The sequence below is a fragment of the Heterocephalus glaber genome, unplaced genomic scaffold, assembly GCF_053883595.1.
Source record: "Heterocephalus glaber isolate CG9 unplaced genomic scaffold, H.glaber_assembly_v1.0 deba00001141, whole genome shotgun sequence".
NCBI lineage: Eukaryota > Metazoa > Chordata > Mammalia > Rodentia > Bathyergidae > Heterocephalus > Heterocephalus glaber.
Genome location: NW_028258201.1, coordinates 1,623,538 through 1,762,445, shown reverse-complemented (window position 1 = coordinate 1,762,445; position 138,908 = coordinate 1,623,538). Strand labels below are relative to the sequence as shown.

Genomic DNA, 138,908 nt, shown 5'->3' with positions numbered 1-138,908 from the left:
GCCAACTACTCTCCTCTCCTCCCACGTGAATCCAGCCTGGTGTTCAAGCTCACCTCCGTGCCCCCCTCAATCAAGAGGACCCCTTACCCACCATGCCCACCTTGCCCACAGCGACTGCTCTTTCCTCTTTTAAGTCCACTGGCTTTCTTTAACATAAACGCTTCTTCTATAGGTGTTCGTTCCCACTCCTCAAATGTTCCCAGTGAGGTGACATGGAAACAGAGTCCATAGTCCCACCTCTGCTTCCCATCATGCTGTGCACGTGATCGCTGGGGTGAACCCACGGCGGGCACGTGCTGGCCAGGCTGGGGCGAGGCCTGGGAGAGCAGAGCACTTACTCTGTGGGTTTTGCAGAGCGGCTGCAAGTGAAGGACAGCATGTAGGAACCTGGCTGTGGGGCTCCAGACCTCCTTCAGCCCTAGTGCTGCACAAAACTGGTCAGATAAGCAATGATGGACAGAGCAGTTAAAATATTCTTTGGAGTTGTCTGGAAATGGGAACACAGAGCAATCTGTAAAAATAGTGGGGGAGGAAATGAAGAAGAAACTGCTTCGCTGAGCCAGGTCTTGGGTTTTCTGTCCTGCCTTATTCTCAAAGCTCCCTCAGTGTCCACATGAAGGGAGAAGTGAGATCCTCGCCCACCACTTCCTGCTGCTGCCTCACAGGAGGTTTCACATCTCCTTTGACTGCTGGAGCAGAGACACAGACACCAGAGGGAACTGCACTCGGCCGCACCACCGCTGGCCAGGGACACGGCGAGTGGACCTGGGCGGGGCTGGGTGGACACCAGGAAAGATGCTGAGAACTGGTCCTGCAGGGCGGGGCTCACCACCCCCCTGGGCAGGGCGGGGAGGCCGTGAGGGGAAGTGTGTGGTGTCCCATGCAGTTTTGGCGTCGAAACAACAAGTGGAAGAGACAGTGGTCCTAAGAGGAGAAGGAACTCCAAGCACAGGAATGATGAGTCTTGCATGGATTGCGTGTGGGTTGTGGCTCTTCTCCTCCTCCTTTTCCCAACAGAGGCCTCACCAACTTCGGTTATCTGTGCCATCTCAGTAGCGTGCAGTGAATGTGTGGGCCTGGTGTATGTGTGTGTGTGTTTGTGTGTACAAGAACTGTAACAGCAGGAGATGCAGAAGAGGATTCTGGGAGATGCAGAGGTGGATACTGAGAGATGCTGTCCACACCTGGTTTTCCAACTTTACTGGTTTCCTGGCAAGCTCTGTGTTGAGTATCAAGGGGGCCACATGCCTGCCTGGAGTGGGCGGTATTATGCATTAGTGAGAGACCATGAGAATTTGTCCTCCCATGCTCCATGTGGAGTAAGCATCTTTCTGAAACTCAGTGGCTGCGGACTTGCTCTTGCCTTGGATTCTGCCTGTCTGAGTGCACTCCCCGAGCTCTGTCCCAAGTGTGGGAACTCAGATTCCTTCACCTCCATTCTGAAAATCACCAGGTTGCTATTCACACTGCCCAGCATGCAGGGATGGCTCTTGAGGGGCCGAGAGGGACCCAAACTCTTGAAGGACCTGAAGAAAGATGGAGGATGTAGATCTGCACGTGAAGGTACAAGTAGTGAAAGTCAAAGGTATTGACACAGACACGGCCAGTGCTGTAGACTGAACAGAGACCTGGGCACCGAGGCAGTCGCCCACACAGATACAAGTAGGGACCCTCGCGAGACACTGTCAAAGACACTCAGAGATGGACACATGTATACACGCATCTACGCAGGCATAAACATGGGCTGAGATACAGAGTAGGTGTAGCTCTACATGTTGAGGTGGATAGAGATTTTTCTAATCTTTTATTTTGCTTTTTGTTTCTATTTTGGGTTTCTCATATAAAGGGAACCATGCAGTTAAAAAAAAATTGTAACAGCAAAGAAATTAAAGACTCTAGACCTTGGGTATGAATCTCTGGATGTAGTTTCTTTTTGTTTGAATGTCCATCCCATTTATTTTTTTCTTCAATTTTTGGTTGTTATTAGTCCGTGTTTGTAGTATGGAGTGAGCACATTCCTTGTGGGGAGTTGGTACATGTACATAACACATCTCCGTTCTATTTTTATCCCCTTCTCCTCCCTTCATCTCTTGGATCCCGTCTTATTTACAAAAGACCTATTTTCAAGTCTATAAAATGAAAATGATTAATAAGTCTTTTAAGAATAAATGAGATAGTACATAGAGGACAACCTACTGTAGTATCTGTTGCAAAGGTGAAGCTCCGCAAACTCTGGACTCTACACCCTGTATTCTGCCTACTCCAACCCACTTAATGGTTTTGCACAGCCGTTAGGGTCTATAACTGAGGTAGATGCCAGTAGTGGGGTGGCTGGGAAATACAGGTAGAATCTCAGTTATACAGAACAAATCTTTTGTTCCTGATATTGATCACTGAACTCATTCTGGGCACATGTTTTGTTTCCTTTCTCTTTTTCTTCATAAATACCAGATTTTCTTGGGGTCAGGGACTTTGGGGGACGGCAGTAAGTGTGGTGTCAAGGGGCTCCCTCCTAAGGTCCTTTTGTGTCCAATGAAGTCCAAGAGCTTTCTGAATCTAAGGGAAGAAGAGGCACCGGGGGAGCCGAGGGTAGCCAATTTAGGGTTTCACATTATGATGCATTGATGAAAAATTCATCAGTTGTGTGGTTCACAATGAGATAGAAGAATGAATTGCCATTCAACATCTGTCTGTTCCAAGGGAAGAACAGTAGAGAATCTTCAGCACATTGTTCTAGTGGCTTCGTCATGCAGGGATCTACCCAGGGACAGAACAGGCAGTACAGGGGATGCTTAGGGGAGTTTAGGGTTTGGGGAGGACAGGTGAGCTCTGGGCCCATGGCCAGCTGCTCACTAAGGGCTGTGGTGGAGCTGCCCCGAGGTTGACCCCAGAGATGGCTCTGAGTGGAGGAGGACAGCGTTTCCTGACTCCAGAAAGCAGCTATTGTAGGTGAGGAGGAAATGAAGCCTGACCTGCTAGAGTGAAAGCAGCAGCGGAGGCCCATGCAGGGATTTTCCAGGGCTGTCTTGGGTCTCGTAGATGGACTGCTTCCCTTCCTGTGCAGTCTTTCTCTAGACCAGACAAGTCTGCACTCCCCATGGCTCCTTCCTCCTCAGTAGCCCTGCCTCTGCCACCGGCCCGGCCCCGGAAGGGGCCTCTGTCCTCCCCTTTCCTGGGTGACAGGACAGACCAAGGTTTATGCGACCTCCTGTAAGGGACAAGAGAGGTGATCTGGTCCTGGTCTTTTGGAAAGGCATTGAGACGAGACATCTAAAGCAGTGGTTGGCCCAGGCTGCGCATATCCTGGGAATGTTGGAACGATTCCCTCCACTGACCTCAGGAAATCACTCGCAGACTGGCTGCTTTACACAAAAAGAATAAAGAAAGATGAAGTGCAGTAGCCCTGTTGTCTAAGCCTTGGGCAGGATGAGGTTTACCTAGTGACTAATGATGCCTGCCTGAAGCACTCAGCTGATTTGTCGCTACCTCTGTGTCTCCGCCTACCTAATTAATGTGACAACTCCGGGACATTGATAGGAACAGGTTTAGTATCCGGGGACTGGGTAGCCCCAAATCGCTCATCTAGCAAGGATCAAGGGGCGCGTGTGATACCACATCCACTTGGTGTGAGGAGCTCACTTATCCAGCCCGGTGTTCTGGGGCAGGAGGAACCCAGGGTCGCTGCAAGAGCCGGGCGGGGGCCTGAACTCCCGGTGCTGCTGCAGAGCAGAGCAGAGCATGAGCACACTCCTGCCGCTGCTGCTGGGCCTCAGCCTGGCGTGCACAGGAGCAGGTAAGGGCGTTTCTCCCCGAGGCTCTCTTTTCCCTTGTTTTGGGATGAAGTTTCTGCTACTGGGCGAGACCACCCCAGATGAGTTGGTCTCCCCGCTGTGTTATTCCTGTAGCACTGTGTAGTGAACCTTAGTAGCCATTGCAGTATGAGTCCAGCTGTGTAGTGTTTATGTAACGTCCCCTCCCCTGCTGGAATGTGGACAAGGACGGTTTCTGCCGTGTGTATCGCTGCGTTGCTGGCTCCTACTATTGTGCCTGGGGTATAGAAGGGTCTCAGAAATATGTGTGGAGTGGGAAGTTAAGGCTGATTCTTTCTTTCGACCCTTTTTGTCCCTCTCAATAATTTTCCCACTGAAGGTCTGGGATTGGGTGTAAATTGGGTTTAAACTTGTAAATAATCTTGGGCTGCTCCTATCCAAGAACTTAGTCACCTATAAATAGGAATCGGGCCTGAAACCTGCCCTGTTTCCCTCCATTGGCTCCCGACAGTGCAGGGTGAACTTGGTCAGTAGATGCTGCCGGAGGTGGGAAGCCTGAGTGTAGCAGAGCTTGGATTCCCAGCTAAATACAGGAAAAACCAATGGTGTTTTCTTCTCTGTACTCACATCTAACACCGCTTCTTTTCACACTGCCCCCCAACCAATTCTCCCATAGCAGCTGGACACCCTGTAATTCAGCTGGACTACGACAACCATCAGAATGAACACGGAGCCCACTGGCTCAGTCTCACAAGACTGCCTGGCCCCATTTCAGATCCCAGTTGAGAGTAGCAGGTCCCTGGGTCACTCACAACTTCTGTCTAACTTGGCTACAAATCAGCAGTTCCCATGACCCCCTCCTTAGGTTCACTGATTTGCTAGAGAGGCTCAGAGAACCTAAGAAAATAGATTGCTTACTATTACCAGTTTATTCCAAACATACTTTAAAGCATACAGAAGAACTGTCAGGTGATGAGCTGTCAGGGTGTATAAGATGAGGACCAGCAGGGCCCCAAGCTGGGGAGCTTCTGTCCCCGTGGAGTTGGGGTGCCACTCTCCCAGATGTGTTTACCAACTGAGAGGGTCGCAGACCCCAGGCTTAGAGATTGTTGTGGAGGCTTTATTACATAAGTATGATCGGTTATCAACTCAGGCTCCAGCTCCTCTCCCATTCCTGGGACGGAAATACAAATTCCGAGCTTCTAATCACTGCTTAGTCTTTCTGGTGACCACCCCTGACCCAGGAGCCCACCAAGAGTCACCTCACTAGTACAAAAGATGCTGCTATCGCACAGGAGATTCCAAGCGAATAGGAGCTCTACGCTGGGCACTGGGGCAAAGACCAAATATTTGAGCAAAAGATGCATCAAGCCCCCTGTTACTCACGAAATTACAAAGGTTTGGGGAATCTGCGCCAGGGATGCAGGGCAGAGTTAGTGTTCTTGTGTCGTTCTTGCAGCAGACACTGCCTGGCCTTCCCTTCTCTGGCTCCCGTAGGTGGTTTTATGGCCCATGTGGAAAGCACCTGTCTGTTGGATGATAATGGGATCCCAAAGGACTTCGCATATTGCATCGCCTACAACAAGGACCTGCTGACCTGCTGGGACCCAGAGGAGGACAGAATGGCCCCTTGTGAATTTGGGACACTGCATATGCTGGCTGTCTCTTTGTCCAATTATTTAAACAATAATACGAACCTGCTTCAGCGCTTGCGCAACGGACTCCAGGACTGTGCCACGCACACCCAGCCCTTCTGGGAGTCGCTGACCCACAGAAGAAGTGAGGAGAGAGGGCATAGGGGGCCATGAGGGAGCACAGCTAGGGGAGGGCAGGCAGGGGTTTGAGACTCGAGCAGGGAGGAGCGGTAGACCGAAGACCTGTAGCTAGGAGGAGGGAGGGTGGGCCAACAAGGGAAATGTGGTGATTGGGGGGTGGAATGTGAGTAAAGAAGAGGAGGTGACATCGGAGTCCCTGAGGAGACATCAGGGCGACAGCAGGAAGGCTGGATCTCAGGATGCAGAACCAAGTTCAGCCTGTGTCAGAGCAACCCGAGTGGCTTTCCCCAAGTGTTCGTGCTTCTTTGTCCCAGATTTGATGTTCTAATTTGGAGCGAACCTGGGCATGGGCATATTTGCAGAGCTCCTAGGGAGTTCTGGCCCACTCTGTCCCTGAGTGCCCTGCACTGATAATGGCTGGAGGTCTCCCGAGCACAAAGCTGAAGCTCTCCAGAGGGCAAGTAGTGTGTCTTAAGATGCAGTTTCTGAACCGGGCCCACTTTCTCAGAATGGCCCGGAGGAAGTGCTTTTTAAAAATGCAAGCTCCTGGGTACTATGCCAGATCCACTGGGTAAAAATAGCTGGGTTTGTAGGCTAAGGATTTTAACGTAACTTATTGGACTTTTCTCTAAGATTTTTGCCTGAAAAATACCAAGGTAGAGGCAAGAAAGAGGGTCACCTAAGAGAACAAATTAATAAAAGATTCATTTGCAGTATTAGCAACCTCATTAATTTGAACTACACTAATTCCAAATTTAAGAGAGTTGGTCCTGGGTTAGGTTTGTTTCCTTAAACCGTCCAAGGAGAAGCTTTATTTAACAGATCGATTAGTGAAACGATATTTAGGAGCCCCGAGGCCAGTTTGCAGGCCTGGGTTGCCTTTTGCTGATGTACTTTCGAGCTAATGTACTGGAAATAGGCATGATGACTGTGACCCAGCTCGCTGGTCAGACCTGGCATTCACCGATTGGGATGAACTATAACTCTGAAGGAGGAAAGAAATGGGGCCAGTGAAGGAGAGGGAGAGAAAAGCTGTGAAGCAGGAGGCAGTGCAGCCCTCACTTTCCTGTGGGGGCTCAGCACGGGGGACGAGTGTGAGAGGTCCGTTGGCAAAATGTATGAGGAGCTGCAGTGGGGAAGAAATGAAGTTGGAGAGAAAGCCAGGATGCCACCTCCATTCCTGACTGTGTTTCTCTCCTACGAAGAACCGCCATCGGTGCAGGTAGCCCAAACCACCCCTTTCAACACCAGGGAGCCCGTGATGCTGGCCTGCTACGTGTGGGGCTTCTACCCCGCCGATGTGACCATTAACTGGATGAAGAATGGGCTGCTTGTCACCCCTCACAGCAGTGCCCAGAAGACCGCCCAGCCCAACGGAGACTGGACGTACCAGACCATTTCTCGTTTGGCCTTGACCCCCTCTTATGGGGACGTCTACACCTGTGTGGCGGAGCATGTTGGGGCGTCTGAGCCCATCCGACAGGACTGGAGTGAGTGTGGCAGACGGGAGGTGTTAGGGTTAAAGCCGGGAGGGGCCTGGAGCTGGCGGCTGTAAAAGGAGCAGCAGTATTTTGGCAGAGGAGTGAGGCGTGGGCAGCCGTGGTGTGTGGCAGGGGCAGACGCTGGGAGTGGGAAGTGAGTCTGGGGAAACGTTCAAGGGCTTGGGCCCGGCGAGGGCGATGAGGATGTGGCCCAGAGGCATGGGAAGGGCGCGGCTTTGGTGCTCTGCAGTGGTGGTTGGTGTTGCTGTGTCTGTGCTTGAGGGTGGAGGACAGGATGGTGGTCCCAGAAGAGGATGTAGCTTTGGCAGCTGCATTGTTAGAATCAAACACTGAGATTCACTGTCCCAGGGCCCTCAGACTTCAGCTATTCTGTGGTCAGTTCAAGGACAGATGTGCAAGATAAATGAAGGTCCAGGAGTAAAGGGGACTGACTTTCTTTTGGTGTGGGGCAGCACTGCACTTGGGGCGCTCTGTTGAGCTGAACAGGGTGGTGAAACCATCGTGGGTGCTTAGGGGATGGTGGCTGAAGAGCTCATTATCACTGTTTGAACCCCAAGCCTGGGGATAGTGAAAGGCAGTGAGGAAAGCTGCGCACAGAGCAAGGTTATTGGGAAAGAAGACACGAGTAAGGGGATAGGAGCCAGGGGGCAGGGTCCGGGCCTGGCGCTGAGAGGGGCACAGGGGCAGGGGCAGAGGGGACTCCATGCTCACTTGAGGTCCCCTGGGGAAAGTCGCACGGGAGCTTTCCTTGGTGATGGAGCTCTCGCTTCACCATGGGAAAAGGACCCAAGTGGGATGCAGTTCAGAATAGGACCAGTGCTAGCAAGCGGAGCAGGATGGAGGCAAACCCTGAGAGGGTCCACGGGAAATCTGGACATAGAAGGCACGAATATTAGCATAAATCGCCAAGCGGAACCATTGGAGGTCAGGAGAGGGGGAGAGATAGTTTAACAGGAAACTGCTCAGATGAGCATATAGGAGAGCAAACTTTGTCAGTCACGGGGGCAAAGGAGAGAGGAGAGCGAGGAAGGCCTTGTGCCTGCAGCGAGGGTGCCCTGAGGTCAGAGGAGAGAGCAGGCTGCTGTGAGAAAGGAGCTGGGAGCTGGGAGTGACTCTGGAGAGGGAGGCTCGCGGGTGATGGCTTTGAGGAAGGCTGTTTCCTTGGGGAGAGCTTGGTGTGGGCCAGACAGCGGGGCTGCAGTAAAGGACCTCTGAGCTCCATAAGGGGAGGTTGCTGTAAATTAAGTTGCTCTGATGACAAGTCAGAGATTGGTTCTACTGAGTGCCTGATCTCTTGCAGCTCCTGGGCTGTCCCCTGTGCAGACAGTGAAGGTGTCTGTGTCTGCGGTGACCCTGGGCCTGGGCATCATCGTCTTCTCCATCGGCGTGATCAGCTGGCGGAAGGCCGGCTCCTCCAGTGAGTGCCCCTGAGCTCCCATCTGCACTGTTCACGTCTCGCTCGCTCGCTCGTTGTCTGTTTGTGATGATTCCTGCATTCCTACCCTGTTTGCTATGAATAAGGCCACGTAGTTTTATTGGTCTAATCCGGCACCTTCCTCTCCTAGGCTACACTCCCCTCCCTGGATCCATTTACCCTGAAGGTAACAGCTCTGTTGCTCTGTTTGCCCCTGGCCCTTCGGAGAGAATGAGTAGGAAGAGTCAGGGTTGGGTTCAGCTAGTGGTGCCTAGAGTAGGGGGAGCTGCTGTGGGGTCCAGTGAGCTGATTTAAGATGCCACAGTTGTGATTAGGACTGGGAAAGAGGAAAGAGGAGCTCCTGCAAGCTCTTCCTCCACCCAGCAGAGTATCTGTGGGGAGGGAGCCATGGTGAATTAGTTGCTGGCGACTGAGAATTTTCACCGTCCCTGTACTAAGACTTTGGCATGGGACACTTACAGAGGAAAATGATGGGGTTAAGTGGGATTATCATCACCATGTCCTTTCTGTTTCTTCTGCAGGACGACACATTTCCTAGGGTCAGAATCCTGCAACTTCCACTCCAAGTGAGAAGGGAATTCAAACTTAATGATGCTGTCATGCACCCTCTCCATGATCTCCAATCTCTCCATGTTTTCTTGGACCCTAAGGTTCCTCTGCCCAATTCTTTGCATCTCCCCACTTCTCTGTGTAAACTATAGCAACACATTCCTGAAACCGAGCTCCCCCAAACTATCATCCAAGGTCATATTGCTGGGGTGAAAAAAATCAGGAGGGAGCTCTCCTGAGGGGACCACTGTGCTGCAGAGGACGGAGCCCTGGTGACCATCCCTGAGAAATAAACTCTGGAGGAATTGTTGGTTTTCCGTGTGTTTCTTCTTCTCCTCCTCCTCCAGCAAAGGAGGGCTGGGGCTGATGCTGTCCTGCTCGAGGAACTGTCAGCACCTCCTCCCATTTCTCATCTAGATACAAGCGAAGTGGGGGCAGCGTTCGAAGTTATAATTCATAAAAAGAAAGCAAATGACGGCGGGATGGAGTCAGAGTAAGGAAGAGGGAGGGGCCCAGCAGCTTACTCAGTTCATGTGGGGTCTTATGAGCGCTAAATGAGTTCACATTGGCACATGCTCAGGACATGCCCGGCACACAGTGAGCCCACAACGGTGACATTAGCTGTCATCAGTTAGTCAACATTCTGAGCCAGGTATAGTGGGGGCCAAGAGCTCAATGTGCATTATTTTATTTGATCTTTACTACAACCCTGAGGCAGCCCTTCAGAAAGTCAGGACTGAAGGGTTGAGGTTGTAGGTCAGTGGTAGAACACTGGAAACAAACAGTGAGGAAGAAAGTCAGGATTCAGAGACTGATTTCAGAGTTTTGAGGTCTAGCGAGTTATTTCTTCCACACCCTAGCTGGGGAAGGAATGTGGCTGAGAGCTTATAGCTGCTCATCCCTGAGCCAAGTGCTTCGTGTTGCATCCCATTCTCTTTTTACAGTGACCCCATAGGGAACTGATGATTTCCTCCTATGTCACAGACCAAAGAAATGAGGTGAAGAGAGGTTACATGACTTGCCCAAGGTCAAAGAATAAAAATTTTAAGAGAGTTTATCTAACTGAGCTGGAAGTAAGTAGAGGACTTTATTTTGAAGACCTTCATGCAGGCGAGTTACACCTAACTGGAAGGTCACCTTTCCATCCCCTTCCATCCCAAATCCATGGGATAGCTGCTCTCTGGGGATAAATTTCACCTGTAGAAGAGAGAACAGCATCTGGTGCCATTTGTTTTCCAGTGGAGACAGCTGCTGGGCACAGAAATTTGGGCAGTAGAATTGCTTTTGGAATTAGAGTTGGGAACTCAACTGGCAGCAAAGAAAAGAAACCAAAGACATGAAAAGAAAAAAAATGAAGAAGGGTACTGAATGAACTTCCTAACAGAAGACCGTGGAGGGAGAAAGAAGGGTTGTGGACACGTTTGCATGTCGGTGTGGGAACACATGAGATTCGGCAGTGACCGGCCGGGGAAAGGAAATCACAAGGCAGAATGTGTGTCGAACTTCCTGTGGGTTCTCACCATGGTAGGTGTGGGTGGGCGGCCGAGGTGTTCTTGGGGACCACAACTTTCTGTCCCTAGACCGTTTCTGTGCCTGGAGGAAGAGGGGGGTAGGGCTGTTCATACAAATTTGATGTCCAAAGTAGATGCTCAGTCTTTTTCCAATCACTGAATTGATCTCCACCACATCCCTGGTCTCCTCAGAAGGATCTTGGTGATTAGGGCGTCTCTTCTACAAAGAGTTCATGGAAGAAGTCAGTGGGAGGGAAAATGCTCATGAGTTCAAATGGTCATTCCCTGAGCACGGCCACAGAGGATGGGAGCAGTGAGTGATGTGTGCTGGGGAAGTTAGCTGGTAAGTGTGGGCTCAGAATTGATCCCTGCAAATTCTCCTGGTTCTCTATTGCGTTTTCGTTCACTGGTCTTGTTTTTGATTTAGGTGGACAAAGCAAGTTCCTTTTGAACTCGGGGTAAGGCTTTGTGCCTTGTCTCTACCCGGGCAGTTTTGAAGGGGAATTCACACATCTAAGGGTTCTGGACACAGTGGGGATCAAAGGCACAGAATCCCTGGGGAAGGAGCTAGATCACTGGACAGTTTACAGCCCACTCACACCAAGATTGCGCGGGCAGACCATCCTTAGAGGGCAACCGTAAGCTTGCCTTAGAGGGAAGGCTGTCCCTTTCCGGGGGGAAATAGGAAGAAGTGCTGTGTAGGTGTCCTGGGATCCAGAAAGCCAGATTTACTTTAAGTACAAAAGGGAGTTCCACTGCCATCACACAGGGGAAAGAATGCTGCCCGGAAGGGAGGTGGAAGAGGAGTAAGGATGGGCTGGCTCCAGGACTGCAGAAGGAGAGTGGAACGTGATACCTAGTAGTGCACCCCAAAAGGGGAGTGGCTGTGTGTGTATGAGGAAGAGAGGGAGAGGGTGAGGGAAGGAAACAGGGAGACAGCAAGAGGATGGAGGGAGAGAGAGCCTTTTGTATCATATCGAATCCAAGTGGCACATCAATGGTCCTCCACCTCCCGTGTCTTGCTCATTTAGAAGCTGAACTTCCAGATGAGTTACTTTAAGGGTCATGAGTCCCACTGCCTGCCCATGCCTGAAAGAACTGGGTCTCTGCCCATGAGCCACGCCCGGGGCAGGGACTTCCTTGAACCCCTGGGGCAGATAACAGAGAGAAAGGTGTTGACCCGAGTTGGAGGTTCTCCTTCGCCCATTAGAGGAAATGGAAAGGAAACCCAAACCCGGGGGAAGGCACAGCCTCGGACTCTTTCCTGAAGGAGAACATGACTATGGGTTCCAGGCGCTTGCTGTCTCCCTGCGCATGCGCACATTCACATGAAAGGAGTGGACAAGGACCAACACCTAATTTCAGCGCAACTGTTTTTAGATAATTTGTTTAAATAATAAAGCGAAACTGGGCAAATGAGATGACAGGTGAGGGGAGTTCTACCCCACTCACTTGGTTTGGGGGCGTGCCTGCCACTCCTCAGAGCCTCCAAACTGCCTTGAGCAAGGCACAGTCTCCTCCTGGGCGCGTCCTGCCATCCTTGGCACAGACTGTCCCCAGGGCCCAAGAGGGCGGGGAGATTGCTCCCATTCGGGGCTCACTGCTCTCCAGACCCTGCCTCTTCCATTGCACAGGAAGCCTGGGGGAGCTCCTGGCCAGCCGGGTCTGGAACGCGGAATGAACTGCTTTCGGCCTTCGTCAGGTCCAAGTCTCCGTGAAGACCAGATGGCACACGCAAGGTAGGGCAGTTCAAGGGGAGTTTATTTACAAGGAAGTGTTTACAGAGAAGTGGACTGAGTACAGTAGCCTGATGCTGTACCCCGGAGCCGGCGGCTGCACCTTGCTGGGAGCAGTGGCCTTAGCGCAGGGACAGCCAGCTCAGGGTGAGCGCAGACAGGGCAACCCTGACCTTATCCTGCCCTCTGTCTGCTCTCAGGCCAAGGCTGTCCTGGTCACACGGCCAGCACTGCGTGTGCGCACCAGGTGGAGAAAGGTGGACGGCAGGTGTGGGACACATCGGGGCAGCACACTGACGACAGAAGGAGAGAAGCCAGGTGGCCAGGGCAGGGGACAGACAAGGGGTGCCGTGGCCTTGGACAGAGGCAGAAGCTTAGCAGCGGAGAGGAAGCGCACAGCCTCCTCTGGGGAACCCAGGAGAGCCGGCACCTGCAGCTGTGCCCTCCGCCCGCCGGGCTTTCTGTAGCTCTGTGGGGCTTTGTTTCCTTTTCATACATTTTCACACATTCCATACACATTTTACAGTAAGTTTACTGAATTCCTCAATGTGAAGTTGTGATTGAGGTTACACTGAATTTACAAAGCAATTTGAGGGTGATTGGTTTCTTTTAATATTAAAGCATCCTGCACAAAAGCAGAGGATATTTCCCCATTTATTAAAGTAGTCTTATTTGTGGGGCTGGGGATGTAGCTCAGTGGTTTCTCCGCCTGCTGCGCAAGTGCAATGACCTGAGTTCGATCCCTGGTACCCAAAAAAAAAAAAAAAAACAAACCCAAAAAAGTAGTCTTATTTGTTCAATATTATGGCTTTTAAAATTTACTTTTTCATAGTGGTTCTTTGTAGGATCAGTTAATTCTTAGAAATTTTGTAGCTTTTGCTGCTATTGGATGTTATTGTAATTTTATTTTTGAATCTTTCTCTAGTGAAGAGAAAAATAACCAGTTTTTTAAAAATTATGGTGAAAACATAACAAAAGTACCATTTGACCATTTTAAAGTGTACAATTCAGCAGCATTAGGTGTATTCCAATTTCCCTGCAATTAATCTCCTTTTTGTCTTCCAAAACTGGAGCCCTATTATTAAACAACTTCCTGTTTCCTCTCACCGCCCCCCCCATCATCATTCTAATTTCTGTTTCCATGAATTTGACTGCTTCAGTACCTCATGTAACTGAAGGTTTTGTTTTTTGAGACTGGTTTATTTTGCTCAGCGTGATGCCCTTAAAGTTCATCCATGTCCTAGAATGTGATGATATTTCTGTCTTTTTTTGGGGGCGGGTATCAGGGATCGAACTGAGGACCTTGTGCTTTTGAGGTAGGCGGTGGAACCACTGAGCTAAATCCCCGGCCCCTGTTTGTTTTTTCAGACAGGGTCTCCCTGTGTATCCCAGGCTGGCTTCGAACTCACAGCGATCGTCAGCCTCAGCCTCTAGAGGGTGGGGATTAGGAGCATGCACCACCATGCCTAGCTTTGCTATAGATTTTTATTTAAAATTTTTGTCATAGTGTAGATTCAGATGCAATCGTAAGAAATAATATGAACAGATCCGGTGTCCTTCACCTGGCTTCCTCTGATAGTATTATTTGCAAACTACAATAGCACAGGTAGGCTACATTGATGCAGTCAAGATACACAATACAAGGACCAGAGATTTAGCTCAGTGGTGCCGCTGCCTACCTCAAAAGCACAGGTCCTGAGTTCGGTCCCCGGTACCAAAAAAAAAAAAAAAGAAGGCATCCCTTAAGATGCACAATACGTGTATCATCACGTGGCTTCCTCCCATTGTCCTTCTAGCCAGTCACCTGCCACCCCACCCTCTCCTTAATGCCTGGCAATTACTAGTCTGTTCTCCATTGCTTTAATTTTGTCATTTCAAGACAAAATTTTATCATTTCAAGACAACATGTCTCTAAAATAGGAACATACACTATGTAACCTTTTAGGATCAACTCTTTTTCTTCTCAGAATGCTTTACTGGAGATTACACAGACTGTTGCATACATCGATAGTTTTGTATTGCCGAGTCGAACCCTAGGGTACAGCTAGAGCACCATCCATCTACCCACTCATCAGTAATGACATTGGCGCTGTTTCCAGCTTTTGACTAATATGAATAAAGCCACTATAAACACATATGTACAGGTTTTTATGTGGGCAGAAATTCTTTTTCCTCTAGGATAAATGTCTTGCTGAATTTTTCTATGTCCTTGCTGATTTTTCTGTCTATATTTTTCATTTCTTTTTTTGTATTTCTTCATGACTTACCTAAACATTTTTTATAATTCCATTTTTAATTTGTGTGGTGTGTGTGTGAGTGTGTGAGTGTGTGTGTGTGTGCAGTTTTGCTTGTCGCAGTCTGCTGGTGTCATTATTTGTTACTAAATTATATAAGACATCTCTACATCTCATCTCTTTACTCCACTTACAATGTAACTATCTGACATATTTCTTCTACAGACATATATTTTTATTTTTTGGTTTGCTCAATCAGTAGCTTGAACTTGTGAGTGCTGGATGGACAGTGTGAGCTTTCTCATGCATTTAGAACTGTACCCAGCAGTGTTGTAACTTTTACTTAACCATCAAACATCATTTAGAAAACTAAAGAATAAAAGGAACATTTATTGTATTCACCCATACAGTGTTCACCTCGTTCTTTCTTCTTTATTAATGCTTCAAATTACTATTTTATCACTTCTGTTTTGTTTGGAGAATTTCTTTTAGCCATTTTCAGAATTGCTGGGTGGGTGTTCCTCCTTGTCTCCCCTGACATCCAGGAGAGAGAGGGGCCTCATTACTGGTTTGCAGGAATGAAACTCCGGGCTTCGTGGTCACCCGTGGGTGTGTTTGGGGGCCCAGTTACCCCTCAAAGGGTGGCCGTCTAGGCTTCCCGTTCGGTCCTTCTGGCTGAGTAGGAGTGGAGTGACAGGTGCGCGGAGTGTCTGCCTCGTGCTGCTCTTTTCTGAAAGTTCTCTCTTGCTGGGCTGCCCCCGTCCTGGTCTTGGCCAGCGGGATCAGGGTTTTTGCTGCAGCTGTTGTAGATCTTCCTGTTTGTGCTGCTTGTCCAAGTTTCCAGCTCCAAGTCTGGGAGATACGAGGCAAAAGAGAGCCCACAGTGTTCATCAGTGTGTTGTTCCTCCAGTCCAGAGGTGCTAACTGGTTTTCCTTCTTATCCCGTTTTCAAAGCCTTCTTTTTATTTTGAAATAGGGTCTTGCTAAGTTACTAAGTTGCTCAAGCTGGGCTTGAACTCTCTCCATTCTCCTGCCTCAGCCTCTGAGAGTGCTGGGATTACATGCCTGGTTTCTAAGTGCTTCTTTTTAATTGGCATGTAACAATTCTATTTGTAGGGGTACACTGTGATAATTTGATACATGTATACAACATCTAATGATCAAACCAGAGTAATTAGCATTTTGTCTCATTAAACACCATTTCTTTCGACCTCTCTTAGTTCTTTATAAAATAGATGTAAATTGTATAATGAACTATAGTCATCCTACCCTGCTGTAGAACATTAGAACCAATTCCTCCTATGCAACTGTATTTTGGCTACCTTTATTCACATTTTTAAAAAGAGAAAACATAAATAGAAGTCAAAGTGTAACAAAAACCGCTTTCTAGCTTTGATTTATTGTATTTAATTTGCCTTTTTCATACCCTAATATGGTGAACTGTATTGGGACTTTTTTTTATGTGCAACAACGTTGCATTCCTAGGCTAAACCATCTGAGCATCCTACAGTTTCATATCACTGTTGGCCTTGTTCAGTTGCTCTTTTACCTAGGGTGCGGTATATACTTTTATGAAGCATAGATATAAAACTTACATTTCTGGTATTTCCTTGTTTTTGTAATGCAAATTCCTCTACCCAGCAAGTGTGTTTTGTTCTTTATTCTATTTTCTAGAACAACACATGTGAATTTCTTTCTAAAGCCCACTTTTGTTTGCCTTAATCTCTTTTATTACTTGTAGTTCTCTATTTTATTGATCTCTATTCTTATCTTTATTATTTCCTTCCTTCTTTGAGTTCTCTCTGTTCCTCTTTACCTAACTTATGAGCCAAATGCTTAGCTCACCTAACTTTCTTTTTGGTTTCCTGTTAAGTGTATTAAAGGTAAAAAAACTTTCCCACTAAGTTCTGCTTTAATCATATCTACTAAACTTTCATATGTAATATTTTCACTTTTATTTGGTTCTAAGTTTTCTGTATGTTTTTTATATTTTCCTTTTAACTCAAAGGTGACGGCATTTAAAAACTTTTTATCTTGAAATAATTTCAAACTTACACAAAAGTTACAATAATACAAAGAATTCTTATGTACACTTTGTCCAAACTCAAAAATGTTTACCATTTTGCCCTACTTGATTTCTTTTTCTCTCCCCATCTCTCTGATGGGTTTTCTTAACCATTTTAGAGTTAGTTGCAGACATTGTGCCTGTTTGTTGCTAGAGATTTTCATGTATTTCTCAACAACAAGGACATTCTTCTACATAAACACAGGAGAAGGATCATATTCAGGAAATTTAATTTGCAGTTAATACTATTATCTGATCCATAACATATTCAAATTGCATGAATTTTTCCCAATAAAGATTTTCATTTCCTCCATACTCCCAACCTCCTTCCTTGCAATCCAGAATTGTGCATTCCAGTGAGTTTTCACCTTCCTAGTAATTTTTAATCTGGAAGAGTTTATCAGTTTCTTATTTTTTAAGGCTTTATTAATATTAAATAATTTTATTGTTCTTTGAGATCTCAGAGCAAATGTCTAGACTATGTACAAGAGTTTGAAAGGCACTTCTTATAATCATCAATTGCAATTTTTTAAGGAAAATCAACCTCCACCTGTACTTTTTTAGTCATTAATCATGATAATTAGTTGTAATAAATTGTGAGGTTGTGCTGTTGAATTTAAATGTATTTATGACTAATATATCTTTAAGCTTTATTGCTTCTTTTATTTATTTATTTTTATTTATTTATGTATTTATTTATTTAATTTTTAAAAATTTTTTGGTACTGGGGATCGAACTTGGGTCCTTGCACTTGCGCCGCAGGTGGCAACTTCTCTTGTTTTATAAATGTCTTTTATTTTATACTTTACATGCTTTATTTTTAACCTTAACTCCTATTTTGTTATTTATTGAGATTGTTGCCTAAAGTTTGCGTCAAACTTGACACCAGGTAAATCTTTTTTCTCTCCTTTTAATTTCAATCTTTGTATGTTTTTCTGCTATCAAATTATTTGTTGGAAATCATATCTAGTTAGGTTCTTTTATTTCTTCCTTTGAAAGCCTCTGTCTTTTAACTGGACACTGTTGATGTATTAAGTCTTATTTATGTAACTAATTTCACATTTCTTTATTCATTAAATTTATTGGTACATTTTAGGTATACAATACGATGACATTCATCATTGGGGATTTGTACCTTTGCATGATATATCTTGGTTCTAATTTTTTCCCCATTCCTCTGCTCTCCCTTCAATCCCTCCACCCCTCCCTATTTACAAAGACTTTGTTTCCATTTTTTCCTTTTCTCATATTTTTTCCTTTCCCTTCTTTCCTTTCCCCTACCCCTCCCACTTCCCCTTCCCCTTTGGCCCTTTTCTTCCTATGTCACATTATCAATTATACATTTTGATCCTTATTTACACTTTCAGTTTCTCACACCAAAGAAACTATTCAGTATTTATACGTTTGTCCTATTTATTTCACTTAGGAGAATCGCCTCAATGTGGATCCACTTATCTATAAATGTCTCTAGTTTATCATTCTTTATGGCTGAGTAATACTCCATTTTATTAAAAAAACCCACATTTTCTTTATCCAGTCTTCAGATGATGGGCAGTTGGGCTGTTTCCAAGTTTTAACTATTACAAACTGTGCTGCATACATTTTGTTTTGATTGTACAGTTTCTTCCTTTTTCTTGCTTTCTATTTGATAGATAAAACTTTTTCCTGCTGATTAAAAATTATACATACTGATTCTTTTCTTATGATGATTGCCTTTCATTTAAAATTTTTAATTGGCTCATAATTATATATATTTATAGAGTGTAAAACAGTATTTCCATACATTTACATAATATGTAATGATCAGATCAAACTGAGGACTGACATATCCCTTGTCTCTAATATTTACCGATCCCTTGTGTTGGGTATAATCAAAATCCTCCTGACGGGACTGGGGGTGTAGCTCAGGGGGAGAGCATTTATCTAACTTGTTGGAGACCCTGGGTTAGATGCCTGGCACTGTAAAAATAAAGAACCAAATAAATAAAACCCCTGTTACCTCTCTTAAATGCATTATCATTTCCAGTCATGTAACCTGCGGTACTGTAAAATATCAGAAGTCATTTCTCCTGTCCAGCTGTGTCCCTGAACCCCCAACCATCTTCTTTTTCTTAAATTCTTTTATTGGTACATTGTAGGTATACAACACAATTACATTTCTCATTGGGAATTGTACCTTTACATGATGCATCCTGGTTCTTATTTTTTCCCCATTCCTAGCCCTCCCTTCACCCCCTCCACCCTTCCCTATTTACAAAGACTTTATTTCCATTTTTTTCCATTTCTCATCATTTTTCCTTTCCCTTCTTTCCTTTCCCCTGCCCCTCCCACTACCCCTACCCCTTTGGACCTTTTCTTCCTATTTTACATTATCGATTATTCATTCTAATAATTGGTACATTTTAGGTATACAATATAATGACATTCATCACCGGAAATTTGCACCTTTACATAGTCTCTCTTGGTTCTTATTTTTCACCCTTGCCCAGCCCTCCGTTCAACCCCTCCATTCCTCCCTATTTACAAAGATTTTGTTCTTATTTTTCCATTTTCTCATATTAATCCCATTCCCTTCTTTCCTTTCTCCTAGCCCTCCCACTTCCTTCCCCTTTGCCCCTTTTCTTCCTATTTCACATTACCTATTATACAGTTAGTCCTTATTTACACTTTCAGTTTCTCACACCAGAGAAACTATTCGGTATTTATACATGTGTGTCCTATTTATTTCACTTAAGAGTATCGCCTCAATGTGCATCCACTTAGCTATAAATGTCTCTAATTTCTCATTTTTATGGCTGAGTAGTACTCCATTTTATAAAAAAACCACATTTTCTTTATCCGGTCTCCAGTTGATGGGCATTTGCTCCTCCTGCCTCTCCCAATCAGTTGGATTTAAGACACGCATACTCATGTTTATTTACCTTTGAAAAATTTCTTAAATACTTTAATATTTATAACTTGCTCCCAAGTTCTTTAAAATACTCTTGGGTCCTTTTAATTTTGGCTTTCCCTTACCAAATGTCAATTTTCTCACCAAATATATATATATATTTTTGTAGTACTCAGGATTGACCCAGGGCCTCATGCATAGTAAGCGTACACCTAAGCCATTCTTTTGGGCCCAGTGTATATTTTTAGGTCGGAGTTGCACTCACATTTAGCCCCTTAAAAACTACATGTGGTCCCGAATTTGACAAGTCACCCATAGTGCTGTATTCCTGCTGTAATGCCCTTGCTTTGATTCCTTTTTTATTTGAATACTTCCTCCAAGGGTATTTCTAGTATGTATCTTTGTGTTCTAGGGCTTTATTATTCCATCGCCTTTGAACAGTAATTTAAATATACACAGTATGGTAAAAATATGGTAAATGTTTAATTTTTTTTTTTTGGTACCAGGGATTGAACTCGGGTCCTTGCTCTTGCGCAGTAGGCGGCAAAACCACTGAGCTAAATCCCCAGCTATATGTTTAATTTTTAAAAAAATTTATTGCAGAAGACGCATTACCATAAATCCCCCTCAGAATCCCCCCTCACTTAGAACACCCCCCCCATCTTAGCCACCTCCACAGCGGCCCTGGAGCCCTCTTCCCTGAGTGTCTTCAGTGGCAGTTATGACTACCTCAGTGTCCCGGATCAGTTCAAAACATTTACCTTTCAAGGTCATTCTGACTTTGGGGAAGAGCCAGAAGTCACACTGTGCCACATCCAGTGAATAAGTGTGATTTTTTTTTTGGAGACAGGGCCTCGCTACATAGCCCAAGCTGGCCTCGAACTTGTGGCAATCCTCCTGGTTCAGTTTCCTGAGTGCTGGCATTAGAGGTATGCACTGCCACGCCCAGCTGGTGATATTTTGTTTTGTGAGCCTGCCATTCTTTTGGCTGGTACATTCCAGCAGCATTCACCATAGTTTTGATCATATCTCAGGAAGGAAGACTTCTGCTTCGAAAGTACGTGTCTTTTATTGTAATACATTTTAAAAAATTAACATTATTAATAAAAATTAATAAAAAATTAAACATATTTTGATTACATCTTAAATTTTAAGTGCAAGGCTCAAGTTTATTTTCCTTGACTACTATAAACATATTCTTCACTTTCTTCTTGCATTCATTGATGTTGAGAAGCTTCATGTCAATCTGATTCTTACTTTCACAGATGATTTGTTATTTCTCTCTAAGCTTTTAGAACATTAGTTTGTCCCAACTTAATAAGCCTGGCTGTAGATTTTTTCTTTTTTCTTCTTAAGTTTGTATTTTTATTAGTCCACGTTTTTTTTTTTTTGGTACCAGGGATCGAACTCGGGTCCTTGCGCTTGTGCAGCAGGTGGTGAAACCACTGAGCTAGATCCCCGGCCCTATTAGTCCACATTTGCAGTACATGATTACATACATTCATTGTGTGGAGTTGGTACATGGACACAGTACGTCTTAGTTCTTTTTTCCTTTCCCCTTCACTTCATTTTTGCCAGCATCAGATTTATTTATTTGTAAGTCCTTCTTGTCCTTATAAAGTGAATTATCATACTTACAAATTAATGGCCAGACAAAAGATTAAGCATTTTTCTTACTGTTCCCGTTTTGTAGCCTCTGATCCTTTTATTCTGAACCCTTTCACATTTAAAAAAATGTAGTATTTTGATTATTCATCATTTCCTCGAGCATTTTTCTGTGTATTTCTCCACCATGTCTTATTAACCAGATGTTAACATTCCTATTTCTATCCTACATTTCGCTGAGCTTTCGTATTTTTGGTGTTTTTATTCCTGCTCTCTTGCGGGACAATCTTTCATATTATCTCTCATCTCACCAATTATTCTTTGGCAAATTATCTGTTCTGTCACTTGCTCTGCCTATGTTATTTGTAGTTTCCACTGTTAAGTTTGAACATCTAATATTATTTGTTTATTTTATGAATTGTTGGCTTTGCTTTGTGTTGCCAATTTCTTTTTCATCTTTTCAAGTATATTTGTCATCATCTTTTAAGTTGTTTGCTCATCTTTTTCACAATTCTGCATTGGCCTGTGTGTGCTGCTTCATTGGTTGTCTATGGACTGCAGTGTTTTTATTCCTTAGGTGTCTAAGCATGATGCTCTCGAACTCTCGTCCCCACGAAGGCCCTGGCTACTCTGCAGCATGTGTGCAGAGGGAAAGGAATGAAGGCCGACCCCTTGTCTGTGTCCCTCCAGCTCCAGCCCCAGGGAGAGCTGAAGGCCGACCCCTTGTCTGTGTCCCTCCAGCTCCAGCCCCAGGGACAGCCGAGGGGTACTGTAGGTCTCCCCATTTGCAACCACTCTGTTAGGCAGCCTTCGGGAAAGCACCTCGGGGAACAGGACGGCTCTGTGTGCTGCAGGGTCCCAGCCCTGGGAGTTGGGACCACTCCCATCTGCTCCATCAGCGCCTCCCTCTATCAGGGCACTAGAGCTGCTGTTTTCCCTGCAGACACAGCGAGCTGAACAGTCGCAGTCCCCTCATGTGCCAGCGGGAGGCAGTGGTGGTCCCTGGGCAAGGACGCAGTGGAATTTAAGTCTCCCACGGTTGCTTGCACCCCCGAATACAGCCCTGCCCACCGATACACACAGCAGTTCAACAGAGCAGCTCTGTCTCCCCAGCAAGCTCCACACTGTTCATGGTTTCAGCATCACTCACTCCCTGAATCCCTGAACCCTTGCTTCTCTTTGCTTCTCCAGCTTTACCGAACTCAAAGAACAGAGGACAGGAGGCACCCAATGTATTCAGGGAGAGGGGAAGAAGACAGATGTGCAGCAAGTGCCCGGCCACTGAGGCCTTGCTCGGTGCTCCTTGAGGGGACTCTAACTTCGGGGATCCAAGAGGGATGTGTTCAGCGAGTCCTTCCTTCAGAGGCAGCAGCTGGTCTGCTGCGTGGTGGGCTCTACCACAGTGCTGGGCGGCATTAACCCTGGGTCAAAGGTGTGTCCAGCTGTGCCTTTCTTTTCTCCGGTTTAGAAGCACCTCTGAGACTTATGAGTAGTTCAGCTTAGCCACCCTAGCGCCAGCAGTCAGCACCCTCAGGGGGTGAGGCTGTGCCCTCCCCAGCCGGTCCTGTTTCTCCCATTCCCTCCTCCGTGCGCCTGGACAGCGGGCAGATGAATCTTCCTGTGAGTCATGTTCGGGCCAGGTGTGCTGCAGCTGCTGTTGTGCTGATTGGGTCCTCTAGGTTTCAAGGTTAAAAAGATAGTTCTTCTCTTGACAGGTCCCCCCGCCCCAGCTTCTCCTCGCAGTGCTGGGTAGCTGCTACCAGTCAGTGCCATCCCTGATGTGTCCTGACTGGACGGAGCTCATGAGTGGAGAAAACTGCTGATGAACTGAAAGCTTAGCCACAGTTGTAAGGCACCCCCTCCAGGGGAAGATGAACTCGAGTTCACCTTGTCCTTACTGTTTCCTGGGGTCGGGGATGTGCCATGCTGACTTGTTTCCCCTCTGTGCAAGTGGCCCCTGGCTTGGGACCCACCTCTGCACCGGGAGGACTCCAGCAGGCGTGGAGACTGTGGGTCAGCAGGACCCAGACCGAAGGGAGCCTGTAGGGAAACACAGGCCCTGGGTTCCGTGCATGGTGCCTCTTGAAAGTCAATGTGTCCCTTAGCTTCTAATCTGCACTCTCAGGCTTTTAAAAGGCATGGTTCTTGTCATGTGTGAGGGTTTCTTATCCTAGGACGGCGGCTCCCATCCACCCCTGTGGTCTTATTTATTACAACAAGGCATCGTCTGTTCAGAAGCAGCACCTAGACTTTTGTAAAAAGTCCTGATGAAGGGGGCCGGGGATTCAGCTCAGTGGTTCCACCTCCTGCCTTGCAAGCACAAGGACCCGAGTTCAATCCCTGGTACCAAAAAAAAAAAAAAAAAATTCCTGATGAAGATGTTTCCAATGCTGTCAGGCCAATAAGCTATGTAGCACATACTCCATCCTACACTACATCCCACTAGGTAAACCAGGTGCCAGATTATCACTGATTAGGTCTTTGAGTGTGTTTGTTAATCTGAAATGAAGACATGGCTGATTTGTACAGAGTGGGCATTGCATTTTTTTCTTACAAAATAATCTCCTATTTGCTGAAGTTTTATTATAAATAAGTAGTAACTAGAAGATCATATGATGTTCTTTGATGCAAACCTCAAATTCTGACACAGCATCCAAATTTCTCTAGAAGGAATTGGAACCAAAATCATAGTCAGAAATAAAATGGTTTAAATCTTCAAAATATTTGATTCTATTTTTTTCTACTTTCTCTCTGCTGACCAATTCATCATGGTTTTTCTTACATACCTACAAAAAGATGCCTTCAGATTCCATTCTCCAGACTTGAACTTGTGACTGTACTCAATACCCACATATGTCACCACTTAAAAGAAAAAACTAAAACAAATGAAATGACTCAGTCGAAATCAACATGCTGGAAATCAACAAAATGAGCTTTGAAGTAGACTAGATAGGACTTAAAAGCTGATTAGGGTCAATTTTCTGGCTCACACAGTTGAGTGGACAGTGAGTGCTGAAATCCACTGCAAGAGGAAGTTCAGGGGAGGGCGTGTTGGGAGGGGCTGGGCATGGTTTGTCAAAGGTCTGGAAGAGGTGAGGGTCCCTATGTTCACACCAGGGCATCTGACCTTGCCTTGTGATTCCTCATGTTTGCATGTTAGGGGTGACAGGAGAGCCAGTAGACATCTGCCTCATGGACGAAGAAGGAGCAGCCAGGTTACATGGAGGCTCAAGGAGGTCAAGGAGGCTCAGGCCTGGCCGGGTGTTTATCAAGTAAATACCATGAAATGCTCCACTGACATAGCACTGGGTGGGGGCCTCAGGGTGACAGTCCATGCCCAGTCTCAGGTGCTGTGGGTCAGTTCAGGAAGGGTAGTCATCTCCTCCAGGAGATAGGAGCTGCTGTTTTACACTCTCTTCACAGTTGGCCAGAGTTATGCACTGCAGGGTGGACTTTTAGATCAACTTTGGCCAAATCCTCATAACTGTCGGCAAGACCGAACGTGTCCTCCAGGAAGGTTACTTCACAGTTGTATCACAGGTGGCCAGGGTTAGAATCTTCCTGGGTTCTTAATGAAAATGGGACTTTCTAGACTGGCTGAATGAGAATCCCTCAGCCTGGAACTGGGACTTTACCTTAAACCCTCCTCCCTAGGGATTCGTAGATGCACTAAAGTTTAGTTTTTCTTATTAATGAAAAATTCTACCAAATATGAACTGACTGGGGCATTTGGATACTTCTTCGGTTTGAGGATGCTGGTAACTTTAGCATTTTCCAGTTGCTCTAATATGTTCAGTATTACTTCTATATTTACAATAGGTTTTTTTTCCCATTAAATCTTGTTGCTGGTACAAAGAAAAACATCTTTTTTCCCCTTTTAATATTAAATTTTAGTGAAAAATTCCTGAGATATTCTTAGTTTTAGCAAAAATATCTTTAGAATATATTCAAAAGATGGTCACTAGATTGACGGTCTGAAGAATGAAATGGGTTATCAGTGGAGTTCAACAAACACTTATTAACATTTATATATACAAGGTCCTTTGGATAGAGGAAGAGCATCATTCCCTGGATGAGAACACAACCAATTATGTAGATACTTAAGCTACGATGTTGAAGCTTTTAAAGAACCCTAAAGTTTTCTCGCTAAAAAAAAAAATCAAATACTTATTGGCATATGTTTATTTATAAATTATCCACATGTAGTAGCATGTGATTTGATTATATACACTATAATACATATAACAAATAGAAAATTTTAAAGTTGCTGAATAAATAAAAGCAGAAATCTTAACATTTCCTTCCTGTATCCCAAAAGATCATTTGTGCCTATCCTGCATTTGTCTACCACTCTTTGGAAACCAGTGCTTTAGAAAATAACACGTGTGTCTGTAAATTCTAGCAGTCTGGAAGACCGAGGCAAGAGAACTGCAGTAACGTAGTGAGACCTTGTCTCAAAATTAAAAAAATTTTTTTTTAAAGGGCTGGGGATGTAGCTCTAGGTTCAATCCCCTGTACTGCAAAACAACAACAACAACAACAAAAAACAAAACAAAAACCAAAAAACAAAAAACAAATATACAATTAACACCACCACCAACAACAGGAACAAACCAAATCATGTGCCTGCCTATGACCATAGAGTATTTCAGAGAGAAATAAGAACAAACTGAAACTCCTGGGCATCAATAAATTGAATAAAATTCAGAAAACAAGATGTATTAGATAAATAGGGCAGACAATAGAAAACATTTGCTTTGGATTTGTGTTACAGATGTTTAAGAAAGAGACATTGAGAATGCAAGATGAAAACACATGCAAATGGGAAAGAAACCGAAAAGAGAAATTCAAACACTACTTCCTTTCGGTAATATTTTCCTGTCCTTCATAGGTATTTGCTGACATCTACAGGCTGCAATTTGCCAATGATTTTACTTAAAGGTTGTGTAGTGAATGCTTTTTTTGTCTACATTTAAAAAAAGGTAAAATAATTGTTTCAAATTTCATTTATTTATACATTAATTCATTTCCATTTACCAGAGGCTCTTGATATTGGAAATATCTCTGCATGGCTTTATGGATTGGCCACGTTCCTAAAACCTTGAGCTATATTTGAAAACAGCTATAAGCTATCTGTCTTGTCCCTCTACCTGGCATCGGGCTCACACATCACAGTGGCTATATAGGAATATCTTCTAAATGGATGCAATATATTCAGAACTCTCAGCATTCAAAGGAACTCTATGACAAGCCATTTAATAAAGTTTAAAACCAATGAACGTTTGGTAAATTATAACTTTGATGAAACAGAGCTGTTCTTCAGTAGACAAAATTATCTTTTAAGTAAACTAGCAGGGACATCTGGATAGTTTAGTGCAAATTTGTATCTGGGAGACAGCTCAGACAGGGTCTCAGACCCTCTTGTCCCAGATAAGGAAAAGCTAGAGCTTAGAGAAACTGGAGAAAGAGCCAAGGCCTCACCACCACTCAGGGGCAGTTATTTCACTAGTGATGCGTGGCTACCCTCTTTCAGAAGGGATTACTTCAGGTGTTCTTAAGGTGACAAGCCCCTCTGCTATCCAGCGACTATGAAAGCTCTTGCCTTCTCTCCCCAAGAGCAGAAAGCACATAGCTAGGTAGCACTTTATAAAACTTAAAACTCTACATTTACTTTATAAGGATCCACCAGAATTTAGTAAAAATATTTAAAACACGCTACAGTTTGGCTCTCAGGCGATCCCGGAGACCCACGTGCAAAGGCTTGGTCCCAGCGTGGAGCTCTTGGGGAGTGGGGGACAATTTAAGGCGTGGCGCCCTCTGGACCTTCAGATCTTTGGAGGTGGCTGTTCCAGGGATCACAGGGGTCCAGACCCTTCTTATCCCTTCTGCTTTCTGGTCATGAATCGAGAGGTTTTGCTCTACCACAGGCCTGAAGCAAGGCAGCCACTGAGCAGGGGCTGAAACTTCTGAAACTGTGAACCAAAAGAGACCTTTTCTATTCCTAAATTGAGTATGTCAGATACTTGTTATAGTGACAGAAAACTGACGAGCTTTAAAATCCACATCAGATAATTCTAGCCTTTCCATTATTTTTTTGTTTGCTTTCATTCAGTTTGAGATACTCCTGGTTCTTGATATGAAAGCTGATTTTCTTTGAAACCAGGACATTGCATCACATTTTGAGGCTGTGGCTCTGATTTAAGCTCTGTGTTCGCTGGTCGCTTCTGACACCACTCCAGTGTGCTGGTGGGCGACCTTTATCACGGCCAGGCATGGGTGGAAACCCAAGTTCTCCACTCAGCCTTCACGGTCCCCAGAGGAGTCCTCATTATTGCTAGCAGGGGTGGAGTTAGGGACGTCCACTGAGACCTCCCCGGAGTGGTGGGTCGGCGCCATTACCATTCCCCGCATGACCCGGATGATGGCGGGGTGGAGGAGGAGTCAGGAGTGGTTGCCTGATTAGTTCCGGAAACTGGCGGAAATGCTGGCTGTCCGTGTAGCATCGCCTGGCACTGCCTCTGAGGGGGAGGAAAAAAGGTTTCGTTATGGCTGGATGGGGTGGAAGCCTAGGTGGGCACTGTCCCTGCAGGAAGCAGGGACGGAGACTCATTTCCTCTGAGCGGGGACGAACATCCCTGCTTCTCACTCGCTTTCTCTGATACTGTCCGTGTGTGTGTGTGTGTGTGTGTGTGTGTGTGTGTGTGTGTGTGTGTGTGTGTGAGAGAGAGAGAGAGAGAGAGAGAGAGAGAGAGAGAGAGAGAGAGAGAGAGAGAGAGAGAGAGAGAGAGAGAGAGATGGTCTTCCTCAAGCATATATCCTGAATTCAGGATACAAAAAGCCTCAAAGCTGTCTTGTACACCCCTAGTCTTACTAGGTGGTCATTACCCACCTGACCAGTAGATGACGCCAAAGGCTTAATTTTTACTTAGGAGGAAGCTACAAGCAATTAGGTGTGTTTTGGCATGTTTCACAAATTTTAAGATTACGTCTATACTAGCAAAAGAGCTATCTTGCATATCAAACCCACCATGTGGAAAAACCTGACTAAATAACAGGAGAACAGCCTTTCTGGATTTATTTTTTTCAGGTAAAATATATTTTAGTGATTGCATATGTTTCAGGAAGGATAAAAGTATACTCTTTTATATTGCATATCTGGTATGGTGACTATTAATACATTTAGCTTTTTGGAAGATTTTGTTTCTGGACCTAAAATACCCTTGTCGATGGATAGGAATCCTGATATGCACTTCATAGGATGAATTAGAAGACCATGGGAGGTGGTCAATGCCCTCACCAACTGTGTTCTTCCTGGAGTAAGGACTGGTAGGTTTTGTAAAATGGTGACACGTGAAAGACTCACTTTTCTATTCTGATAATATCGGTTACTGTAGTAAATTAAATAGAGCCATCTGGTCTTGCCATAAACAGATGCTTTCTGCTTTTCTTCCTCCTTGCCTGAAGATTTCCTCTGTAAGCTACTCATCAAACATTGGATCTCGTGAGGGAAACAGAAAAAAATCACAACCTCAAAGGCTTAGTGGAAAGGACTCCACCAGGTATTCTTGACTCCTGGTATTGTGGAGAAGAGAATTGCAAGAACAAACTTAAATGTTTAAACAGATGTTGCCCCCCATCAGATTGTACTAGAGGATTTAATAATTGGAAATTGTAGGACTGTTTTAGTACAAAGATGAATTCATTAATTTGTTAGCCCAAGATTAATGGAACAAGAAATAAGATTGAGTGAAACTGTTAATGAATGTTTAATTATAATGATTTATTGTAGATACTATTTAAAATGTTCAGTTTTCTGATGAGAGTATGAGAACACCATTTTATTTTCTTCTTGCTTTATCTATCTGAAACTCTCAACTTTAGCCTATTCTTGTGGTAACTGAAGGCAGATGTTCTTTGTTCTTAGGAAAAAATATCCTTAGTAAATCTTAGTAAAGATGACCAAGTTTAAACACTTCAGAGAAATTAGGGATGATTATGATGTGATTAATTGAGATTTTGACAAATGCTTTTAGAATATTTTTGGCCTAGGAAAAATCTCAGTTACTCTTTTTAAGGGCACTGAGTAAATTTTTGCTTTTTTTTGGTACCGGGGATCGAACTTGGGACCTTGCGCTCTCGAGGCAGGCGCTGGAACCACTGAGCTAAATCCCCGGCCCCTAAATTTTTGCTTTTTATAACCTCCGTACATCCATAAACAAATATTTTTGTAGACAGCATCACTGATAGAATATGTGGTGGATCTCCAGAAAAACTGGTATATAGGTACTTTCTGCAAATATTATGCACAATGCCTTTTATGAGTTGCTTTATGTTTTTGTAGCAATGTAGTAATATTCAATAATCTTTCTATCTACGAATCTAGAACCATGATAATATCAGAAAGTCTTTTTTTTTTTTTTTTTGGTATCAGAGATTGAACTCGGGACCTTGCACTTGCGAGGCAGGTGCTGGAACCATTGAGCTAAATCCCTGGCCCAGAAAGTCTTTTTCATGTTAAAATTATTTAATAAATTCAGTTACATAAATACAGAATTTTTCCCATGGGAATATGAACATAAGAAAAATAGTCAAAGGGCCGGGGATTTAGTTTAGTGGTTCTGCCGCCTGCCTTGCAAGTGCAAGGTCCCGAGTTCGATCTCTGGCACCAAAAAATAAAAAATAAATAAAATACAAATAGTCAACAAACAAACGAAAGGTTGGAAAACATATTTGTCAAGTATATCATGATCAAAGGTCTAATTTCCTTAATATTAAATGGCTCTTACAAAGGAGTAAGAAGATGAGTAACCCAACAGAAAGATGGACAAAGAATATAAACATCCACAAAAAGGAAATATAAATGGCTATAAAGTATGAAAAGATGCCTCTCTTCATCCTGCCATCACTTCTGTGAACAGTTTTTTTATGTCATCTGCACTCTCTCCTCTTTCTTCATTGACTCCAATCAGTCTTATGTTATTCTTCTTTGCATTGTCTAGCAGCTGCTGGATTGATTTCTCATGTTCCTTTACAATTTTAAAGCAATTTTTCTTTTCCTGGTCACTAATTGCAATCTTATCTTCTATATCTGAAATTCTATCCTCACATTGGTTCATTCTGCTGTGCAGACTTTCGATGGAGCTTTTAATCTCCTGGAAATCTGTTTGCATCTGTTTTATGGATTCCATTTGTTTCCTATGTTGGGATTCCATCATGTTCCTCAGATCCTCTATTTTTTTTTTATCTGTGTCCTCTCTAGATTTATTAATCATGTCTTGCACCATGAGCAAAATCTTTGCTGTTATCTGAGTAATTATTTCTGATTTCATTTTTCCCAGATCCTCTTTTGTTGCCAGTTCAGAGAGTCCAGGTGGTTGAGTATCAGATTGTTCCATCTTGTTTCCCTTTGGGGTTGCTGTAGGTGATCCAGAAGTCTGTTTTTGAGGCTTGTTTATGTGTCTTCTCATTTCCACGGTGGGGGGGGGTGCTTCTGGCACCCGCATGGGTCACCCTCTCTGCCCTAGGAGCTTGGGATGGTGGCGGGGGAGCTTCCTTCTGGGTCCTCATTTCATTCTTAGTAACAGAAATGTAAGTTAAAATTCTAGCAAGATACCATTTCTTACCTATGACGTGGCAAGAATTAGCGATGTTTGCTCGTCCACAGTCTTGTTCCCTCTCACACCTGCTGGTCAGTTCTCCCAAGTGCCAAGGACAGTGGTTGGCAGTATCTATCAAAATCTTAACTAGACGTCCTCTGTGACCGAGAAACCACACTTCTAAGATTTTGGATGCTTTCTCACAAATGTTAAGATGATCTGAGCAGGGGCATTCTTTGCAGCATTGTTTGTTATGTGGGTTGACAATGATCTAAAGACAGGTGTTGATACAGGGACACTGCCACTCAGAAGAAGGTGAGGGTCACACTAGGCCCTCACCTTGTCCCAGCGTGGAACTAGGCCCAAGATATGTAAAGGGGACCTTAATGAAGCCAAGCACAGGAGGACTGGAGGGACGGTCCTGCTGCTGGCTGCCCACAACCACAGCTCTCCCTGCCATACAGTTACAGGTGCTGCTAAGGACCCAAAGCTGCAAGGCCTCCCTTGTGCAGGCTCCTGCCAAGGGCCCAGGAAGGACCTCAGCAGTGTGTTCACAAAGTCTCATGTTTTTATAAAATTTGCAAAAAATATTTTAGCCATTTTTTGTAAAGCTGTTTTGCCTTTCCCTTCTGACATCCCCTCTGCCCCACTTTCCCTGGTGTCTGGTGGCCCTGGGGCAGCCATGGATATGCTGGGGATTGTGCTAAGGGGCAGGTAAGTTAGAGACGAACTACTCATAGGCTTAGTGGAATGTACTCACTTGGCGTGGTGGGCGCCAACCCCTACGCATAGTAAAGTTACTGCTCCCTGGGGCTTGTGCTGACTGACAGGCCTTCCCGAAACACAGAAAATTTCATTTACTCAGGCATTAAATTATTAAAGACTATTGTAGTTCATGTGTGAAAACAAAGCTAACCAAGTCAGTGTAGGACACTGGGCCCTCACCTGGCAATAGGAAAAGATGTTACTTCCAACAAGCCAGGGTTATTGGTGGGCTGGGCATCTCAGTGAAAATGATTTCTTCCATAGAGACTGGAGGCAAAATTCAGAAAGTCAGAGGAGAGATTTCAGAGTAAATAAGTTGATGAGTGGCTGAGTTTCCTGGTAAGATGAGGGTGGAACTCAGTGGTAGAAATTGTGCTTAGCATGCATGAGACCCTAGATTCAATCCCCAGAATCCAAGAGAAAAAATCTTGGTTATGACAGAAATTATGTCTCTATAGGCTAACTCCTTCTAGACAGATATGAACTATCTAACCTTAATATCATAAGACCTTGGCTTTATTAACTGTACAACAAGGAAGTCTACATTTAAATCCTAAAAGAGGCCAAATACGAGACTATCAAATTAATAAAACTGGATTAGAACATTTCTGAAAACTGTGACTTGCTCAGCTCTGTACATTAAGGACTGGCTTGTATGGAAAAAATATTCCAAAGTAGAGAGAAGGCAAATTTGTGCTTGCTTTATTATTCAATATCATCTTAGATCATTTTCTCATGATCCTGCCTGATGCTGTTCAGCATCTGAGCGTTCAGGGATTGTAGCTTGCCCAAAAGGAGCCCATTTCCACTGGCCCTGTGCCCTCTACAATTAGAGGTTAGTTGGTAGAAATCTGATAAGGTATGGTGAACTGTGCTTTTTCTCCGCTAATGAAGATAACACCAAGGCTATGATTTTATTGCCCTATCATGTATTAACCATTTTCAATGACTCACATTTATCTTTGTTTTGCAGATAGTTTTAAATTGAGTCTCTTGTATTATCTCTGCTTCCTTCATTACTGAGTCTGATACAACGTTGAAGAGCCTAACAAATAAATTTCTCTCCAAATTAGGCTTTTGGAGTGGAACGCTGGAACAATGAGCAAGAGGCTTCTCTGGCGAAGGTGAAGTCCCGAACCAGGCAGAGAGGCCTGGGGGACACACCCCTGCTGTGTCCGAGGTGCCACATGCTGTCGCTTGCTCTTTTGCCAGAACTGGACTTTCCCCCACCGACACCTGCTAAGCCACTTCTGTTCCCCAGAACTTCGCCTTTTTACCGCTGCTTCACCAAAGCCAGTTGCTGCTTCTTGTTTCCACTGACCTTTGCCAGCAAAATGAACACAGCTTGGGCCCCGTTTCCTCCCACTGCACACTTGTGAACGGAAGTCTCAGGTGCATGAATCTGCCTGGTGAGCTCAGCTGCTGTGTTTTGCCCTAACTTCAAAGACGGCCAGGGGAAATGAGTTTTGTGATTTCCACTCTAGGGAGGCAGGGGAAATTTCATGGTACCTCAAAGGTGTCCAGATCGACGGACACCCACAAAACATAACCCGTGTCCACACACTGGACACTGTCAAAGTGGCCACTGTGACTAAAGGCTTCATATGTTCTCAGAGACCAGCTGACTCACAGACTCACAGGAGTTAATTAAATGGATGCTTTTGTTTTAAGTCACTATGTTTGGGAGTGGTTTGCTGACAGCAATAGATAACTGAAATGTATATTATACATAGTGTGAGTGTGTGTGTGTGTGGGGCCCCTTTTCACTCAATATATATATTTTTGGTACTGGGGATTGAACTCAGGACTTTGTGCTTGCGAGGCAGGTGGCAGAACCACTGAGCTAAATCCCTAGCACTCAATATTTTTTCTGTGAGACTTCCTCTGTTATAGTACTATCAGCGGTTCATTAATTTTCATTGCTTATATGTATTCTGTTGTATGGATACATCCCATTTCATTTATCCACTTACTGTTAGACCAAGGACATTTCTCCTGTGTGATCGTAATACCACCAGCATTCCCTGGATAGTTAAAATTGATACCATCTTATCAAATACTAGTCCATACTAAAACTTCCCCTTTTGTCTCAATTATGCCAAATAGTAAATGTGTGCCATGCTGAGTGGCTGAGTTTTGGCATCATTTGTTATACAGCAACAGATAACTAATACCAGGGTCTCCTTCTGCCAGTGAGGGCATTCAAGGGGCTTGGTAATTCATGATTTCAGCTTTCTCTGTGTCTGCTCCTATGTTCCCGTTTCAGATTTCAGGGTCCAGGTCTGTCTGAGCAGTGGCCCCCCATTGGTGCCTCTGCAATTTTACGGTCTTAACCAGCAGACCACAGGCCTGGGCCTCTCCGTGTCAGTGCTGTTAGGGAGGGAAGGCATCCTTTTAGACAGCTGTAGAGGTTCTGACACTTTTCACTCATGTCTTGTGTTTGGATTAAAATTTTTTGATGTATTCTTTCTCCTCTGCTCTCTGGGGAAGTTGGAAGCAGCCAGCCTATGACGGCTGGGACAGAGACTTCAACGGACTCAGCTAGCCTTTGTCTGGCTCCTGTCCTATCTGAAACCTTGTCACAGGTCACCTTGGATGTGAAGTCACTCAGACACTTCACTGATGATCTGGCTGTCCTAAGTGGTCAGTGCTTATTTCACTTCCTTCCTCAATATTCCTGCCATATTTAAAATCTCACTTTGAGCCACGTGGTGTATTGGAGGCTGATCAGACCCCCCAATCACCTGACCAAGGGTACGGCGGCAGGATGATAAAAGACAAGACAAGATCTTAATGCAAAAATGAGGGTCCCAGGATGGTCAAAGCTCTTATCAGGCTAAGACACTGTCTCCTGGAGCTGGCCACTATTTATTGAACATAAGCTTCTAGAAAGGGAACGGTGGAGTGGAGAGCACTGATGGGAGCAGGGTCCTAGCAATACGGGAATGAAACATTCTAGCAAGAACAGCTCACAGATTAATGGGAAATTTGTTTCTTCCCATGGATTAATTTCTGCCTCTATAGGAGTTTTATGTACAAGTCGTGCTGCCCTTAGCTGCACTACCTATTGTCCTGCCATCCAAGACGTCAGAATGTCACGGATCCCTGAGACCTCTGCTGTAACCAGTGGTGGGGGAGTTGCTCCTTTCCCACACACCAACTGCTGGCTCTTCAGGCCGACTCAGACTTTGAATACAAAAAGCCAATTTATGAATTTGTAGCTTGCTCAGGGTGGTCTCCATCAGTAGTGGCTTATTTTATGTGTCAACTTGGTAAAGTAAGGTTATGGTACCCATTTAATTGGGTACTGTTCTAGATGTTGCTGTGAAGGTGTTTTTTAGATGAAATCAAGATTTAAGTCAGTACATTTTGAGTAAAGCACATGAGCCTCCATATCGTGGGTGGGCCTTCCTATCAAAGGCCTTAAGAAGCTGACGCCCTCAAGGAATGGAGAACTTGGGGCCATGCTGCCCTCAGACTCGAGCTGCAACATTGACTCTTTCCTGGGTCTCCAGCCTGCACTATAGATTTGGAATCTCTCAGGCTCCACAATCATGTGAGCCACTACCTTAAAATAGGACTTCTCACCTTAGAGGGTGTCGCTCAGGGGTAGAGCACTTGCATGGTGTGTGCAGGGCCCTGGGTTCCATCTACAGCACTGCATAGAAAAAGTCCGTGAATATACATCTATTGGTTCTATTTCTCCAGAGAGCTCTCACTGCGCAAGCCATTTCCTCGAGAAGGTAATTTCTTAGAGAAATTCGCCTTCTTTCATGTCCACACATTTCATGTCCACACGATAAACATGGCATTTCTGTATTTTATTTCTGAGCTTTTGAGAGCATAGACTCTATTATACATCCCGATATTACAGACAGAACTCTGTCCTATAACTTGCTGGGTAACGTTGAATATTGCTGGACCAATTTCCAATGATTCTGTGTAAGTCTAAGGGGGTTAATGCAATTTTCTTTTTATATCATGTGCCAACAGCCAGCAGAAATTTTAAGGAGGACAAAGACAACTCGTATATTCTTGTTTGTTACATAAAATAGAGTATATTTACTAGATGCTTAAAAGATAGGCATTAAAAAAACCCCCACATATCCTAGAGAGAGGGGCTGTAAATGTAGGGAGAAATCTAAGTAATGTACCTAATTCTTATCCTCCTTTCTAAATCCTGATTTTTAAACACTTTAATTATATTCCCTGTTTACTGACTTGTATGGGAAAAATAGGAAATTAGTTCATATTTGTCATGGCTATGTAGGAGAAATTGTTGTATCTGATTTCCTTTGAGAGTTTGAATTTTTTTTTAACCTCAGCTGCAAATGGTGAAGTTAATTCTATTCCACAATTCGTGGTACATGATCATCATTGGTCCATATAAAATCTCTTTGGGCTGGGGATTTAGCTCAGTGGTTTTGCCACCTGCTGCACAAGCGCAAGGACCCGAGTTCGATCCCCGGTACCCCCCACCAAAAAAAATCTTCTCTTGTGTTTGTTACTATTTCTTCCTTTTAACCCACATTTCCCACTTCTGATCTCTTTCTTCTTGCTAAAGACAACCATTCTAATGTGCTTTGTTGTGTGCGTTGTTTAGTGTGTGCATATATTTTATTTTAACGGACTGGATTTTTGCTAAAAAGTTCATCCTGGGGCTGGGGATTTAGCTCAGTGGTATCACCTCCTGCTGTGCAAGTGCAAGGACCCGAGTTTGATCCCCACCTGAGTTCAATCCCTGGTACCAAAAAAAAAAACCCAAAAAACAGTTCATCTTGTTACCTGTTTACTGCACTTTTTCTTAGTTCTCCAGGTTATGCATTCACAACCTTGCCCTGCTTTGTCAGGCAGAGATGAGGATGGCCTGCAAGTCCTTCCTCCAGGAGTCACCTTACAAGCGTCTTCCTCACACAGGTCTGGCAGGGCCCCATAGGACAGTGAGCAGGAGGGGACGCATTGCCAGGAGCCGACTGCCGGGTCACAGGGTGTCTGTGCACACATTTTTATCAAGAATCGTGAAATTCTCTCCAGAACGGCTGCGTCACTTCCATTTTATCGGCTGTGGGCTGGGGCTCTTCTACCCCTACTTCCTCACCAACATTTTTCAGTATGAGGGATGAAGGAAGATTTTTCATTATGTACATTGCCACAGGTACTTTTGGAATATAACTCTCACCAAATTAAAAAAAATTATTTGATTTCTGGCTCCATATCTGTGTCTCAAGATTCATGAATAGATATACTTTATGAAATGACTTTAATAATCATTTGAGAAAAGAAAATTACTTTTAAAATCAATAAATATGGTGCATTTTAGCAATACACATTATTATATTGAATCATCTTTGCATTTCAGGATTTCCTATCTGATCTTGATGTATTATATTACTGACACTGTTGAATTCAGTGCATAAATATTTTCCCTATCTGTGTGCAAGGTGAAATGGGCCTATTAGTTTCTTTCCTTGAATTTTCCACACCTCAGTTTGGAATCGCAATTACACAAGTCTGAGAAGGTTGGCCAGGCAGCTTTCAATGTTTTTTCTGTTTTCTGGAAACAGTTAGACATTGCATGTTCCTTGAATGTTTGGTGTTTCTCATATGTGAGACCATCTGGACATCTTAAAAAAATAGCTATTTATTAGAGGCTGTTGACAACTTCTGTTTTTTAAAAATATTTATTGGTAAAGTTTTATATATATATATAAATATGTATGTATATGTCCTATATGTAAATTTAGATATATGCATATATATAACATTTCAAAGATTTTGGTGAATTAATGTACATTACCTATCTCACATAGGCTTTCAAATTTATTAGCATAGACTTATTTGTATAGCCTTTATGTTTTGTGTCTCTGTTGTACCTGCAGCGATTCCCTGTTTTCTGCTCTGTACCCCCTTGACGTACTAGGGATTGAACGCAGGGGCTTCACCTGAGATATATCTTCAGCCCTTTTTAAATTTTTAAATTTTGAGACAGACTATCACTAAGTTGTCCAGGCTGGGCTTGAACTTGCAATCCTCATGTCTCGGGCCCAAGAGGTCTGGGATTACAGGTTTACACCTCCACACCTGGTTTCTCTTTTTCATTTTCTCTTTTGCCTTTCCATTTTTTCTCATTTATCCATGATCAATCTTGTTCTAAGTTTGCATGTCATGAAAATACTTTTAAGAAGTAATTTTGTTTTGTAAATCTTCTCGGCCTACTTTTTGTTCTCTATTTCATTGCTACTTTTATCTTTATGATTTCTTTACATTTGCTCAGTTACTCTTTTTTCTCCAAACTTCTGAGGATAATTTTAGGTAATTTATTTTTAACTTTTCTTGTTCTAATAAAGGTACTTAAGGCCATAAAATTCTTCCAAAGTATCTGTTTTACTTCTGTCCAACAAAATTTAATATGCAACATTTTTATCACACGGTTTCAAATGAGTTACTTATTGGTATTTTGTTAATGTACAAATTATGAGAATTTTAGGTTGCTTTTTGTTACCAAGTTCTAATTTTATTATGGTGTGGTTGCCGAACATAAATACAGAGTCTGCCAAAAAAATGTACACACCCTTCAGGCAAAGAAAAACATGATGATTTGTTTCAACAGATGGTGTTACTCTTGTACTGGGGACCCCGAAGGATGGCCTATATCACAGCAAACCCACTACTCTGCCAGCACTCAGAGAAGAAATGGGAAATGCATGTGCAGCAGTCTCAGTGACCGAAGCAGCAGTTTGTTGTACTAATAACTGTCTGCAAGCTCATGGCCACTGCTTTGAGCACTTCTTGTAATTGTGGAGGCCAAGGGTAACGTATTAATCTCATGATATCTCAATAAATTTAGTATTAAAATATTTATACAAGTTTTTCTTTTCCTGAAATGTGCATACATTTTTTCGGCAGACTCTGTAGTTCCCAAAATACTGATACTTTGACATTTACTAGAGTTTTCTATTTACTGGAATTTCTTTTATGGAGTAAGTAATTTAGTAAATGTTCTGTGTGGTTTAAAAATTCTTTATACGCTGGGCATGGTGGCACATGCCTGTAGTTCCAGTACTCAGGAGGCTGAGGCAGGAGGATCACTGTTGAGTCTGAGGTCAGCCTGGGCTACATAGTGAGATTCTGTCTCAAAACAAAACAAAAAAATCCATTATATATATTTTTATGTGTGTGTGTGTTTTGAGGGGGTTGTAGTTTTGGATTTTTTTTTGCACGTAGTTTTATTTCCTTCTTTACTGTCATATCTTGAGGCTCAGTTAACTGCTTTTTCCCACTGGTAGCTGCTTGATAAATATGTGTCCTGTTACCTGCCTGTCTGGGGAAAAAACAAGAAGTTCTGACTTGTAGCCTTGCTGCTTTCCGTAGTGTGAACACTTCGTCAGTACTGAGCATGGTAGGTCGGCCTTGCAGTTTTCAGTCTGTTGTTACAAGCCCACACCCCATCACTTCTTTGAAGACCTTCACATTGTGTATTAGTTTTAGCGTTTGGCTTCATGTATTTTCTTAACCTAATTTTCCCTTTGGACCAATTTATTCTTCCTCTTTAAATTGTGTCTGCCTCTGGAAACAGTCATAAATCCTTTTTGTGGAATGGAGGGTATAAGGATACAGTGCTAAAAATGATAGGTATTAAATTTTGTGGGTACAGATAAAGCAGTACTTGGAAAGAATTTTATGGTTCCAAATGAATTTCAAATACTTCAAAAATAATTGACTTAAAAATTATCCTTAAAAATTGGGGGGGGGGACTAAGCAAAATAATGAAAGAAATTATAAAGATAAAAATAGCAATGAAATAGAGAACAAATTGGCCTATTTAAAAATTCAATGCTTTCCGATTTTAATAGCTTTGAATAGTGTTAAATCTTGATTCAGTTCTTCAAGTCTTTGGCGTGGTGCTTGGGGCGTGCCTCACAGATGGGTCACGCACAGGTACCGCTCTAGGGTGACAGAGCCCCGTGAGGTGCTCCTAGAATCAGGGAGTCCCCTCCCCAGGTCCCTCACTGGGGACTCCCCTACGCTCTCCTGTCCCTTGACACCCATTTTTCTCGGTTCCTCTCCCTGAGTGTTGGCTTTGCAGATTTAGTGCCTGTGCTAGGTCGGAGAGCATTGTGCACCTGAGACGGACTTGAGGACAGAGCTGTGGGATGTGACACCTGGGGACACCGGTCTCTCAGTTTTGACCACCTGCACAGCCACCTGCTCTTCGTCACTTCCGGAGTCCTTTGAGTACTTGAGCTTCTAGTTGTGATCAGCGCGAGAGGTCGGCTTTTAAACTATTATTTCAAAATTCAAAGTAAATAGCAAGGCTAGAAACATCTTGAGACTTTTGTGAGTAGATTTTTTTCCCCCCCGCACTCCCAACGGCATATGGTTGTTCCAGAGTACTTTCTAGATTTGGCCTGAGGTCTTACTTGTATTTCTGTTAAATAGTTCACTTATTAGCAAGAGTTCACTTGCTAAGAGTTCGCTTACTAGCAAACAGCACTGACCGCAGGAGCTGTAAACTACCTGAGAAGTCACCCAACACTTTGATGGAGGAGATGGGGCCCACAGGAAGTGTGTGGCAAAGCTGGGACCAGGACCCAGCTCTGTTTAATACAGTCACCCAGGCACCTGAGACGGCTTCCTGTCAACGAACAAGCGTGTAGGGCTACTTTTCTGCACCCTCATCCTTTGAGCCTCAGAATGTTTTTTGTTTGTTTTTTTAGTGCTAGGGATTGATTCTAGGTCTTGTGTGTGCAAATCATGGACTCTCCTGGTAAGCTAACTAGAAGGCCTAGGAGAATTTTTATTACTCGTAACATGTAAAAGTCACTCAGTACACGGTGACTGTCATGTATAGGGCTCTTTCTAATCCTAGTGGTCTCCTCTCTCCTTTCTCAGGGAAAGACGTTTTAGACCCGGGGGAAGACAGCCGAAGGGCCTGGTGATACCTGGGAGGGAAGGATTCCCCTCTGCCAGGCTTCACCTCCCTGACACCCTCTCCCATCAACCATACCAGCTTCTTGTCCCAGCCAGTTTATTACCAACAAGAAGGAAGTGTGAGGAAGAGTCACTCATCATAGAATTTTGGCAGCTCATTCCCCAAGACTATTCGATGGTCCACACCAGCAGCCGTGATAGTGACCAGGTAGACGACACCCCCACTGGCGCCGTCCCGGCTGATGGCCAGAGCGATAGCTGCAGAGGGTTTCAAATCGGAGAGAGGGGGACAGAGTGGCTTAGCATCAAAACCCATTTCCTTCCCCTCCTGGCCTCACGCCTACTGCCACTTTCACCTTGAAAGCCACCTTCCAGGGAGGTATATTTAGTAGTGTGCTCAAAAAGCAAAAGCCTTCGTATGTGGCCTCTGCTCATGTCCATGGTGTAAATACTGCCATGATCGATTTCAAGTTACCAGCAGTTGAGTAAGCAGCTCCTAAACCCTTGAATTTTTAACAGTTATCTCTCTTGAGCTGATTCAAGCACACCACAGTTCTTATGTGACCACAGAGCCCACTGGACTTACTCAGATGGCCCTGATGTATCCCTGTTGTCCCAAAGTCCCTTCTAGTCTGGCATTTGTCCTGTCCTTTTTCACTCTCAAAAGTATTCCAGTTTGGACATGAAGTGAAATGGCCATCCATGAAGCCCTCTTCCTATTCCTTGTAATCTACTTCCTTCCCACGTGCAGAAAGCCTCCTAGGAAACTCCTCCTGGGTAGTTACCGTCTGTGGTGAAGCGCCTGCACTCCTCGGGGGACATGCCTGCTTTGTACGCTGCGTCCACATAACCATAGATGTAGGTGCTGCCAGAGCCGCTGATGATGAGGGGCTGTCGAGTCAGCATCCCTCCCAGCGTGCCGTAGACCTGGGGGAGGCACCTTCTGGTCAGTCTAGACAATCATCAAACTGCTCTTTCCCTAAATCAAGCTGGTGGCATCCACACCTGGCAATGAGGCCCTAGTATCTCATCTAAGAGACCGGAGCATGCTTTTAGAGGAACTCATTGCTAGAATGACACAGGGCCTCTACCCCCCTGCAGAGGAGGGTGGGAAACCCCAGGGAGGGGCTGTCCTCACCTGGCCCCCTTCACGTTGGTCCCAGCCAGCTATAATGAGATGTGCCAATAACTCCTCCCGGTATTTGTAGGTAATGTTCTTCACCAGGTTCGCTGCAGCCAGAACAAGGGGTGGCGCTTCCAGTTCCAACCTGGAGGAAACATTAGTAGGGTGACCCTTGAAGCCCCCAGCTGCAGTAGTTCTGTCTCCTCTCCCACATGGACAGGGCACGTGGAGTCCCACGCCACCAACCGGTAAGAAGCTTTCAGCCTTTCACCCTGTCTCCCTCTGCCCCACGCACCCACCTCCCAAGACACAACCCTCTCTGGCTGCCAGGGCCCTGCCCACATGGGTAAGGCAGATAGGTGACCTTAGTTTTGCATTTGGCAATGGCCTGATACTGTGGTCAGTAGTGGCCACGTCATCGTCATCACTTTCTCCCTGATTATTTATATTAGGGTAGTGATTGACGGTTTCTGAACTGCTTTCACATATTCATTCGACCTTCAAAACAGCCACCTGGTGAGGTAGGGTAGGTACTATTATCGCCACTGTGCAGATGCAGACACCACTTACTGAGATTCAAGCGCTAGTTCAAAGCTAACAAAAGCAGAAGCCAAAACAGCGGCCCTTGAATAGGACACCAAGAGGATACCGCAGGGCTTTGCATCAGGGGAGCTGGAGTGGGCGGGAGTCGGACTCAGCTCGTACCCATGCAGCTCCAGCTGGTAGGCGGCCATGTCCACCACGGCCTGGGCATCAGCAGCCGAACCAGAGAGGGCACAGTAGATGCGCTCGTTTAGCGGGGACAGCTTGTCAAACACTCGGTTCACCACCGACTGTCTGCGGAAGGAGCCAACAGTCATCAACATTAGAATCGCAGGAATGTTGGAGGTTAACCTTTCCATGTTTCTCAATTTTATTTGAGAAGAGAATAGCATGCAATGCAATGCTCGGGTGAAGGCAGAAAGCAAACACATCATCTCAGATAAACTGATCACTGTATTAATCAAAATTAGACCTTGAGATCTACACCTTTTTAGGCTTAGATTTTATAACAAAACAAAGAGTACAGAGTTGAGAGAAATGTGCATCTTATCAAGGTTGCTCTGCTATTAATCATTGTGAATTATGTTATATTCTATGGAACACGATGTAGGTAATATTGATCTAATACCACGGACTTTTTATACGCGAGGAACCTGGCTAGAAGGAGAGAAGAGACAAAATTAGTTCAAAATGTGACAGTGAGAAGCAAAGTATCTGCTTGACAGAAACATTTTTTTAAAAATCCCTAAGCAGATGGAAGCAAAACCCAACCTCCCGCCTCTTCCAGACCCAGTTCCTTACACTCCACCCTGCTCGGGACAGGGCCAGGTTACGCCAGCATTCAGACCCCAGGTCCTCTGCATGAACTCAGACACCGAGCATCACAGTGTGCTTGCTGCTCTGGAAGGTCAGCTCCATTGCCTGAGAGCTCCACTCTACCAGATCTTTCACGATGGGTGAGAAAAGTGTGTGGTGGGCAGCAGCATTGTCCCTGGTGCACACAGCTTGGCTGGTACTCACCCTGCCGACACCCGGGAGTCTGAACCCACCACGACTCCTCCGTCAAACTCCACTGCCATGATGGTGGTCTGCAGAGACAGAGTGTGGAATATGAATGGCAGCGCAGGAAGAGCCTCGACCCTCAGTGTTCCAGGAGAGGGGACATTCTCGGAGAGCTCAGGTGACTGACTCAGGGTCACACAGGAATTCAGATGGAGCTGACCCCCAGGACAGTCCCTCCCCACTGTCCTTCCACTTTACCGTTTGACCCCGCTGCAGGAGAATGTCCCAGCCTGGCTGCGATCCAACACTGAAAGGACGATATTCTAAACTCCACCTTCCCCAAGTGGAATCCTTTCCACTCTAAAGAGAGGCCCCGACTGGTCTCCACCGCATGTACTGGCTGTGTGTGCTCACGTGGCCCAGACCTGACACAAGTTCCTGAGAACTTGAGAAACAAGATCTCTTTTTGGCCCAGAATCCTCTACCCGGACCCCTGCTTATCCCGAAAGGAGCTCTTAGAATATATGAAGCCCTGGGTCTCATCAGGGAGGTCAGTGGTTAGCATGGACAGGGGCAAAGGTGGAGGGCAGCAGCAGGGAGCACACAGATGATCAAAAGAGACATCCTTCTTAAGGAGTTTGTAGTCAAGAGGTAAACAGATACCCTGGTAGCCAGGGGAAGAGAACTGTACCAGGAGAGGATTTGCCTGCCAACTCTGAGCTTTCCCAGGCCATGAAAAGATTTAAGGAAGAGTGGAGGAGGCTAACGCTACGTTCCTTCCACTCCTGTTGAGCCAGAGGCCTTACAGTTCCTTGGTTCATTTGAGGAAGCTGAGACACAGACAAGAAATGACTTATTCTATGTGGCACAGACTAAAACCCAGGTCTAACTTTTACGCCTAGTTTTCACTTCTACATTCTGCTTTCCACTTTTCATCTGGCAGGAAGGGGAGAGTCTCCAGTTCATCAGTGGATTCGCTGCTACCTCCCTTCACTGCACACCTTCCTCTGGCCCGGGCTCCGGCCCTGAGTGTGCTTTCCACTGTCTGACTTACGATAAATAAAGGGCCAGGGAACTAAGCCAGGCAGGTCCTAGAGGCCATCATCACTTTGCGACTAACCGGCCCGAGCCGAGAGCCGTGGCGGTGGTCAGGGCGGAAGCCGGTGAGCCCGGGGCTTCCATCTGCCTCATCTGAGCACAGGCCCGGGAGGGAAGGGCGCGCCTGGGCCAAGCAGGAGCCCGGGTCTCCCGGAGACAGCGCCGTGGAGTCACCCCAACCCACTATGGGCGCACTGGTGAGTTACGCCGCGGCCGAGTGATGGGCTGGTGCTTCCCGGCCCGAGCCCGTGTCCCCCTCCCAGGGCTCCCTCTGCTGTCCTTGCGAGGTGCCCCTGCCCTCTCCGGGTCTAACCGGCCCCGCGTCCAGACTACAGTGAAAGCGAAAGCGCTGCGGAGCAGCTTCCCTTGACGTCTCCATCTGGGGGCCAAGAACTCGCTTCCCCACCGGCCACGTGCCTCGTCCCCGCACGGACCCCTCGATCTCCCCGTCCGCACCCGGACACCCACCCCATGTTCACCGCGGGCGCAGGCACTGGGGACCCGGCCCCCTGAGCTTCTGTGTGTGCGTTCACTTCGCCGATCTTACAGGATTCCCGGCCGCCCGCCTCCTCCACTCCTCTGCCAACCCCAGAGCCGAAGCCTCACCCCGGTGTGGACTCCTGCGGCCCGGGATAGGTCCCGGGCGTGCGCCCCCGGCCGCAGCATCCCGCCGGCGCCGTGCTCCTTGCCTCCGGGCTCTGGTTCCCCGCCGCAGCGCGCAGTCCGCAGCTCCGCCCCCGCCCCGCCCACCAGGGGGCGCCCGCTTCCGCGCAGCGCTGCTCGGCGCCCGCGCTAACCTGGCGGGGCAGATCTGCCCGGAGACGGTGACCCCGGGTCCCCGTCCGGGGCTGGCGCGAGAAAACTGGTGCGAGGGGACCCGAAGGAGCAGGGAGACCAGGGAAGCGTGTGTGTGATGCAGAAAACGGGGCACGGGGCTGCGAGCCGGAGCCGCAGATCTGGGTCAGCGCCCACCCCCGGGTAGCGGGCGGCCTCCTCTAGGAGTGGGCGGGCTCTGGCCGGCGGCCGCTTTCGATTTCCTTTTCCAGTAAAGGGCTGCTCTTCCAGGCAGCGCCGCGGGGCCGGCCGGTTCCCGGGACTTTCTGGGAGCGCCCCCGTCCCCGCTCGTCCCCGCCCCTACCTGTGGCCCAGCGCCGCAGTCCTCGGCTGGGTCCGCGGGGCCATCGCAGCATCCTCGGCCGTGGCACCGGGCAGCACCGCGCCATGGTCCGGGCTGCCCTCGCCTGGCTGGGCGCCGCGCTGCTCCTGCTGGCCGACTGGGCGCTGCTCCGGCCCGCGCTGCCGCGCACGGTCTCGCTGCTGCTGCCCGGGGCGCCCCTGCTGCTCCGGGCCTGGGTGCTGGGCCTGTGCCGCTGGGCCGTGCTGGGGCTGGGGGTCCGCGGTGTCCTCCGGGCAGCGGTGGGCGCCCGGGTCCCCGGCTGGCTGGGTGCTCTGCAGCCGCTGGCAGCCGCGCTGGGCTTGGCCCTGCCCGGACTCGTCTCGTTCAGGCGGCAGGTCTCCTGGGACGCCGACAGCACCGGGCCGCTGCGCTGGGGAAGCCGCCCGGACGCCTTCGTCCTCGGCTATGCGGCCGCCCTGCCCGCCGCTGCCCTGTGGCACACGCTCGGGAGCCTCTGCGTGCCCGGCGGCGCTGGGCCCTCGGTGCGCCGGCTGCTAGGCCTCCTGGGCGCTGAGATTCGCCGGCTCCCGCCGGTTTTGGCTTTGCTGACCCTCTCCTGCCTGGGTAAGGGGCGCGCGGGGCTGTCCAGGAATCGCGGTACTGACCTGGGGGGGGGGCTCGGAAATGCTGGCCCCGGTCCGAGGGACCGCGTGGGTGCAGAGGAGAGCCCGGGGCTGGGAGGGAGCCAGGCTCCGTGTGGCTGCGGCAGCGGAAAGCCGCTGTGGGCCGAGCATCTCACCTCGAGGGTGGCCCGCTGCACTGTCTCCGTCTGCCCCTAAACCCCAAGAGCCCAACCGGGCCAGCGCAGGGCAGGTGTGGGACCCGGGGCTGTTTCCTTCCTCCCTGCCCTGGCCCGGCTGACTGACCTCCCCTCTCTCCCAGGGGAGATGGCCATTCCGTTCTTCACAGGCCGCCTCACCGACCGGCTGCTGCGGGACAGGACGGCCACCGACCTCACCTGGAACATAGTGCTCATGTCCGTCATCACCATAGTGAGGTCTGGGCGCGGGCCTGGGAGCCCTGGGCAGGGACCGGGTGACTTCCCTCTCTCCCCGGAGGGCGCCCTGACCCTGGTCTCTGCAGTGCGCTGATGGAGCTCGTCTGCAACGCCCTGTACCACAGCACCATGGGCCGCGCCTCCCACCGGCTGCAGGCACAGGTGTTTCAGGCTGTGCTAGGCCAGGAGACTGAATTCTTCCAGAAGAACCAAGCAGGTTCGCGCCAAGCTCTTCCGATTTGCTTTGATCTATTCTTTATATCACCATGCATGCTCTTTTACTTACAAGCTTGCTCAACTCCCTTCCTCCCTTACACATTTACCACATACACATTGTTATTTAATCTTAATATACCTTAGCAGCAAAGTATTGTCTTCGTTACCTTAAGAAAAGCCTACTCTTTTTATCCAGGATTCCCCGTAAATATATGCCCATGTATTCTTAGAAACTACAGAATTTTAAAACTAGGAGTTTTCAGTCCCCAAAGTCCAAATGCTTCATTGGCCGAGAAGGAAACTGAGGCCTAGACCTCAGATGCTGAAATGTGCATGATCACACGGCTGGAGACAGCTTTGGGTTAAACCCCAGCATCTTGGTTCCCAGTGCAGGGCTCATTCCAGCTCCTGGGTGGCCCTGACTGGCACCCCCTGCTCCGTGCCCACCTGGTGATTGCTTTGAGCTCTTTCTACCGTGTGTGTAGCAGGGGATATGCAGGTTCTTTAAGGAAGACCAAAGGTTCGAACAGAAATTACATGCAAATTAATTTCTTGTAGGTCTTCCTCTCTGACACTTATTTTGCCTGCATTGAGGTCCCTGCACCAGCCCCAAGCCCTAGCCTCGTTTGCCTCAGTGCCCGAGAACACCATGCAGACGCCCCTGCCCCTGGCACCCTGGCTCTGTAGCACCTCGAATCTCTCCGAAGCAGTCTCGTGCCCTCTGCTCTCTTCCCCCAACCCTGGCAGGTGTCATCATGTCTCGGGTGACAAGTGACACGTCCACCATGTGTGAGTCTCTGAGCTCCGAGCTGAGCCTGCTGCTATGGTACCTGGTGCGAGGATTGTGTCCCTTGGTGTTCATCCTCTGGGGGTCACCGTCCCTCACCCTGGTCACCCTGGCTTCCCTGCCTCTGCTGTTCCTCCTGCCCAAGCAGCTGGGAAAGTGGTATGAGGTACGTGCCGGGAGTTGGCTCAGCGTACACAGCCTCACTGCCTGACCTGCCAGCTCCCCTTTGGCATGGCTTCCTGTACCTTCCCAGTTCTCCACCTCCACGGAGCTCCCTGTCCCTGGGGTCTGTGTTCCCACACTGCTCAACCTTAATCTCCACATTCTCTGTCTTCTCTTCTAACTTCTGCCCACAACCAGTACTTAAGAACATGATCCCAGGGCCGGGGATTTAGCTCAGTGGCGCTGTGCCTGCCTGGCACTCACAGGTCCTGAGTTTGATTCCTGGTACCGAGAAAAAAGGAAAGAACCTGATTCCAGACACATTCTGAGCATCTTCCTCTCCTCTGCGTCTTTAGCGTCCGGGGGCATCGATGTGCCCCTTGCTGCCCCATCCTACCCTCCCTCTTATCACCTGGGATTGCCAAAGAGGCCGCTCTGCTGCTGGTGTCCTGGAGCTTGCTGACACCGTGTGATGCCTCACGTCTGTGTCTCACAGTCACTGGGAGTACAGGAGTCAGAGTTTCTGGCAGAGTCCAGCCAGGTGGCCATCGAAGCCCTGTCAGCTATGCCTACCGTCCGGAGCTTTGCCAATGAGGAGGGTGAGGCCCAGAAGTTCAGACAGAAGCTGGAGAAAATAAAGACCCTCAACCAGAAGAAGGCTTTGGCCTACGTCTTCAACCAGTGGACCACCAGTGTGAGTGTCTGGATAGGAGCGCCTAGGGCCCTGCCCCAAGGATGCCTCACTCCAGTCCCTCTCCCAGTGCCAATGGCTGGGTTAGCGCTTCCATCCGAGCAAGCTGAGGCTCAGTGTCCTTAACCACCTTCCTCTTTAGGGGTGCTCGGTGGCTTCCTTCCCCCATGGTACATGAAGTTCCCCCAACCATGTGGAGAAGAGGGATGCCACATCTCCCAGTCCTTCGCCTCTCAGGGGGAGCTTGGGGAGCCTCAGATTCCCACACGTGGGCCTGCTTCATTTCATGCTGGTGCAGAGTGGGTGTGCCAGGGGCTCCCACGGGAATATTGGAAGCTGGGGATGAGGGGATGAGAACCTAAGTAGGAACTGTAGGTTCCCAATGCTGCCGTTTGTTAGCTCTGTGCCTATAAAGGTGCAATAGGAGACTCTTTGCCGAGACTTTGCCTCATTTTAAAAAGAGAAATCTAGCTCCTCCTTTAGAGGAGACTTTTAATGAGGATTAGCTATACCGTTTTCATGAAAGCTTTTGGTGAAGCGGAAGTTTCGCTCCAAGCAACATGATAATGATGGTGACAAAGATGGAGGACTTGTGATCCGCGTTGGACCCATGGCTCCTCTACGGTTCATTCTTCCTTTCTGCCTACCAGGCCTGCTCTGGTTGTTTGGGAGAAAAGGACTTTGTAGGTCTTAAGTGCTAATCTCTCTGATTATTGGAGTCTCTAGTTTTTTTCACCACGGTCCTTTTTGTGTTGGTCTCTTTGTAGGTCTCGGGGATGCTGCTGAAGGTGGCAACCCTGTATGTCGGTGGGAAGCTGGTGATGGGGGGCGCTGTCAGCAGCGGAAACCTCGTCACATTCGTCCTCTACCAGCACCAGTTCGTCTCGGCTATTGAGGTGAGGTCCCTCCCTGCCATGCCTTCCCTTCCCTGTCCCGTCCCTGGCTGTGTTGCTGTCCTTCCGTCCTGTACCTTCTCATATCACGTAATGCTGGCAAGCACGTTAAGTCTTTCTCTGTTCTGCTTTCCCCCCAGGTTCTGCTGCACTGCTATCCCGGGGTACAGAAGGCCGTGGGCTCCTCAGAGAAAATATTTGAGTACCTGGAGCGGACTCCTCAATGCCCACCCAGTGGCCTGTTGACTCCCTTAAGCATGGACGGCTGCGTCCAGTTCCAAGATGTCTCCTTTGCCTACCCAAACAATCCCAATGTCTTGGTGCTGCAGGTAGAGCTTTGACTCCCGAATCTTTCTTCCTGCCTCCTGCTTTAACACCAAATCTAGGTCCTCATTAACCTCACCTGGCCCATGAATGTCATCTGAACTCAAGTTTGGGCTTCCAAGCAATAGGAGGTTGGAACGGGACGGTTCTCACATTCCAAGGCAGTGCCGCGGAAAGATCTGCACCCCCTCATGTCTTTCTCGCCTTTTTCTCTCCTCCTGTGATTTGGAGTGTGGTTTCCTTTAGCTTCGGGTTGGTAACTGGTAGCAAGTGTGTGGCACAGTGGTGCCTGACTTCACCTTGTCTTTACGTCATTGTCCACCTCTCCTTCCTGAGGAGACATCATCCCAGAAGTCTGTGGAGGGGGGGAGGGCAGGAGTTGCTGTATTTCCCCATTTCTCCTTTATTTGCTGGGGAAAGAGATTCCATTCTATGCAACAGAACAGGAAAACGTCAAGCCTAGAGGCCTCAAACTGTCATTTGCTTTGTGATTCTCTGGCATCCAGGGCCTGACATTCACCGTGCGTCCCGGGGAGGTGACGGCCCTGGTGGGACCCAATGGCTCTGGGAAGAGCACCGTGGCCGCCCTGCTGCAGAATCTGTACCAGCCCACGAGGGGCCAGGTGCTGCTGGCTGGGCAGCCGCTGCCCCAGTATGAGCACCACTACCTGCACAGACAGGTGAGCAGGGCGCGGCATGAGGAAGAAAAGGTTCTCGCTGAGCTCGTGAAAGGAGGGTTGGAGGCCAGAGGAGGCCTCGGGTGGAGTTGGGAGTGGGCCCGGAGAGAGTTCCAAGTTTTTTCTTCGCTCTCAATTTTGTCTCCAGATAATCCTACCTCTGAGTCCCTTGTATTTCACGTCAGGTGGCTGCTGTGGGACAAGAGCCTCGGCTGTTTGGAAGAAGTCTTCGGGAAAATATTGCCTATGGCCTCACCCCGGAGCCAACTCTGGCAGAAATCAAAACTGCCGCGTGGAAGTCCGGAGCCCACAGCTTCATCTCGGAACTCCCTCAGGACTACGACGCAGGTACTGTCTCTGTGCCAGACAGCTCACCCTCACTGAGACCCTGTAGTTTTGCCTTTATTATTCAGTTCCTCCTCCCCATGGGCGTCCACTGGAAGTTGTCAGACGTTCCCATGGCTACTTCATCCTCGTCCCAAGAGCTCCGTCCACCTTCCCACCATCTCCCCGTGCAGCTGCACCCGTCAGCTGTGTGCCCGCGTGTGCGTGTGTGCCCGTGCGTGTATGCGCACTTGAGCCCACGTGTGGCTCTCCAGGTCTCATCTGGGCTCTGGGCTCTGCAGATGCAGGCGAGGGTGGGAGCCAGCTGTCAGGAGGTCAGCGCCAGGCTGTGGCTTTGGCCCGAGCACTCATTAGGAAACCCCGTGTCCTCATCCTGGATGATGCCACCAGTGCCCTGGACAAAAACAATCAGTCACAGGTAAGCGAGTCATCGTCTTAGTGTCTGGACCCCACTGAGTCTCTTTCCTCCTCCCTTGTTAGTCCCCCAATATCATAATGATCCCAACCTATGCTTGGAGGTCTCAGTCCCCATTAGCATTTCCCCAAGAGACCCAAACTGGTCTAAAGAGTCTGTGTACTGACTCTCAACCGCTAAAGCCAAACACAAAGCAAAGAGTACTCTAATAATAACATCAAGGTTGTACTTTGCTGCGCATGCTCCCCGGTCGTACACGCAGGCCTCCCCCCCAGCCATCACGGTGCTTTGTGAGGGTGTCGCCCTCATTCTGTGGGTGACTAAGGGAGGTTGAAGACCTGCTCCAGTAGAGCAGAGCCTCGACCTTAGCAGAACAAAGTTTTGGCAGACAAGCACAGAGAACCGGAAACCCCACCGTGCCTGGAGCCGCTGGCAGCGCTGGCCGCGCCCTGGGCTTGGGGCCTTGACAGGCGCCTCTCTCCGCAGGTGCGGCAGCTCCTCTACGCCAGCCCAGAGCGCTGCTCTCGCTCGGTTCTTCTCATCACGCAGCAGCTGAGCCTGGCGGAGCAGGCTGACCACATCCTGTTTCTGAAAAAAGGCGTCATCTGTGAGCGGGGAACCCACAAGCAGCTCATGGCGATGGGGGGGCGCTACCGGGACTTGGTGCAGGCCCCCGCGCGCGCTCCGGAATGAAAGGCTCCTAGGACCTGCGCACTCTCTCCCTGCGCTCTCAGCTCCGGTGCAGAACTGGGATCTCGGCAGAGCTGCACAGTGGGCGGCTGCCGCTAGGGGGAGTTCCGTGCTAGGATGCAGCTCCCTGGTGTGCTTAAAGCTTGCCAAGCGTGTTGGCGTCCTCTCCCAGCTCCTCTAGGTAATGCAGACTTCCTGGAAGACAAACAGGGCTAATACTCCGTTGTGTAACTGGTTTATGGCCAGGTTGGTGCTTTGGTGTAAGGCAGAGCTCTGGAAAGGAGAAGAAATATTCAGAGCACAGACAGAGGGGAGACCAACTGCTCCGTGTGACCAGAGGCTTATGCCGGCTCCTGAATATCCTGTGGGTTCTTGATATTTATAATAAAATCGGTGTTTTGCACTGCGGTTTCTCCTGTTTCGGGCACCTCAAACGGCTCAGCGTCTTTCACAGGGCACTGCGCAGCAGCGCTCCGATGTCTCCTTCTTTAGCATTTGCAGTGTTTCACAGTCCTGGAAGCAGCATCTCCTCTGCTAGGTTTTCTGTTTCCTGTGGCCCCACCTGTACTTCTCCCTCCCCGGCCGGCTGCGAGGCTAACAGCCGACAGCAGTGCTCCAAAGAGCCTGGCCTTGCAGTGGACCACGGGGCCAGGGAGGCTGGAGAAGGTGCAAACACGTGGTCAGAGGGGCTGCTAGTGCCCCCCACGCGCGCTCCTCGATTGCTCGGATCCTTTCTCCCGGAGCTCTCACGGGTGCCCCGCCTGGGTCCTCTAGGGGGAAAGGGGTGGGGTTATCTGTAAAGCGCTTCCATTCAGAAAGGGCCGGTGGTGTGACGCCAGCAGTTGCCGGGCAGAGGAGGACACTGCAGGTTGCAGAGAGAGGCGGGGTTTAGAGGAATTCAGTGGAGCCGCGCAGGCCAGAGCCTGGAGCCGGCGAGGAGGGGCGGGCAGAGGGGCCTCCTCCTTGTGGGTGGGCTCGGGCTGGGGAGACCACGGAAAGCTCAGCGGAAGTTCAGAGCCCGCGCCCTCTCCTGGCGCCCGCCCCTCCCGCGCAGGCCGGCGCCGTCTTCGGGGTGCAGGGTCCCCGCCCGCTCCCCCCGTCCTAGGTCTTACTGCGGGTACCGATGCGAGGACGGTGCCCCTCCACGGCGCCACTCCGGCGTGAAGCTCAGCCCGCCCCTTTGCCCCCTGCAGACTCGGCCTTGGGTTGGGACGGGGTGGGGAGCGCAGGGCACCCCCTCCTCAGGCCCCTCGGAGGATGCCCGCGTGCAGGCAGGGGAAGGGGCTCCCCACCTTCCCTCGTGGCGGCCGCCCCACTCCCTGGCCTCCCGGCCAGGGCTCCCCCGGGTCAGACACCCTCGGCCTCTCCTCGGAGAGGGCAGGGGGATGCGGAAAAATGCTGGTCCCCTCCCCTCGGGCCGTGGCTTTCGCTTTCACTTCCTCCCGCGCGGGTGGCCGGATCGGAGGTGCGCGGGGACCATGGCGCTGCTGGAGCTGTGCGGAGCCCGGCGTGGGCGGCGGCCCGGCTGGGCTGCGCCCGCGGTGGGGGGCGCGCGGAGCTCGGACCTGGGACACTACGGGTTCTCTGCGCGAGCCCGGGAGCTCGCCTTCCCCAGGGCAGTGCAGGTGAGGGGGGGCTGCGAGGAGGGCTCTGCTGAGCCCGCCAGCCCGAGGCTGGGGGTCGGGAAAGAGCAGATTAAGGCGGCGGCCGGGGGGGAGTGGGGGCAGGGGGCTTCCCGCGTGTCGCCGTCTGGGTAATCGCAGGGAAGTGGGTGGCGTTTTCTAACAAACACAGGGGACCCCTTCTGCGCCACACAGAGCCACACAGAGCACAAGCCCTTCGCGGGCGGGGCGGGCTTTGGGACGCCCACCGACCTTGCCCCCTGCAGCTCTCTGCTGAGCGGCCTAGAACGAGTCACGGCTCGCATTGGTCCCCAGCCCAGGGTTGGATGACTTATGAATGAAAAAAGCCCTTAAAGCCAATTAAAAAGTTTGAGCTGTGGTAGCTTTTGATTTCTTTCATTCCTGTTGTACTGGAAGTGGGAGAAGCTGGTGCCCCGCGCCTCTTCTCTTCCTTCTCCAGAGCACATTTCCTCCCAGCGCTGGTGAGGAACTTTCCACTCCTGGGTGGTTAGAGAGCTTTCACACAGCTCCTTGCCCGCATGTTCTCTGGAACCCTTCGCTGCAGGAGGCCCTGCTACCTAGGTGCTCACTGGCTCCGCCTCTTCTCTCCGTAGCCCGCTGAGTTCTCAGCACCCCCGGGTGGGGACGGAGAAAGGAACGTTCGGATTGAGCTGGCGCACGGCACGACCACGCTGGCCTTCAAGTTCCAGCATGGAGTGATTGTGGCTGTGGACTCTCGGGCCACAGCGGGGAGTTACATCTGTGAGTGTGGGGGCCCCCGGCGGAGTGTGAGACCTGGGCCCCCCTTCCTGCAGGTTATGTGTCGGCACCAAAGCCCAAGCGGATGTGGATTTAGGGCACACAGGGACTGCGGGCTCATTCCTCCTGTCTCAAAACGCTCCTTCCAGCTACCGTAGGGATAAACAAGGTGATCGAGATCAACCCTTACCTGCTGGGCACCATGTCTGGCTGCGCGGCCGACTGTCAGTACTGGGAGCGTCTGCTAGCCAAGGAGTGCAGGTGGGTGAGGCCTCTGTCCCTTTCATGGGCGTCTGGTGATTCCTGGCCCGCCCAAGTCACTGTCCCTCACCTTTGTGCTGTGAGTCCGTCTTAGTGCTAACAGAGTATTCACGAAACAGCCTTTGGGTAATAAAAACGCTCCCCCAAATCTCAGTCTGTGTTCCTGCCCTTAAGCTAGGTACTTTGTCAACTGTTTAGCATGAACGCCAGCAGCACTGGTGGGAGAGCCCCGGTACTAGGCTTTCTTTATGTGTTTAGATACTTCAAATTCCAAAACTGTCCCTGCTCCTTAGGTTCTACAAAACAGTTCCTTCAAGTGCTTATCTCTTCAGTCATGTCCTGCCCATCGGGGCAGAGCTAACCTTCTCCAGCTGCCCCTAAGTCTCTTCCGCCTGTCCTCACCCAGGCTGTACTACCTGCGGAATGGGGAGCGGATCTCAGTGTCGGCCGCCTCCAAGCTGCTGGCCAACATGGTGTCCCAGTACCGGGGCCTGGGCCTGTCCATGGGCAGCATGATCTGTGGCTGGGACAAGAAGGTGGGTGCTCTCCTCCCCCATGTTCCCCAAGCAGGGGAGAAAGACCTGTCCCTATTGGGCCCGCCCTCGCCCACCCCTGTATGATAGCTGGCATGTAGAGCAGTTGTTTTCTGGCTTTTCCTGTGTGTGCGCGCGTGTGTGCGCGTGTGTGCATGTGTGTGTATTTCTTGGTCCAGTCAGGGACCACTGTGTGCTGTCTATAAGCTGATCCTTTTGTTAAGATAGCTGAGTCCAGCTGCTTTCTCCTCCTATTTCTACAGTTCTATGATTTTACCAAAATGCTGTCCTAATTCAGATGTTCCCGTGGTAGTCTTCATGCTTTGGTCCACTTTTTGAGACCCACGCTTGAACCTCTTATGTTACCAATAAATTCCTCTCCAAATTCAGCCCGGAACCTCTTTCATCTTATAGGGCCCGGGACTCTACTATGTGAACGAAGAGGGGACTCGGCTGTCAGGACACCTGTTCTCCACCGGCAGTGGGAACACTTATGCCTATGGGGTCCTGGACAGTGGCCACCGGCCTGACCTCAGTCCTGAAGAGGCCTATGACCTCGGCCGCAGGGCTGTTGTTTATGCCACTCACAGAGACAGCTATTCTGGAGGCGTTGTCAATAGTAAGTCACCAATGACTCATGGTGCCTGGGAGAGGAGAGGGAGACTAAGGCCGGGAGACTCAGGGGAGGCTGAGTGGCAAGAGGGAGTCGGAGGACTGGCGCAGAACCCCCAGTAGTAAGGTCTGAGTATGGGCCTTGTCTGTGCACTGTTGCTGCCTTCCACATTACACACGTAACCAGAAGTTGGTGCTGTTTTCTCATTTGCCCGCAGTGTACCACATGAAGGAAGACGGCTGGGTGAAAGTGGAAAGTACGGATGTCAGCGACCTGCTGTACCAGTACCAGGAGGCCAGTCAGTAACAGTGGCCCATGCAGGCCTCTTCTGGTGGGAGAGCCACCAGTCAGGAACCTGGGCCACGTTAAGTCTCAGCACGAAACAGAATGGCCCAGTGGCTGGTGGTGAGGGGCCATGTTCTCCCATTTCTGCGCTCTCCTTTCCATGAGCATCTCCCCTGGGGCCTTCAGGTGCCCCTAAGCACAATAAAGGAAAACGGTTAAAAATGTGCCCGCTGTGGCTAAGTGGATTTGGGGCTGTGGGTTTTCTGGGGGGAGGGGCAGGAAATCAAGAGAGGGCTTTCTCTGAGAAATAACTCAGGCTCCTCTATAGGAAATGAGGCCCTACCAGCCCGTCCCAGGCCTGTAACCCTAGCACTTGGGAGTCTGGGGCAGGGGAGTCATGAGTTCCGGGCCAGCCTGGGCTACTAGTGAGGCCCTGTCTCAAGAAACCAAACCAAACAAACAAAACAAAAAACAGTTGATCCCGGGAAATATTTCTTCCACACTCATTTCTCCAGAATACAAGGCCGACTGATCCTAGTTGATTTGGACACATATTTGTAATTTCACTGGCACAGAGACGCAATGTGGAGACTCTCATGTGGTCCGCTGTTAATGGTTTGTGTGCCTGAGAGGAGGACACCAAGAACAACTGTTTCTGACTTTGTAGAGTGGGCTGGAAAAGCTTCCATCTCACTTATGCTTATTGTAGACACTGTACTGTTTACCTCTAATGACACCTTAGACGTGTGGGATATTGAATGTAAAGATGGATGTTCCGGTTAGATCCTGATTGCAGAGGAAAGGAGCCAAACAGGACTCCTGGAAGAGGAGAATAAGAGGAAAAAGTAAAAGATCTACATTAGAAAGGAAGACAATGAAAGTCTCTGAATCCTGAAGGCTACAGGAGGGAATGGAATGTGGACTATGCCACTGTCAGGTGACATCTGAAAGTTGGAAGCAGCTGAGGTGGAGCATTTTCCCATCACGGAGGGACTTTCCATCTCCGAAGGATGGAGCTGGAGACGTTTTAGTGATCCACTAATCCTCTGCTTCAGCCCCCACCCCCGCTGTTTCAAACTCCTGACTCATCGGTAGTGACAGCAATGACATTGAAAGGGTGGTGTGAAATCCAGGCAGTGAGCCCTTTGGGGATTTTTTTCCCCAAGTTTGGGAGGTAATTTTAACCGGAAGTCATTTCTGAAATAACTGCGAATTCCAAGGGTAGGCTCCGACCCAGAGCAATGTGAGCCCGATTCCTGTTCTTTCAGGTTAAAATAGGCCAACACTGGGCATTTCCCTCCAGGGCCAAGGGCATTCCCAGCGCGATTCACAGCACACAGAGGCCCTGCCCCTGCGCCCCCTGGGAAGGACACATGAGGACCCCATGGGGCTTCTCACCCAAGACCCTAAAAGTGGATCTTGCCTGGGAGAAGAGGGCGCTTATTAAAACAGGCGGTAACTGAGAAAGGCCAGTGGTTCCCAATTATAAAGCATCTCAGGGCTTGAAACACTGCTGTTGTACATCACAGTCCCCGCCAGGAGGGTGAGGCTGAGCCTCTGGGGACCAAGGGCGCACGGGCGGATTTGGGGCTGCGGGGTCTGGGTCCGCGGGTCCCGGGCGCCCCCCGCTGGCAGCCGCGCGCAGCTGTCAGAAGCGAAAGCGAAACCGTTGAGCCTTGTCAGGAGAGACCCTGGCGGACCGAGGGGAGAGCTGAGAGGGTGAGCAGCTCTAGGCTCAGCGCTCGACGGGAAGCCCTCTGAGCAGCGCCCCCCGCCCCGCGGGTGAGTTCGTGGGCGCACGCAGGGGCGCAGCCACCCCAGCTCTGCCCTCGCCCCACAGCTCTGGTCCCTGTGGACCCAGGAAGGGGAAGGCAGCGGGGCCGGGTGCGCCTGGCTCTCCGGAGCGCGCGCCGCGGGGCGGAGTGGAGGGTGGAGAGGGACCGGGGCCGGGGAATGAAACATTATTATTATTATTATTATTATTATTATTATTATTATTATTCTCAGCGTGATGCTCCGGGGCAGAGCTTTTGGGGCAGGAGGGATGTGGCCGTGAGCTCGGCGGGTGGGGGGTCAGGACCAGGACGGGGGCCACCCCCTAATTTCTCACCGTCTGTCCCCAGATCCTGGGCGCCATGCGGCTCCCTGACCCGCGGCCCTGGGCCTCCCTGCTGCTGGTGGACTTGGCCTTGCTCTGGCTGCTAGAGGGGGCGCTGGGGGCTCTGCTTCCCCGAGGGCTCCTGGGACTGTGGCTGGAGGGGGCCCTGCGGCTTGGGGGGCTGTGGGGGCTGCTAAAGCTGGGAGGTCTGCTGGGATTTCGGGGGGCCTTGCTGGCCCCGCTCTGCCTGGCGACGCCCCTGTTCCTCTCCCTGGGAGCCCTGGTGGGAGGGACCCCGAGGGCGCCCCCCGTCAGAGTGGCCGGGGCCTCCCGGAGCTGGCTGCTGGCCGGGTACGCGGCTGCAGGGCTGAGCCGGGCCGCGTGGGCTGGGATGAGCCCCCCGGGAGCCCCGGCGAGGGCGCCCGGCCTGGAGAAGAACCGAGCACTGGTGTGCAGGCTGCTGCGGCTCTCCGCGCCCGACCTGCCCTTGCTGGCGGCCGCCTTCTCCTTCCTGGCGGCTGCCGTGTTGGGTGAGTGGAGAGGCCCGGGCTGCAGGTGGGAGGGGCGCGGGCCAGCGCCAGCACCCGGCGTCCTTGCGGCCTCTTTCAGGGGAGATGCTGATCCCTCACTATTCTGGCCGCGTCATCGACATCCTGGGGGCGGATTTTGACCCCGACGCCTTTGCCAGCGCCGTCTTCCTCATGTGCCTGTTCTCCGTCGGGAGGTAGGTGAGGGCAGGTGGGGCCCTTCGTGAGCCCCGAGTCCTTAGCGGAGCCCCTGGCTTCCTAAGTCTGCGTTCACACACCTTTGTGCAGGAAGCGCGGAATGCTCAATCGGAAGTGTGCATGTGTTTGTGTATCGCTTATTCTGTTCTAGCCCTCCCTTCATTCCTCCAGTCACACTTATCCAACCCCCTGGAGTTCCTATTCTATTACTGCAGGTGCCTGTATTCTGACGTTTGTACTCAAGTACGCGCATGGGTGGGCATCCATGTCAAATGCAGCAGTGTCTTTCAATGGCCTCTCATTTCTGTCTTCCTGAAACCCAGTTTCTCTCCAGCCTCCCAGCCCCAGGCCTCTCTACAGCATCCTTCCGGTTCTCCTCCTGACAGATTGGCCTCTCTCCTCCCGGACTCCCTCCTTCCTCTCTCATTTGGCCATCTCTGAAGCTGTCCCTTGGAGGTGATGAACGTCCTTTCTAGCAACTTTACTCTTCGCCTTCCTTGGCCACCTGCCCTCCCTTCGGCCTTGCTCATGGCTGCTGCGTGGCTGGCCTGGGACCGGGATGGGGTGAGCGGCAGCTGAGGTGCAGTCTCGGGAGGCCCTCACTCCCCTGCGCTCAGCCCGGCGCTGCTCCATGCTGCGTCTTCTCACTGGCCGTCTTTCATTTTGAAGACCCTCGGAGACCAGTGCCTGTGATCTCAGGCCTCTGGGAAGCTGAGGCGGGATGCTCAGTTAGAGCCCAGCCCGGGCAGTTCAGTGACTTAGGCAGACCGGCAGGAGTTATGTCTCCGAGGGTTCAGCACCACAAACAGAAAACAAAACCAAACAACAACCAGGGCCTCGTTATGCCTCCATTCCGTTCTTGCCTCTTTCCATTGAAACCAACTGCTCACATATGAACTTCTGTTCCATCAGTGCCCTGTTTCATTTTTTAATCCTCCCTGAGTGAGACCTCAGTTCTTTCTGGCTTTTCTGTGCATTTGGCTCTTTCCTTTATTGATCCTTTGCAGTTAGCTTTAAGGACCCCCTTTCTATTTCCTCATCTGCTCAGCTTCCTTCAGAGAACTTTCCTCCTCTGGACCCTTAAATTTGGACTTTCTCTATGGCTCAGTTTTATCGTAATCTTTACGAGCATCTTCCGCATGGACCTAACTCCGTTCGGCACTGTGGCTGATCCCTAGACTCAGGTTCGCACGCTGAGCTCCGGCCCTGTGCTCCCAGCCGCCTCCACATCCCTGTCATGCAGCCCGCTGTGACCTCACATTCCCGAATGGACTCCAAATCCATCTCACCCCATCCTGGTCTTCCTGAAAGAGACGTCCTCTTATTCTGACTCCCGAAGCCCTCAGTATTGCAGGGCCCAAGTATCAGCAGCACCGATGATGTCTCCCCCAACTCAAACGCCCACCCTGCCGTTTCCTACTTCCTGAATGTTTCTCCTGTGCTTGGCTCCTTCCTCTCCCTTCCACCCCGATCATCAGAGTCCAAGAGCCTTATGAGTTCATGCGAGATTATCCCTAATGACTTTTGGATACGCTACCTCAGTGATGGCTTATGCTTTTTATGTTTCTACCTTTACATTTCATTGTGAAACACTGGTTTATCTAAGACGAGTTCTCTGGGGGTGGAAGAAGGGTCAGTGTGACTCTAGGGCTCTGGAGAACGGGAGGTCAGGGAGTTTTTCGCTGCGGTTCCCATAATGAAGTGTCTGTGACTATGAAAGACAGCTTTGCTGCCCGGAGGAAAAGAGACCAAGACAGAGCAGAGCAGAGGGGAGGGGAGGGGGGGGGGGGACAACCCATGCGGAGGCGGCCAGGGGCGGGGCTGGGCTCTTTCTTCTCGGGTCTGCTTACCCTCGTGGATTCTCCGCGTTGTGAGCTGGTTCCCCCAGCTAGCCACCGAGGCCACCATGTCTTCTCTCTCCGCCTCCGGCTCTGCCTCCTCTTCCCTTTATTCGTGGTTTGCATTCTCCGCTGCCCTATTTCCTTTAACTCTGGCTTTCTCCTCTGCGTCTCTTACCTCTGCCTTCTCTGTGTCTGCTCTCCCCTCCCCTCCTCCGCACTCCTCCCGACCCGCAGCTCACTGTCTGGAGGCTTCCGAGGAGGCTTCTTTACCCTCATCATGTCCAGAATCAACCTGCGGATCCGAGAGAAGCTTTTCTCCTCCCTGCTGCGTCAGGACCTCGGCTTCTTCCAGGAGACTAAGACAGGTGGGGCCTGGGGTCCAGGGCAGGGCTTCCCCCGGCTGTCCCTTGTCCCTCGGTTCCCCGCCTGTTCGCTGGAGCCTCAGGTTCTCTCTTGGGACAGAGGACAAAGTGTCCACGGCTCTGCTAGAGATGGAGACTTAGGGGCGGGGCCGTGTCAGTGGGGCCTCTGCGGTGCAGCGTGCGGTGTCCTCACCCGCTCTGTCCCCCAGGGGAGCTGCACTCCAGGCTGAGCTCGGACACCACCCTCATGAGCTTCTGGCTTCCTTTAAACGCCAACATCATCCTCCGGAGCCTGGTCAAAGTGGTGGGGCTGTACGGCTTCATGTTCACCATTTCGCCACGCCTCACCCTCCTGTCTCTGCTCGACCTGCCCGTGATGCTGACTGCTGATAAGGTGTACACCACTCGCCGGCAGGTGTGTGGGGCCGCCCCCTAGCGGAGCCTAAAACTCAGGGGCAAGGCCTCGACGTTCCTGGCTCTTGGATGTCTTAGAGGGAGGTTTTCTCGCTTCAGCCCTTAGAGTGTGTTGTATGCTTGCGCCACGTTTTGCTTGTTCTGTCATCTTTTGATGGACATTGAGCTCTGTGACCCCTTGGCACTGTGACATGCATGTGTGTGTGTAAGTGGGGGCTTTTTTCTGGGGAGATGATACCTTTCATGAGCTTCTCAAAGGAGTCTGTACACATCCTCCCCACAAAAATTAAGTTTTTCCTTTAAAATCAGCAGAAGGAGTTTGGCTGGAGTGCAGCGGAAGCAGGAAGTGAGTTGGGAATTTTGAGTCTGAATGTCTGCTAAACTTGTGTTCTTTCTCTCTTGTTGTGGTTAAAACACACATAACCTAAACTTTGCTGTTTTGGTCAGTGTTAGTTAGGTGCGCAGTTTGGTGGCAGCGAGCACATCACATTGTTGTGCTGCATCCACCGTTGCCGTCTCCCTTTGGAACGGTTCTTCCTGAAATGAAACTCTGCCCCCATGAAACCCTGAGGGCCGCTCCCTTGGCATCCTACTTTCTTCTCCGTGAATTTGGTTACTCCAGGAACCACCCTGAGTGGAACCCTATGGTTCTTGTCTTATTGACTGGCTCAGTTCACTAGCAGAAGCTTTTCAGGGTGCACCCACGTTGTAGAACATGTCAGAATTTCTTCCCCTGTAAGGCAGAATGATGCATGTGTAGACCACATTTTGGTGACCTAGCCATTGGCCGATGGCCATTTGAGAGGTGACTAGCTATGGTGAATAGGGCTGCTATGAACATGGGTACAAATATCTGTCTTGGAGCCTGCTTTCAGTTCTTCTGGGTATATACTGAGGAGTAATTGCTGGGTAATATGGTGATTCTCTTTTCCACATTTTGAGGAACTGCTTTATTGTTTTCCATAGCAGCTTCGCAATTAGTTTTCACCAGTAGTGCACAAGGTCTCCAATTTCTTCGCACTGCTGTCACCACTTAGTATTATTATTATTTTTTTCATGAATAGTAGCCACTCCAGTGCTTGTAATGCATTGCATTTCCCGATAATCGGGGATGCTGTGCTTGTTGGACATCTTTGTTCAGTGCTGGGAATTGAACCCAGGGCCTCATGCCAGGCAAGAACTCTGCCACTGAGCTGCCCCCCAGCCCCATATGGGTCATTTTTATTTTAATAAGTTTTATTTTATTTTATCCCATTCCTCCCTCAAGGCCCCTCCCCTCCCTATGTGCAAATGTGTTGTTTCCGTTTTGTCCATCTATTTTCACTTGATTTTCTTGTCCCTTCTTTTCTCCCTCCCTCCTCCCTTGTTCCCCTTCTCACTTTCTTCCCATTTCCCAACATCCATTATACATCCCAGTCTTTATTTCCACAGGATGTTTTTATTTATTTGGACAAATAAATTTCCTTGGCCTTTTTTAAATTAGGTTTTTTGTTTATGTTGAATTGTAGGAGTTCTTGATATTTTTTGGATATTAATCTCTTATCAGACATATGATTTAAAAATATTTTCTTGCATTTTGTGGAGGTCTTTTCACTGTTGATAGAGAGGACTGTGACAGCCCAAAACTTTTAATTTTGATGAAGTCTGGTTTACCTGTCCTTTATTGCCTGTAGTTTTGGCATATCTAAGAGATCACTGCCAAATCTAGTAGCCTTACAAAGCTTTTCTTCTGTGAGGGTTTTGCTGCATTTTGAATCCATCTCCACCTTAGCTGGCCGTGGCTCCTCGGCTCCCTACTACCTCCTCACCAGTCACTGGGGGTGGAAGAGTTACCTTAAATGGAGGTTAGAAAAGGAGCATTTATCTCCTCCACTGCCTGCAGCTCAGTGATGTACTGTCCCAGCCCTCCTTAGGCTGCGTTCCTCCTGGTGAGCAAAGTGAGGGCGAGGGGCAGCAGAGCAGTTGGACGCTTTTAGGTGGGGCAGGGACCCCAGGGCTGGAGTGAGAGCTGCAGGTCTGCCGTCTTCCCGGCCTTGACGAGGCCATCCACCCCCACTCTTCCAGGCCCTGCTGCTGGAGATCCAGGACGCAGTGGCCAAGGCAGGGCAGGTGGTGCGGGAGGCAGTTGGAGGGCTGCAGACCGTGCGCAGTTTTGGGGCCGAGGAGCTTGAGGTCTGGCGCTATAAGGAGGCCCTGGAGCGATGCCGGCAGCTGTGGTGGCGTCGAGACCTGGAAAAAGGCCTGTACGATCTGGTCAGGAAGGTGAGAGGCCCCGTGCTGGGGAGATGGCCGGGAGGGAGGGCGGGGTGAGGAGCGACTGCTGGTTCTGGGGGCCCTTGCGCCGCTGCCACCGGGTCTCACAGGGGCAGGGAGGGAAGGGATGACGGACGCTCTCATCCTCAGCTCTCCCTTCTTCTCTCCCAGCTGCTGAACCTGGGAGCGCAGGTGCTGGTGCTGAGCTGTGGGCTGCAGCAGATCGCGGCCGGCGAGATCACCCGCGGTGCGCTGCTGTCCTTTCTGCTCTACCGCAAGGACGTGGGGCCCTATGTGCACGTAAGTGAGGAGCCACGCTCTCTCCCACCTCTCCTTTGCTCTCTCTCTGGGTCTCAGGCTTTATTTATTCTCCTTAAAAATACAGAACAGAACATAAGACGCAAGCTAATTCTGTAATGGTGACTTTCAAACATATTAAAGACGAAACAAATGTAAGAACCTGCATGTACCCAGTACCTGCATCAGCAATGTCGTAATCTGTTTGATCTGTGCTCCTCCCCACTTCTCACCAGGATTATTTTGATTCAAATTCAAGATACGTAATTCACATTCAAGAGTATATAATATCTGTACAATAAAATCATCTAGCATAATGCATAACCTCATAGTCATTATAACTTCTAAAAATTGACAACAATTCTTAAAATTGACCAAATGTAGTCACTGGTCAAGTTTCTACCTGTCTTAGACACGATGCAGTAGCTCACGTAAGGATCCAGATAAGGTCCACTCGTTATGATTTGCTGATATGTCTTTTAACTCTCTCTATCTAAACTTTTTTCTTGTATTTATTTGGTGAGGAATAGGTTGTTTGTCCTGTAGCATTTTTGTCCTGTTGGATTTCTTTGATCGAATGCTTGTGGTATTAATATGTTCCTCTGCCTCTAGAATATTTCCTGCCCATCGGTAGATAAATCTAGAAGCTTGTGAGTTTCCAGTTTTCTCTTTTTTTCAGAAGTGTACTCTCTAGGTGATGGTGTGTTCTTCCGGCGGGAGATACTCAGAGTCTCTTTGGTGGCATCAGCCATTGGTGCTCGGTGCCCAGTCCTTTAAATTGTGACAGTTGCGTGATGGCGGTGTCCAGCATTCCCCATCTGTGACTGGAATACCTCAGTCTTGGGAGACTGGTCCTCGCCCACCTTTGGGTTATTGGGGGCTGTGGTTTGATGGGGAATGGTAGAAAAAATATTTGTTCTTTTCTCTATATTTACCAGTTTTCAGAAATAGTCACTTCATCTTGAGCTTTACAAAAGTAATTTCCAAGACACTGATTAGCCGTCTTCCATGTGTGAAGACTAGCTAGACACTCTGGTGCCCATAAAAGTGAGTCACACACAGTGCTGGCTTTTAAGGTGTTGCCCACCTAGGCCAGCAAGACAGCTCTGTGCAGGAGGAGTGCAAAAGGAGAGCTGCAAAGGCCTGGGGATAGAAGAATGCTGGGTGGTCAGTTTGGGCTTTGCATCCTTTCCGCTGTGAACTGGAGCACTGAGCAGCTGTCGTCCCTTTAAAATGCCACCTAGATTGTACATTGCAAGGCTGAGGACACTCCCTCAGGAAGGCAGAGAGGCCACGTGGAGTGTGTGAGGAGGGTGTGTGAGGAGCTGAGGCATTGACTCTGGTGAGATGGTTGTCCAGCTGACCTGTCCGTGCCTGTCTTCCAGTCCTTGGTGTACAGGTACGGGGACATGCTAAGCAACGTGGGAGCTGCTGAGAAAGTGTTTTCCTACCTGGACAGAGAGCCCCGGCTGCCTCAGCCCGGGACACTGGCCCCTGCGGCGATTCGGGGCCTCGTGGAATTCAGAGATGTCTCCTTTGCATATCCCAGTCGCCCTGACCAGCCGGTGCTCCAGGTGCCTGAGAGAGGCCACAGGGCGGGAACGTGGGTCCTTCGTTCTCTGCTGTTAGTGGGTGATCACTCATAGATCACTTGCTTTTGAGAAGGGGGTCTTCTCCTAGGAAGAGAAGAGAGGCCTCCCCTAAGGAAAGTGGCTTGGCCTTAAAGCTTTCCTGTTTCTCCAGGGCCTGACATTCACCCTGCGTCCCGGGGAGGTGACGGCCCTGGTGGGACCCAATGGCTCTGGGAAGAGCACCGTGGCTACCCTGCTGCAGAATCTGTACCAGCCCACGAAGGGCCAGGTGCTGCTGGACGAGAATCCTGTCTCAGAATACGAGCACCACTACCTGCACAGACAGGTGGGCGGGAGGTACGCCGGGCAGTGGGTGGGGGAGAGGGGCCCATGGGAATTGGCAGTGGGTCCACTGGTGGGGAGGCAGGTGAGGGGGAAGGGAGGGTCGCTGCCCTGCAGTTACGCCCCGCCCTCTCCCCTCCCCGCTTGCCAGGTGTCTGTGGTCGGCCAGGAGCCTGTGCTGTTCTCAGGCTCTGTGAGGGACAACATCACCTACGGGCTGCAGAGCTGTGAGGACGCTAAGGTGGTGGCTGCTGCCCAGGAGGCCCTTGCCTACCGCTTCATAGAGGAGCTGCCGGACGGAATGCACACGGGTATCTGCTCAGATCAGGACCTACCCTTGCCCTCACCGGGACAAGGGCTGCGTCCCCCTGATCCGTGTTAGCTCCTCCCCTCTTTTTCCCTTTGCTCCCACTCCCTGGTTTCCCCACCCCAAGCATTCTTCAGCCTCCATCTTGCTGGAGAGTCTTTGTTCCCAGGGGGCAGCAGAGAAGTAGCTGCCTCCTCCATGGCAGCTCCAGGGTCCCACCCGTGGCCCTCCTACCTCCTGACCGGCTGTATAGGAACCAGCCATCGTACAGTTGTTCCTTTTTGTGAGGAGGGTGCTGTCCTGGTAGCCTGTGTCTGAGGAGGCCATTTCTCTGATTTCCTCAGATGTAGGTGAGAAAGGGAGCCAGTTGGCTGTGGGGCAGAAACAGTGTCTGGCCGTCGCCCGGGCCCTTGTGCGGGACCCACGCGTCCTCATCCTGGATGAGGCCACCAGTGGCCTGGACGTCTGCTGTGAGCAAGCTGTGAGTACCGGGAGGGGCAGGGAACAGTGTGATCTGGAAGATCAGATTCGCAGGATCGGCTTGTGTGGAACTGGGAGGGGGATGAATAGCCCGTCAGTGGAAAGAGTGGCTGCCTTTGTCCGGCGGGGAATGGAGCGGAGGACGCGGTGGTGGGAGGCATCCTTGACTGCTTCCAAGCTGCCTCCCCATCCTGGGGGCAGCAGATCAGCGGAGAGGGAGCAGCAGGGCAGACCGTGACTACTGCCCTTTGCAACTTCACATCTTCTTTGCCCTGAGTCCAAAGAGGTGGTGCCCAGCTGGGTTCTGGTGTCCACCCATTCTTACCTTTCTGAGCACTGTGATCCTGCCCCTTCAGCTGCAGGCCTGGAAATCCCGCGGGGACCGAACGGTGCTGGTGATCACTCACAGGGACAGCACAATTCAGAATGTTGACTGGAAGCTGGAGCTCAGGAAGGGGGAGCTTGCGGACTGCGTCCAGCTCAGGGAGGGCTAGGACCTCAGCCCTCACCTGGCGCAAGGCAGCGGCCTCCGGACAATGGGCCTACTTAGGGCTGTCTCCAGAATGCCAACACCGAGTGCCTCAGGCTCTGAGTTTTTCTGGGGCTGTGCCCCTGGGTGGTTGTTCCTGGAGCTGGAGGTGTGGTGCAGATTTAGACCACGGGTGCTTTTGATGTGCTGAGCTGTGTAGGAATGAGGGGATGGGGCGTAGTCTTTGGGTGGGTTGGGTGTCATCTGAGTTTATAAACCTCATCACTTAGGTGAAGAGAGCTCTGTCTGGTACTGAGTAGTGCATGTGGTGTAATAAAAACATGCAGAATGCTTTACTTGTTATATATGTGCACATTCGTATATAAATTTGGAAAATACAGAAAAGTTCAAAGAAGACAAGTAAAACCACCCATTGTTGCACTTCCCAGAGATAACCATCTTTGGTGTTTTGCTGGCTGTCTTTGAGATATTAGTTAACCAATGTGACATAAATAACGTTGCCTTTCTGTGTCCTTCTCCATTCCCACCAGTGCCTGGTATTTCGGGGGAAGCTAAGCCATGGCCAGACAGAACACAGTTTCTAAGTTAACAGTGTTAATAATAACATAGCTACCATTTGTGGAGTTTAAATATGAATGGGAATTATGCTAAGTATTTTTTGTATGTTATCATTTTTAATACTTCACCCTGTGAGGTTGGTTATTCTTCATTACTCCCCATTTACAGATGAGGAAACTAAGGATCAAAGAATCAAAAAAATTATGTGACTTTCCCAGGGTTCCAGGGTGGTGGAACTCGTGTTTGAATCCAGACTTGACCCTCAAGTCCACACTGAATAAATTACTGTGTATTGCATCTTGTGTCCATCCTGGCTCCACTCCACAGTCAGATCAGGCAGAGCTGGGTTGCTCCTTGCTCCAGGTGGCTCTGAATCTGCTGTCTTTGCTTCAGGTGTGACTGACTCCCTTCAGGCTCAGGTTCCTGTCTCCAGGCTGCCCTGCCTGGTCCCCTCTCCCAGCCATTCTTCCACGAACTCACTTTTCTTTCTAGAAGCTGCTCATGATGGGGATGATGTCACTTGTAGAAGCTGCTTCCTGTATCCTCATTTCTTCTGCTCAGGTCCTTTGCAGAGCATACGAGGGTCCCCAAACTCCTGTCCCCTTTCCTGGTGCATTCACTGTCAGCCTCTGTGAACTTCCTGCCCTCCCTGGTCTCCTGCTCAGTCTCTGCATCACCCTCCGATGCTTTCCCATAGCCTTAAGACTTAACCAGGCTTCAGAGCTTCCAGGAAGCCTTCCTTATTTCCTCTGTTGCCTGAGGCTTACCTTTTTTGCAGCCTTTATTAAACTACCCCAGGCTTTTGTCCTCTAGACCACAGCTCCTGCTGGGAAGATCATTTAGCTTCTGTTCCCTGTCTGCCACCTGGCACATGCCTGAGCCACAGTAGACAGTAATCAGTGTCTGTGGGGCGTGAATGAATCTCAGTCCTCCCTGTGTAAACCGCCTGCTGAGAATCCAACACTACACGTGACTGGCTGCTGGGAGGAACTCACCTGGGAAGGCTCCTGTTCTAGGAAAGAGAAACTTTTGTATCCTGGAAACAGCAGGTACTTTCCAGGGCTAGCAGTGAATGTGCTGAGCTGCTGCTTTGGACTTGCTCCTGCCTGGCAACTGTTGGCAGCAGGTGGGGCGAGAGTGGGAAGCTTCGTAGGCAGATCGTATGCCTCTGTCTCATCTGCTGCTGCCTGGCAGCTCACAGCCACCTGCTCCCAGATCCCAGCACATGTGAAAGGCCTTTGGAGAGAGAAAGCTGATTCCTTTCCTTCCCCATACAGTGTCCTTTTTGTGTAAGAGGGAGAGAATAGTTATTGCATCTCCCAAGTTTATGGGAGCTGCAGCCCTCACAGAAGTAGACAGTCTTGTAAAGTCTCTGATTTTCTCAGTAACCCCATGGATCCTTGCACCTGGAAGGCATACTGAGAACATAACAGCCAGGTCTTCTTTAGGTAGGGAAACTGGAGAGCTGGGAGGAAAACTTAGGTGTTCAGACAGTACAGGAAGATGCAGTAGCCTTAAGGATCTTAAGGTCTTTATTCACTTCTACCCCATCACTGTGTCATTTCCTTACCTCAGAGTTTCTCTTTCTTGTCACTTACTTTCAGTATCTCTCCCATCCCACCAGGTCCACTCTTTCAAAGGAAAATACAAATGGAAAGAGGAACCCTTAGGAAAACAATCAGTTTCTTTGGACTTCCAAACAACTCCCTACCCTGTCTGCCTTGCCCTGTGTGGAAGCAGCATTGAGCTTCAAGTCCTGATGCCTCCACCCAGTAGGATAGTCGCTTGGAGACCACATGGGTAGATTGTAGAGTTGTCAGAATTTTGTGGAGAAAGGACCAGGGAATGCGGGGAAAGACCTTCCTTGCTGTTTTGGTGTTGTGATCCACGGTATCACCCATTTGAGTCTGGTGCCATCTAGTGGTGCTAGGAAACATTGGGTTTTGAATCGAGTTTTATGGAATCTTATAAATTACAATTCTAATAGTAATCATTATTCACTGGGTGCTTATTGTGTGCTATGGCTGTGCTAATTAATGCCCAATGTATTTCTCCTTTCTTTATCATCAAGATAATCCTATGAAGCAGAGAATACTATCCTAATTCTAGGAATGAGAAAATGGAGTTTTAGACTGGGTTACACAGGTAAGAACAACTCTGAAAAAAAAAAGTTGTCTATATTTTCTGCATCTGCTTATTTTTCTACAACTCTCTTCTTAAAGACACTATTTATTTAAATAGGTCATGATGGCCAGGAAGCAGAGAGAGACGAGTGGATCTAGGGAAGGAGATAATCTTTCTAGTCATACCATGACCCTCTTCTAACCAGGTGCCACCTCCTAACAGCACACTCAGCTGTTCAACTCATTGGTGGACAAATCCACAGATGAGTATTGCACTCTCATGGTCTGATCACTTTCCACAAGACTTGCTCTGCATGCATGAGAGTTTAGGGGACATTCTAGATGTAAACTCTAACATTCTGCGCCGGCCCCTGGCCATCTCTTAATGCAAAATGCATTTAGTCCATCAACCTTTTAACAATACCAACATTACTGGAAAGCACAAGTCCTAAGCCTCCTCTGAGACTCAAGAGGAGCCCCTGTTACAATAAAACAGAAACTTAGCTGTGAGGCTCTGTTACAATAAAAAAGAATGTTAGAACACAATATACAGTGGCACAGGATAAGTGTTCCCATTGCAAAAGGGAGAAATAAGGGAATATATAGAAATGAGACCAAAGGAAGACAAAAACCCACCAGGGCAAACATTAAATCCTGTAGCTCTGTGACTGGACCCTGGGTAAGTTGTGACAGGTGATCTTCAAAAGGCTTGGGAGTCTTGCTCCTATGGTGTTGCTTGTAGCAAGTCTCTTGGTCTCTCTCTTGGAGTGACTCCACTCAGAGCCTCTGTCTTTCCTTAGCAGATACTCCGTGTTTCTGTTATCCCCAACTTCCCGGGTCTCCACTGTAGTTTCAGCTTCACTCTCACAGCTTCACACACTGCCCTCTCAAGGCACACTGCCTAGTCTCCAGAATCTTCTTCTGAAATGCGGGTGGAAGTCTCCCTGACACCACAATTCTTGCATTCTGCCTTCTTGTTAAACTGGGACCAACCACATGGATGATGCCTTAGTCTGCCCCTAGCTCTAGCAGTAGCCAGGATCCCTTGGATCATGGCTATAACAACCTATGAATGCCTGGATACTTGAACTCCAGGAAACCTGGAGTTTGAGTTGGCCTTGAATGAACTGGGTGGGCTCCCTGGAAATTCTTTCTCAATACAAAGTTTTTCACTTTTGCACTTTTAAGCCAAGGAAGGCTGGGGTCTTGCTGATTCCTGAGATGTCCTCAAAGCATCTTTCCTTTTGTCCTGATACAAAGTACTTGGCTTCTTTTTAATGCTAAACTGTTCAGCAGCCCCAACTTTACAGGCCCAGACTTTACAGGTGCTTCCTTTCTGGCCATCAGGGACAAATTTCAAATTAGTCATTCCTGCTTTTTGGTCCTTATTATCACCATAGATATGGCTCAAAGCAGCCAGCAAATCCCTTGCCACAGACTCAGTGTTGGGCTACCTGGGACTTCCTCATTCAGATTAATTAGCCCATCACTTTTGATTTCCCACAACGTCTTGGAACAAAAATAGAGACAAATTTTCTGCCAGAGCATAACACACATGGCCTTGGATCCAGTTGCCAATGGAGTCCTTGTTGCCAGCTGAAACTTCCTGAGCCCAGCCTTTACTGTTCACATTTCTATTGGGATTCTGGTCTTCTGAGCTCTGACCAGAAGAATCTCCCATCAATCTGGTTTGGCTCGCGGCATTCTAGGGCTTCTCTAGCTGGGATCTCCAAACCTTTTCAAACTGCTCCCATAAACCAGTTCCAATTTTTTCTCAACCAAATGGTCAGGTAGAGTCATATCAACAACCCTAGTTCCTTGGTACCAAAGTCTATCTTAGTCACTTCCTTCATTGGTGAGACAAAATCCCTGATACCCACAACTTAAATGAGGAGAGGTTTATTTGGGCTCATGGTTTTTTGAGGCATTAGTCCATAGTTGGCTGGCTCCAAGACAGAATGGCATAGCATAAGGGAGGAGTGGAGGAAAGCTCCTCACTTCATGGTGGCCAGGGAGAAGAGAGGAAGGAGGAGCCGTGGAGGAAGGTATACCTTTCCTAGTCACACCCTCAGTGACCCTTCTCTAACAAGAACCTACCTCCTAACAACACATTCAGCTGCTCAACTCATTAATGAATGAATCAGTTGATGAATATAACACTCTCATAATCCAGTCATGTATTACAAGGCCTGCCTCTGCATGCATGAGGGTTTTGGGGGAACATTCATGATCTAAACCCTAACACCTTGCTAAGTATCTGAAAAGCTACAATTTAAATAAGCACAAGGAAAGCATAGTGAAAGATTAAAAAAAAAGAAATACTCATATTAACAGTGTACATAGTAGAAGAGAATAATGTTTTGGTCCATTTTGTGTTGTTATAAAAAGATGCTGAAGTCTGGGTATTATATAAAGAAAAGAGGTTTATTTAACTCATAGTTCTGGAAATCCAAGAGCACTGTGCTGGCATCCCAGCTGGGCTCCCCCATGGCTGTGTCACAACATGGAGAAGCAGAAATGGAACTGGCTGTGTGCAGAAGGAGTCAAATACATGGGTTGACTTTGCTTTATAATAACCTATTCTCTCTAGAAGTAACTCGCTCCAGGAAGCCAGCATTAATCCCTTCTGAGGCAGTATCACCCAGATTATCTTCCCCTACTTCTCCCTCTTATAGGTTCCACCACCTCTCAGCATCTCTACTCAGCTTGAAGGGCACTGTTGGCAGACACAGTCAAAGCACATCCAAAATATAGCAATAATATCTCCAAATCACACTAAATCTAGTTTCTATATTAACAATTGTAAATGGGTTTAAATCAATTATATAACTACTTTATATTTATATTAAAATAAAAACTCTGTTGTATGTAATATATAAGATATACCTAAAATGAAGTGACTCAGAAAGATTTGTTCAACAACTAAAATGATGGGCAAAGACATGAGAGACTGCAAACCAAAAAGTAGCAGAGGGTACAATCTTATTATTAAGTAAGGTAAAATATAGATGAAAAAGTTGAATGACACAACAAGAATACAAATGTAAATTTTATAGGGATATAGAAGAGACATATATTTAAGTTCTAAATAACAAACAACTCTCATAAAGGAGAAAGTAAGATCGATACAAGGAAAATATTCAAATATATACTACTATTAAGGAATTTGAATCCCCTTTTCCAGGACTAGACAGGTCAATTGGACAAAAATAAATATGAAACAGAAAACATTACTGACAGTCAAAAACTAGAGAGCTGGGAGTGTAGTACAGTGGCAGAGCATGTGCACAAAGCCCTGGATTTGACACTTACCCTAGCCCAAAACAAAACAAAACAAAATCAAATATTATGGAGTATATTGGACTCAATTCACTGAAAACAGACCATGCCTCTATCCAACTTTCAACAAGGCATTCATGAAAGTAAATCAAATATTATGGCATAAATCTTCAATCAGTTTAGAAAAGTAGGAATGATATAGAAATTATTCTTTGACTGTTATGAAACAAGCTAGGTAACAGTAAGAAAATCAGACAAGATAAAATGCTTCTTCATGTGGATACTTAAAGATATTGGCTCTTTCTTTTACCAGATAGAAAAACATAAACAAAAATTTCTTGAAAAATGATAATTAAAATCACATAAATATTTTGGGATATAGCTAAAGCAGTGCTTATCACTTTATAGCCTTAAGTACTCATATAAAAAAAGGAAAAAGGAAACCAAATGAATTAAGTAGAAACATTAACATCAATCAAATAAAAGCAGTAGATAATAAACAACAGAAACTGATAAGTTAGAAAAATAAAATGTAAAATGAATAAATTCAGAAGCTTTAGAAAATTCCAGTTTGACAAACCAAGAAAGACAAATATAGAGAAGTTTAAAGTAAAGAAAATAAATAACAAAGACAAAATTAAAGCAGTAACAAAGGGAAAATAATGAGATTTTTTTTTGTTCAATTTTATGGAAATAAATTTGAAAACTTGGGTTACATGAATACTCCCTTGAAAAATATAACATATCAAATTAAGCTCTATTTTCACAGAAAAATAGAGAAAGTTGTAAAAAGATTACCACCCAAGCTCTATGCCCATATTTAGGGTAATGTGTAACAAAATCTTTAAAGGAAAAAAAGATAATTCAAAATTTAAAACAACTCAATAATACAAAATAATTCTTTTAGTGAAGTTAATTATGTTAAACTATGATAATGCACAAAAATAAAAGCTATAGATGAATTTATTTTATATTGATGAAAACATCCTAAATAAAATATTGCAGATTCTAGCACAATTAAACACACATACACTGGGATTATGTTAAATAGAATGGCTGGAAATCCTTTTTGAAGTTCATTATATTAGTGATTATTTTCTTTATTTTGGTACCGGGGATCAAACTCAGATCCTTGAGCTTGCGAGGCAGGTGGCAGACCTACTGAGTTAAATCCCTGGTCCTTAGTGATTATTTTCTAGGAATGATAAGTTCAAATGAATAAGCAGAACAAAATACTAATGACACTTACTTTTCCAGGACAAAGCCATCATAGTTGATAGTGTCACATATTATATGCATGTCAATACTAGTAGGGAGACCCATGCAGAAGTATATCAAGGAATTAGTTGCTGATTAGAGCTTGTAGCTTTTGCTTCCTCAGTTTACAAATAGTTTCCTACTGGGTAGGATCATGAATTTCCTTTATATTCCAAAAATTCTAACTATTTCTGTTGTTTTTTTGTATAATTTCATTCTTTCTTGTCATGTGAATACCTCTCTCTTATTTGGGGCTCCAATCACTACTGAGGGAGAATTAAACAAATGTTTTGAGCTGGCAGTGTTCTTAACTTCAGTTAAACTGTAGTTCAACACAGTGTTCTCTGAAATTGCTTTAATTTTCTGACTAGGAACTGTGAATATTTTTATAGACCATCCAAAGAAGGCTTGATTTTGTTACTGGTGATAGGAAGGAGTAGAAAGGAAAAAATGAATTTAAGTGAACAGTTCATTTCAATTTTAAAGTCACTAAGCAACTGAAAGGGGGTATTTATGTTAGACTATAGGAAGAACAATGACTTTATACCATCCTCAAAAAACCACCCACATACTCACATCCAGCATCTCTCATTCTCCAGAGAATGTGGAGAGAAAAAGGAAGAGAAATGCAAAATAGACACTTGAGTGAAAAATCCTAGAAAAGACATATCTGTATTAGTAGACTTCTTGACTGAAGACAGGAAGATAAAGATCAAAACACTCTGGATCCTGGTTGTTATGGCTTGTGTCTAGATGTTCCCCCAAAGCCTCATGTGCTCATAGGTGAGGCTTTCTGGAGGTGGCTGGATCTAGGGTTTGTGAATATGGATTAAGGGTGTATGATACTAAATTAATTCACTGATTGGTTTAGCATAGTTTTGGGTGTGGATAATAGGAAGGCCCATCCTAGATTTAGGTAGCAACATCCAAAAGGCTCATAGCCTGTATGGGATAAAAAGGAAAGGGAAGTTTGCTTTGCTGCTTGCTGCCTTCTGCTTACCCTGCCATGGACTGTTTCTCCTCTGTGATGTCCCTCTGCCATGCTACCCTTCCTTGGAGCCAGTCAACTATGGAGTAAAACCTCTAAAAGTTGTGAATGGAAATAAATGTTTCCTCCTTTATCTTGTGGGTGTTGGATATTTTGTGCCAGTAATGACAAAAATAACTAAAACACTAATAAAAGAGGAAGAAGAACTAAACAATATTCTTCAAAGTGGAGAAGAAGAGAGAAAAGTAAAAGGATTCATGTCAGGAGCAATTCTACTTTGATGAGGCCTAGTTCTCCTGCTTACAGGCCAGCTAAGGCATTTCGAGACATAACTCTATTTTGGCCTCCACTCAGAGCTAAGACCTCAATGGTCCCGTGATGCTGTGATGCTCCAGGACAAGATTACACCAGCTGAAGACATCTTGGGAGGAACAAAATCTTCATCTGCATAGTTCCTCATTGTTCTAGGATTTCCACTGCACCCCCAAGTCATTAGTTACATTTGTTTCTCCCGAGGTACTGAATAAGGGTGGGGCAAGCTTGGGGGTCTTTTGTCTTTGCTGTCCAGAGCAGCACTGATCAGGCCCAAAGCTCAGCTTCTTCTCAGTCTCATTTTTTCTACCTTTCCTGTATAATAAGTTAATTCACCTTGTGCTATTGTGGCTCGCAGGAGACTAGGACTTACTGCAGAGGTTCTAGTAACGTCCCCTTTCCCTGTTCCCTACAGATTCATAATAAGCAACTTGCTTAGTTCTTTTAGGACCTCATACTAGGTAGGAAGGAGAAAATATATATATATATATATATATATATATATATATATATATATATATATTTTCTTAATCCCAGCCCATTTCTGACATACCTGTACTACTATCAGTGATATTTGCAGGTAACTACCAACCACTCCTTGAGTGATGTAATACAACTTTATGACATATTCTGCCCAGCACCTAATGATGCAGAACTCTTCTATTTTGATTGGTTAGCAGTCTGAGGAAGTTTCCAGCCCAAGGAGGCCAAGAGTTATTTATACTCATAATAAGTAGCTTCTTGGTTGAGTCGTGCAGAGACGAGCTCCATTCTAAGAAGCCGATCATTTTTACTGTTATCCTTTCCCCTTCAGAATGGGTTCTGGTTGGGTGAGCTGCATGCTGGTTCCACTAGTAAGTCTGATCAGGCTGGAGTCCTCCACAACAGAAGGCAGAGACTCTCCAGGTAAGAACAGGGCAACTTTCTTCTGGGTGTTTATGCTAGAAGTGGCATGAAGGGGGCTTTCCCTGTAGGTCCAGGCAGTAGAAAGTGTAGAAGTGGCTTCTGGTCTCAAAGAGCAATTTTCTTCCCATTGACAGAAGAAAACTCTTTCCCTCTTTTCCACGCACAACGGACTTCCTGGAAAAAGGACTTCTGGCACCATAGATGCAGACCCAAGGAGTAGGGTGTTAGGAAAAAGGGAAACATATTGTCAGGAAACATTTTGTTCTTTATTATATCAACATCAGTCTCAAAAACATAAAGTTGGAAGCAGTCTGAGAATAGCTGCCATCCTTAAGCCAAGAGTTCATTCTGATGATCATGATTGTTTCCGTATTTATCTAATGGGGAGATATGTTGACAAATGAAATTGGAAATTTATTGGTTATTTACTAAACTCCTATTATATGGTCAAAATTGTAGTGAGCAGTTTTGAGAAGTGTGAGAAGGTGAATACACCAATTACCCTTGTCCTCAGATTATTAGGTACACGTTAATTTATCACTGATTTTTCTAGTTGAGGAGACAGGCTAGGCAAACATGAAGAAATGTTAGGCATGAAAGCACATATTTAAGAACAGAAACAGGATGTAAAGTGCTAAGAACAGAATTCTCTTTAAATGTCAAAATTTTACTAAGAACAAAAGAGGAACAAACCTGGGGGGAGAGCATCACTGTCCTTAGAGAATATAAACCATCCTGAGTGTATAATGCCCTATAAACCATGCAAGTGAAAAAATCAGCATAGATTTTAGATGATAAAAACTTCAGATATTTTTCTCATTTCAACTGTAAGAGGAAATAGATAATGATATAAGTGCTGAGGAATTGGAAGTTGGAACTTCTGCTGGACCCAGCTATTGAATGAGAGATGAGCCTGCTCGGCCCAGGAAGGTCATCCTGATGGCTCAGCGCAGGACTCCCAGAACTTAGAAATGAAAGAAAATTTAGTATTCAAGGTCAATAGCTAATAGCCTTCTAGTCTCAAGTGCTATTTCTTCAGAAAGATGGGTCCTGACCTAGCTTGGACTTTCCTATGATTGGTATCACTCTCAAGTGCATAGAATTGAGTTCCTCTTGCTCAGCAGGCTCACTGGGCACTGTGATCAGTGGTCAGTGGAGGGATGCTCCTTTCTCTTCCCTTGTCTTCATTGCTTCCTTCCCTTTCCATAGAGAGCCACTCTAGGTGTGCCTGGTATGTCATACCCATGAAGGCTGCTTTCGAAAATATGTAATGTTGTTTTTCTGTGCGTATTTAAATGTTTTGTAAGTGTCATCGTGCATCAAATCACATTCTGTTTCTTATTTCGCAACACCATGCTTTTGAGCTATGGAGTCGAAAAGGCCTCCATGTGGTCTGACATAATTTCCTAGGTACTGGATTTCCTGGAGGTAGGGATTGATTCATGGTCCTTCTTGGTTTTTCAGAAGATTTTGTGATTCAGGCAAAGGCTGATTGTTACTTCACGAATGGGACGGAAAAGGTGCAATTTGTGGTCAGATTCATCTTCAACTTGGAGGAGTATGTACGATTCGACAGTGATGTGGGGATGTTTGTGGCATTGACGGAGCTGGGGAAGCCCGATGCTGAGCACTGGAATAATCGGCCAGACATACTGGAGACAAGCAGGGCATCCGTGGACATGGTCTGCAGACACAACTACAGGCTGGGGGCTCCCTTCACCCTGGGGAGGAGAGGTGAGGTGGAAGGCAGGGTCTGCTGGGGTTCAGGAGTCTGCCCCACGGGGCCCTGGCCATGGCTCTTCTTCAAAAGTCTGCTTCAGGATAAATGGGTTCCATTAGGGACATGCATGTGTTCTGTCCCCAGTGATGACTCATTCATCACCCTCACAGGTCAGGTCTTGGTCCTACACTATTCCCCCCAATATAAGACTGGGTCTTATATTTATCTTGCTCCAAAAGATGCCATTAGGGCTTATTTTCAGGGGATGGCTTATTTTTTTGGGTATAACAAGCTACATTTATTCATGTACAGAAATCTACATTTCTTCATGTACAAAAGTCTACATTTACTCAAATACAATCATGTCATCTTCTTAGGGAACATCATCTTAGCTCTTCATATCCTGAATTCTGGCCTGAATTTCCTGAGATTCCATCTCCTGTGGAACCATTGGCCCAATCTCTGGTGTCCAGCAACAGAGCTCTCCTTAAATCTGCACTTTTTGTCTGTGTACCCTGCTTGTAGTGCATTGGCAACACGGCTGCCAGTGATTTTATCCCATGAATTCTTCATCTAAGGCACAACCTCTTACAGGCTGGACTTCACGAAGTTTCCCTTAAACCAAGTGTTACGAGATAGGAGTGGCAAAAAAAAAATGATGGTAGTTAAGAATGATGGTCCCCATAAAAGCCATGAAAAATTGCAGGCACCAAAATTCAAAAATTGTTTCTTTATTTCACATGAGTGCATTCAATGTGTCTGTTACAACACATGAAATAATGAATTATGAAGATTCATGTTCGACACAGCCACCTCTGTTCATTATCAAGTGTGCACGTTATTCATGTGCTGTGTCTGAGCTCCGATTGGTCATTCAGCAAGAAGTCTTGAATTTATCTGCGCAAATAGGCATTTATTTCTCATTCAAAGGCACACGGTTGGGTATTTACAAATACTTATTGACAAATACTTATCTATTGGACAATCTGGGAAAGAGATCTGGGAGAGGGATAGTCTGAAAACCTCCTGCCCTGGCTTGCTGGTTTTCCTTCACAATGTCTCATTTTTCTCTCCCTTCTTAGTGCAACCAGAGGTGACAGTGTACCCAGAGAGGACCCCATTCCTGCAGCAGCACAACCTGCTTCTCTGCTCGGTGACAGGCTTCTATCCAGGGGACATAAAGATCAGGTGGTTCCGAAATGGACAGGAGAACAGAGCTGGGGTTGTGTCCAGTGGCCTTATTAGGAATGGAGACTGGACATTTCAGACAGTGGTGATGCTGGAGATGACCCCTGAACTTGGAGATGTCTACAGCTGCCGGGTGGAGCACCCCAGCCTGCTGAGCCCGGTTTCTGTGGAGTGGAGTGAGAATTAGTTTCTTGTACTCTCTGGGGTTGACTCAGGATCATCCTGACTCCTTACAGGACCTGTGTCCCCTCTGCATTAATCTAGGTCACAATACAAATTCTTCTTTCTCTAGATCTGGAAGTCACAGAAATCAGTCCTTGGGTGAGGGTGGGAGAAAACAGGGAAACTATTCTCATATCTTCCGGGAGTCTAGTGACTTCATTACTTGCTCCTAACCCTGGAGCTGGTATCCTCTAGTTAGTACTTTGAATTTGGTATTTAAGGGGCATTCTCACCGGATATAAGAATCAGTGACAAATGGGAGGTAACTTCATGAGTGTGAACCTTTCCCTCAGAGAATCATTTCTAAACTTCTCTAAATAGCATTGAATTTGGTGTCTAGTATAAGCTTTGGGAATTCAAGAAGGTGCCCCCAATATTGGGAGCTTTTTACTAACTTTGAGACCTGTTTTCCATAGGAGCTCAGTCTGAATATTCTTGGGGAAAGATGCTAAGTGGAGTTGCAGCCTTCCTACTTGGGTTAATCTTCCTTCTGGTGGGAATTTTCATCCACATCAGGGCTTGGAAAGGTAAGGAGCCTTTGAAGAGAAGCCTGCCACGTTCCCTGTGCCATCCCTCACTTCCTACATTTCCTACCTCCAAGATTGGAGAGAGGGAAGGCTGAGTGTTCTCAGATATCACTGAGCTAGTCTTTTCTGCAGCCAGAAAAATTCCAGTGGGAAGCAGAGATGGAGACATGTAGGCCATACTCTATCCCTCAGGATAATCTCAGCAGTTGTTCCTAACTGAGGCATTCCATTCTTTTTCTTTCTTTCCAGGATCTGTGGAGACTCACTCTGGTAATGAGGTAAATGTCTCTTATTACTTGTCTTTGAGTGGGAGACCATTCTCCCAGTTCTTTGGCCAGAAGGAGACACCATGGGGTCAAGGAGGGAAGAGGGTGTAGCTGGATGGTTTTGTCTCCTAAAGCTCTGGTATAGGAGGGTGGGGCTGTCTCACCAGTTCTTTTATCACCCTCCTGCAGGTCTCAGGAGCTGTTTGCCCAGTACAAGCACACTAAAGTCCTAACTGAAGCTCTTCCCTGGATCCTGAAGCAGTGCTCAGTGGCCTGGGCCCTGGGTTAGGTAAAGGACACTCAAGAGATTACTGTTCTGGGAATGAGCCTTCTCCATCCCGCTTGGAGTCCTGAACTCATTCTAGAGTGTGTGCTTTGAGGTCATGCATCTCTACCTTTCTGCCTTTCTGCCTCTACTGGGTACTTCATGAGTTGCCATTTCCAAACACACTGTCCAGAAATTTCCTTAACTCTTAACTCCTTTCACTTCCAAACCGTTTACTTTTCATAGCCAGACCTAACCCTCTGAGTCATGATTCCCAAACCTTTTTCTCTTCCAACTGCAGTCTCCACAGTCTTTAGAAGACAAATGCCCATATATCACTATTTTCCTTTTCACTGCTTTAAAAATATTTTTATTATAAAGCAAAACAGATACGGACAACCACATAAAGTGTATAATTAATGGATTATTTAAAGAAAAACCCCCATAATGACCACTCAAATCAAGAAACAGAATTTTGCCAGCCCTGCAGAAATCCTCGTGTGCCTGAACCCAGTTAAATCCTTCCCTCCTATGAAATTAAACATAAACTATGTTTACTAGAGCCTTTCTCTTGTAGTTACTTAGTGCTAATTCACCCAAATGTGACTCTTGGACACCACACTTCATTTTCTGTTTCCTCTCGGACCTCACAAGTTCTCCCTCCACCCTTCTTTTCCTCAAGAGCAATCTGCTGGCTTGAGCAGCTTAAGCTGAAGTGTTTCCTACACTCGGCTGTGTTGACTGCGTGCACACGCCGCAGGCTAGCGCACCCCTTTGCCCTCCCACTTCCTGAAAATCAGCATTGGCCACAGAGGCTGGATCACACCTTGGTTTGATCTGCTTGGAAGTCCATAGCGACTTGCCTGGTCTTTCCTCAGAAGGTGTGTTATGTCCTCGTTCTCTTGTTGTGGTGTTAGAACATGTGATGGTGATCACCTAGGTCTGTGAATTTGTTGCGGATTGGAAAATGATGAGATTTCAATTCTATAATTCCTTCATTGTTTATTTATTGTATTTTATTTGTTCCTTTCACTGTTATTTGTCCTGAAGGTACAAAATCTATAGTGGCTAAAATTGTTGGTGCCTTAGCACAAATTGAAGCAATAATACCAAACTGTACAGGTAGTCAATTATATTGTTCACTGCTGTGGACTTACAGGAAAAAAATGCCCGGTGCCACAGAGCTAAATCCCTGGCCAAGCCTCTTTTTTCAAATGGATCTTCGCCTTTCCTGAAAGAAGGTCTGACAGACCCATTGTGGTTATTTAGACTTGGGTATTTGGTAGACATTTCTTCAAAAACCAAGTAAATCTATCATTTTAAGGAAAGTGATATTGACAAGAAAATTATATTTTAAAGAGAAAATTAAAAAATTGAAAAACTTGGGCTGGGGATTTAGCTCAGTGGAACTACACCTGCCTCTTAGGCTCAAGGTCCTGAGTTTGATTCCCCCCCAAAATTGAAAAACTTGCCACCATTTCCCGTTATCTAAAGATTTCTCTGAAGCGATGGGTGCTGATCACAGCAAGCGAGGTTTAGTAAGATGGCTTAATGAACCGTGTCCGTCTGTAAAGGTCTGCCGAACTCTGTGTACCAATGCTTTCTGAATGACCAATGTGTGAAACCGCAAAATCAATATCAAGAGAGATCCACTCGGAGGGCAAGTTAGACCAGTGAATTTTAATGTAACATAATATGAAAAAGTTCCTTGATAAAGTTTCATATTCCATGTTGCAACTAACTTTTAAAAATTCATTATTTCTTGAGTTTTATTAGTGTCTTAACAGAGAAGAAAAGCCAAAAAGACTATTAAACTTTTCATCTTCTTTCCAATTACATATTTGAATGCAGCCAGATTTTCATGTACTTCAACCAAAACAGCATATTGTTACAGATTGAACCGAGTAGAATATGTAACCAAACTATCTTTATTAAGCCAGACATTACAGAGATTTTTAGAAATGCCAAACAATTCCTTCTCTTTCACTATTCTGTGCTGAAAACAGTTATTTTTCCAGAAAAATATGTTATTTGCATTGCTAGATAATAGATTTATTTCTGTCACTTAAAGATAGACAAATATTAATGTTACTTGATATAACCCATGTGGAGTTAGTTTTTAAAAAATAATTTAATTGACATAAAATTGTACATATGTTATGAGATACTGTGTGATGTTTTTATACACGTATACACTGTAATGTGCAAATCAGGGCAAGCATAGTATTTCCTCAAACATTTATTATTTCTTTATGGTGAAATATTGAAATCCTTTCCTTCAGCTTTTTGGAGTATATAGTCCCAGTGGCATTATCTGCAGTAACCCTCCTATGCAACAGAATACCAGAACTTACTTCTGTCATGTAACTACAACTTAGTGCCTATTGGCTGAAATTTCCCATCCTTTCCACCCACTTCTCTCCCCAGCTTCTGCTGATCACCATTTTCCTTTTAGCTTCGATGAGATCAACACTATTTAGGTTCCAAAGATGAATGAGATCATGTGGTATTTGGCTTTCTATGCCTGACTTATTGTCACTTATTTCTGTGCTTGGTTTGATGATCAAAAGTTCAATCAGTATTGTAACAAATGATATGATTTCATCCTTTTTTAATGGCTGAATTATTTTGTATTGTATACTAGGGTTCTTTAAGGGTCTCAATTTTGAAAGTATTTCTCTTTATGTATCAACAAGTTTATAAACTAATGACATAGTCATTGCAGTTATTTGACTCTTTCTGAATAGATTTCTCAGGAAGAGCTTAGGGGAATGTTTCAGTCTGTTTGCACTGCTATAAAAAAAACTAACAAAGACTAGGTGGCTTATGTACAGCAGAAATGTATACCTCATAGTTTGAAAGGTGGGAGTTTGCGTTTAGGATGCCAGCATGGTCAGGTTCTGATGAGGGCCTTTGACATTTTGATATTGCTTCTTACTAATTTCTCAAATGGTAGAAAGCAGGCAAGGGAAGTCTCTGCCCCCAACCCTGGGGGGAACTGAGCCAAGGGCATTTGCACTGAGATGCATCTCCTGCTCTTTTTATTTTCTCTTTGAGACAAGTTATCTCTAATTCATGGTGTTGCCCAGGCTGGGCTCAAACTTGCAATCCTCTGCCTCAGCCTGAGAGCTGAGATTACAGGTATGCACCATCATTTGGGTCTTTTTAAAAAAACTAAGGCCTCTAATCATATTTAAGAGGACTTTTTCCAAACAGCTCACCTTTTAACACAATCATATTGGGGATAGAATCACAGCACATGAATTTTGGGGGGACATAAACATTTAGTGTATAGCAGGAAGTTCTTATACTTTACAGTCAAGAATAAGTTGTGCTGGATATAAAGTCCTTGGTTCTGAAGCTTTGGAAAAGGTAGAAAATTAGAAGCCAGCAGCAATTCACAGATTTTCCAGAACCCGGAATTGAGAAGTGCTCATTTAAAGAGAACCCTACTGCTGGACATGAGATGATTTGGACCAGTGGTTCTACAGGAAATGGAATCAAAAGAAATTCAGGCCGAATTCAAGGTTTGGAAATTATGCTGGAAGATAAAGTAGGTAAAACTCTTGAAAACATAGGTATAGGCAAGGACTTTCTGAGCAGAATCTCAATTGTACAGGAAATAACATCAAGAATAAACAAGTGGGATCATATCAAATTATGAAGCTTCTACGTAGTACAGGAAACAACCAACAGAACAAAGAGACATCCTACAGTATGGGAAAATTTTTTGCTAGCTACTCCTCAGACAAAGGATTGATTTCTAGAATATATAAATAACTAAAAAATTAGACCTTTAAAACAAAAGATTCAATAAAAAATGAATGATTCAAATGAATAGACACTTCTAATAAGTGATGTACATATAACCAATAGTTACAAGAAAAATTGTTCAGCATCATTGGGCATTAGAGAAATGGAAATCAAAACAACAAGAGAGTCTATCTTACTGCACAAAGAATGGCTACCATCAAGGACTCAAAAAACAACAAATGGTGGTGAGGTTGTGGGAATGAAGGAAATCTTCATGTTGGTGGGAATGTAGACTAGTTTATGAAAATCACTAGGGGGATTTCTTCAAAAAACTACAGAAATTCTATTTGACCTTACCTGTACCTTTTCTGCCTATCTTCCTGAAAGAGTTAAAGACATCATATGATTATGCATGCATATCCATGTTTATAGGAGCCCAACTCACAATAGCTAAATCTTGGAAGCAGCCTATAGACCCGTCAACAGATGAATGGATTAAAAATTTGGTATATTTGCACAATAAAAATGAAGTACTACTCAGACATAGAAAGGATAATTTTTTTTTTTTTTTTTTTTAGTACCGGGGATTGAACTTGGGATGTTGCACTTTCGAGGCAGGCGGCAGAACCACTGAGCTAAATCCCTGGCAAAAAGGATAAATTTAGTCTTGTAGGAATGCCAAGTGAAATAAATCAGACATGGAAGGTTAACTATCCCTTGGTTTCTCTTATATGAGAAACCAAGATTATAAATAATTTAAAGAGCAAAATAAAAGATAAATGGAAGTAAACAGGGAAGTAGACTTTGTAGAGATGGAAAGGTGATCTTTGCCTCCAATTTTGAGCCCTCTAACCACTCTTCCCATCATAGTATTCTTTCTGAGATGAGAAACTGCTTGTGATGCCTCTCTTGTCACCAACCTGCTAATGGCCCTAGTGACTGTAGAACAAACTTCACAGCCCTTAGCCTGATGTTTGAGGCCTCCATCTCTAGCCCTCTGCCCTTCTTTACCCCTTTGCTAACCCTAAACTACTTTCAGGTCCCAGAAGCCTTGCCCTCTCTCTGTACCTCTCATGCTTTGTTAGACTCAGAAGCCATCCTCTATATCCTTCAGAGTCAATTTGAATGTCGCTTTCATTGGAAAGATTTCCTAATTCTTTGGGACTTCAATGTGTTTTGTACCTATTTCTGTCAAGCCCCTTGTTTGTTTATGTGTCTTCTACAAGGTAAACAGGACTCCATGTCTTAATTTTTTTCTCCCCAGAGTTCAGCTAATTGTGTATCACATAAGTACATAATAATGAAGTACTACACTAATATTACAGTGTTAAACAGTGTCCTCTCCATGATAATTCACTTTATTCTATGGCTTCTTTATTGCCTTGCCTTGCTTGCTACCACCTTCTGCTAACAAAAACAGTCTAATTCACGTCCCTTTGCCACATCACATCCTCAGGCAATAACAAAGCTTGTTAAATTTATAAACTTCCTCTACTTGGAGCAATGGTTTTCCATTTCAGGCCTCCTTCCCCACCTGCTCTTCTGGCAAATTTTCCCTTTGTGGTTCTTAAAGTCATGAATCTCCATGATTTTTACGATTTGATTTGGGTAGTGAGCAACAGTGTTAGTCATGCTGAGCTTACTTGTCTTTGCTGATCTTTAAGTGTTTTGCATGCAATTTTGAGGCACAACTCTTGGTGCACTGGCAGTGAGAGGGTTTCTTGATCTCTGTTTTATGTCCACCAGAAGACCTGATTTGCAGCGTTGACTGTTTTGGGCTGTGGTTTTTAAGAGAGGAAGATTCTGTAACTGTCCCTTGGCAGCGATGATTTTGCATGGGATTTGGCCAGAAGTTGCCCTTCGGCTATCTTGCCTCATCAGAAGGCTTCTTTGGGCCGGGGATTTAGCTCAATGGTGCCATCTGCCTCGCAAGTTCAAGGTCCTGAGTTCGATCTCTGCTACCAAAAAAAAAAAAAAGGCTTCTTTGTTTTCCCTCAGTATGGGAGGTGTAGTGCCTTTCAGGTTTGGGCTCCAGAATGTGTTGTGGGAGGAGAAACGTAAGGTGGGAGAGGCAGTCCCAGCTTTCCTGGAGGTGAGGTTTCTCAGGCATAAAGATTTCATCTGTAGTGCCCTTAATATGAGAAATGAGCAGAAAGAGGGCTGGTTTTCATATCGAAATGAGGACCACAGTCAGAATACTAGATTGATCACCCAATAAAATTCTGGATGGAAAAAGTTCAAAGAATAAAAAAAAAAAGAAAATGTTCAGAAAATCTTGAACTTGAGTCTGGCTATGATGCAGCCTTATATCATTATGCCGGAGGATGCAAAAAGGCACATCGGCCTCTAGAGGACGACCGAGACCGACACTTAGGCGTGTTTTTGGGTGCTCCTCTGCAGAGGGAATCCCTTTGGAAACCAAGCAGGCTTTCCCCATGCAGGCTTGGTGTCTCCTTCCTGTCTCATGTTACCTTAACCCGCGTGGCTCTATAAGAGGGAATCCGAGGACATGAAAAATCAGGGAAAGGCGAGGAGGTTTGTGCGCAGCTTTCTAGATCAGCCATCAAGCCTCCTGCGCGTTGTGGACCTGCTCACTGGTCACGAGAATCACAAGGGACAATGGAAATGATCTGGGGAAATCTTCAGTTTTGCAGGTTACAATGTGGTCCTTCTAGACCTGAGCTACATCCAGCTTGGGAGCGCTAGAGAGTAATGATACGAGCTCAAAAGCCAAAATGGTGCTTGACTAGTCTGTTCTCCACACAGATATTGAAAAGCTCTCTGCTGTCCGTATATCCTACACAGGGGACGACCCATTATGATGCACATCAGCTGAATAAAGCCCTGAAGTTCTATTTAACAGTGAAGGCTGCTTTCTTAGGTTCTGACATTTAGTATTTGTGAACACCCAGCAGGGCCCTTGGGTAAAAAGCTTGCAGGAGATGTGAACGCGCTGTATTTCTGAGCCCCGCTCATCCAGCTCTGCACTCTTGCCAGCCCACAGTCAACCTCACTTTTTAAACAACCCTAGCTTAGTTCTTCTTAGCAGTGGCCAGCTGTACTGGCCCTCATCCCAGCCCTTCCAGCAATACCTGCCTTTCCTTAGATTTCAGGCTGTGATGGGCTCCAAAAAATTGTGTTTGCCTTGCAGCTTGCCTGACTTTTCTGGTTGCCAGGGTGGAAAGACATTGTTTCCAGCTTTTCACGTCCCAAAGCGGGAGCATGGACTCGGGTTAGATGTTCTGGAATGAAGGCACCAAGAGGAAGTGCCTTGGAAGCCAGAGGCCCAGGGGAAATGCATACAGCTGCGCATGGAAGAATGAAGACAAAGTAAGGGATTTAAACTGAAGAAAAATGTAGAGAATTCATCCCTAACCACTACTAAAGGAAGTTCTTCAGACAGAAGAGCAATAGGTTCTTTCCTCCATAGCATTTATAATCCTATTTAAAACCTCAAAGCTCAAGCATTGCTTTTTTTCCATAAAAGGATTACATTGCGGTAGAAAGGATGCACCATTATCACTGATACCTAAATGGATAAGGAATGAGTGAGAACTAATAGGATGTACAGAAAGAGGGGAAAATCCCTCTTATTATGCTATGGTATCTTTTGATATTTTGTGTGGTATTAGAAAAAGAGGTTAAGGGCCTGAAACTTCTGCTAAAATTCCAACATATGCTCTTTTATTCTTATGTGTGATCTGAATTAGTTCTAGCAAAAGGAGAAAGAGTATACTTTAAACAACGACACTTGGTTACTTTTCTCATTGCTGAGACAAAGTACTCAACACCCAAAGTTAAAGGAGGAAAGGTTTATTTCATCTCACAGTTTGTAGAGGTTTCAGTCCATAGTCAGCTGGCATGAAGGCAGAGTGGCATGGTGGAGGGACATTACAGAGGAGAAACTGTCCATGGCAGAACAGGCAAGAGACAGTGTGAGACCTAAGTGACTCCATTCTAAAATTTGGTGGCATAAATTTCAGTTCTAAGAAAAACCACAAGATGTATTTTGACCACCTGCATGTGGTAGTGTTCAGCCATCCCCTAGCAACAGCTTGGGTGCGCAAGGCACAATCAATCAGGTTTAATTGCCAATCTAGAACCTTGCTGTAACCACTATAAAAACCCCTGCTGATTTGGAGTTGGGGCTCTCAATCTTGACCCACTGTGGTGGTGACGGTTGGGAGTCCCTGCTCGAGCTTGAATAAACGACCCTCATGTGTTTACATTGGAATCGGCTCCTTGGTGGTCTTTGGGGACCTCGAAATCTGGGCACAACAACAGCAAAGCAGCAAGCAGCAGCAGCGACAGCAGCCTGTCTCTCCCCTCAGGCTACCTGCCTTTTGGGTGGTGCCACCTACACCCAGGGTGGGCCTTGCCATTATCCACACCCAGAAGTACACTAAATCAACCAGTGTCTAATTTAGTAATTCCACACCCTTAACCCCAGTATGACACCCTTAGTTCCAGCATCACACACCCTAGATCCAGCCACCTCTGTAAAGTCCCACCTATGAGCACATGAGGCTGTGGAGGGACATCTAGATATAAGCCATAGGAACACCCCTCAAAGAGGTTTATTTTTTGACACAGATTTTTAGATTAGCATGACCAAATGTTAAGTAAGTAGTTGGGTAGAACAGGTCTTTTTGTACATTAAGACTGAGTTGGAAGATTCAATAAGAATAAGTGACCTGTGAAAAAAATTCTCCAAAGAATCCAGTCAAACAAGGAAGGCATGGGGGCATGGAAGGAGCAGTATAAGGAACTGGAACAGGGAATGGATCTAAGACTGTATAGGCTTCAACACAGAACGAGGGTCTGTGGACCTTTGCTCTTCTTTCTCTAGAGACTGATGACATGGAACAGCAAACAGGATGGGGCTGGTGGGGTCTGGGGCTCTGTCCTAAGGGAAACCCATTCTTTAATTTGCCCAGAATTTTTTCAAACACCTTTAGGTGTACAGGATGCAAATCCTGCCCGCCCAGACCCAGGCTTCCAGTAGCATTGTTCCAGATCCTTTTCTTGCTGTTTCTGGGCTACTGCTCCTGTGGCCTTGGGTGTCTGCAAGCACCCCTGGAGTGCAGGTCTCAGATGCTGAGATGGTGCCCATCGCTATACCCATGGGGCAAAGAGCCAGACCAAGGTGCAGCCCACAGTCTCTGTCAGCTCTGACATAGGAGTGTGAACCTCAGGATCTGGGGAAAAATAACTCATAGGGTCTCAGGGCTCTGTGTGTTAATGGGGAGCTGGTACAGGTGTTTTGAAAAGCACCAGATATCTAGACTTTGGAAAAGAATGAAGTCAATTAAACAACCTTGGAGTTGTGGGAAATAAAGTAGTGGCAATGGGAGTGAAAGGGTGTAAAGCAAGACAATGTGGGCTTGGGTAGAGCCGGAGACAAACAGCAATGGGATTTCAACGCCAGGGCTCGAGGGGCAGCTCTTCTGGGCCCCAGGTCTCCACCTTGCGTCCTAGAAAGGTGGACAGGGGAAAAGCGAGGCCACTGCTGTGGTCACTCCTGAGGCAGAAGGCTGTTTCAGCAGTGGGTCTAAGTGTCCACTGGAAAACCCAGTGATGCTGAGCAAAGGAGGAAAGATGTCCCCTAGACAGGTGAGGGTGTTCGGAATGTCCAGGCTCACAGGAGACTTGGGGGAACAGTCACTTCAGGCTTCTCTGAAATGAAGACAACACATTTATTTGAATTTATAACAACTGTGCTTTTATTTCTTAGTTATTTTGGAGGTGTCTGCTCATTCACAATCCCCCAGATATTAATGAGATATTTTCTGTCCCTTTAGACTCATTTTTACTAAGTACAGCTTCCATTTTATTACTTCCCTTTCTTTGGGAACCTATAGGGCATAGGTGCGTGTGTGCATGCATGTGTGTGTGTGAGTGTGCACGCGTGCATGTGTGTGGTGCAGGGAGAGGGCTTCTTAGACCAGGAGGTTGGGGACACCTTACACAGGACTTTAAGGAAAGTCTCGTGGAACTGAGGAAAGGGGTAGAGATGAAGGGACATGGTGTGGACTGAGGACTTTCCAGTAAATGTGCTATGAAGGAGGAAAGGTTTTTTTTGGTACCGGGGATCAAACTCTGGACCTTGCACTTGTGAGGCAGTCGTCAGAACCACTGAGTTAAATCCCCAGCCCAAGGAAAGTTTTGTAACATGAGGAAAGAGTGGCTACCCCCGGGAAGGGAGAGAAGAGACCTGGACCGTGAGGTAAGAGCAGTGACGAGAAGCAGAGCCGTGGACACTCACCACTGGGGCGGGGGTAAAGTCAGACATTTTTATTAAGGTGTCCACGTTCTTTTGACCACAGGAAGGTTTCTTGGGGCTTTCTGCGTTTCAAACTTGGCAAAATGACTAAACTCAGGCCACTGGCACCAGTCTCCCTTTTCCTCAGGTCTACTTCAGATGTAAACTGGCCATAGATATTTGTGCAGTAAGTGTCCACATGGTCAGACGAGGAAGGATCATTCTAGAGCGGGAAGATAAGAGTGGGCAGGTTGGATACACAGAGAGGATAAAACGCCGTAGTAACCAAGAAGGCATAGATATCGTAGCATTGGATGTGTGGCAAAATATCATAAACAGTCTATATCATTCTGTTTCTGGCCCCCAAATGTATGTCCTTACCAAATGCAAAATACATTTATTCCATCCCAATAGCCTCAGGAGTCTTCACTTGTTCCAACATCACCTTAAAAGTCTAAAGTCCAAAGTCTTATCTAAGCATCATCTGAATCAGATACCCATGACTCTCAGTTCAACTCATTCTGAGGAAAACTGTCCTGCAGCCGGGAATCTGTGAAATTAAACACGTTGTGTGTTTCCAAAATCCTGTAGTGGGACTCGCATAGGATAGATGTTCACATTCCTCAATGGCGAAATAGGAGCAGAAGAGAGGAGTGACAGGTTTTTTATTTATTTATTTTTTTCATTAAGTTTATTGGTACATTTTTGGTATAAAATACAGTTACATTCATCACTGGGACCTTGTACCTTCACATGAGTATCTTGGTTCTTATTTTTTCCCCTTCCCCTGCCCTCCCTTCCCTATTTGCAAAGACTTTGTTTCCATTTTTTTCCTCTTCTCATATTTTTTCCTTTCCCTTTTTTCCCTTCTCCTACCCCTCCCACTTCCCCTACTCCTTTAGACCTTTTCTTCCTGTTACACAATATCAGTTATACATTTAAAAATTACAATATTAAGATCTAGGAGACATTATCACAGATTTTACAGAATTTAAAAGGATATAGAAAGCTTATTACAAAAATCTTTTTTGAAATAAATTTGACAACTTCTAAGAAGTGCCTTGGGAGACAAATTAATGAAACTGACTCTGGAGGAAATATAAAATTTGAATAGCACCTATTAAAGAAAGTATATTCCTAGCTTGAAAACCTACCTATATGACAACAGCAGGCTCATATACATTTTAACTGATAAATTATATCAAAACATTTAAGGCAGAAAGAAAAAGCCATATGATCCTGTCAGTAGTTGGAGAAAAAGTATTGGACTAAATTCTACAACTGTTCGTGGTAAAAGCTATCAGGAGACTAGAAGTAGAACAGAACCTTCTCAACAGATAAAAGACATGTACTCCATACTTCCAGCAAGAACACCTTATATGAATGGAGAAGATACAATGCTTTCTCCCTAAGGTGGGGAACAAGGGCAGATATGCCTACTCTTCATCTGTCCATTAAACTTTGAAATATAGGCTCAAACCAAAATAGTCTGGCAATAAAATGACACAATTAGGATAGGATTGGCAAGGTAGAAGCAAAATCTTTATATGTAGATGAAATGATCATCTACAGAGAAAATACTAAGAAATCTCCAGGAGCCCCTAGAACTTGTATTTGAATTTAGCAGGATTAGAAAACCCAAGGTATATATAAAAATTCAGGTCTGTGTATACTTGTTATAAATGAAGAATTGGATATTGAAATTTAAAAGTTATGTAGCAGTACAAAGGACCTAGAAAAATAAAAAGAAAAAGAAAACTGTTGGAAGACATTTAGTACCTAATTTTAAGACTTCCTCTAAAGCTACAGTAATCAAGGCAGTGTTGGTGTAAGGAAAGACATATAGATCATTGGAATAAAACAGAGAATCTAGAAATAGAACTACATATATATGGTCCACTGAGTTTTGAAAGATTATTTAACATTAACATTTTATAGAACATAAACTCAATTCAAGAGCCGAGGAAGAGATAGTGTTTTCAGCAAATGGCACTAGAACACCTGGTATCCATATATAAAAAATTAACCTCAATCCTTTATTTCCATACATAAAATAACTTGAAAGGATCTATAAACCTAAATATGAAAGACTAAAACTTTAAGAAGAAATTATAAGGGAAAATGTTTATGAATTTAGGGTAGGCAAGAATTTCCTAAGATATAAAAAACATGATGTATAAAAGAAAAAAATTGATAAATGAGATTCCATCAAAATTTAGAACTTTAAATGACATCATTAAGAAAATGAAAAGTAGTCTTAAACAGACCATATTTATAATGCATATAACCTATGACCAGAATATATAAAGAACTCTTACAGCTCATTAATAGACAACCCAATTAAAATGTAGACACAGAAGATGATAAATAGCCAGTACAGTACAAGAAAGGTGTGCAACACTAGAATCAGAAAAATGCTCATCAGTACAATAACAAGATTGAATTATACACTCATTAGGGAGATGAAGTCAAAAATTTTAGAAGAACAAATGTCAGCTTAGGTGTGAACCAGTTAGAACTTTCTAATACTGCTAATGTAAATGTAAAATGATAAAATCATTTTGGAAAACAATGTAGAAATTTCTTGTATTACTGTTAAGAGCCAACAGTCCTGTTCTTAAGTTTTTACTCGAAAGGAATGAAAACACATGTTCACAATAGATTTGTACATACATGTTGAGTATCCCTTATCTGAAATTCTTGGGACCAGAAGTGTTTCAGATTTTCGTTTGAAATCCACTTGTTCTGCAAAGAGGATAGCTACTCCTGTTTTCTTTTTCAGGTTCCTGTCACATGGAGTATTGTTTTCCACCCTTTAACTTTCAGACTATGAGTTTCTTTTCGAATTAAATGTGTTTCTTGTATGCAGCATATTGTTGGATCTTGCTTCTTGACCCATTCTGCCAGTCTATTTCTTTTGATTGGTGAATTGAGACCATTAACATTGATGGTTATAACTCATACATATTGACTTATCATTGTTATGACTTTTTTCTGTTTGTTAGATTCTCCCCCTTTGCGTTTAATTTCTTGTCACACCCAATGGATTCATTCTGCGGGGTTTCCTGGGGTTGTGATACTCCTTGTCTTTTCGTAGGATTTTGTCTAAAATGTTCTGGAGTGCTGGTTTGGTATTCATGAAGTTCCTAAGGTGCTCTTTGTCATGAAAGTATCTTATTTCTCCATCAATTTTGAAAGATAGTTTTGCAGGGTACATCAATCTGGGTTGGAGGCTGTTTTCCTTTAGGGCTTGAAATACATCACTCCAAGCTCTTCTTGCCTTGAGGGTTTGCATTGAGAAGTCTGCTGTGATTCTGATGGGCTTTCCTTTGTATATGATTTGTTTCTTTTCTCTCATTGCTTGTAGAATTTTGTTCTTCTGTTGGATTTCTGGAATCTTAACTATTATATGCCTATGTGTAGATTTTTTTTTGATCACAGCTACTTGGAGTCCTATATGCCTCACTTATCTGTATGTCACGTTCTTTTCCCCTGCTTGGGGAGTTTTCTGTGAACAGATTTTTTATGTCATCTGCACTCTCTCCTCTTTCTTCATTGACTCCTATCAGTCTTATGTTATTCTTCTTTGCATCGTCTAGCAGCTGCTAAATTGATTTCTTGTGGTCCCTTACAATTTTAAAGAACTTTTTTTTTCCTGGTCGCTAATTGCAATCTTATCTTCTATATCTGAAATTCTGTCCTCACATTGGTTCATTCTGCTGCATAGACTCTCAATGGAGTTTTTAATCTCCTGGAAATCTGTTTGCATCTGTTTTATGGATTCCATTTGTTTCCTATGTTGGGATTCCATCATGTTACTCAGCTCCTCTATTTTTTTAAATGTGTGTCCTCTCTAGATTTATTAATCATGTCTTGCACTATGGGCACAATCTCTGTTGTTATCTGAGAAATTATTTCTGATTTCATTTTTTCCAGATCCTCTTTTGTTTCCAGTTCAGGGAATCCAAGTGGTTGAGTATCAGAGTGTTCCATCTCATTTCCCTTTGGAGTTGTTTTAGGTGATCTGGAAGTCTGGTTTTGAAACTTGTTTACGTGTCTTCTCATTTAAATGGGGGTGGGGTAGGGTAGTGCTGCTGGCATCCGTGTGGCTCACCTCCTTTGTGCTGGCGGGGATGGTATGGTGGCCCAGAAGCCTCCTCTTGTGCGTTGGGAACTACTCACCTCCTCTGTGCTGGTGGGGGTGGTTTGGTGGCCTGGAAACCTCCTCTTGTGTGCTGGGAGTGGCTTACCTCCTCTGTGCTCCGGAGTGACAGGTCTTGAGCAAATACCCAAATTTATAACTAGAGAATAGTTTTCTTTGGCTTGATATTTCACTCTTCATGCCTACTGGGTGAAGGTCTCGCCTTCTGGACACAGTGGGGCAGAGGCTGGACTTCTAAGGCATTTCCCCCATGGTTTTGGGAATCTCCGCCCCATGCCAGTTCCACTTCAGAAATGGCTCTGTGCTTGTGCACTCAAGACTCAGCCCATGGTTCTGGTAATTACCCTAGCAGAGGCTCCTGCAGGGCTTCCATGCTCTTGCCAGGGCTGTTGTACTCCAGGCCTGTGATGGCCATAGCAGCCCTACAATGCTTTTGGTGTCATTCTCCTATTCTCTTGGCCAACAGGTTCTCGCTTCTGCTTAGATGGCTGCCTAATCTCCCGTTACCTTGATGATTAGCACCTAGCTTAGTCTGAGATGGCGGATCCATGCCAACCTCCTTAGCAGGTGGTGTGTTGACCACACTCTGCTCTCTCCTACACAGAGCTTCTCATTTTTTTTCCAATATGAATACACCGAAAATTATCCAAATTTTTAAGTTCTGTTTTCCTTTTTATTAGCAATTCCATTTTGCGTCACTTATGGCTTCTTGTAGTATTCTATAAATGGCCAAGAGAATCCAGCCTGTGCTTTCAACACTATGCTTAGAAATTCCCTCAGCCAAATTTTAATCTCACAGGTTTTACCTTCCAGAAAACATTAGGATACATAAGGGCCGGGGATTTAGCTCAGTGGTTCTGGTGCCTGCCTTGCAAGTGCAAAGTCCCGAGTTTGATCCACAGTACCAAAAAAACAAAACAAAACAAAAACAAAAAAAATTAGGATACAAATACATTTCAGCCAAATTCTTTGTTACTTTATAAGAAGAATGATGTCTCACTCAGTTTCTAATTACATGCTCCTCATTTCCCACTAAGACCTCATCAGAATGACCTTTAATGTCCATATTTATAGCAACATTTTGTTCAAGATTACTTAAGAATATTGAGACTCTTTCTACAGCTCTTCTCTTCCATTTGGGAGCTCACTGGAATCACCCTTCATAGACTGTTCATGACAATGTGAACTTTTTCTAGCATGAACCAGGAAACCCTTCCAGCCTGCATCCATCCACTACCCAATTCCAAAGCTGGTTCCACATTTTTAGATATTTTTTATACCAGGACCCCATTCCTGATTCCAGTTTTCTGTCTTAGTCCATTTGGGCTGCTTTAATGAAATATCATAAACAGCAGAATTTATTTCTCTTAGTTATGGAGCTTGGGAAAACCCAAATCAAGGCACCAGCAGGTGTAGTATTTGGAGGGCCTTTTCCTAGACATTCTTTTGCTACAACTTCACATGGCAGAGGGGGCAAGGGAGCTTTCCTAGGATTCCTTTACAAGGGTGCTAGTCCTACCTAGTCAACTCTCAAAGTTTCCATCTCCTAATACCATACCTCAGGGGCTAAGATTTCCATGTACCAGCCCTGTGCAAGGAATGTAAACATTATGTACTGCAAACGTGTACTAATGAAAAACACGAAAAAAGATTTCAACCTATAAATTTGGGGGGCAGGGGTACAAACAGTCTATAACATGTAGGTTCACAGTGGGCATGATCTGATGTCAAAGTCCCTATTTCTGTCTTTTCCATCTTATTGAGAGATGTTTTAAAAATTACATTTTAAACATTATTTTCATGTATATTGTCTTTCTCATGATAATGTATACTCTATGAGTCATAGAGATTTTAGGTCTTGCTCATTTTTGCACCTGCAGTACCTAATAGAGTTCATGGCACATAATATGAATTTAGTAATATTTGTTAAATAAATAAATATATTTAATTATTAAGCTTACTCCAACCCCTCAACCTCCCCATACCCTGTCTTACTTTTTAATAATTTTATATCATTATAATGTACCATAGAATTTATTTATTCATTATATTATTTTAAATCATCTGTTTCTTATTGCAGAAAATGAGTTCCTAGTAGATAGGCCTTGCTATATATAATATGTAAGCATCTGGATAAGTACCTGGTATCTCACTAGATATTTGTTGAACTGAAGAATCATGATTAGAAAATATTTTGAAGAGTCCATTGTATTCCTTTCACTTTTACTTTCCTGCTTGGTTTTTTGGTTTAGATTTCAATAACTTGTCAATGTCAATGACATAACAGGGTAAAGGACTGAAATGTAATGCAATGAGCCATAGAGTAGGAAAAGCAGAGAGAGCTAAGAATCATAATTTATCATTTTTTGTCCTTCTAGATCTTTGCTGGCTACATGTGATGGGACTTGCATCTGGGGTTGACATTCTGAGATTAACTTATTTTAAGTTCCCAGGTTCTCAGCACACATCATTGGTGGCTTTCTGAAGCAATCCTGACGTTATGCTTATAATAATCACGCCCTACCTCAGCATTCGTGTAGCTCTTTATTATTTAATGTACACATTTGATTATTTTCTTTATCTAATTATGGTTTCTTCAATGAGTTAATCTTAAAGATGAAAAATCTGAAGATCAATGTAGTGAACTGACTTCTCAGAGTCACTCAGCTAATTAGTTCTCAAATTCTAATGATCTTCAGTAAAATTTGTTCTCCTTACCTCCCAACTCCAAGCTTGGAAAGTATAAATTATGCTGAAAAAGACGACATGCTATTTTCTGTACAGCACAGAAAATTCACCAACTTGGTCTTGCCAAGAAAATGGATAAAATAAAAATAAAATTAGTAATAGCTATGAGAAAAAGTTTAGATTGTGTAAAGAATAGCAATAAAAATGTAATAAATTGCTGTGAAAAGAGAACAATATATTTGGAGAAACAGCTGTAATATTAGGAGCTATCATAAATCAGTGCTGTAACACATTTTTGGAGAATACCACTTAGCTCTGATATTAGAGAGAGAATAAAGGACTTGGTGAGTCCTCAGACATAAGTGGCCATTGTGGAATTCAGTTTAGTTTACTAACTAAGCATATATTTTAGGCCGGGGTTCGGTTTCTTGGAGGCAAAATGAGCATAACAATTCAGAGTGAGGGGAAACAGGGCCTCCCGGACTGCTACGGAACATGGAGCAACAAACTAATTTAGGATTTAAACATTTTTTTTTTTCAGTCCTAAATCCCCAACTGCTCTCTCGCCCACCATGTGTTCAGCTCCACAGCGGCTCATGATGTTGGCCAGGGTGAGGGCCCCAAGCACCTGAGCTGTCTTCCCAGTCCCCTCTTCCAAGGGAGAGATGGGAGGTGGCTTTTCTGAACAGAGAATGACAAGAGCCCTGCAAAGCAAGTGACCGAAAGGGAACCCCTGGAAGGAGCCATTTAGGAGGAGCCCAAACCTAACCTGCTGTCTTGCAAAGCAAAAGTATTAGCATGATGACCCAGATGAGAATAATGAGTGTCACTTTGGCACTCACAAAGATTCCTTTGTTTGATAAAAAAACTAGTTTCTCTTGCCAATTGAATGAATTTTATGGAAGGTTAAATCATGTAATTTTTCCCAGTAACTTACTAGTGTTCTTAAACACATAAACATATTTCAGGTAAACATTATTTAGTATAGAATGCTGTAATTAAATGGAATACTATGCTGTGATTATTGCTATTTTAATTAATAAAGCTCTGCTGAATGATTCCATGAATAGCGCTCCTATTCATGGCAGTTTGTTCTTTCTTCTTTCCAAGGAGTTTATACATTTTATTAATGTTTCAAAGAACAAATTTTAACATCTTTTATTATTCTACTTGTCTGTGCTCTTTTTTATCGTCTACTTTTATTTTTATTGTTCCTTCTTTCTATCTTCTTTACCATCTTTGGGTTTAATTTACATTGTTCTTTTTACCTTTACAAAGTAAAAGCTCACATTACTAATTTTAATCTTCTCTTCAGTTCCAAGGTACATATTTTAAAAGGGTTAATTTTATTTCAAGCACTACTTCAGTTGAATCTCATACACATTGACATATTGTTGGTCTAACTAATGTGTTCCCTTGGCTATTAATCCAACTCTACTCGACTTATGTTCTAAAGTAGACAAGAAAATCATATGTAACCCACAGTTACAGTAGAGCTGATAGCCTCAAATGCTGTAGCTTATAAGTAGCTTATAAGTAGGAACTAAATGCTCAAATCTATGGAAGCCCCATCTGGATGCTTGTTGGAATGACCAGTCTAATGGAGACTGGAGAGTCAAGTAGTGCAGGGAGTATAGGGAGAATTAGCAGATGGAAAATCATCCCTGCCAAATTAATTGGCATTCTGAGCTGGAACATTTTGTGAACAAGTCTGGGGCCACGTACATGGGTGCACTGCCTTCCACTTTTACTGTGGAAACTTAAGAAGCTTTAATGTGGAGAAGGCAGAGGTAATGGTCTCTGGAAGACATTAGTCTAGGGAATAAAGTCATGACGTAAGTGGTGGGGGCTCCTATAAGAAATACAGTGGTAAAAAGAAAAAGAAGTAAGTGAGGAAAGTTAAATTACTTCCAGACACAAAAAGAGTCATGAAATCTGACCCATCACTCACTCCCACAGATTCTGGTTATCAGAAACTGCACTGCACTACCGCAACAGTAGAGGCAGGCTCTGAACTAAGAAACGCAGTCCTGAAGTGCAAAAATTCTTACTCTGGTGCACGTGTAGCTTAACTGGTCCAGCTTGCATGGGAAAACAGACATTATAGAACAAATCAAAACAGAGTATAATCCATTAAATCCAACATCAGTGAACATAAACTGTCTCCAAAACAAGCATAAGGACAGGAACAAGAGCCACCTCATCACAGCAGTGAGAGACAGTGACACCATGGCCTCAGCTCAATCAAGCACTCATGAACTGAAGGAAAATTCAAATTGGAAATTAAAGGGACAGAAAACAGACAGACATGAAATAAGAGAATTGAACTCGGGAAAGAAAAAGACAAAATCACATTAAAATGAAGGTTAAATTATAAATAGATGGTGTATTGAAAATAAAGCACAGTAAAAGACATTGTAGAGCCGGGGATTTAGCTCAGTGGTTCCGGTACCTGCCTCGAAAGCGCAAGGTCCCAAGTTCGATCCCTGGTACCAAAAAAAAAGGTAACAAAAATAAAATACTAGGTTAAAAGACATTGTAGAATGGCATAAGAGCAGGAAAAAGACAATGAAATAAGACAGGTAAATAAGTATTGGAGGTTGCATGAGGTTTCAAACGCCGTATAACACATTACCATGGACAGCAGTTGAAAATAACACAAGTTAAATTTCCCATAGCTGTTGTCCGTTCTCAGTGTCACTGAGTCCTCTGCCTGGGGCCTCAAGGCTGCAATCAAGCTTGAGCAGACTGCTTTCCTAAGGTTTCAAGGACCGGGAATAACGCACTCTGGGTTTTATGGGTCTGGGTGGGAAAGGCCAGCTGCCTTCCCTCCTGCAGCTTCGCAAGGCTGTCAGCTCCTAACCGCTATGGCTTTTGGCTCTATTCGCTGGGTTTTCACACCTGGCCCTGAGTCAGCCTTCCTTCCTGGAAAGTGGCACGAGCGTGCAGCTGGGTGCTTTCACCAGTCTGCTTCCTCTCCGTGGAAATCTGGGGCTCTGGTACCCTCCTTTCATTTTGCAGTTTCCCCCATTCATTGTGGGCAGGAGGATTTCCTAAAAACTTTGTGTGTCTTCAGTGGATTTTATGAGTATTCACCCAATCAGGTGAAAAATCACATCTCTCAGTGTCTTTGAGGCAATTCTTCTCATGTGGGCTCCCTGCTGAGGTGTTTTCGGGACAACACCCAGCAGGATCTGGGAGGGAATCTTTCGTGTGACTGAGTTCTCTGTTTACTTGATCATTTTGTTGGGTGTCGGCCACAGTGATGGGGCGATTGATACAGAGGACAGGCAAAGGAAGGATGTTGGAATCCATAAAGAAGAGAGGAAACAGCAAGAGAGTGTTGGACTGATTAAACTTATTCTCATTCTTAGTATATCAGGGAGCACTCTTTAAGGCAAGGGAGGAAGCACTAAGAAGGTATCAACCAGAGTTTTCAGGTAGCTGCTCCATAGTAATAAAAAAAGACAAGTGAGAAAGAAGGAAGAACTAGACTTCTGTTCTACCTACACTGAGACACATAAAATTGAAAACATATATTGCTGTGAATTGAGTATTCTAGAAGAAGGCTAGAAAGAATGTAGGAAAAAAAACAAGAAAGAAAAAATAAGACTTTTGCCAGAGCTAAATGATGACATTAGTGTTTGATTAGAAAAGAGTCATACAATTTAAAGACATTAAGGAGCAAGAAGGAAAACATACCAATAGTTCATAGACAGTGATGAAAAATTTTGACTATGAGATAATAAATGAAAGAAAACAATGATGATTTTAAAATGTTCTAAAAGTTTTCAGAAGGGAAATAGTCTAACTAAGAAATAGTTTATGTATACAAAGTGAGAAGCAGAGAGAAACATTTCTTAACTAAAATATCAGAAGCCCCCGGAAACCCAGCACAGGGGGTCAGCGGGGCCTAATTTAGTGGATAGGGAAGCAGACATCTGCAGCAAAGGCAGAGTAGGGAGATCCGGGCAGAGAGAGGAAGAGGGGGAGGGAGAGGGAGAGGGAGGGAGAGGGGGAGGGGGAGACTGAGCAGAAGCTGTGGGAGTAGAGGGGGAATGGATTGCTAGCATTACTCTAAAACTTGCCCTGTGTGGCAGATTCAAAATCCTCATTGCCCTGATCTCAGAGACTTAAACTACATTAAACATTCTTTCAATTATATTTTGTCTTTTAACGTAAAACAGAAATAGAAGCAGTTCAGGCTCTGAGAATATTGACTGCTTTCAGGATGCTCACTGGACCATACACACCAGCAGGTGGAGACACTGTGCTTTAAAAAAATTCAAGACAAGCTACTGCTTTCCTTCCCTTTTTCACAGATCTGGACGTGGAAAGGCCAGTGTCCCTTCTCAGAAGGGACTCACTGACTATTCCGTAATGTTTCCAAAACATGATGCAGCCTGAGGTGTGGTTTTGGGTGTCTGAGAAGCAAAGAAGCATGAAATGAAGCAGGACATCAAGCTTGCTTTTGCCTGAAGACCCACGAGCTTTGAGGTTGGTGATATAAAATCGCATGCTAAAAAACAAAAGAAAAGAAAACAAAGCAACAGAAACTTCACTGCCATCAGTGTAGCACAGCCCACTGTCCTTTTTCCCACTGAGCTTTCACAGTCCTCTGCTATCATATGTATTTTTCACACTTTGGCAAGAGTGATATTTTACTTTATAACTTATACTTGCAAATAGCAGGCTACATTGTATAGTGCAAAAATTAAGTAGTTGAGATATATTTTAGTGAAAAGAAGAGCCTTTTATAATACACGATCAAGAAATTAGTATATTTTATTGGGTAGTTTTAAATATAAGTAGACTGAATTAGATCAAATGCTTTTCAAATCAATGTACTAAGATTTTACCTTAAGATATTAGAGAGTTGAAAATAAAATGGAAACAAAGATTTTGTAAATAAGGAGGGGTGGAGGGGTTGAAGGGAAGGATGAGGAATAGGAAAAAATAAGAAACAAGATATATCATGTACAGGTACAAATTCCCTATGATGAATGTGATCATTGTGTATACCTAAAATATATCAATAAACTTAATTAAAAAAAGAAAATGAACTTAAGCTTTCTAAAATAAGCAGAAGGAAAAAAGTGATAAAATTTAGAGTACAAATCAATGGCATGGAAGTCAAAAGAAAAAGCAATGAAACAAAAATGTAATTCTTGGGAAAAGTCACTAAAACTGGTAAAACCTCTAGTAGGACTAATCAGGAAATAAATGGAAACCCAACTGACTAATATCAAGAATGAGAGAAAAGACACAATTACAGATTATGCAGAGATTAAAAATTATAATAAAAGTACAAGAAAAATTTATCCCTATTAGTTGGACCACTAAGATGAAATGGGAAAATTTCTTGAAAATGCAAATTACCAAAGGTCACTCAAGAAAATGGAATAGTCTGAAACAGCTTTATCTCTAATAAATTGAGTTTGTAGCTAAAATCCTTCCTCCCAAACAAGCTCCTTGATCAGATGTTTTCATGGACAAATTATTGCAAGCATTTAAGGAAACCATAACATCACTACATAGGCTGTTTAGCAATAAGAGAAGGAATATATCCCAACTTACTCTATGATGTCATCATTATTTGTATATAAAAATCAAACACACTATAAGAAAACTACAGGCCAGTATCTCTCATGAGCATAGATGCAAAAATTCTTAACAAAATTTTAGTAAATCAAACCCAGAAACTATAAGAATAATGCAGCCTGAGTGATGAATTAGCGTGAATATGAAGAATGAAAAGTTGCTTTACTGTTAAAAAATTAGTGTGATTTACCATATTATCAGACAAAAACAAACAAAACCCCATCGGCTCAATATGAGCCCCCCCAAATCCTTGACAATATCCATCGCCGATTCATGATGGAAATTCTTAGTAAGTTAGAAATAGAAGGAAATTTTCTCAATCTGAGAAAAGGCTTCTAAAATATCTACCATTAACATTAAACTTAACAGTGAAAGAATAAATGGTTGCCCTCTAAAATGAGGACTAGGCAAAGAATATCTGGTCTATCCACTTCTAGTCAATATAAAACTGGAGGTTATACATGATACAAAAGTCATGAAAAAAGAAGTTAGAGGGTTGCCAATTGGAAAGGGCAAAATAAAACTGTCTTTATTCACAGGTAATATGATTGAGTATAGAACAAGGATTGCACACCTTTTCTTCCAAGAACTAGATAGCAAAAAATTTAGGTTTTATGATCTATGAGATAAGATCAAAGATATTATATAGAAACTTGAAAAAGCACCCTAAATGTAAACATTGAACAACAGGAAAGCCATTTCTAGCTCACATGATGTATAAAAACAAGTGGTTGGCTGGATTTGGTCTGGTAGCTTTAATTTGTCAGTTCTTATAATAGAATATCTTATGGAGTCCACAAAAGAAGTAGGATCAGGAAAAAGAAAATATAGTAATATTTCAGAAATAAATTCAATAACAGCTATCAAATTTATTTCTAGGTACTAGTCAAGAACTATCAAAAATTGAAATTTCAAATTTCCCTTTACAATTCTATCAAAAATACAAAACATGCAGGATAAACTTGACAAAGGATGTACACAATTTGTACACTGAAAATGACAAAATGTGGCTGAAAGAAATTAAAGAGTACTAAATAAATAAAGAGATACCATATTCATGGAGTGGAGTAATCAGTAACATTAATACAATCCTTCCCTAATTTATACAGATTCAACATCATTGCAATCCAAATTCATAAGGCTCTATTGAAGAAACTGATAAGCTTATTTTTTAGTTTATAGGGATATGCAAAGGCCACAGAATTGAAAAAAATAATTTTGAAAAAGAAGAATAAAGATGAAAATATATAATACTCAATTTTAAGACTTTGTATGTAAACAGCTACAGTAAGATAATATGGTATCAGTGTAAAGACAGGCATACAGACAAATGGAACAGAAAAGAGATTGCATAAATATACTATATATATATATATATATATATTCCAGAAATATATGCATATAGCCAATTTTTTTTTGAGAAAGGGTCTTAGTTTGTATCCTAGGCTGCTCTCAAATTTATGATCCTCCTGGTTCACCCTCCCAAGTGCTGGGATTACAAGCTTGAGCCACCATGTTTAGTTTATAATTAACATTTGACAAAAGTGTGTAGGCAATTCAAGGGGGAAAATATTAATCTTTTTAGATAAATGATGCTGGAGCAATCAAATTTCTATACATAAAAATTGATCCTAGACCTTATATCACACACAAATGAACTCAAAATGGAGCATAACCTTAAATACAATAGTGAAAACTTGAAAACTTCAATACAACATAAGAAAAAAATCTAAATGCCTTCAAGTTTGACAAATATTTTTTAACTAACAAAAATCATAAACTTTAAAAATGTTTGGTTCTGGGGATCAAACTTGGGACCTTGCGTTTGCGAGAGAGGCGGCAGAACCACTGAGCTAAGTCCCCAGCCCTAGATTTTGATTGTTACTTTAAATCTTACAGCATGACACCTCTTTCCATTAACCTTTTTGTTATAAACCTAACAGATGTTTTTAATTTCCTGATGATTCCACCCATTTCTGGATAGGTTTATTTGATGCTACATCTCCCCCCACTTGCATTCTGTGTAATGCAGAAGGTGCCTTCTTGGTAACTTAGTCTGCCAGAGACAGGTGATGCTGCCTCACATTCATTTCTCATTGGTTGGAGAGGAAGCCATTATACCCTTGCAAATAGTTTTCTTAAAGTCTCTTTGTCATTAACATCTTTATGTCAGTATTAGAGTTGAGAGTTAGATTTAAATGTCAGAGTTTTGGGGAAGGGAAGCGATTTCAGGGAAGTCTCTGAGTGTCTTCGAGGGTCCCCGGTCTTGTGTCTGCCAAATTGCCCTGATCTTAAAGGGAAAAGATGGATCTGAATGGGATTGGGGACAGATACAACAGTGAGGTCCTGGACCTTGAATCTGGGGTGGCCTAGTGCTGGCAGGTATTGTCAGTGTCAGCACCTTCATGTGGTCTACTGCTGGGAAATGCAAGATGGCGCCCTGAGAATCATCACTTCAAGTTGATCTTTGTGGATTTTTTTTCATTTTTTTCCTTAAATTCTTTTATTGGTACATTTTAGGTATACAGTACATTTACATTTATCATCGGGTGCTTGTACCTGTACACGATGTATCTTGGTTCTTATTTTTTCCCCATTCCCTGTGCTCCCTTTACCCCCCTCTTCCCTATTTACACAGAGTTTGTTTCCATTTTTTTCCTTTTCTCATAACTTTTCCTTTCCCTTCTTTCCTTTCCCCTTCCCCTCCCACTTCTCCTACCCCTTTGGACCTTTTCTTCCTATTTCAAATTATCAATTATTCATTTTAATCCTTATTTACACTTTCAGTTTCTCACACCAGAGAAACTATTTGGTATTTACACATGTGTGTCCTATTTCACTTAAGAGTACGGCCTCAATATGCATCCATTTAGCTATAAGTGTCTCTGGTTTGTCATTTTTTATGGCTAAGTAGTACTCCATCTCATAAAAACCCCACATCTTCTTTATCCAGTCTCCAGTTGATGGGCACTTGGGCTGTTTCCAAGTGTTAGCTATTACAAACTGTGCTGCTATGAACATGGGTACACATATATCACTGTGGTATGATTCTTTTAATTCTTTTGGGAAGATATCCAGCAGGGAAATAGCTTGGTCAAATGGGACCTCTAGTCCTAGTTGTCTGAGGTTTCTCCATACTGATTTCCAAAGTGATTGCACCAGTCTGCAGTCCCACCAACAATGGAGAAGGGTTCCTTTCTCCCTACAGCTCCGCCAAAATTTGTTGTTGGTTGATTTCTTGTTAGCAACCATTCTTTCTGGGGTGAGGTGGAGTATCAGTGCTGTTTTCATCTGCATCTCTCTAATGGCCAGTGATGTTGAACATTTTTTCATATGTTTATTTGTTGCTTTTACTTCTTTGTCTGAGAAATATCTGTTCATTTCAGATGCCTATTTTTGAATTGGGTCTTTAAATTTGGGGGGTCTGATTTTTTTAAAGTTCTTTATATATTCTAGATAGTAGTCCTTTGTCTGAAAGGACTGAAATTTTTTTCCCACATTGTAGGTTGTCTCTTAGCTCTGTTGGTGGTTTCTCTTGCAGTGCAGAAGCTTTTTAATAAGATGAGATCCCAGTTGTTGATTCTTTGTGCAAGTTCCCATGCCACTGAGGTTTTGTTCATAAAGCCTTTTCCTATGCCAATGTCTTCAAGAGTTCTACCTAACTTATCTTCCAGCAAGTTTAGTGTTTCTGTTTTAATATTTAGATCTTTAATCCACTTTGATCTTAGTTTAGTGCATAGTGATAGATATGGGTCTAGTTTTAATCTTTGGCAGATTGAAATCCAGTTTTTCCAACACCATTTATTAAATAGGCTATCTTTCCTCCAATGAGGGTGGTTGGCTCCTTTGTCAAAGATGAGGTGGCTGAGTATATCTGGAGTTGTATCTGCATCTTTTAATCTATTTCACTGATCCTCAGGTCTGTTTCTTTGCCAGTACCATGCTGTTTTTATCACAGTAGCTTTGTAGTATAGTTTCAAGTTGGGGATTGTGATACCCCCTGCCATGTCTCTGTTGCCTAGGATTGCTTTTGCTATTCTAGGTCTCTTCTAGTTCCAAATAAATTTTTGGATTGTTTTCTCTAGTTCTGTGAAATATATCGTGGGAATTTCAGTTGGCATTGCATTAAATCTATATAGCAGTTTTGGAAGTATAGCCATTTTTGCTATATTGGTTCTTCCTACTCAGGAACAAGGGATGTCCTTGCATTTATTTATGTCCTCTTCAATCTCCTTTTTCAGGGTGCTGTAGTTTTCAGTGTAGCGGTCTTTTGCTTCCTTTGTTAGATTGATTCTTAGATATTTCATTTTTTGGATGCTATTGTAAAAGGAATTGTTTCCCTTATTTCTCTCTCAGTGAATTTGTGATTTGTGTACAAGAAGGTTATTGTTTTTTGGGTGTTGACCTTGTATCCAGCTACTCTACTGAATCTGTCAATTAAATCTAGAAGTCTTTTGGCAGAATTTTTTGGGTCTTCTATGTAAAGAATCATATCATCAGAAAATAATGACAGTTTAAATTCTTTCTTTCCTATCTTTATTCCTTTTATTTCTTTCTCTTTTCTAATTGCTATGGCTAATGATTCCAGAACTATATTGAACAGGAGTGGAGATAGTTGTGGTGACAGTGGTGGTGATAGTGGTGATAGTCTTGTTCCTGATTTTCAGTTTTTGACCATTTCGTATGATATTGGCTGTTGGTTTTTTATAGATAGCCTTAATCAAGTTGAGATAAAGACCTTGTGTTCCAATTTTCTGTAATGTTTTTATCATGAATGAGTGTTGGATTTTGTTGAATGCTTTTTCTGCATCTATTGAGATGATCATATGGTTTTTATCCTTGGCTCTGTTAATATAGTGTATTTCATTTATTGATTTATGTGTGTTGAACCATCCTTGCATCCCTGGGATAAATCCAACTTGGTCATGGTGTATGGTCTTCTTGATGACCCTCTGTATTCTGTTTGCCAGTATGTTGTTGAAGATTTTTGCATCTATGTTCATTAGAGAGATTGGTCTGTAGTTCTCTTTTTTGGTTGGGTCTTTCCCTGGTTTTGGAATCAAAGTAACACTTGCTTCCAGGAATGAATTTGGAAGTATTGCTTCCCTTTCAATTTCCTTGATGAGTTTAAAGAGTAATGGTGATAGTTCTTCTCTAAATGTTTTGTGGAATTCAGCAGTGAAGCCATCAGGACCTGGACTTTTCTTTGTTGGTAAATTTTTTATTACATTTTCAATTCACTCATTGTAATTGGGATATTTAGAATTTTTATATCTTCTTCATTTAACTTTGGCAATTCGTATGTATCTAGGAATCTGTCCATTTCTTTTGTGTTTTCCATTTTATTAGAGTACAGGTTCTTGAGGTAGGTATTGATGATCCTCTGGATTTCTGCTGGATCTTTTGTGAGTTCACCTATGTTGTTCTTAATTGCATGAATTTAAGTCTTTTCTCTCCTTTTTTTTGATAAGGTTGGCTAAAGGTTTACAGTTTTATTTATTCTTTTGAAAAACCAACTCTTTGATTCATTGATTTTTTTTCTATCATTCTTTTAGTCTCCATTGCATTGATTTCTGCTCTGATCTTTGTAATTTCCTGTCTTGTATGAGCTTTGGGGTTGTCATGCTGTTCTTTTTCTAGGAGCTTGAGGTTCAGCATTAGGTTGTTTATTTGAGCTCTTTTTGTTTTCCTAATAATGGCTTTCACTGCTATGAATTTCCCTTGTAGAACTGCTTTCATTTTGGTCCACAGATTCCTGTATTGTTGTACTGGCATTATCATTTACTTGCAAGAACTGTCTAATTTCTTCTTTAGTTTCCTCTGTGACCCATTGGTTGTTCAGGAGAGTATTATTCAATTTCCATGTGTTTGTGGGGGTTTTGCGGTTTCTTACGCTATTGATCTCCAATTTTATTGTACTATGGTCTGATAATATACATGGGATAACTTCAATTCTTTTACATTTACTTAAACATGGCCTATGAGCTAGCATGTGGTCTATTTTGGAGAATGACCCGTGTGCAGCCTAAAAGTATGTATATTCTGATTTTGTCAGAATGTGGAGTGGAACACTCTGTAAACATCTATTAAGTCCATTTGTTCAGTAGCTTGGTTCAGTTCTAGAATTTTGTTGTTGATTTCTTGTCTAGATGATCTGTCTATTTGTGGTAGCAGGGTATTGAGGTCCCCCACTACAATTGTGTTACTGCTTATTTGGTTTTTCATGTCCATTAATATTTGTTTTGTATAGTTGGGGGCATTCATATTTGGTGCATATATATTTATGATTGTCATCTCTTCTTCTTGGATTGTTCCCTTCACAAGGATTAAGAGAGGCTATCTTTGTCTCTCTTAATTAGTTTTGGTTTGAAATCTACTTCGTCTGCAAATAAGATTGCTACTCTGCTTTTTTCTGGGATCCTGTCACGTGAAGAATTGTTTTCCATCCTTTTACTTTCAGTCTAAGAATTTCCTTTTGAGTTAGGTGTGCTTCTTGTGTACAACATATTGTTGGGTTTTGCTTCTTAATCCATTCTGCTAGTCTATTTCTTTTTATTGGTGAATTGAGGCCATAAACATTGATGGTTATAATTGATAGATATTGACTCATCCTTGTCATGATGTTTTACTGTTGTTGGCTCTGTTATTTTTTATTTTCCCCCTTTCCCTTTAGTTTCTTGCCTTGCCTGGTGGCTTAGCTCTGTTGGGCCTCAGGGAGTTGTGACCTTCATTGTCTTTTTCTAGGATATTGTTTAGAATTGTTTGGAGTGCTGGTTTGGTGTTCATGAAATTTCTCCGCTGTTCTTTGTTGTGGAAATATCTAATTTCCCCATTGATTTTGAAAGATAATTTTGCAGGATACAACAGTCTAGGTTGAAAGTTATTTTCTTTTAGGGCTTGAAGGACTTCACTCCAGGCTATCCTTGACTTGAGGGTTTGTGTTGAGAAGTCTGCTGTGATTCTGATGGGCTTTCCTTTGTAGGTGATTTGTTTCTTTTCTCTAACTGCTTGTAGGATTTTGTTCTTCTGTTGAGTTTCTGGGATCTTAACTATTATCTGTCTAGTATAGATTTTTGATCATGGCTAGTTGGAGTTCTATATGTTTCAGTTATCTGTATGTCCAATTCTCTACCTCTGTTTGGGAAATTTTTTACTATTACTTCTGTGAACAGTTTTTTTTATGTCAATTGTGCTTTCTCCTGCTTTTTTGTGGACTATCAGTGTTATGTTATTCTTCTTTGCATCATCTAGCAGCTGCTGGATTGATTTCTTGTGGTCCCTTACTATTTTTAAGAAATCTCTATTTTCATGGTCCTTAACTGCAATCCTATCTTCTATATCTGATATTCTATCTTCACATTCCCTTAATCTGCTGTGAATACTTTCAATGGAGTTTTTAATCTCCTGGATATCTGTTTGAATCTGTTTCATGTATTACATTTATTTCTAATGTTCTAATGTTGGGCAGTCATGGTTTCCATTTCTTTCTCATGCTGGGCATTCATGGCTTCCAGCACAGTTCTGAGCTCATCTATTTTTTTTTTAATCTGTTTCTGTTCTAGAGCCTCTAATCATGTCTTTCACTCTGCTCACCATCTCTGTAGTTATCTGGGAAATTATTTCTGTTTTGATTTTTTTCTAGAGCCTCATTCATCTGTTTTGTTACTTCCTGTGCCATCAGTTCAGGGTATCCACATGGTTGATGATCAGACTTTTCTACCTCTTTTTCCCCAGGATTTGCCTTTAATGGGGTGGAAGTCTGGGTTTGCGCCTTGCTTAAATGTCTTCTCATTTTTGTTTTTGGTACCGTCCTTGGTTTAATTCCTGGGTTGATACTTTGAAATTGCTTTTTGTAAATATCTTTGTTGCTTGTATTTAGAACCCTTATGGAATGATTGCTTCTCAGAGGTGTCTTTCAGATATAGCTGCTCTTTAGGTTTTGAGTCTCTAATGACTCTGAGGCTATTTCATTTTCATTATACTGGGAAGGACAACTGATTAGATTAATCACAACACCTTAGCCCAAGTGATACAATCAGCAACACCATAGCATCAAGTATAGCTTAGAAAATGACAATTTGTGATAGTTATTAATGTATCACCTTTAACTGTGTGAATTAAATCAAAATCGAGGACCAACCCAACACATGTTTATATTGAATAAACTCATCAATATAGCAACTTTACCCTTTGGAATGGGGAGTTAGAAGGAGTTGGGGAGGGAGGGATAGGTAGGTGGAATGATAAGAGAAGGCTAGCAGCGAGGCCAGAGGACACAGGAAGATCATGCAAACTCTAAGAAACTGTTGAAGACAAGAGGAAAAGACAGAATGAAAGAACAAAGATGAGAGAGATCAGAACAACCTAATAGCAATAGGGAGGCTAGAAACTGTATTTACTTTCCTTTAAAACTAATGACAATTGAGAGAAGGAAAAAGAGAAGAAAAATAAAGAAGAAATCCTAATTAGAGCCAGAACAGGAACAAAAAGGAAGATGAAGAACAATGTGGGACAGCAAGAGAATGAGTGAGAAAGAGAAAGAAAAGAGAAAAGAAACCAAAAGAAGAGAAAAATAAAAATTTGAGAAGAGTAGAAAAAGAAAAGAATAAAAATTAAAAATTAAAAATAAGAGCAAAAAGAATTTTGAAAATGACAAATACAAAATAAAGCTGAAGGGCCTCCTTCAGGGTATGTCTCTGCTGTCACAATAGACAATGTGGACAGCAGTGTGGAGATACAAGTCAATGAGTCTCAGCAAGCCAGTAAACAGACCCATGAGATTCAGGCAGATTTCTGGCTGTAAGGTCCAAGTTGAGCTCCCTGTCCTCCTGCAGGATTGAACTCTGCAAGGTTCTACTGCAGGTTCCAGCTGCCCTTCCCCTGAACATAGTCCAGGCTCTGAGGGGAGGTGATGATCCCTCCAACTCACCAACTATGTGGTCTGGGGTGCCTTTATTGCAGAGATTCTCTTCACTTTTCCAGTGGGCTTCACGAGGGCCTGAGAGAGTCTCTCTTTCTGTTGTTCACTTCTGCTCTATCTTTTGGAGCTCAGGACAGTGGCCTTTATGACCCCCTGTGCCTCTGCAGTGTGGATCCAGGTAGTGGCACAGCCAAGAGGCCGTGTGTGTGTGTGTGTGTGTGTGTGTGTGTGTGTGTGTGGGAGGGTGGTGCTGCAGGCACCTGCCAGCTAAGCTGGTCCCTGGGGGGTGGGGCGCGGGCAGGATGCCGTCTGGCTCCACACGGCCAAGGTCCCTTTGTGGATTTTTTAAAGTATTATTAATTTTATTGGTACATTTAAGGTTTACAATATAATAACATTCATCATTGGAAATTTGCACCTTTACATAATCCACTGTGGCTCTTACCCTTTCTGGATTTTTATGCCTCTAACGAATGAAAATGAATGATAACTCAAGACCCCCTGGTGGGTAGCTGGGCCAACCAGAATGTTTCATGGTGTACTAGGGAATAAGAAAATCAGACTCCAAATTCAGTTTCTCAAGGAGCTCAGGGGAATTGTATACCTGTAGTATTAAATGACGTGTAGTCCGATCTTCCTTCCCTTCCTTCATCCCACCCAATGTTTAAAAATAAAAGGCTTGTGTTCTTCCAGAACATCTTGAACCGGGTGGTGCTGTTTTTCCAAATCTATGGTTTTCCTTTTTTGGACAAGCTTGTGAGCAGAGGCAGGCAGATTATCCAGTTGGCCTCCAACCATAATAGGATAGTATAGTCTCTCTCTCTCTCTCTCTCTCTCTCTCTCTCTATATATATATATATACCTAGAACATAAAAGGCATTTCTGAGAGTAAATATAAAGAGGTATATCATGTAAATGCTAAATAAACAAAAACTACTATGAACATGTCAATGTCAGAAATAAGTTAATAAATTTTATAGTTACATATGAAATTAACCTAGGTGCTCATAAATGGGTGAATGGAAAAGATAATGCGATATATACATAATAGCATATTTTCAGCCATAAAGAGGAATGAAATCCTCTCATTTCCAGCAAAACGGATGAAACTGGAGGATATTAGGCTAAGTGAACTAAAGCAGACATGGACAAGTGGTGCATGTTCTCTCTCATAGGTGGGAGTTAAAAAATTAGCTTGAATGTAGAACAGTGATCACTACAGGCCAGGAGTGGGTGGGAAGGTGAGAACAGGGAGGCTGGGTTTGATCTGCTCACACTTCATGCATGTATCAAAATATCACACTGGACTCCATTGATATGTACAACTCATACATGTTAATCATAAATAAACAGAAAATTAAAAAGAAATTTTAAGAAAAAAAGTATTGTAGAAATGGAAAGACCCATTAGCTAATGATAAACATTAATCTTATCAAGGAAATTATTGCAACTTAAATATATGTGGATCTAACATGATAGCCTCACATATATAAACAAAAATTCATATCCAAATCATATAAATCTACAATTGTAGTGGGATATTTTAATGTAACTCAAAATTTCATAGGTCAAAGAGGCAAAAACAACAACAATCCCCCCAAAAGAATATAGAGGATTTAAACAACAATTAGAAAGCTTGACCTACTATACCTAGGTATGTTGTAAAGGTATTGTCAAGTTTTCATGTTTGGGCAGGGTAAGAAATTCACTAGTGCTTATTATATTACTAAAACAAAACAAAACAAGTATGCTCGGACCAATGGGGAGAGTTAGTCATCAACCATTCAAGTTCTTTGCATTTTTTTTTTTTTTTTTTGCATGGGAGGGGAAAGAGACAGTGATGTAGAGAGGAGGGAATTAGGAAACTGGGATACATTTGACTCTACAAATAGCCATAGCATTTATTTTAACATAAGCAGCCTTGAAATCCATCTGGTGCAGAACAATCTCCCTTCCCGAATCCTTCTCATTTTGAGCTTATGAAAGGAGAAAGCACTCGACTGACTGAGGTTCTGGTCTCCAGGTTTTCACCCCCAGCCTAGGCCCTTTCTCCCAGCTACCAAGCCTTGTCGCAATGCTTCTACTGGAGTTCTTCTCTTTGCCATAGTACACTCACTGCTTTGTTACGCTCTGTGTTCCCAGCTGCGGATCTGTATGGAGTTACCTCCTGGCCTCTGGCTTGGCTAGTGCAAGGAGGAACATAATCAGGGGATTGGAGGAAGAGAGGGAGGTGACCCAGCTATTACCCCCGCACCTCTAGGCAGCTATGGTTTTAATGTAAACCAGCCCCCAAAAGCCTCCTGTGCTGGAAAGATGATTGGGGAACCATGCTCATGAGTGGATTCATCCGTTGATGAGTTCAGTAGTTGAACGCGCTGTTGGGAGTTCGGGCCCAGTTGGAGTCGGGTCCCTGGCGGTGTGACCGGGCAGGGTGTATCATTGTCCTGCTTGTCACGCCTCTCTCTGCTTCCTGGCTGCCGTGGGGGAGCGGCTTTCTTCCTCCAGGCCCTTCCATCGTGCGGTTTCTACCTTGGAGCCAGCAAATCTTGGGCTAAGTCCACTGGAAATTGAACCAAAGTAAACCTCTCCTCCTTTCAGTTGTGGGTCTCATGTACTGTGTCCCAGTGAAGGAAAGATGCCTAACACAGCAGGTGTTCATCACAGCATGAAGGCTGGTGGCTTTGCTCAACCAGGTCACACGTGTTGTTAGGTGACCATCTTTAGGCAGCACTCTCTGCCTCCAGGGCTCATTCACCACTTTCCCTCCTCATCCTGAGGCCTGAGGTAGCAACAGTGCTGCTGTTACCTGCTTTCCCCAGCCTGGAATCGCTCTCTGTCCCCATGGTTTACTCACTCTCTGAGGATCATAGTGAGGCAGGGAGATACCAAGAGATCCAGGGAGAATGAACCACGGGCAGGCATGGCTGGGCTTATGTCCTGTTTTCTAAGGTTTAGGTGTCACTTTCCTAACCTAACAAGAAGTTCCCAACAGAGATCTAAACAATCAGTAAAACATGATGTGTATTAGAATACGTTTTTAGCTCAGTGGTTTCGCTGCCTGCTGCGCAAGCGCAAGGACCCGAGTTCAATCTCGGTACCAAAAAAAAAAAAAAAAAAAAAATCTTGGGCAGGGGATTTAGCTCAGTGTTTCCACTGCCTGCCTTGCAAGTACAAGGTCCTGAGTTTGATCCCTGGTACCAAAAAAAAAAAAAAAAGAAAAGAAAAAAGAAAATGTTGGTGCCAGGAAAGGCTAAGGCAAAGAGGGAACTGGGAAGATAAAGTAAAGGATCATGGCCAAGGCCAGGGCACCAGAGGCTCCATAAAGGCCTTTGGATTGGTGAAATTTTCTTATCCAGGAACAAGATGTTCAGAGCCCTGGAGAGAATTTCTTTGTTCAGTTTAAGGTTATAATTAATGGTGTTTACAAAACTACACCTGGTACCTACCCTGAATTCTTACTGCCCACTCCTAAATCATACTCTCCTGCTCCTAACCCTATAGGTTAATCTCAGCTTGGTTAGGACTTAGGTGTTTTTGGGTATAAAACTCCTAGATGCATAGTCCCTTTGCCAAGCTGTTCAGGCCTCCTCCCAGGTTCATTTGCCTGGGAGTTGTTTGCTTTCATTTTAAATGGTGCTTTGTGCTTTCACTTTATAATAAATACCTTTGCTCAGTCCTTTTTAAAATCTCTACTTTATAATTCTTTCTGGGTTGAGAGAAGAACCCATCAGCCGGACAATAATAACAGCTTTGTAAATAGATCCTTAATCAAACTCTCCCCACGTTAACAAATTTGCCTTGTCACCTTTTGCCTTCCAGCGACCTGACACACATTTAAATCCAACTTCCAACTGCTTCCCTCCTCGCAGATTGTCCTACTTGCTGTCAGCACCCAAACTTGAGCAGTTGTCCCTTCCTTGTTAGAAACGTGAAATCCTAGTGTCTGCCATGAGTCATGAAGCCTGGTCAGGGAACACCAGTAACTTCTATCTGTAGTGTCAGTGAATGACATGCTAGGAGAAGAGATAAAACATTAATTTTTAAAGTGGGGAATGAGTGATAAAAGTGCAAGAAGTCAGGCTGCTGCTCAGAACTGCACTATGGATCTCTTGGGAAGCACTGCTACCTACACTAAACGCAAGGCTTGATCAAAATACACAATGAGTGCTTAAAGAATTCATGACAGTAAAGGATGCATTGCCACTAATCTCCCTCAAAATACCCCCTCACTTTGGAAACATTTCCCCCACCATTCTTCCACTTTGTGAAGCAGTTCTGGCACGTCTCTTTGTGATCTTCAGTTACACTGTCATGGCTGCCTTAATGTTCTGCATAAATTCAAAACTTTTATGGCAATTTCTGTCGAAGCAAAACTTGAAGGTGTGTTTTCATGCACCTTAGTCACCAGATCTGTCATCTTACAACTTCTGGCTCTTCGCCAAAGTCAAAATGACCATGAAAGGGAAATGGTTTTAATTGGTTCAGGACATTGAGGCAGCCACAGCAGCACAACTAGACACTCATGAAAGAGGACTTCCAGAACTGCTTCAGAAAGTGGCAATAATGATGGTATAGGTGTGTTCAAATCAACAGGGAACACTTTTAGGGGAATCAATGGCAGTGCATCTTTTACTGTAATAAAATTTTTAAAAATGTAGACATTCACCTTATTTTCTTATCATGCTTCATTCAAATACTGGGCAAACCACAATAAAACCACACAAGCTAAAAATTCAGAAGGCGAGATCTAAAGATATAGAAACAAAGAGGAGATCCCAGATACAGCTGTGAGTGGAAGCTGGAATTTAGTATTTCATGCAGGTATTGGAGGGGGACACAGCACTCTCGAAGCCAGAGTTATTCATGCATATCCACAGTGATGGGTCACACGCAGGTCATAGAAGCTTCCAAGAGTCAATTGTTTCATAAATTTTACAAGTTGGTTGTTAAACAGAGCCATTATTAAAATTATTTAAACTGATTATTAATATTAAAAACAAAAATGCTAAAAATTCATCACTTCCTAATCATTTTTCTACATGTTACTATTATTGATGCTTTGTAATTACTTAATTCTATGGCAGGTGAATGTTGGAAGTGCTATATGAAGGTGAGCTACTGTACATCTCTTCCTCATTCTACATTCAATGACATCATGTTGGTAAGTTGAAATAGGCTATTGTGCAAGTATTTATACTATGGAAACCAGCAAATGCTGTGAATCAGAACTTGATTTACCATTTTGATTCTTACATCAGAGATTAATTTTTTCTTCAAAGTAACAGAAAATATCTTAGGTGTGCATGCCCTGCAATCTGTCACAGCTATTTATTTCTGCTGTTGTTGAACTATAGCTGCCATAGACAATATTTAAATAAAAGAACAAGGCTGTGTTGCAGTAAAGTTTTATTTATAAAACAGGTGGTAGACTCACTGTTTGAAGTTTACAAATTAAATGTAAAACAGACTACATTGTGAATAGCACAAAACACAAGAAAATATTCTTCCAATATTTGAAAACTCTTACCTAATTCAGAGAAGTTCCTCATACCATTGATGCACATGCCAAGTTTTAAACATCTTTGTGGTTTCACTTTACCTTACTCATTAATGAAAATATTTATCCTATTAAGGAAAGGAAATTATAAGAACTTGACTTCCTATTTCTGCAGTGATACCAAAGGAAGAAATTGACCTAATAACCAGCCTAGGATCCTGAAACATCTGGGGACTATCACAGAAGAAACAGAATTACTGTCATATTTCTGTGACCAAGGGCATACAGGATTCTCGTAAGGGGAAAAAAAGCCCTAATGGAAATAATGTCACAATAAAAAGACATCGATGGGGATTTAGCTCAGTGGTTGCACAGCCTGCCTCACAAGCACAAGGTCCTGAGTTCAATCCCTAGTACAAAAAAAAAAAAAAAAAAGACAAAACTTCCCACATGGAACAAATTACAAGGGGATGATTATGAAGGATTTCTGGCCAAAATGACTCTGGAACTTTGACACTTGATAAATTTGTCTATTCCACAGATATAGCACTGATGGATAAAATGATATGGAGGTGCAAACAAAAATGGGGCTGCAGGTGGGAGCACGCTATCCTGACTGAGCTAGCCTGCCTTGTTAGGGAGCCCTGCTCCCTGTCTCAGCTGCACACTCAGGCCCACGTCGTTTGCTCACCTAGAGGAAGACAGCGACTCGGGCCCAGCATTTCCTCACCATTTATCCCCAACAGTGGGAGACATCCCAGGCAGGTGCTTCCCCCATGGCAACAGGAAGGAATTAGGAAGAAGTCCTTCAGCCCTGGGTGGCCTGGAGAACAGACCAAGCTAACATCCTCCTTCCTCCAGGATGATTGATCCCAATGTCCACCCAACATCCGTCCAGTTGGCTCATCCACCCAACATCCTTGATGGCACCAGTTGGGAACAAATGGGAGCCCCAGTGCTGAAAAGTAAATGAAAATTAGAGTGGCAATGCGATGGCTGTGGAAACTCAGTTGCTTTTGGTATCACATCCCCAAGAAGTAGGCCAGGACACACGCTCGGCCCACACAGAATAACTGCCTGATCCTCAGTCATAATATAATGTCAAGTGTACAGCAAAATATTGTTCCCAACATTAAACAAAAAGTCAGGAATCGCTGCCTGCTGTGCAAGTGCAAGGACCGGAGTTCGATCCCCGGTACCAAAAAAATAAAAAATAAAAAAATAAAAAAACCTCAATAGGGCCAGGGATTTAGCTCAGTGGTTTCACTGCCTGCTGCAAAAAGTCAGGAAAATTAGGACCTGAATAAGAAAAGTCCACCCCAACAAGGTGCAAACGCCCACGGTGAGTGGGGCTGAAGTCTTGACTCGGTGTCTGGAGCCATGCATGCCTGGGTGGGGATTTACCTCATAAATGGGGAAGAGGCTAGAAGAACACCCTGCAGGAAAGAGAGCCAAATATGGATTTGCTACTGCGTGCTGGGAGCTAAGGTTGGGTTCCTCTTATTTGAAGAGTAGTTGAGGAGATTTGAATGAAATTAGTAATATATAGTACTATGTAAGAACATAATCTATAAATAAGTAGAATCCAGATGATGACAACAATACTTCATCTTTATTTCTCTGTTGGGGAGGAGAGGGTTCTGATGATATGATTAGATAGTCTCTTAGAGGTGCTTCCTAATGTCCTGTCAGGGACATGAGTTGAAAAACTGGTCAGCACCCATTCCTTCCACTTAAGTGACTCTAAGTGTCAGATCCCTGTGCTTCCCTTTACATAAATAAAAGAACATGGTTGTGTTCTAAGAAAGTTTGGTGTGAAGGCTAGGAGCCCTGTAATCTGGTATGCAGGTGAGGAGAATTTGGATGTTGAGCTAATGAGATTTAGAAGGAATAGTGGAATAGGTTAAGACTTTAGGGGACCCAGGAGATGGTTAATGTATTTCATATTTGGGAGCGACATGGATTACTGACGGCCAAAGGGCTGAATGTGGCCAGTGGAATTCTGAGATGGCCTCCACAAATGTTGCCTCCTGATGTAAATGCCTGATAAAATTCCTCTCCTTTCTGTGTGGTGGAAGATGCAAATATGATGGGATAATCATGACCATGATTCGATTATGCGTGGACCACAGATGATGTTAAGAAGGGGAGGTTATTCTGGGTGAGCTTGGACTTACAGGTGAAGTTTTACACGGTGAACTCCTCCTGAAGATGGAGATTCAACATGAGAGCGACTGTCTGTGGCTGACTTTGGAGATGAAGTGAGCCAAATGGCAAAGATCTGACAGGAGCTAGGAGTGAATAGTGGCCTCTAGGAGCTGACAGGGACCTCTGGCTGACAAATTAGTCACACAAAGAAATGGATTCTGTCAACAGCCACTGAGCTTGGAAGAAGACCCTGTCCTCAGACGAGAACCACAATGGCTGCTTGTGACTTCAGCCTTGTGAGACCCTAAGCAGCAGGCCCAACTGTGCCCTGCCTAGACTCTGAAGTAAGACTGTAAGTGGGTGTTGTTTTAAATGCTAAGCTTATATTCACCTTATGGCAGTTATTAAAACTTTAACATAATATCCTTTGCTCACTTAAATTTTACATATGGCATCATAAGCAACTTTTATGGAACTAAGGTGCTTAAATTAATGCACATTTCACACATTCATAACTTTTGGCAAAACTTATGATTTTAATTATGATGATTTAAAAATATAATGTAGGTTAGCATTTTTATCGAAAATTATCTCATCATTTTTTAAATAAAGTAAATGTTCACTCACTTTTTCTATATTTTCAGTTCCTTCTCAGTTTACATTTAAACTTAATGTATCTCACTAGCATCGCTGTTTGTGTATGAGCACTTTTTACTTTCCAAATAACTAAACCTACTCAACACCATTTTAGTTAAATTTCCCTTATTCTAATGAACTATAATTTTACTTTTATGACGTACTACTTTCTTAATTTATCAAACGAACGCAGAATAACTTTTCTAGCTATGAAAATAGTCCCTGGGTGGCATTTTTAAAGAAATGCAAGAATAAATTGGGCAGGGCAGAATTTAAAACAATTGCAACAGTCTCCTCAGAAATATTGAATTGGGTTATGTTTCAAACATCAAAAAAAAAAAGATGTGAAATTCTTTAAAAGTATCTACTTCCCCTAAAAATCTCAGTCTAGAACATCTTCATGCCTCAATTTCCTCGTCATCATTGTGCTGAAAAATGCCTCAGTGGCCAGGCATGCACACTGTCGCCTGGCTCCTCCCACCCCAGTGGCCACAGTCCAGACGACTCAGAGCCGGGGTGTGGGCCTGTCTGTTCCCCGAGCAGAGGGCAGTGTTACCTGTAACATGAAAGCTTCTCAGAAATCGCTTCTCCCTCCTAGCCCTGAATAGTCTTAAAGGTGCAGCACTTCCCTGGAAGTACAGTAAATACATTTCCCAGTCTGCTTTTGTGCAACTAATTTCATGTCACAGTTGTCCTCTTTTTTTTTTTCTTTTTGGTATCAGGGATCGAACTCGGGACCTTCTGCTCTTGAGGCAGGCGTGGTGCCACTGAGCCAAATTCCCAGCCCACAGTTGGCCTCTTTTGTAGCAGTGTGGACTTGATTCAGTCGTTTAGTGTTATATCCTTTGTAAAGATCAGGGAGGGCAGGGGAATGGGGAAAAAATAAGAACCAAGATACATCATATAGAGGTACAAGTTCCCAATGATGAATGTCATTGTATTGTATACTTAAAATGTATCAATAAAAGATCAATTAGAGCAACTTACCTATTTTTATTAATGTATATATTTCTGCACACTTATTGTTCTTGAAAGAAGTAGAGGAATCTTATTAAAAATTATGTTATTAATATTAGGTTGAAGTATGACATACGACATCCACACATTGTGTTGGAAATTGATACAATGGCCTGTTCAAGAACACAATGTCTTTCTTTCTATGTTAAACTTCTGTCCTTAGGTAAACTTTGGTTCTTTTCTGTGGATTACTCACGTGGCTGGTGAGTTTTTGTTTTGACATTTCATATGTTTATTGCTCTTATGAATGAAGTTTTTTCTGGAGCTGATTTAGCACCTTAGTCTGCCAGAGACAAGTGATGCTGCTGCAGACCCACTCGCTGGCTAGAGAGGAGGCGGCTTCACGGTTTAACTTAAACACAACTGCCGTGAAGCACTCTTTTCCCCAAGCCACATCCCAAATTCAGTTCTGCTCTGCTCCAGCAATCACACCATGAGAAGGTCATCAATCCCATCTCCCAGCGCCACCACAGCGGGAATCAAAATTAATCACAAATTAAACTATAGCAGTTTAACCATATTTAAGCTATAGTGGTATCCAAAGGAAAAGATAGACAAGAAGGAAAATCAGCCCATTTCATCAGAGAGAAACCAGCAGAGAGAATCAAATGGAAATGCTAGAAATAAAAAATACATGGATAGAAACAAGGAATACATTTGATGAGGTCATTAGTAAACTTGACGTAGTCAAGGGAAGAATCAATGACTTTGAAATAGGTCCATAAATATTACTCAGAGTAAAATACAATGAGGAAAAAAAGAAGAAATGAAGAAGTTCTGAAAATAAAGGTGATATAAGATGGTTTCAGGCTATCCATATGGTACCATTCAATATGGATTCCACAACTGGCTATCACTGGATGTGGTGATTGTCCCTCCAACATGCTGTAGTTTTGTCTTTGGTGAGCAATTCCTGACAACCCTTTAGTGACACTTGCAGACTTTTGTTTTGTCTCTCATTTTCTACTCATGTCTGTATCCTCTCTGATTCGAACTTCTTCAAGGTAAGAACCATGGATTGTGCTTTCAGTTCTGAAGCCCCGGACCATAACTACAAAATATTATTAAGTGTCAGAATTCGCCATCTGGGATCTGTTGGATTTTTGGAACAGGAGATGGAACTACCAACAACAAAACCATGTCCATGTGTTGGAGCTCAGACACCGAGGAACTCCGATCATGCTGGGGAGGAACGTGGGGCACTCAGGCATGTGGTCCATGGCAGGGCTTTTACACAAATGGCAGCAAATGGCAGGAGCTGCAATGAGGAGCAGATGATCCTTCTTCCTCCAAGTCAAACCAAGGAAGATGAAATGTGATCCTGGATTCCGCCATTACAGCCCATGTATCCCACAAACCTTTATTTGCTTTCTTCCTTTCATCAGTTCATATTACACTCAGATTTCCATATCTGTAAGCTCTCAGCCAGTAGGACCAGCTTCCAAGGTCAGAAATGATAGCTGAGTCATAGTCCAAGCACGCAATGGAGGGAAAATAAGGTGGATTCACGATCAAACACATCTCATATGCTCTCCCACCTCACTTTCCCTCCATGATGAGATAAAAAGGAGGGATTCTAGACCATCATTATTCTATTTTTTAAAGTCCAGTGGTGGCAAAGCTATGGCATGAGTGTTATTTGTTTTTCCTTTCACATAAAAGATGTTAGTGTATGACTTGTTTTTTTCTACACTAAAACCTCAGTATTCAGGTTTAATTGCAGTGTCAGCACTTTGCAATAAATAAGTTGGTTTGGGGTGACAGTCTGGGGACTCGGTCTCTCAAAAGTTAGCCATCACTGAACCAAGGTGAGAAATACCAGGAAGAATTTTGCTTTGTAATGATGTTAAAAACATGAATTCACAATTATCCTATTAGAAGCTAATGTGTACATAGCTCATTACAGTTTGCAGGGACTTTTACAAATCATGTCTTCATTCATGAAGGTGGTCCTGTGAGGTGTGCATTTTTTTTTTTTTTTTTTTGCTACCAGGGATGGAACTCGGGTCCTTGCGCTTGCGAGGCAGGCGGTGGAACCACTGAGCTAAATCCCCGGCCCAAGGTGTGCATTCTTAATGAAGTCTTCCAGAGTTGAAGTGGCTTTTAACCAAGTCACTCTATTACTTTTGACTACTTTCCTCCCTTTGTTTATCTCAGGTGTTTGTCTTTGTTTTCTCTAAAATGTGACCTGGAGAGAAAACTTTGTATAAAAACAAAGGGCTTATTTCATATGGGTAACGAAAAAATTAATATAACTCATCTGAGAGTTGACATAGGGGAAGTATGTAAAGATGTTTCATAAGGCTTAGAAAATCTGGGGTATTTGCTTGATACATTTTTTATAAAAGATAATAATAATAATGTCAGCATTTGCACCATATTACTACTGGCATTAAGAAGGCCACTGGATTCTTCAGGAGATGCATTTCTTGATCGCTGAAGTGAACACCGAATAGTCCCCAATGACCCTTCTGGTGACAAGATGATGATCAGGTTCACATTTAACCACACTAAGCACAGACTCCAAGGGATGCTGACCGGAGGTGACTTCTGGAGTTTCTTGCAAGGAGCCCTCTGAAGGACTCAGTCTTCTGCTGTGCAGAAGCTGAGGCTAGCCCTGGGCCCTCGACCCGTACTGATGACAGTTTATCCCTTCGCCCTCTTGAGGTCCACACTGCCCTTACCCTAACCATGCAGGGCAATTTATGTGAGGTACACTGGGCTGAAGTGTTTGTCGGAACCATCTTCCTCTCAGGCCAGCCCACTGGTGGCTGCACTGAGTAAAAGATGCAGCAGGGATCTGGCAGTGCAGAGGACTCCAGAGACGGCTGGGCTGGGGCTGCAGCTGCAGCTGGCAGAAGTCCAGAGCACTGCCTTTTTGAAGACGTTTTAGCCAATCAGAAGCAGAGTTGCAAGCCGACACTTTGGTTGCTAGCTGAAAAGTCTGTGTGGAGAGGCCAGTGAGCCTGGGAAACCCCCCTGCGATGCAGCCTTTGCCTCACAGCCCAGGATGACCTGAGGAAACTTTCCCCTTAGGACTCGAGTAGGGGAAGGGCCCGAGCCCTCTGCTTATCTGGGTGGGGGCCATCTAAGGTGGGGCTAGGACGTGGAGGGCACCTTCAAGGTCCCTTTCTGGCCACCCTGTCTCCCACCCCACTCCAGTTCTGAGTGAGATGTTCTTTCCTTGCATGGCCATCGCTCCTACGGAGACCCCGACTCTCACCCCGACTGTGGGCACAGCACTGCTAGTGGGAGCCCAGCGGCAGCCTTCCCGGTATCAGGTGCCCCAGGTCTAGGCACGAAGACAGAATATTCTAATAACTCAGTCCTTTATCTGCCACTAGCGGAAACTTCTTTTTGTTGCTTCTTCCCTATTTTTGACTATTAAACTCCTTATATTCTGCTTTTAGATCTTGTTTTCTGTTTTAAAAGGAAAAAGTAAAATAAAGCATGGAGAAGCAGACAGAGAGAGAGAGAGAGAGGAGAGATTGATCCTGTCTTGGTGAGAGCTGTCATTAATGTTTGTCAGGCGCTATTCTAATTGATTCGTAATTAGAAATGGGTAAGAGGAGCCTGATGAATAAGACATTTATTTTAAGAACACTGATACTTAACACATCGAGGATTTCATGTTTGAGGCAGCACAGTACACCTCCGAGCATCCTTTGCTTGCTCCCCCATTAACACTACAGGCCTGGAAGAATGCTTCCCCACATCTTCTGTTTTCTGTCCTTGAAAGGGGACTTTGAAAGCTGCGGAAGTTAATGGATCCTTGTGCAGGATTAGGCAGCTGAGGAACTTATCAGAGCAGTGTCAGCCTAATTAATTTTTCACACACCTTCATCGAAATATCAGGAAGCAGTCGATTTCTGCTTAAGGAAGGATCCCTTGCTAGCAGGGCTAAGGGCCAGTGTTTTGCCTCTACTTTCCCACACGGTAACCTGATATTTCCAGCACTTACACAGGACAGTTACGGGACATTATGCGATGTTAACTAAGTCACATTACTCTCAAACGTGCATGAGTGAAGATCTAGATGTGAAAAGCACAAAACTTCATCCACACTTTACAGAGAAGCCTGAGCTAAAAAGAGGCTGACTTTCATTGACCCACAAAGCACATCGGCTGCAGCTCAAACCATTTTCCTCGGAGAACTCTGCTTTTCTCATGAAACCGTATGGCTCCTCAGAGGGTCTAACATAGTAAGAGTGACACCTCTGGGACAAGACTTTTCTGTCCCCTGAAAACTGACGTCCATTTATTTCCCCCTATTAAAAACTCCATTTAATTAAAAAAATAGGTTTACAAATATCACAAAGCTGTCAGACTGTACTCGAATTGCTTTTCTCTTTTGGCTTTTACCCCCTCAGGCATTCCGTCTCCACGCGAAGACGAGCTCTTCCCGGAGCAGTCTCCCTGCAGACATGGGCCCAGGACTGGGAGCCCTCATAAAAAACATCTGCCCGGAGACAGATGAGGCGCTTCAGCTCCAGTGCTGATTGGCTCCCTTCCTGGGGACGCACCAACCCTAAGACCCATGGAGACAGTCACAGGTTTTTATTCTCCGAAGTGGGTGCAGCAGGCGTGAGCTGCTGAGGGCCATTACCTTCTCCTTCCCTCTCAGTCATGCCTGTCAGGATGGCTCTGCAGACCTCGAGAGGCCTTGGTACAGCAGCGGTGCTGGTGGTGCTGGTGGTGCTGAGCAGCCCAGTGGCTGAGGGCCGAGACACTCCAAGTAAGTAGGGGTGGCTGCTCCCAGACTGGTACCACACTCTGGGGAAGGGGCTCCGGGGGACCCCTGGGCTCGGTGCCCAGGGCGGTGAGCCCCAAGATCTCAGAACAGTCTTGCCTCACAGACTGCTCTGTTACATTGTCATTTCCATCGTCTACTGCAGCGCGAGAGCAGTGCCTACCCCACCGGCTCCAGGGGCAGGGTGTTATCGAGGGTGGGCCAAAGGGAGCAAGCGGTTGTTTTTGAAGAAAATAAATTTCTTCAAAGAGGATACCGCAGCATGTGTCATTATCGGGTGCCTTAGGGTCTCGTGTAGGGTAAATGCTCTGAGGTTCTGGGTGGGGACAGGTGGACCAGCAATGTCTCTGTACTCAGTGTTCGAGGAAAAGCCTTAATCTTCCCGAGCGGAGGTTTCAGGGAGGCAAACTCCAGGTATTTGAGTAAAGCCAAGGTAAAGGGAGTCTTAACTTTACGCTTCTCTGGTTTGTGGTCAAACAGGAACTTCAGAGGGACTCGGAGACGTGAGTTGAAACTGAGTTTAGAAAAAGGAGGCAGGAAGGGAAATATGTGCTGCACACTGAGAAACCACTGCTTTCAGACACGGGATCGTGGCTTACATCAGTTCGCTGTCTTCCCAACAGCCCCGTGTAGGCTTTATGACTTTCTTTTATGCAGTTGTACTTAGGAATTCGGCGCTCTGTTAAGCAACCCGTGCAAGCAGGCAACTCTCCCAGTTTAATTGGATCTAGTCTAATTCGAAACCTTGTGCTCTTTCCATGTGACAAAAGAAAATGAGAAAACAGCATATTCTTAAATAATAAAACATACATGAAATACTGTCTTTTCACACTAAAGGAATAAGGGAAGTGCAGTAAAATGGCTTGAGAGGTAAAGGATAAGAGATATGAAATAGGTAAGGAAGCTGTCCCGTGTGACCGTGAGTAGCAATTTAGAAGGTAGAGAAACCAAGGCAGGCAAGGCAAGCATGGTCTTTTATCAGTGTTACTTGTTCTCAAGGCTCCTCCTCTACCTTTCCTTCAACAATTATAATCTTTTTTCCTTCCTTCTTAGTTTCCATGAATAAACGCTCCTTTCTGGGGCTCGAAGTGTAGGTCTCGAGTGAGTGAACAGCAACAGAGCAAGCCCGTATTTTGCTCAAGGACCAGGAGAATATGCTCTTGGGGAGGGACAAGCTTGGTCCTAGACCTTTCTGCTCATTCCCCAAACTCTCAGACTTGCGTGTCTGTCCGTCCCCGAGGTTTCCTGCCCGTGGAAACAGAACTCGGGGGGCGGGAAGGCCCTGAGGCCTGAGGGCGGGATCAGTGCGAGGTCACCGGACGCCGGTCGGGGCTGGGCGGGTGGAGCCGGACCGCGCCTTCTGGGCCCCGAGTCCGCAGCCATGGCCTGGGCCGGGCCGGGTGCCCGGGGCCTGAGCGTCCGCCCGTGCTTCCCGCAGAGGATTCCGTGTACCAGTTTAAGGGCCAGTGCTACTTCACCAACGGGACGCAGCGGGTGCGGCTGGTGACCAGAAACATCTACAACCGCGAGGAGTTCGCGCGCTTCGACAGCGAGGTGGGCGAGTACCGCGCGGTGACCGAGCTGGGGCGGCCGGACGCCGAGTACTGGAACAGCCAGAAGGAGATCCTGGAGCAGAGGCGCGCCGAGCTGGACACGGTGTGCAGACACAACTACGAGCTGGAGGAACTCTTCGTCCTGCAGCGCCGAGGTGAGGCCTCCTCCTTCGCCCGAGACCCCACGGGGGCGGCAGAACCGGGCCGGGGCCACCGAGGGGGAGGCGGGGCAGGGCGGACCCTGCAGCTCCCCGAGAGGCGCCGCTCCGCCCCGCCCGGCTCTTCCCGCTCCGCCCCGCCTCGCGCCTGCCTCGCCAAGTTTGCCAGGTCCTGCCCTCTGCCCTCTGCCCTCTGCCCCTCCTGCCCCTGCCCTTCTCCCTGGCCCCACTCCGAGCCACGAGCAGGCCACCCTCAGAGGAGGCTGAACAGGCCTGGTGGAGGGAGGGCTGCCCCGGGGTGCGATACATTTCTGTCACGAAAAATTAACTCCGTTTTTTTACATGGCTTGTTTGTCTTAAAACTAGGGTATTGAACCCAGGACCTTTGCACTGACCCGCATCCTCAGCCCTTTTTAAATCTTTCTTTCTTCTTTCTTTCTTTCGTTCCTTCTTTCTTTCTTTCTCTTTTCTTCCTGCCTTCTCTCTCTCTTTCTCTCTCGCACCAGGTCTTAGTAAGTTGCCCAGGATGGGCTGGAACTTGAGGTCCTCCTGCCTCAGCCTCCCAGAGTGCTAGGGTTACAGGGCTGTACCACCACACTGGTTTGTTTTAGAACTTTTTGAGGGAAGAGACTGTCTTGTGACTGCTGTACACTCACCTAATACCTGAATCCAAGTTATTACTGGCACATAGTGGCACTCAACCTTTGTCAAATTAGGGAAAATATGTACCCAGCCGCCTACTCACTTAGGTACAAGAGAAAGCAGGAGGATAATATGTCCTTTACAACTTTTAAAATATTCATTGTCATTTTGCTTAAGGTTTTGAAGTAAACTGGTGTTTATTTGGATCTTAATAATTTACAATTTGTGAATATAAAATGTAAGGTGAAAAGTGTTTGCTAAAAACAAAAAGAATACTTGAATGATGTAAGGCAGGGTTTTAGTTTGTTAAGAAAAACCCAATAGATGGCACCATGGAAAGAGCTAACACTGAAGTCACTAAATGATTGAATAAAACTTGTTTCAGGTTGGTTTTGGCCTAGGCTCTCTCACTCCTGCTGCTTAGCACTTTGAAAATTAGTTTTTCCCATCTGATGAGCACGTGTTTCTAGACAGTTTCCTCACCCAACATGATCTGTTGTGCTTCTCGCCCTCATTCCTTGTGCGTTAGGGATTAGCATCACCTCTGTATATATACTCAGCGGTAGTGGGAATAATAAAAACTTTAGGTTATCAGCCCACAAGTACTCAGCAAGTCCTGAAACCTCCCCAAATACACAGCAGCCGTTGTGTCCTTCTCAACATGGATGGAAAATCTAACATGAGCAAAACCCGACCAAAGCTCATTATGGGCCTGTTCCTGCCTGTTTGAAATGACGATGGGACAAAATGATGCTTTCATTTCTTTTCTTTTTTGTACTGGGGATTGAACTCATAACCTTGGGCTTTCAAGGCAGGTGCAGCACCATTGAGCCAAATCCCCAGCCCCAAAATGATACATTCAAAGGCTTCAAAACTCACTGATTAATTAATCCCTAGTCTGACTCCAGTTTATGCATGGTTGCAAAATGTTGAATTTATACCTTTTGCCTTTTTCTAATCTATATCTTAAATACCACTAAATACTTACATTTTTGCTATTTCAGTTCTAGTTTATAAAAATTCTTCTAATAACTTCCTCATGAATTTGGGCCCTCTGTTTTTACTCCTAATCTGTTTAAGATGGGCGGATTTTATAAGTCCATACAGGTGGCTCTGACTTCAGTCTGGCTCCAGGAAGGGAAGCCTGAACAAAGGCTACAGGCTACATAGTAGGAAAGAAAACACGATTCACCAGATAATGGCCCGTGGGTGTCATTTAATCAGGTGTCAAGAGGGCCTGCCAACCTCAGTAACTCCGTTATACTTACTTTGCTGCACTATCTTCTCCTCAACCCAGGCCAAACTCTGCAAGAATCTTGGAATGTTTCCAATAGAGAACATTTCAGAACAAAGAAATAATTCTTCCTAGTAAGGGGACTGAGTAGAGTAGCTAACTAGAAATTAAAGTCACTTGAGTATAAAAGAAAAACAGGTAACAAAAGAAAATGAGAAAACAGCATATTCTTAAATAATCATACATGAAATACTGTCTTTTCACACTAAAGGAATAAGGGAAGTGCAGTAAAATGGCTTGAGAGGTAAAGGATAAGAGATACGAAATAGGTAAGGAAACTGTCCCGTGTGACCGTGAGTAGCAATTTAGAAGGTAGAGAAACCAAGGCAGGCAAGGCAAGCATGGTCTTTTATCAGTGTTACTTGTTCTCAAGGCTCCTCCTCTACCTTTTCTTCAACAATTATAATCTTTTTTCATTCCTTCTCAGTTTGTTGTCTGTTAGTAGACTGCAAGTTCTAAAAAAGCAGAGACTGTGGATTGTTGTGTTCATATTTTAGATTGTCAAATTTGTGTTTCTTGACTAACTCAACCATCCAGGTACTGGAATCCAGGGTTTCCCACTGTAGTACCAGGAGCGCCTCTTCCCTGTGGGCACTGGCCACGGGCCTTACACCTCACTCACCCTGTCTTTTTCTGTCTGTTGCCACAGTGGAGCCAATGGTAACCATCTCGCCATCCAAGACAGAGGCCCTGAACCACCACAACCTGCTGGTCTGCTCGGTGTCGGATTTCTATCCAGGCCAGGTCAAAGTACGCTGGTTCCGGAATGGCCAGGAGGAGACAGCTGGTGTCGTGTCCACCCCTGTTATTAGGAACGGGGACTGGACCTTCCAGATCCTAGTGATGCTGGAGATGACCCCCCAGCGTGGAGACGTCTACACCTGCCACGTGGAGCATCCCAGCCTCCAGAGCCCCATCACAGTGGAGTGGCGTAAGGGGGACTTTGTTTTCTTTCACTGCGGGTCCCATAAGACAGAGGGCTGAGCTCCCCCTGGCCTGTCCCTTGTCTTAGATGCCACTGCTGAGCTGAGAGCCACAGGAGACTAGACCCTCTTGCCCACAGCAAGGGTGTCAGAAGGATCCTCACCTAAGTATCTTTCTAGATACTAAGGAGATCAGTGCGGCCCTGGAACTGGCACTAATGGGGATGCACTATTATGGCTGGACTTGGGTCCTAGGGCCTAGCGTTATGGATGTGTATGTGAGAGTAACAGGTGGATATGTTGGCTGGTTCTTCCTTCTCCTAAAACGTTCAGAATAGCACAATGGTGGCTAACCCATGGCATGCATGTCGCAGCAGGCACACGGAGCCCTCCCTGTGGGCACATGAGCCAAGTCACCCCAGCAGCCAACCATCAGATTTTCGGGTTTAATTGCAGCGTTGGCACTTTGGGCTAAATAAGTGGGTTTTGGGTTGCACCTTGAGCACTCATCTCTAAAAGGTTTGGCATCACTGGAATAGAGAGACAGCTTCCCCCGGCCCCTCCAGATCTTGTAAACTGGACTTCAGGTCCTCCCCAGGGACCCCGTGGGATGTGGGGCAAATCTGACACTCAGGCTTGCTTCCCAGGGGCACAGTCTGAATCTGCACAGAGCAAGATGCTGAGTGGCATCGGGGGCTTCGTGCTGGGGCTGATCTTCCTTGGGCTGGGTGTTTTCATCCGTCGCAGGAGTCAGAAAGGTGAGCTGTCTGGGGGAGATGGGGAAGATGGCCGTGCTTGAAATCCTTTATTCAGGGAGGCTTTGCCGCTAGAGGTAGCTTTTTCCTCCTGTCTCTGAGGGATGGAGTGTAGGTTGGTGATAGGAGGAGGCAGGACAACCTAGGAAGAGACACTGGAATCGGATTTTGCTGATTGAAAAGACAGCCCTGCCCCAAAGCCAGCTGGTGGAGCTCATTCTAGGACTTCCTTCTGCTCACCATCAACTCCTTTCCAAAAGCTTCATCCATTAAGAGTCAGAGTGTTGGTTTTCTTCCACTTAAAGACAGTTTCATCTGTTTCAGGAGAGTTAGCTTAGTGTGGTTGGGGCCTTGTAGAACATGGTGGGGGAGAATACAGCTCTCCAGTTACATTACATATTTTATTCCCCTCGGGGTGTGTGAGAGAGTGGCTGTTTGTGTAACAAGACGTATCTCTGTGTAACTTCCTTTTGTAGGAACTCGTGGGCCTCCACCTGCAGGTAATGGATGTTTCAGCCCTCATCCAGTGTTGGGGGGCAGGGGCACAGGTATACGAGAGAGCAGTGCATTGTGGGGTAGGTGCACCTGGAGCAACTGTTCCAGTTCATGGCCTCTTCCCTGCTGGGGGGATCAAGAATGAGAGGCGATCACCAGTGTATTAGGGAGCTCCAGAGATTTTCCCCAGAACCTGGTGGCATCTTTCTGTGAAACTGCTAGCCTGATCCCTGTCTTGGGTATCAGAGGCCAAGGTGATGGCCACTTGGTGGCACATATCGGTGGCTGCTATCGCTAGGCGTTTGCCGGTGACTTAAACAGGCTCTAGTGGAGGAAGGAAGGTGAGTCACCATCCAACTCACTAAAAAGAGTGAACCCTTCATTTTCCCCAGGAGGGTGGTAGCTGCCCACCCCGTCCAGCTGAGGTTCCGTGTGTCCTCTTCAGCTGATTTCACTTTACACAGATATTGGGGAGGTGATGGAAGTACGCCCTGGACCTCAGTGTTTCCTGTGCTACCCTGTCTCTTCCATAGGGCTCCTGCACTGACTCCTGAGTGTATTCTGACTGGGATTGGCTATCGCTCTTCTGTAAGGCCTGCCTGTTCCACCTCAGAGTCCCCGCCACAACTGTCTGTCCTCTTCTGAGATCGGAGTCCTGCAGTGGCTCCATTGCAGCTGCCACCTTAGCTGTGACTGCTCCTAAGGATCTGGGCTGCTGCCTCCTGTACTGTCCCCGGAGCCTCTGCCTGTGCACTGCGGCAGGATCTATTCAGACCCTGCGGACTTTCTCTGCTCCATTGTCCCCTACAGAGTGCTCAAGAGAAACATGGAAACCATCTGCCTGGCTCTAGAGCTTTTTTTCATAATTAAACATGATTTTGAGTTATCTGTATCCTAAGTCTCCTTAACTAAGCAGAGAGAAGAAAGCAATACAGAATGAAAGGAACTTGTTTTGAGATGACCCAACAAGCCTGTCACCAGAAGCAAGCTAGAGGCAGCGTGGGTGTCATGGAAGGGTGGGCCACGGAGATAGGAAGTCAGCTGGTGCACCTGTCACGGTTCTTAGTCTTGCTGCTCTGTGCATCGGCCTTACACTTTCCCAGCCTCCTTTCCAGGCCACTAAGTATTGTGTAAGGAAACACAGTGGAACTGTTCGGGGATAGATAGAGTGACTTCTGCTCACTGATGTTTCAGATACATCCCGGCCAGGCACAATTGATCAAAGCTAATTTTTGAGAAACTATAAAGAGCCATAAAAATGGTATTTGTCATTCCAAATAATAAAAATCCAACTCAAATTTATTTTGTTTGTTACAAGGAAACCCAATGACCAGTTGATTTCAGAAGTTACTAGACCTAGGTATTCAATGAAATCTTCAATTTTCTTGGTGTTTATCTACACATCTTTCCCTTCTGATGTCTGTTTTTGTTCCTGTATATTTTTCTTTTTTTCCATTAAGTTTATTTGTACATTTTAGGTATAAAGTGCAGTTACATTCACCATTGGGATCTTGTACCTTACGTGAAGTATCTTGGTTCTTTTTTTTCCCCTTCCCCTGCCCTCCCTTCACCCCCTCCACCCTCCCCTATTTACAAAGACTTTGTTTCCATTTTTTTCCTTTTCTCATATTTTTCCTTTTCCCTTCTTTCCTTTCCCTTACCCCTCCCACTTCCCCTGCTCCTTTAGACCTTTTCTTCCTATCTCACGATATAAAATTTACATTTTGATCCTTATTTACACTTTTAGTTTTTCACACCAGAGAAACTATTCAGCATTTACACGTGTATCCTATTTATTTCACTTTAGAATATGGCCTCAATGTGCATCCACTTAGCTGTAAATGTCTCTAGTTTCTCATTCTTTTTTTTTTTTAAGGTCATTGATGTTACTATCATTCAGAATAGAAATGTATGCAAAAAGAGAAACTTGCTTTACAATTATAAAACAGAGTACCAAAATTTCTAATTTGTATTTTATCTTTTGCAAAAATAAATCCAACTTAAAGTGGCAGACTGGGAGGGTATTTTAACACTTTCAGAATGCTCATTATTATGAAATCCTGAAAAATTCAAATCATCTGCAGTCAGAATTTTGTTACATGTTGAACTTTTCCATTAAATCTTGAGATAGCTGTACCTCTGTCATCTCAAATACAAAATGATAGCTGGACCAAAGTCATTCTTACAGTAAATCTTAACATTAGGGCAAAACTTGATATGTAAATTATTTTAGGAGGTCCTCAAAGTATAGATCTGTTTTTAAGAATTGGTATATTTTTAAAATCTCAGGTAAGTTTCAAAAATAAGAGAAGTTTGCACAATATGCAGTCATATTTCCAATCACAAATAACTTTTGTCCCACATCTTTCTGAAAAACAAGCAAATTTTAAAGTTTTAAGTGATATATGAAATAGTTATAAAATTCTCAGTATTTTGTGGTATGTAGGCTTAAAACAGTACAATTAGTACATAGAACTTATCCAATTTGCTTGTGCAACAATCCTGTCGTTAAAGTCAAATTGTTCATTTGAGAAAAAGTATGTTTTAAAAAAGGATGGAGGTAAAAGCTTTGTTTCTTTAAAACTTTTAAATATTGAGTATTTTTCCATATTCTCCAACTCAAAACTATTATACAGTGGTCACAGATAGAATTCAGAAGTTTTCAGGAAAGAGGATTAAAAACTAGAAAACAAGTTCTAGAGAAAAAAATAGGGTTTTAAAAAAAAGTTCAACTGTAAGACAGTTAAATGAAATTTTTTAAAAAAGACTACACATCCAAATGATTTTGTCCACCGAAACTAGTGACACCAGGAAACCAATGATGCAAATAATGCTTAAAACATTCTCTTCTGCAGGTCCAGAGGCTATGACACATTCTTTTTCATTTCCCTAGTGGCCTGTTTCTCAAAAAACAACCAAGTTACTAGACTTGGTTTGATGATAAGATAGGTCGTATTAAGCTGCCAAAAATTTTTTTGTGCAACTAAAATGATGAAATGATTGTCTTGCATAATCACAAGCTGACTCTCATAGCATCTCTAAAAGAATTCTAAAAGCATTACGATTTGCAGGATAGCTGTAATGAGCTGTAATGAGTGGTCCTTCCAGGGGATCTACTCTGAAGATCAGCTGATTTGGATGTTAAGGTGACATACTCATTTTAAAATAAAGTTCTACAACTTAATACGTTCATTTCACAGTCTACCATTTTAGTGGTTATCAAAACCTATCTCAGAGAGGGTGTAGACAAAGCTATAAAAGAAATCTGTCATTTTTGTCATTTTCCCATGTGCAGGGAAAATGTTAATACATAAAATGGAGTCTGGAGCTTACATATATAAAATATAAATACCCACATCATCTTTATTTCCTGGTAAGAGATTTTAGTGCTTCACCCATTCTGATAAGCCATGCAGTAACATAGTCTGAAATATATTTTACCCTAATCATATCTTCTTTTACCCCCAATGCATTTTATGCTGACCATTTAGAATTTACAAATGATTAACAGGGAAAGTAGAGGTAAATTTTACGATAAATTATCCTCCAAAGCCACCAACTAACTAATACATGCTTAATTGTTTCAGTGTTGGTCTACTGCCATGGTTTTATAGGAAATGGAAGTCAGCAAATGAAAACCAGTAGCACCATCTACTGCTAATTTTTAAAAAATCTCAGTCTTTCTGGTATTAATTTTTCTCCACCACCACTAGTCCATCATTTAACATAATTTCTCAAACTTCCATCAATTCAACATTTAAGCAAAGTTGTTATGAGTGCTAATAATACCTTGTAAATTACCACTTTACATTTCATGGGATGCTGTAATCAAAAAAGGATGAGAAAAATTCTGCTTTACAACTCTGTATAAAGAAAAGGGAGAAAATAATTTTCTTGGTTATTATAAATTAAAGATCTGAAAAGAATCTAAATAGACATTTATAAGCAAGCTCTGCTCTAAAATCAAGCTTTGATCCTTATTTTGTAAACGGCATCTTCCTCTTACATGTAGGAGCCAACCAAAGCAAAGCAACTTTATTAAGTCAGTTCTTTCTCATCTGCTCTGTTGAGTGTTTCCTTTCTTGTAGCAACCTAACACCACGTACAATGCCAGGCATCTCCCTACTCTTTGTTATCACATATAAACATATATATATCCTTGCTTCTCAATAACTGAATAAATGAATACTCAGAAATAGACACCTGAGATTCTGGCAAAGTAAAAGCAAATTCCTGTCCACATACAGTGGGAAAGTAAATCCTACTACCAAACTTTAATTTGTGGAAATATTTTCCCATTTCTACAGTGTATTACTATATAAGGGTTAAAGGAACAAGAGTAATTTTCTTATTCTCTCTATATTTGGCTACCGCAATCCTTTTGTTACTAGACTGACAGGAAATCATTTGATATGGAAGACTAGTTGAGGAATTGTGTTTCATTTCCTTATATAGATAGGACTCAAAAATCATGACTTCAAGTTTTATTTCTGAACCAGCCCACAGTGGTTACTATTACCTATTCTGTGTTCTAAAAGGTTTGCTCTAAGAAAATTAGCTAGCTTTTGTTGCCATGTATAATTAAACATTACCAGTAAACATTTGCTTCTGTCAGGCTCTCCTGTTAATTCTACTGTTGGTGCTTAGTACATTAACTGCTAGAAATGAAATGGAGAAAAAGGCAGTTTCTAGTGATCCAAATTGTAAAAGTATTAAACTGTATCACTCACTGCTCTGCTTAGTGACAAAAACCAACTTATTTTCTTTTCTAGCATTTTTAATCTATTCAGAGAAAGCACTTCTACAAGCATGTTTCTAACTGGATGAATGGTACATATTTCTAACTGAAGAAAGCAAATTTACCAAAAATGATAAGACTAAAACTGAAAGTCTGAAAGGGTATTTCTCAAGAACAAAACTGAAGTGAAAAAATTACTATTTATTTTTAAAACTAAGTTTCTGAACTTCTAATTGGTAGTACTAATCCACTAGAAAGTCCTGGCAACTAAAATTTTAACTACTGACTTAGCATTTTCATTGTTTGCTATCAGTGCAAAGAAAAAGATTCATTTCACAATAGAAAAATCAGAAGTCAAAATGCTTCAAATTGGGGCTATAATATGCAAAGAAGGTACTATACATCATTTTAAAATGACAGGAAGTACCAGCTCCATTCACTGAATGGAAATGCTAAAAAAGTGATCAGTTTTCCCCAAACAGTCCTTAAATCCATGCTTAATGTCTTTCCCTAAAATTAATAATCTATTTTTAACTTCTCATGGAAGTTGATTCCTAAAAGGAAGTCTCTAAGATTCTGTTTATAAGTAATTGATTAAAATCTTAACATCATTCTATTCAAGGGTTTTAAAACAAAACTTTCTAGAACTTAATTCCAAATATTTAATTCCATCCCTAACTCCCCATACAAACTAATCCCCTTCCCTAGCCAAAAACACTCTTCTACCCCTACTCTTCAAAGTAAGTGGTTATTCTGCAGACTTACAGCTCATTTGGCAACTGCTAAGAAACCTTACAGTTGAGCATCACCTCTGAAGATGGCAATCCTATACATAACCTGAAGTTTAACACCCACAGTGCAGTTAACATGTAGAAAGAAGCCAAAATGCAATAGATACTACATTTTAACACCCTCAAGTTTCAATATCACAGATATTAAGAATGGAAAAAGAGTTGCATATAGTACTTTAAGCATTTATTGAACAGAATATATTATTGTCAATATAAAAATAATTAAGAAATACTAATTTTTTTTGCATACCTTTACAAATGTTTCTTCAATGTAGTAAAAGCTGGAGAACACCAATTTAGGTAAACTATGGCTTTTTATTTTTGGTACCGGGGATAGAATTCGGGTCCTTGCACTTGCGCAGCAGGCGGCGAAACCACTGAGCTAAATCCTCAGCTCTACTATGGCTTTTTATCATAGATTATTTTACAGTATGCACCAGTAAGTGCCCTGGATAGTAACCTTACCATTGTTTCAAGCCCTGTTCAGTTTTGTCTGTGCTTTGCATCTCAGAAGTGAACCTGCCAAGGCACTTAAAAATAAGTTTCTTGGGGACTTTACAATGTGCCATGATTTATACAACACAGAATCCCATCCATCAGCATTTTCTTCCAGCACACAATATTATTAAAACTCCTTGGGCCAGGGATTTCGCTCAGTGGTTCCTCCATCTGCCTCACAAGTGCAAGGACCCGAGTTTGATCCCCTGTACCCCTCCCCCCAAAATCCAAAATCATGTTTTAAAAAAATGCTGTAAGCCACTAAGACAAAATTTACTCCTTTCAAATGCAGAGAATGGTTCTTGGCTCCCTCTACCAATAGAGTATGTTTTCAGATATTCAGAACAAAGAAAAGGGAACCCAGCAAACCATCCAGACCCAAGACAAAATCCAGATAAAATATGAAAAAAACCCAAACACACTCCACACAGCTTCATTTGAGGAACAGTTTGAATAGCTCTGTGTGCTTTTATCTATCCTTTGAGGTGAGCTTTTCAATCAGTTCTTGGTGTGGTGCAAGTTCCCTTCTATCAATAAGGGTGAACTGATGGACAAAAAATATAAAGTGCTTGAAAGATGTATTGAGCTGTGCTTCCTCCTGAAGCTGGATCACAGGGTCAACATGTTGATGGTAAACGTGAGCATAAACCCTAAACAGACGTTTGAGTGCAGTTTTTGGCACAGACATGAAGTTCTTCGGGAACGGAACACCAATGTTTGATGGAAATAATGTCTCGTCATCCACTGATCCTGGACCCAAGTCAAAGGTAATCAATGTACTTCGGTGCAGAACACTTAATAGGTTTCTTAATGTTTGTTCCATCTGCCCAGTGATGCTCATGTTTTGTTCCGGCTGACATGACTGGACAACTCTCTTCTGTACAGAAGTCTGTGATGGTCCCGTGAAGCATGTAGATCTGACTGAAGAAATCCACAGCGTTAACTGCAACGCCTCATTCAGATCCTCACCCTCAGGCAGCATGACAGCCATCCTGAGGCTGCCACTGCCAAGGGTGGCTTCTGCATGTTTTAAGAGCTCATACTGGTGAGAACCCTCTGGGTATTTTTCCTTAGCTTAAAAGTTTTAGAAGAGCGACTGCCAAACAAGAAGCTCAGGTCGGCCACGGACAGACTGCGAGTCGTGCAGGCTGGGGCGGCCGGGAGGCAGAGAGCGGGCGAGCAGATGGCGGAGCAGCTGCAGCAGCAGCGGCGCCCGGCCCGATGCACCCGGCATCGTGGACTCTGACAACCAGTGCGGG

General features: G+C 44.7%; 7 protein-coding genes, 1 long non-coding RNA gene and 1 pseudogene across 19 annotated transcripts; 7 read left to right on the top strand and 2 right to left on the bottom strand.

The window, feature by feature from the left end:
• Positions 1-3,506: 3,506 nt before the first annotated feature.
• LOC101701356 (HLA class II histocompatibility antigen, DM beta chain) lies at positions 3,507-9,341 on the top strand. Of its 2 annotated transcripts, none has more exons than XM_087210451.1 (6): positions 3,507-3,793; positions 5,230-5,549; positions 6,751-7,035; positions 8,348-8,464; positions 8,613-8,648; positions 9,004-9,341. In XM_087210451.1, the coding sequence occupies exons 2-6, from the start codon at positions 5,276-5,278 to the stop codon at positions 9,018-9,020; spliced, it is 729 nt and encodes a 242-aa protein (XP_087066577.1). In that variant the 5' UTR covers positions 3,507-3,793; positions 5,230-5,275; the 3' UTR covers positions 9,021-9,341. The 2 variants fall into 2 exon arrangements, with proteins under 2 accessions (XP_087066577.1, XP_004846912.2); XM_004846855.3 differs by having other exon boundaries at positions 3,508-3,793; positions 5,268-5,549.
• Positions 9,342-27,295: 17,954 nt separating this feature from the next.
• Positions 27,296-33,896, top strand: LOC110349630 (uncharacterized). Of its 2 annotated transcripts, none has more exons than XR_002395744.2 (2): positions 27,296-27,609; positions 32,507-33,896. It is a non-coding gene; the product is annotated as an uncharacterized LOC110349630 (long non-coding RNA). The 2 variants fall into 2 exon arrangements; XR_002395745.2 differs by lacking the exon at positions 27,296-27,609 and adding an exon at positions 27,649-28,159.
• A 6,548-nt stretch (positions 33,897-40,444) lies between these two features.
• Positions 40,445-44,866, bottom strand: Psmb9 (proteasome 20S subunit beta 9). Its single transcript, XM_004846857.4, has 6 exons — positions 44,737-44,866; positions 43,051-43,118; positions 42,193-42,324; positions 41,503-41,632; positions 41,150-41,291; positions 40,445-40,622 (listed from the first exon to the last, which is right to left on the bottom strand). Exons 1-6 carry the CDS (start codon positions 44,794-44,796, stop codon positions 40,495-40,497), a joined length of 660 nt encoding a protein of 219 aa, XP_004846914.1. The 5' UTR covers positions 44,797-44,866; the 3' UTR covers positions 40,445-40,494.
• Positions 44,867-44,956: 90 nt separating this feature from the next.
• On the top strand, positions 44,957-51,907 carry Tap1 (transporter 1, ATP binding cassette subfamily B member). 5 transcript variants are annotated; one of them, XM_087210441.1, is made up of 11 exons: positions 44,957-45,090; positions 45,636-45,871; positions 46,190-46,304; positions 46,391-46,521; positions 47,268-47,473; positions 47,966-48,163; positions 48,928-49,056; positions 49,194-49,382; positions 49,884-50,402; positions 50,654-50,817; positions 51,301-51,907. In XM_087210441.1, the coding sequence occupies exons 1-11, from the start codon at positions 45,044-45,046 to the stop codon at positions 51,368-51,370; spliced, it is 2,004 nt and encodes a 667-aa protein (XP_087066567.1). In that variant the 5' UTR covers positions 44,957-45,043; the 3' UTR covers positions 51,371-51,907. The 5 variants fall into 5 exon arrangements, with proteins under 5 accessions (XP_087066567.1, XP_012928394.3, XP_012928393.3 ...); XM_013072940.3 differs by lacking the exon at positions 44,957-45,090 and having other exon boundaries at positions 45,255-45,871; positions 49,884-50,057; positions 50,240-50,402; positions 50,681-50,817; XM_013072939.3 differs by lacking the exon at positions 44,957-45,090 and having other exon boundaries at positions 45,255-45,871; positions 49,884-50,057; positions 50,240-50,402.
• Positions 51,908-52,528: 621 nt separating this feature from the next.
• Psmb8 (proteasome 20S subunit beta 8) lies at positions 52,529-55,801 on the top strand. Of its 2 annotated transcripts, none has more exons than XM_087210443.1 (6): positions 52,529-52,662; positions 53,741-53,888; positions 54,035-54,146; positions 54,553-54,682; positions 55,094-55,298; positions 55,510-55,801. In XM_087210443.1, the coding sequence occupies exons 3-6, from the start codon at positions 54,088-54,090 to the stop codon at positions 55,596-55,598; spliced, it is 483 nt and encodes a 160-aa protein (XP_087066569.1). In that variant the 5' UTR covers positions 52,529-52,662; positions 53,741-53,888; positions 54,035-54,087; the 3' UTR covers positions 55,599-55,801. The 2 variants fall into 2 exon arrangements, with proteins under 2 accessions (XP_087066569.1, XP_004846915.1); XM_004846858.3 differs by having other exon boundaries at positions 52,564-53,129.
• Positions 55,802-57,201: 1,400 nt separating this feature from the next.
• Tap2 (transporter 2, ATP binding cassette subfamily B member) lies at positions 57,202-75,095 on the top strand. 4 transcript variants are annotated; one of them, XR_002395747.2, is made up of 13 exons: positions 57,202-57,359; positions 57,701-58,205; positions 58,285-58,399; positions 60,476-60,606; positions 60,813-61,018; positions 63,082-63,279; positions 63,442-63,570; positions 64,953-65,141; positions 65,311-65,484; positions 65,632-65,791; positions 66,132-66,268; positions 69,387-69,460; positions 69,557-75,095. XR_002395747.2 is itself a non-coding variant. In XM_004846860.4 (12 exons), the coding sequence occupies exons 2-12, from the start codon at positions 57,713-57,715 to the stop codon at positions 66,759-66,761; spliced, it is 2,070 nt and encodes a 689-aa protein (XP_004846917.1). In that variant the 5' UTR covers positions 57,202-57,359; positions 57,701-57,712; the 3' UTR covers positions 66,762-67,612. The 4 variants fall into 4 exon arrangements, 2 of the variants coding, with proteins under 2 accessions (XP_004846917.1, XP_087066568.1); XM_004846860.4 differs by lacking the exons at positions 69,387-69,460; positions 69,557-75,095 and adding an exon at positions 66,624-67,612; XM_087210442.1 differs by lacking the exons at positions 69,387-69,460; positions 69,557-75,095 and adding an exon at positions 66,624-67,612 and having other exon boundaries at positions 57,208-57,296.
• LOC101702636 (HLA class II histocompatibility antigen, DO beta chain) lies at positions 69,393-83,087 on the top strand. 2 transcript variants are annotated; one of them, XM_087210444.1, is made up of 6 exons: positions 69,393-69,460; positions 77,645-77,914; positions 78,983-79,264; positions 79,727-79,837; positions 80,087-80,115; positions 80,293-83,087. In XM_087210444.1, the coding sequence occupies exons 1-6, from the start codon at positions 69,427-69,429 to the stop codon at positions 80,326-80,328; spliced, it is 762 nt and encodes a 253-aa protein (XP_087066570.1). In that variant the 5' UTR covers positions 69,393-69,426; the 3' UTR covers positions 80,329-83,087. The 2 variants fall into 2 exon arrangements, with proteins under 2 accessions (XP_087066570.1, XP_021115711.1); XM_021260052.2 differs by lacking the exon at positions 69,393-69,460 and adding an exon at positions 75,809-76,180.
• A 42,495-nt stretch (positions 83,088-125,582) lies between these two features.
• LOC101703821 (HLA class II histocompatibility antigen, DQ beta 1 chain) lies at positions 125,583-132,514 on the top strand. Its single transcript, XM_004846864.4, has 6 exons — positions 125,583-125,787; positions 127,241-127,510; positions 130,099-130,380; positions 131,020-131,130; positions 131,604-131,627; positions 132,156-132,514. Exons 1-6 carry the CDS (start codon positions 125,679-125,681, stop codon positions 132,167-132,169), a joined length of 810 nt encoding a protein of 269 aa, XP_004846921.2. The 5' UTR covers positions 125,583-125,678; the 3' UTR covers positions 132,170-132,514.
• Positions 132,515-138,014: 5,500 nt separating this feature from the next.
• LOC101711773 (MOB kinase activator 1B pseudogene) lies at positions 138,015-138,655 on the bottom strand (annotated as a pseudogene).
• Between the last annotated feature and the right edge of the window lie 253 nt (positions 138,656-138,908).

What these genes read in the sequence shown, in the direction of transcription:
- LOC101701356 (XM_004846855.3), top strand. Translation starts at nt 3,739, where the DNA reads ATGAGCACACTCCTGCCGCTGCTGCTGGGCCTCAGCCTGGCGTGCACA. An exon ending in GTCGCTGACCCACAGAAGAA is followed by an intron (nt 5,550 to 6,750) that starts GTGAGGAGAGAG and finishes TCTCCTACGAAG; the next exon opens with AACCGCCATCGGTGCAGGTA. An exon ending in GCGGAAGGCCGGCTCCTCCA is followed by an intron (nt 8,465 to 8,612) that starts GTGAGTGCCCCT and finishes TTCCTCTCCTAG; the next exon opens with GCTACACTCCCCTCCCTGGA.
- Psmb9 (XM_004846857.4), bottom strand. Translation starts at nt 44,796, where the DNA reads ATGCTGCGGCCGGGGGCGCACGCCCGGGACCTATCCCGGGCCGCAGGA. An exon ending in TACCAGCTGGAGCTGCATGG is followed by an intron (nt 41,633 to 42,192) that starts GTACGAGCTGAG and finishes TGTTTCCTCCAG; the next exon opens with GTTGGAACTGGAAGCGCCAC. An exon ending in ACCAACGTGAAGGGGGCCAG is followed by an intron (nt 41,292 to 41,502) that starts GTGAGGACAGCC and finishes TGCCTCCCCCAG; the next exon opens with GTCTACGGCACGCTGGGAGG.
- LOC101702636 (XM_021260052.2), top strand. Translation starts at nt 76,090, where the DNA reads ATGGGTTCTGGTTGGGTGAGCTGCATGCTGGTTCCACTAGTAAGTCTG. An exon ending in CCCGGTTTCTGTGGAGTGGA is followed by an intron (nt 79,265 to 79,726) that starts GTGAGAATTAGT and finishes TGTTTTCCATAG; the next exon opens with GAGCTCAGTCTGAATATTCT. An exon ending in AGACTCACTCTGGTAATGAG is followed by an intron (nt 80,116 to 80,292) that starts GTAAATGTCTCT and finishes ACCCTCCTGCAG; the next exon opens with GTCTCAGGAGCTGTTTGCCC.
- Psmb8 (XM_004846858.3), top strand. Translation starts at nt 52,890, where the DNA reads ATGCGGAAAAATGCTGGTCCCCTCCCCTCGGGCCGTGGCTTTCGCTTT. An exon ending in CCTTCCCCAGGGCAGTGCAG is followed by an intron (nt 53,130 to 53,740) that starts GTGAGGGGGGGC and finishes TTCTCTCCGTAG; the next exon opens with CCCGCTGAGTTCTCAGCACC. An exon ending in CTGCTAGCCAAGGAGTGCAG is followed by an intron (nt 54,147 to 54,552) that starts GTGGGTGAGGCC and finishes GTCCTCACCCAG; the next exon opens with GCTGTACTACCTGCGGAATG.
- Tap1 (XM_021260049.2), top strand. Translation starts at nt 45,352, where the DNA reads ATGGTCCGGGCTGCCCTCGCCTGGCTGGGCGCCGCGCTGCTCCTGCTG. An exon ending in GCTGACCCTCTCCTGCCTGG is followed by an intron (nt 45,872 to 46,189) that starts GTAAGGGGCGCG and finishes CCTCTCTCCCAG; the next exon opens with GGGAGATGGCCATTCCGTTC. An exon ending in AGTTCGTCTCGGCTATTGAG is followed by an intron (nt 49,057 to 49,193) that starts GTGAGGTCCCTC and finishes CTTTCCCCCCAG; the next exon opens with GTTCTGCTGCACTGCTATCC.
- LOC101703821 (XM_004846864.4), top strand. Translation starts at nt 125,679, where the DNA reads ATGCCTGTCAGGATGGCTCTGCAGACCTCGAGAGGCCTTGGTACAGCA. An exon ending in TGAGGGCCGAGACACTCCAA is followed by an intron (nt 125,788 to 127,240) that starts GTAAGTAGGGGT and finishes TGCTTCCCGCAG; the next exon opens with AGGATTCCGTGTACCAGTTT. An exon ending in CTTCGTCCTGCAGCGCCGAG is followed by an intron (nt 127,511 to 130,098) that starts GTGAGGCCTCCT and finishes CTGTTGCCACAG; the next exon opens with TGGAGCCAATGGTAACCATC.
- Tap2 (XM_004846860.4), top strand. Translation starts at nt 57,713, where the DNA reads ATGCGGCTCCCTGACCCGCGGCCCTGGGCCTCCCTGCTGCTGGTGGAC. An exon ending in ACCACTACCTGCACAGACAG is followed by an intron (nt 65,485 to 65,631) that starts GTGGGCGGGAGG and finishes CCCGCTTGCCAG; the next exon opens with GTGTCTGTGGTCGGCCAGGA. An exon ending in ACGTCTGCTGTGAGCAAGCT is followed by an intron (nt 66,269 to 66,623) that starts GTGAGTACCGGG and finishes CTGCCCCTTCAG; the next exon opens with CTGCAGGCCTGGAAATCCCG.